The following is a 112,270-nucleotide window of genomic DNA, read 5'->3' on the forward strand; positions in this document are numbered from 1 at the left end:
GCAGGCACTGTGGTGGGCTCCAGAGACACAGTGCTCAGTAATAAGACATATCTCTTGCGGCAGACAGCTAGTCGTCCCCCCTATTCAATCTTCCTTCTTCCTTAGTATTGATGGTTGCCAGCTAAAGCCTGCAGTTTGCAGGTTCTTGTGCGATGAAGTGTGGTCATGTGACTAATTGTGGCTAATGCAGTGAGTAGGAGCAGCATTTGCTACTTTAAGGAACTCGGGTGTTAAAGTGTTCAGCTTGTGCTCCTCTGGTCCTTTTCCTCATCTTATTGACGGGGAGATAGCAAGAACTTGGCAGCCCTCTTGAATCAGAGATGGAAGCTGCGCGTTGAGGACAGCAGAAGCATCCCACCAGCTCTGGACTGCCCACTCTGAAAGGTTATATGGAAAAGAAAGAAACCTGCAGCTTGCATAAGTGGCATTATTTGGGGTTCTCTTTGTCAAAGCATTTTAGCCTATACCTTAATTGATGCAATCCCTGCCTTCATGGAGCTTACAGTCTATAGGGAAACAGGCATTAATCAACTAATCTCAAAATAAATATATAATTACAAACAGATAAAAGTTACATAGGAAAATAACATTGTATTATAAGAGTGTTTAATGAGGGGACTTGATCAAATCTGGGAGGGTCAGGGAAGATTGGAGAAAGAGTAAGAATGGAATAAACACCAGAGAAGTGTTGGACATAGTATTTGATAATTTAAAATGCAGTGATTTTACATTAAGCCAGTTTTTTGAGGGCTATAAGCTAAATACCTTTGTGCATGAATTTCTCTACCTGATCTGGTCCTTGGATTTGAGGGAGCAATTACAAATGTCTTGCATACAGAATGGTCAAGTGAAGTAACATAAGAAAATAAAAAATATTTAGCATCTTATAAAATGCTGAATTAGGATGAATTCTCAAATGAGAGTGTCTAGTAAGATGTATAAGTTATAAGCTCTATAAAAAGGAAAAAAATCCTAAATTCTGAACAGAGTAACATTATAAGTATTTAAATTATAATATTTGGTTTAAAAATAAAAGGGAGAAAACTTAGCTGAGCATCATGGTGCATTCCTATAGCCTTAGCTACTCGAGAGGCTGAGGTCGGGGGATCACTTGAGCCCAGGAGTTGGAGGTTGCCGTGAGCTGTGATGATGCCACTGCACCCCAGCCTGGGCAACAGAGTGAGACTTTGTCTCAAAAAAAAAAAAAAAAAATTAAAAATAAATAAAAATAAAAAAGGGGTAGAAAAATATTTGTATAAGATAAATATACATAGACAAACATATGAGGACAGCTGAAGTACAAAGAAAGTCCAAGTAAGAACTATAAGATATTTCTCACATTAAGGAAAAGAATGAGATTATTTTTGGTCTAAAATGTTAGCTTTCTGTCTACAGTGATCAGAGGCAACGGAAAGACTGTGCAACTGTCTGTTCATTTTGTGTAGACTAGAAGCCAGAGAATAATTACAACTAGTAGTGTGTATTGACAGGGAAAGACAACCTAAAACTAGAACAATCCTTCATTAAAGAACAGAAAGCACTTTCAGAATGATAGACACAAAACAAATTGAATAAGGTGATGCATAAATGTGCAATTTTACAAACAGGGGATATTGCACTGCTGGACAATAACCAGATACAAAAATAAGAAAACCAGTGAGTGGGAGAGGCCACCGTGTGAACTGAGAGTTGATCACTTAATCTGATTATCCTATGTAGGATCTCTGTTTCTGTCATGGCTAATATGGAGATAATTTAGACTTGGAACCATAGGGGATTGACTAGATCCTCAATATCAATCTAGAACATATCTACTAAATCACACCTGGTATCAAAATTTTAAAAAAAGAAAACAGCAACAATAACAACCAGTAATTATGGAAAAGAGTAGCAAGTGCAACACTGTATTGCCCCATGATGGAGCATTTTAATCTCTCCAAATTAAGATGCAATAATGTGGGAGAAACAGACACATCAAGAAAAACTATGATGTTTGCAAAAAGTATTGCGTTTACTAATTAGTTCGCATGCTAAATTAAATGTGATTTGCATTTAGTGCCATAAGGACAAAAGGAAATATTCATTGGGTGGAAGAGAGCAGCATGAAAATGTTAAAAGTGTCGATAGGGAAAATAGTTAAATAAATAGTTAAAAGTGTCAATAGGGAAATAACCACGAACATAATTCTTTTCCATATAAATGGACAATTCTGGCAGTAGATATAATTTTAATAATTATGATGATGATGCAATTTTTCACTTCATTAGAAGTTACTGGAAGTGTTTTCCAAGAGAGTTCTGATAATTTAAACAAATCTCTTTTGAGAGGAAATAGTTTAATATTATGTTTTAATTTTATCAGCATATGAAAAGGAAGAGTATGTGTTTCTGGAAACCTGGCCTTTAAAATAGGAAAGAGGAGATTTCAAAGAAATCCATTGTAAAATATCACCCTCCTCTATTCTGATGTAATTTTATTATGATAGTAAAAGTCATATCTAATTCAAGTTAAGTAGAGGTTAATACCATGATTCAGTCATGACTGTTTTATAGACATAAAAATTTCATCATTTAGAAAATGAGTCGTGATACCATCTTAAGTGGAAAATAGAAAAAGCTAATAAAATTGAAAGAAAGAAATCCATTTGTTCAGTAAACATGTTTAAATATACATAATCATTTCTATGCACTATTTTATCATTTTCATGGTATTATCACAGGCATCACATTGTTTTCAGATTTATAAAATCCATGTGAGAGCAGGAATTTATTCAATGTCAACTACGTGCTGGGCACTAAAAGGCACTGAGGCTATAATGTTGGGTAAACAGACTCCTTGGAGTTTATAATTTCCTGAGGAAGAGAAGCCAATGTATTTGATAGTTCTTAAATAGGGAAGTATGACATCTTAGAGATACTTAAAGTTGGTCAATGTGGTTAAAGTTACAGAATGCAAGAGGAAGTTGAGCCTGGAGAGAGGAATGGCCATGCTGTGCTGGGAAACCAGTTCCCCTTGGGGGAGGGGAGGGAGGAGCTGCAAAGAAAGCTCTGCCTTGTAGCATTTGCTACTTTCCACAAGGTACATACTCCAGCTACATCCAACTTCAAACTATCAATGGTTTAGCAATCAGCTTGCAAACTTCCAGAAAATTTAACCATCTGCATGCCGGGGCCAGCTAGTATGAGCCAGTCCCAACACACCCCTTTTCTCACTCAGGGGCCAGACCACACAGGGCCTTGTATACCATGATGAGGAGTTTGATTATTATCTTAAAGAGCAATGGAAAGCCATTGCATTGAAGACATTTTTATTTTTAAAGTATAATTTTGACTATAGTATGGAGAAGACATTAGAGAAAATAGGATACAATGAGACAACTTCTGAGGCTATTGTTGGGGTCCACGTGAAAGACGATAATGGCTTACAGCAGGGCGATGGCAATGGAGAGTGAGAAGTAGACAAACTCAAGAAACAATTTGACAGTAAAATTGACATGTCTTAGTGATGGACTACGGTAAAAGGGAGAGGATAGCGTCTAGCATAACTTATAGGTTTCTGCCTTGCAAAACTGGAAGGGTGGGTGGGTGGGTGGTGGTGTCAAGATAGAAAACCCTGCAGGGAGAAAGCAAGTTTTGAGAGAAAAGATCATGAGATCGGTTTTGAACTTGTAGATTTTGATGAGCCTTTCTTTCAGATCTCCAAATGTTGAGTGGGTAGTAAGATATGCAGATTTGAAGATTAGGAGAGGTCTGGACTAAAGAGCAACTTTTGGGAGTTGGAGTTCTAATTAGATGATCATTGGTACAATGTGCTTATATTCTTGCCTAGGAAGAAAATATAGAGTGAGAAAATGAGGACACCTAGGAATAAATCTTAAGACCTTACAGCATTTAAAATTCAGGCAGAAGATGCTGAGCCTGGAAGAGAAGGATACCATGCCAGTGGGTAGGATGATAAGGAAAACCTCCATCTATTACTTAGCACAGCAGCCACCTGAGACCCCCACCCTCACAGAAGACCCACATTAGCATAGTACTAACCTAACACCTGGCACATAAGCCTATTACTAACATAACACCTGACACATCAGCATAACACTAAACCTATTACCTTGTGCAGACACTAACCTAACCTATTACCTTGCGGGCATTCGTCACCTGAGACCCCTCCCCTTGGATCACCCCAACTTAATAAAAATGGGAAGAATTGGGCAGACAGGGCTCAGAATTTGGTGGCGAGACTCCCTCTGAGCCCACCGGCGAATAAATCTTGATTCTCCGACTCTCCGTGTGCCGCTGGGTTTGTCCTCGGGACCACTCGCTGTAACACTCGCTGTAACAAGGAGACACAGGAGAGCATAGTGTCACAGAAGCCAAGGAAAGAGAATGCTTCCAAATGGACGGAGGGGACAATATTGCTGAATGTGGGTTCAGAGAGTAACTTGTCCAAGTTCACCTGTGGATTGGGATGCAAGCGTTCTCACTCTGTGTTTGTCAGACACAAAATCTCAATCCAATCTGTTCAAATAAAAAAAAAAAAACGTTATTTCAAGAATACATAGATTTCCTTGAGAAATGAAGACAGTGTCTGAGGTTGACGGGAATCAGAACTGGAAAGAGCTTAACTTTCATTATTTTTCATTGTATTTTAATTATTATATTATATATGTAAAACATGTATAATTATGTCATTAGCATTATTCATAAGTTTACTATGAGACACTGCTCTGCACTTCACATACATCTTTATTTTGATTCCAACCACAGCCTTGTGAGAATACTACTAGTAGCTCCAATTTACAGATGAGAACAATGAGTCTTAAAGAGGTGAAGTAACTTGTTCAAGGTCACGCTAGTTGATAGAGAAGCATGGGCTCAAACCTAGGTTTAAGGGATTTCAAAGCCCGTAGCCTTGAAGGAAATACAGATCGGCATGAAATCAAGGTGGTTACTCCCTGCGGGACCCTCCCTCTGGGGGGGGCGGAGGGTGACTCTGCCCACAGGGACTCTGCATCTCCCTGCAGGTGTGCTCTGTTCTCTTTCTATGGCGGCTTCCTCAGCTTCAGCTGGCACCTGGCCCCTCACAGTCTTCACGCTGACTCTTTAGACTGCCCCCACACAGCTCAATCCTAAACCCTACGGAGGAATGTGATCAGACCAGTTCGTCCAGGACGTAGAAGAAAGGCAGGCGCTCCTCCTGACTCAAACAGCTGTGTCTAGCGATTGAGGTCTCAAGGAGAGCAGAGATTTGGGGCAGGGCCTGTTCCTTCCAGAGCAAGGAGAAGCAGGTTGCAGTCTTGGATATACATCCTCTCAAATTCTCAGTCTTTTTGTATCTCCAACCTTTCTTCTGACTCCTTTTCCTAAACATATAGCTATGTTACTCTCAGTATTAATTGGACACTTTTGATGGCAAATGACAGAAACTCAGCTACAATTTACTTAAATAAAAAGGAAGAGGATTTTATTATAAGTATTCTGGTGATTTCATAGATATCTTCAGGAAAAGAATGTTTCTGGGTCTTAGGACCAAACCGAAGCAAGGATCAAGATGTTTCTGGGACTCTTGTTCTTTCTTTCATTCGTTCTGTTACTCCTTTATCTTTGCATTTCTCTAGATTTTCTTCTGTCTTTATCATTGTAGGTTACTTTCGAAAACATGATAAAAAACATGGCTGTCAATCAATTTTACGGCTTATAGTTTCAGTCACTCAATTGAAACTGACTCAGTGTTTCTCTTGTATGAAATCTAAAAAATCACATGATAGGGATATTTTGGCTCACTTGAGGAAATTAGCCACTCCTCATTCATTCAAATTATTCATGGGGTTGGATTCTTTGGACCAATTTGGATTAGATTTATCCTCTGGCAATTAACCTTGACCAGGGAATGGGTCATATAAGAAATATGACTTCTCTCATCTTTCCATCCCATATAGAAAGAACTGCTGTAGGAGGAAATGGGAAGAGAAAGAAGTTTCCAGAAGAAGTGAGTTGCTCTATTCTCATCTCTCTGATGGCTGGTTTCCTCTGCTTCAGTTTGCGTGTGGCACATCAAAGTCAGCCCTGACACTTCCTGGGCTCCATTCTGATGAAGGTGCTGAGCTAACTATAGTCTTACCTCTCACCTTCTTTTCACAGCCCATCTTGTTGAAAGTGGAATCTACACTCATCTTCATTTTCTGTATCTTAAAGTCAGTCCTTCATCTACTGTAACTTGACTTACACTCTCACTATTCTGGAAAACTACTTTTGCCAAGATTGTCACTGATTAATTCAATGAACAATTTTCAGTCTTCATCTTATAAGACTGCAGTTCCCAACCCCCAGGCCGTGGACCAGAACCAGTCTGTGGCCCATTAGGAACCAGACTGCACATCAGAATGTGAGTGGCAAGCCAGGGAAGCTTCATCTGTATTTACGGCCGCTCCCCATCACTTGCATTACCACCTGAGCTCCACCTCCTGTCAGATCAGCAGTGCCATTAGATTCTCATAGGAGCACAAACCCTACCATAAACTGTGCATGCTAGGGATCTAGGTTGTATGCTCCTTAGGAGAATCTAATGCCTGATGATCTGAGGTGGAGCTGAGGCAGTGATGCTGGTGCTGGGGAGCAGCTGCAAATATAGATTACCATTAGCAGAGAGGTTTGACTGCACAGAGAGCATAATAAATCAATTGCTTTCAGACTCGTATCAAAACCCTATCACTGAGTGGCAAGTGACAATGAAATAATAATCGAAATAAAGTGCACAATAAATGTAATATGCTTGAATCATCCTGAAACCATCCACCACCCCACAGCCTGGTCTGTGAAAAAATTATCTTCCATGAAACCAGTCCCTGGTGCCAAAAAGGTTGGGGACCACTGTTATAAGAACTCTCTTCAATTTATGTCATTGTTGAAAAATTCCCATGTGACAGAGACTTCCAGTCATTTCCCAGGATCTATTTAGTCTTCTCACTTAGTAAATCAGAGCCCCATTCTCAGCTGAAACTATGGCTACCCAGAATAAGATCTATATTTCCCAGCCTCCTTTGAAGTCAGATGTGGCCACGTGGCTAAATTCTGCCAATAGATTGGAAGTGGAAGTGTTGTGAAAAAGCAGAGTAAGTGCCTTTAAAGGGAGTGGTGCTCCTTTCCTTGGCATGTCCTCTTTCCTTCTGGAATGAATCTTGAGCAACCATCTTGGGCCATCAAGATGCAGAGTGGATTGTGAAAGAACTGGATGATAGTGGAGCCCCCATACTATTACCAGCTGCCTAACTCCACATCTGGTCAGTGTGAGGAAGAACTGTACCTGCTGCTAAATCTAATCCTAACTGATACATGCTCTTCCTTGAAACTCCTTTCCCTTTCCTCTGTTTACTTTCTGCTACTCTGCTCTTTACTGGTCTTCCTCCTGTTATTCTAGGTTTTCCAACTCAGTCTTCTTCTCTTTTATTCATCCCCAAATTGTTGTCTCCAGGGTACTATCTGGCAATCTGTGCTTATTCTAAGTGTTCTACATGTGAGACCTCATTAATAGCCACACTTTGAACTGCCATGTTGTGTTGTTGACTCAGAAATACAAGTCTCAAATCTTTCCCTCTTCTCCTGACTGCAGACTCACCTATGCACTTGGCCTCCGAATGGTTTTTTAACATTTTCTTCATACATTCTTTATCTGAGTTGCTGACCCCACTGTCTAGTCTGCTGCCTGAAAAAGAAGGCTGAATTTCCCTGGACCTCCCTTAGTGCTCTACTGCAGCTGTCTTATAGTTGGGCATCTTCTCTTATTCGAACTCTCCTCTACATTGCTGCAAAAATGGTCTTTTTATTTTTATTTATTTATTTATATATTTACTTATTTTTGAGACAGGGTCTTGCTCTATCACTGGGGCTATAGTGCAGTGGCATCATCATAGCACACAGCAACCTGAAACCCTTGGGCTCAGGTGATCCTCCCTCCTCAGACTGCAGAGTAGCTGGGACCATAGGTACCATCATACCCATCTAATTTTGTATTTCTTGTAGAGACAGGGTCTCACTCTTGCTCAGGCTGGTTTTGAACTCCTGGCCTCAAGCAACCCTCCTGCTTCAGCCTTCCAAAGTGCTAGGATTATAGGTGTGAGCCATGATGTCAGGCCCCAAAATGGTCTTTTTAAACTCAACCTTGATTATGTCACTTTCGCAAATCATAAATCCTTTAATGACTTTCCAGTGTCTAAAGCATCAAGTTCATTCACATTATGGTTGCGTAATGGAAATTTCAGAGACTGCCTCTGTCTCCAGAGTCATTTTCAGTAATTTCTTCAGATTCCACAGCTCGAATAGTACTGAACCATTTGCAGATTCCGAATGAGCCCTGCTTTTGGTAGATATGCTATGCTTTGAAATGCAGTTTTTCTACAGGACATGCCTCTCTTTCCATTTCATAGCTCCCACTTCTCCTTTGAAACTCAACCCAAACATTCTTTCCTCTAAAAAATTTCCCCCAACATATTCAGGAGTACATAGATTGATACTTTTCTTCAAAGCTTCTAATAACTCCCTAAATATGTTCAAGCCTGCAGTGCATCTACTACGATGCTAATCGCTTTAGTTATACGTCTGCATCTCCGACTTGAGTGAGAGCTTGTCTTTTGTACCTGGGGTGTCATCTTCTTCCTGGCACACCATAGGTACCTCATTAGGTGTTGAAATTATTCATTTATAAAGGAAAAAATATAGGAAAACCAAAACCAAAGTTCTGTTTCTAGCTACGTGAATCTAGAACCTGATTATGAACTCAGCAGTTATAGTAAACCCAGACCAGGTCAGTACCCAGCACACAATTCTCTGAGTGTCCCTGTTAGTATTGCCTTCCTTTTTGTGCTTATCCCATAGCTTTGGCATCGACTATTAATCCAAGGGTAGAAAAGCTAAGTCTGGCAGGGCCAATAGGATGCTCCTTCCCCAGGCATTTGAAAATGAATTGAGATATGTAGAAATGGAAGGTTTTCAGAGCTGAGTCATTGGATGTGAGCATCCTACAGAGAAAGTTCATGAGCAGCCAGCCCTGATGACTTCCCTGGATCTGTTCCCACTTGTGTCCTGTTCAAGGACTGTGTACCCAGCTCTGCCTTTGATTTTGTACACAGCCTTTTGCACACTCTCCCCTATTTCACTGGGATGAGCTAGTGTCAGTTTCTTTGGTTGTAAATAAACGAATCTTCATCCAAGCAGCAATTACAAAAGTACTAAAAGATTGCAAACACTATTGGCTGATTCTCTGTTCTGTGGGTTAATGATTAGATTCTCACAAAGCCACACAGTGAAGCTCTTTGAGCATACAGATTTTATAGTCGTCTCAGAGATTAGATTTAGCAAAACAAATGCAGGTCTTCCACAAACCACATGAACACAATTTAAATAATTTTTTCTTTTCAGGTATCCTTTTTTCATGTTTTTCATAAAAGAATATAATTTTTTCCCCTTCAAGAAAAAGTTTTTCATTTCAAATTTAAAATGCCACGTTAAGTTAGGAAAAGATTTGGGCGTAAATTGTTCCTAGATATTAGGTCTACTTCCCCTCAGTGCCAATTAAAATGACACAGCGTGATGCATGTGTATCTGATGTTTCCATAGCAGTTAGCAGTAAGCAGCTTCGATTCCTAATTAGCCTGACAGTACACTGTGAAACTCCTTCTACCCAAAGACGAGAGGTCATAAGATACGGCTTTGTTGTGAACATGACCTTATATGACAGGAAGCCAAAAAAGCAAAATTTATCCAGATGAAACAGAAAGGGGAAATGTGCTTAGCCAAAGTGTTAAATTCATGCTGAGATCTGGCAGAACACTGGGAAGAAAATATCTTTTACTGTTTTGTTATCACGCACACGCTCAGTGGAATACTTAATAGTCAGAAGGAATTCAAGGCTTGGTTTTGTATTGCAGTTTGGCAACTGGCATCACCAGCGCCCAAGGTCCCTACATACCATCACAAGACATTATTTAATGCTGATTTAGAGGACAACTCAGCCTGCTGGTTCAGCTTCATCACTTCCTGTCAACAACAATAATATTATAAAACCCTTCACATGCCTAGCAGTTGTTTAGCAAAGTAATCTAAGCTCTCAGGAAATAGAAAATAATCCATCAAGCTAAAAAGCTTACTGAGAATTCAAAGCAGCATCACAAAATCCAGGTGCTAAAGCTTATCTGATCTCTATTCACTCTAATTTTATTTTATTTTTTTTGTTGGAGACAGGATCTTGCTCTATTGCCCAGGTTAGAATGCAGTGGCATCATCATAGGTTCACTGCAACCTCAAACTCCTGGGCTCAAGTGATCCTCCTGCCTCAGCCTCCCAAGTAGCTGGGACTGCAGGCTCGCACCACCATGCCTGGCTAATTTTTCTATTTTTTGTAGAGATAGGTCTTTCTCTTGTTCAGTCTGGATTTGAACTCCTGGCCTCAAGCAATCCTCCTGTCTTGGCCTCCCAGAGTGCTAGGATTACAGGTGTGAGCCACCATGCCTGGCTCACACTTATTCAGTTTTACAGCTCCAGGAAAATAAGCAGCAGATCAGAAGCAATAGAGGAAAGCTAGAGAAAAGTAAAGCAAAGTAACTTCTATTACACTGAGAATGAGAGAAGGGGCAAGCAAAAGCATCATTTATGCATTTTCTACTTAAGAAATTATAGAAAAAGCATTATGCTTGCCCTTTTAACATAAAACTATAAAATATGTACTTGTCTGGAGTCATTTCAAATAAGGGCAAATAGCTCTATTTAGTGTAGTAGCCCCTAAGACAACGCTGTATTGTTATTTGTGAGAGGGGACATCCTAAGCTATCAAGAAGAGTTTAATTTTTTTTTTTAGAGAGATGGGTCTCACTATGTTGTCCAGGTTGGACTCAAACTCCTGGACTCAAGTGATTCTCCCACAACAGCCTCCCAGGTAGCTGAGATTACACATACATGCCGCTGTACCCAGCTAAGAAGAGTTTAGTATATCCCGTGTGGAGGTCTCTGTTTAAAAAGGCAGGGACATATTTATTTAAATCTCTATTATAATTTATTGTAAGACTGAGTTGAGGCACAGGGAAGGGGAGGATACTGAAAGAAGAGAAGTGATGGGTCCTAGGAAACAAAGCTGATGTGACTAAGGCTCAGTCTTCTTGCAGCAGGCAGCACTTGGAGGAGGAAAGGGCAAGGAGGGTGGGAAGGAGTAACTGGAATTGCACGACAAGCACACGATCTGCTCTAGGGGCTTGGGGAAGGGAGGCCTTGGGTGGGTAACGGGAGAAATCACTGTGCAGAACAGACCACACACTATAGTACAGGTTGATAGGGAGGGTGAGGGGCCTCATTGATTAGAATGAATCTGCAGCCAGCTGTAATCTGGGAATAAAGTAAAATCGTTTTAGTCATGTATCTATATACAGTCTACACACAGGTACATCATATCCAATAGCAAATGTTTGATTTTATTTAAAAATCATGTATGATTTAGTTTGAGTGAGCAGTGTGCTGTGAACCCACGGAGACACAGAGATAAAAGGTGGTGTTCACTCTCCACGTGTGTTCACTCCAGTGACTGGGGTGGTCACACGTGCAAGGCGTCCTAATGCAAGTCTGTCCAGGGGGAGATGAATAGAACATTTACGGAGAACATACTTTGGGCAAGGCTTGTGCTGAGCATTTAAACGTATTATGTAATTTAAATCCTATAGAAATTTTGAGTAGTGAGTATAATTATCTCACTTTCACAGATGGGGAAACTGAATCTTAAAAGTTCAGTAACTTGCCTAGGGCCACAAATTTCTGGAAAATAGAAAAGATAGATGCAAATTTCTCTGACTCTCAGACTTATTTCCTTTTTTGCTCTAGCCAGTTAATTTCTTGGAATTGACTTTATTTGTTTGTTTCACGCCCAAGACGATTCAGAGCATTTATTTGCAAGGCCCTCCTCTCCTGGGCTCTGCCCACCACGGGACAGGCAATCGCTGTGGAGGGCAGAGCGATGACACATGGAGAAGGGAGGACCCGCATGGAGGTTGGACACCTTTCCCTTATCCCGAAGGGTGACTATGGAGAACAGAACCATCTGTGAAATCATTCAGCACTTTGATCTTTAAACCCCATCCCTACATATTAGCAGCAAATAAATGTCTTTGAGGCAGCCCTGTTTTAAAATATTTCTCCGTGACTGTGAAGTAGCTTCTACTGAAAGGACTTAAGTGCAAATGGTCAAAAGAGCAACAGATAATAACTAGGATCCAAGATATTTCCATCTTTTCTAACTTTCCCTAATCTAGACCTGCACATTACAGGTCTTCCTAAATTTGTATATATTATAGTATTAGGACTATTAAACTGGGCTAGGTAGGGATTGTCTCCTTGAAGCTCTTTTATTTTGGAGTAATGCATTTGAGAAACATTTGATGACATTAGATTTATTGTTTAAGTGCCTAGGAGGAGTGGGTGTCAGTTAGGAACCATGATGCTAGTCCACAGTGAGCGCATTCTCGGCATTCTTCATCTTGAAAGAGACTTGCAAAACGACAGAGGTTTTATGAAACTCTGTGCATTGATGTGGCTTTTGGTCTGTGTGTGGACCTGGTTTGCCTCTTAACCTTAACCCACGTCTGAAGGAGTCCATGATGCGATGTCCTTCTCTACCTCCCCAAGGGGTCCACATTGAAGTAAGTTGCTCTGAACAGATGCCCAATTGCTACTCAGTGCTCAAGAGAGCATACTGTGAGTAATAGGTGTGAAACCCCCAAAACAATTATTTCAGAAAATTTCAGATATTCCTCTAGTGTAACAGTAGCCTGTCTCAGTACCTTTGTGTTGTTGTAGGATGAACGGTTTGTGGCTTGGTGCCTGGTACACAGACACCGGGTTCAGTAACGTCAGGGACTTGGGAATTAACCTTAAACACCATTTGCAGTTGTTAGAAACCATTTCTCTCCCTCTCCTTTTTTATAGCTTTCATTTGTCTTTTTCCTCTGAATATACCCATTAATTTTCATCACTGAAATGGAATATTCTGTGTTTCTGCTTTTATCTACATGCCTTGAACACTTTGAAGGAGAGAGAACATAATTAGCTGAATAAACAAACAGTACATTGCAGAGTAAATTTCCCTTGATAATTCAGGCTAATGTTTTTTCTTTTAATGCACCATAAATAGGGAATTAGCCAGTTCTTTAAGTATTCTAACTTCCTGTGAATTTCAAGGTAGAGATTAAGTGCTCGAGCAGGCAGGCGAATTGGATGGAGAAATATTGCCCAGGTTTGTCTTGATGGTCAGGGGACACCATGGAGCAATCTCAGTGAATTTCCCTGTCCCTTGTAGATGCCTGTGTTTGTAGAGTGTGGGAGGTAGGCTCTGTTAAGTGGTTTCTGGCTGAAGTATATTTCTGTGATAGAACTGGCTTGGTTCTGACTGGGGGTGCAATGCCAAATGTTACTGCGGGCAAAGAATGGTGGTCTAGCTGCTCCTACTGTCTCAGTCAACGCAGGGCTTGGTGCAGATCTTAAGTCACTATTTCCCACTTTTGTTGCAGGGGTCAGGTGTAGGTGCTGCTGCAGTACTTGCCCTAGATATGAATTTATTCATCCAACAAATATGCAGTGGATGCCCACTATGTGCTGAGCATTGCAGTACACGCCAGTGCTCCATCAGTGGAGGAGACAGCAGGGTCCCTACCTTTGAATGTGGTTCTGTATGTTCACTGAGTGAGGCAGCGTCGATCCTTAAGACTCAATTGCTTTGCCTTCTCCATCACTGGGCACCAAAATATCTGTACCACATGTAAATTTATGAACCCATTGGCTTCATTATGTTTTGACTTTTCTTTCTATGATATGAATCAGAATTTACAGGTAGAAGAATTTGTGCATTTACTCATTAAACAAATGTATATTAAATGCTGCCATATGCCAGCCTCTTTGTGAAACACTGACTAGACAGCGGGGTTCAAAAAGATAAATTCCCTCCTCTCATAGAGCATGGCTGTGTGGGGAAGACCAACATTACCTAACAAACAAACAAGTACATTTATGGTTACAAATTGTGGTAAGGATTATGAAGTTAAACATAGGGTTCTTTGAGAGAGAACAATACAAGGTAACTCCTTAAGATTGAAGGATCTCTTTCAGGAGGTGACATGCAATATTGTTGTGTACTGGTGGTTTGCACAGTTCCAGAGATGTGAAATGCCCACTGGAGTTGGTGGCATGGCAACATTAAAACCTGAAGGGAAGAAGTAGGCAGCCATGTGAAAATCCAGTGGGAAGAGATTCCATGCGGAGAGAAGACCATGCAGGATGAACTTAGAATGAGTGTGAGAGAGTCAGGGTATTGGCAACCTTGAAAGGGCCAGTGAGAGTAGAGTAGTGGACAGGGGGAAACCAATAGGAGAAAAGAAAGGAAAGATCGGCAAAGACCTGACCTTTCTGGGCCTTGTATGTCATGGTAAAGGTTTGATTTTATTTCAAGTTCAATGAAAAGCCATGGAGAGGTTTTTTTTTTTTTTGAGACAAAGTCTCACTCTGTTGCCCAGGCTAGAGTGCGGTGGCATCAGCCTAGCTCACAGCAACCTCAAACTCCTGGGCTCAAGCAATCCTCCTGCCTCAGCCTCCCGAGTAGCTAGGACTACAGGCATGTGCCACCACACCCGGCTAATTTTTTCTCTATATGTTTTTAGTTGTCCAGATAATTTCTTTCTATTTTTAGTAGAGACAGGGTCTCGCTCTTGCTCAGGCTGGGCTCGAACTCCTGACCTTGAGTGATCCACCCGCCTCGGCCTCCCAGAGTGCTAGGATTACCGGTGTGAGCCACCACGCCCAGCCCATGGAGAGTTTTAAATAAGGAGATAATGTAGTTTTAGGTTTTTAAAAGCTCTCTCCTTTGTAGGGAGGATAATGAGTTGAAAAGAGACAGAATAGATATAAGTTAGATGTTTCTAGCCCTAATATAAACAAAAGATGCTGAAGGATTGGATTTAAGAGATGGATTTTAAAAATTTTGTTGGTAGAATTGGAAGAATGTCTTGATGTGTTGTATTGGATGGGCAAGGAAGATTAAGATGTCATGATGTATTAATAACTTAATTATTAACATTTTAAATTTAAAATCTTAAACCAAAGCTTTGATAACTAGCACTCCAAATAATTTCAGGGTTGAATAATGACAAAATTACTTCTAATTGGAAGTCCTGTATTACACTGAGTGTGATATGACCTGGTACTCAATAAATACATTTTAAATTAATAATTAGATCACAAAGGTAGTGTTTCTAGTATTCTGATAATTTATAAAAATTCTGGTAATTTATAATTTATTTAAAAAAACATTATTTTTTTTATTTCAGCTTATTATGGGGGTACAAAAGTTCAGGTTATATATATTGCCCATGTCCCGCCCATCCCCCTGAGTCAGAGCTTCAAGCGTGTCCATTCCCCAGACAGCAACGCACTCATCATGTAGGTATACACCCATCCCCTACCCCCAGCCCCCATCTGGTTTTTTCTGATTTCTCAAATATTAGTGCAATAATAAATATTATGATTAGAAAGGTTTACCTGAAATGCCTTGGCAGACAAGTCCCTGGCAAACCCACACATTTTTGTTGCTACTGGGCAAGGGGGACTCTTTCTGCTAGGCTGGGTAGGTGGCAGAAAGTGAGCCTGGGCTCCTGCTGATCTCTCTGACACATGGGGAAAGACAGAGAGAGACAGTTCTTAATGGAATTGTTAAAGCCCTGAGTACAGTTTCCTGAGCTGTTCAACTTCCCAATACTGTGGTATGAGAAATTTCCTTTTTGTATTTTAAACTAGTTTGATAGGATTTCTGCCATTTTTCCCAGAATGTATGATGACCAAATAAGGACCCTAGTCTTAAACTGGAGGCTGTAACTTGAGGAAAAAGAGTGAAGCCAGCACTAAGAAGGGCATCTCTGTATCAGGAAGCATGAGGACTCTTGACATCTGGTTTTGACTCTTTTACTCTGAGCTTTTCTGACTTCAGTTTCCTTATTTGAAAAATGAGTGTCCATTCTGGCTCTGAATTTGTATATTCCTAAGCACTTATTTTATGCCTGTACGTCAGTATCCTAGCTAAATCATACATCTTATTTCTCTTTAGGAAACATACAGTAGTGAGGAAATAAAGTTGTGTTTCTTAGAAGGCTATATTGGATAGGAAAACCAAAGACTATTCAGCTTAATGTTGAATAGGTTGTCAGATGAAGATATGACCATGAAAATAAATTGATTTACTATAGAAAATATTATGTTGATATTTACTTTGAATTTTTTTCTGTAAGACAAAGAAGACCTAGCTACATACACACCCAATTGTGCTGACCAGGTGTTTTGAGGTTCATAAAAGGTATCATAACAATTTTAAAATGGGCTCTGCTAGTCTTGGCTTTTATCCCTTTAGAGAATCCATGGGTTATTCATTTATCTTGCTTGGTTAAAACTGCTTCCCTTATTTCCACATCACTGAGTGCATATAAACTGATAACAGTTGTGTGGCACCTGGGGTAGGCTGAGAAGACTGATAAGGCTCCCAGGAGACTGAAGGCCATGGGCATCCCAAGTCTGTGGAATCAACCTCTGCCCACCCCTGTAATCCACACAAGGCACATGCATGCTTTGACATATCTACTGAGAAATTCTGGTTTAAAAAGTAAATGTGACATATGTATGCCCATTGGTTTTGTTTTTCTAAATGAATGCTCAAAACCCCTATTCTTAAATTCTGGCTTTGGGCTTACGTAAGTTGGCAGTGTCATTTGGTCCCTAAAACATAGTATAGCAGGGCTGCTAGCACTTTTGCAAGCCTGAAAAGCAATATACTCGATCTATATCAACTTTATACAACAAGCACACTCTTTCTTAATTCCCATTTATTAAAAAGGGAGCTTTTCTTTTGTGTGTGCAACCACATTCATAGAATGCCAGAGATGGGGGATCGTTTTCCATTATTTGTTGAATTTGAGACAAGTCTTCCTAAGTTATATGTAGCTTACGGAGCTGGTAGGGTCAGGGTGGGTCCTTTGATGTTCAGCAGAAGCTGCCATGCTGCCTTCTCTTGGGCTCTGAGGGGTTAAACCCTGTGGCTTCCATAGTGCCTGTGAGTTACATTTAAAGTCAACATTTATTTTTTTGTTCTGAGTCTATTCTTTCCTAATTAAATTTAGTGTATATACTAGTTATTTCCTACTGGGATAATATTAATACATAGAGAAAGCCTAGAAGAATTTAGGGGAAAAATGTTAAAGTATCAGCTTGACTTGAAAAGAGTATGCTTCTCATTCAACATCCATAAGATGTGCTTTTACTAATTTTCCTCGGGTAAGCTAGGGCTGAAAGTAGGCTATTCTCATGGCTTCAACCCAGAGCTAATTTCAGAAAAGTTGTAAGCTCTGTTGACGCTTCTTCTGAATTGACTGTTGATTTCTACTTTATTTTTACAGAGGAATCCATTTCTCCTTGCTTCTGTCTTCCCATATTTTAAAATTACTCCTGTCATAAATCAATTTATGTTTTCCATGTGGCTTAGGAGGGGTTAGCAGTGTGACCATCTGTTTTTGATTTGCACACACTCAATTCTCTTCACAGTCTTGCCTGAAAATGGGCTCTTGAATGCAGGACAGCAGAGCTTACTTACTTCCTGAACATAAAGATATACGCTTCCTTCTGGGAAATATACTGATTGAAATTTCCACCTGCCCTTCCAGGATTTATAGTATTTAACTGAGGAGGTTACGCACCTGTCCTGCTCACCCCTTACTCTTCCACTTCACTTACTTTTATTTGGCTTTAAGCAATAAAAGATGACTAAAAAAAGAAATGATTCATTTCTAGGTGCCATGAGGGAATGTGAAGACATGGTTTTCTTCTATTTCACTGAAGGTGAAACCTTAAAAATAATTTTTCCCATTTGATCACTCAATCCTGGAGATATGCTTCAGGAAACATCAGCTGGTCAGCATTTACTCTTTAATGAATTTATAAACTTTTCACCTACTCTTTTTGCAAAAACCAAGAGCATTGGGTAATGCAATTGATGGATGGGAACGTCAATAGTTTTAAGAAGTAGAGTACAAATGCTTTGGATTATAATTTCAATTTAGTATGAGAGGCAACTGGTCGCAACTTTTGTCCCTCCACCATCTCCATGAATGACATGACTGGCTTGGTTGGCCAGGTGGGGAGCCCCTGTCCACCTACACAGGTGCCTCCATCCTGAAGCTGCTTGCTCGGCACAGCAGGATGCCCTTCTAGGAGACTGGAAATATATGTGCATACCTATATTTCATTTTTCAAATTAAAATCCATTCCCATTCATTAATTTCTAAGCTGTTATTTCTTCCGTTCCTCAGCTTATACCGTGGAGGTTTATTGCCTGGAGTCTCTAGACCTGTAGGTTGCTCATGAATGGATTTTAGAGGGTCCATAATCTTTTCATATATGATGCATAATTTGGGGCGGATGTACAGTTGGTTATTCTGAGGAAAGATTTCCATAGTGCTCATCAGATTCCTAAAGGGTATGTGAACTGAAATGATTACGTTAGTGTTCAGGAATCATATTAAGTCCTATAGCTAAAATAATCCTGATATTTCATGGAATTACATTTAGCACAGCCACAGCTAAACTGTGAAGTGTTAATTCCAGATCGCATAATTTGTGTTTATTTATTTGCACATATGGATCTTGCAGAACTTTGCTATGGTCCATCCATTGAAAGCCTTTTGAGGCTTTGAAGGATTTATTCAGCATAGGCTACTCTCCTCATAGCACCAGGTGAATCCTTGTGTACAACCCTGTGGTCTGGACACTGGGAGCTGGGATTTCTTGTCACCCGCCCTTCCAGGCTGCCACAGATCTTAAGAAACATATTATTGAATTTTAAAAAATATCTGATCATGAAGATTATTAGAATCTTAGCTGCGTTTCCTTTTCATTTTCAGAATATTTTTAAATTTTTAAAAAATTCTTGATGCTGCAGAAATAAACTGACATATATTAGTATCTACTCATATTTAAATGAAAAACAATTTTTTTAAAAAACTCAAATCAAAAGAAACCAAAAAGATAAAATGGTGAACATTTTACACAATGAAATATGCATCTCAGCATTAATAGCCGAGTACAGAAATAATTAGATGCTTTAATTTTTAAAAACCTGCGAAAGTAGAATCAGAAAACATATAAATTATTTAAAATCTAGAATGTTTGTTCATAAGATAACGAAGGTTATAATGACTTTCACCACGGAAGAGTCAGATTCAGTGTCAGGGTGTCTGGTGCTGCCATTACTGTTACTAAGAGATTCATCCCAGCTAGTAAGTGTCACCCGTCTCAGGGGGACCAGAGGCTACTGTGAAGCTGCTGATGTACTTTTACATTTTATCAATGATTCTAGCTTTGAAATGGCATTTGTGGATCTGGTTAGAGTGACAATTCCCTGGGGACAATTCCTTTCTAATACGTGGATATTCACCCTGGTCTCTAAAAGCATCTTCTTTGCTCATTTTCCTTTCTCTCCAAAGATGATTCTAACCCGCCTTCCCTCATACTCAGCCAGACGTCATCCAGGCTGAGCAGGGCTGCAGCGAGGCGGATTTCAATTAGTGACTGAGCCTTCAGTAAGCAGCAGGAGCTGCAAACTGTAGCACAGTGACTGAGGAGAAAGGGAGAGCTGGTGGAAAAGGCAATTGATGGGAGGCCAGATGGGTAATGAAGATGTGAGAGAGGAGAGACTACTTAGGGAAGGTGGTTTGGGCCTCATGAGAGTTTCACACCGTATTATTGTGTAGATATAAGACATGCATTTTATGACTGTGTAGTCATCCAAGATGACATCAAAACTCTGGGACTCAGTTATTGTGAAACTTAAGGGATGAAATCACTAAAAATGATGTCCTCTAATAATGTCACACATCTCAGCAATTTGTATTCAGTATATGTAAGTATTAATGCTTCCTTTTGCTGAAGTGAAGAAAAATGACTCAAAGTGAATAAAATGAATCATACAATAGGGAGAATTTTGTCTGCTTCTGAGAGTAACTAAACAAAACGGAGTGAAACTAATCACATCCTTCTCATGTCTTATCTGTGAGATCCAAGATCTTGTTTTTTTTTTTATATTTAATTTTTTTTTATATTTAATTTTTTTTTTTTTTTTTTTTAAATAAGACAGGGTCTCGCTCTTGCTCAGGCTGGTCTTGAACTCCTGAGCTCAAACGATCCACCAGTGGCATGAGCCACCACGCCCGGGCCAAGATCCAAGATATTATTAACAGCATTTTTTAAGTGGTAGACTTAAGGATTGCTATCAAGGAAGCCCCTCAAATCTGATCATCACCTAATCTTTCTTTACAAAGATTTCTTTTAACTTTCTTAATGTCTTATTATTAATACATTGTTGCCATGCTGGGGAGGGCAAAGTTAACTGAATTCCATCGTTGTCCAACAATACTTAGCCTTGGACCAAACTCATCCCGATTCACTATGGTTGCCTCCACCTGCACTGAACGGCCCTCTCCACCTGTGCTTAGTCAGTGTTCCTTGTACCTAAAGCCTCTGAACAACAGACATGACTGCACTTCCTGAGAGTTGCAATTGCTACATTTGTATCCCACAGACCACCACATCTCTGCAACTGTAAAATCTTATTAAGGGTCTAACAAGTCCAGCCCACAAATAGGCTGATAAAGGACTTGTGAACCCTTGAGAGCAATGCTAAAGGGAGCAGGAACCAATGGTTTGGGAGTGGCAGGAAGACCCTAGGAGGGTACATTTCGAGGAGTTCTGGTATAGCGTTCATTGGAATATAATGTTCTGAGACCAGCTGCAGAAGATGACAGAGGAGGGAATTTGAGGGATTGATGAGATGTCGGGAGGAGGGTAGGGAAGGGATGGTGAGGAGCCTTAGATCCAATCACTTAGAACAATAAATTAAATTTTGCCTCATTTTTTTCCCACATTCTATATGTAGTACCTGACTTTTTGGTCTCATTTTATATAAGATGTTTTTTCAAAGGTCCATGTTCTCCACTGTAGACCAGCTCTCTGAAGCATGATGGAATAGTGACATACCTGCTCAGCCACTTAAAAGATGTGAAACTTCAGGCTGGGCATGGTGACCCACACTTGTAATCCCAGCACTTTGGGTGGCCAAGGTGGCAGGATTGCTTGAGCCCAGGAGTTAGAGAACAGCCTGAACAACATAGCAAGAGCCCCTACATTCCCTGTTTCTGCAAAAAAATTAAAAATTAGTCAGAAGTGGTGTTGCATGCCTGTAGTTCAGCTACTTGGGAGGCTCAGGTGAAAGAGTCGCCTGAGCCCAGGAATTCAAGGTTATGAGAGCTATGATCACACCACTGCACTCCAGCCTGGGTGACAGGAGACCCTGTCTTTAAAAAAAAAAAAAAAAAAGCTATGAAACTTCAAGACAAGTTCTTTAAATTTCAGCATGTGTATCCTTATCCATGCTAGGGGCACATTCTATTATACTTGCCTCAAGGGTTTATAGGGAAGTTCCTCTCTTCTATGTTCACACAATGGTTGGACTTCCGGGTGGCTGGGCAAGGAACTGGAAGGATTGCAGTCTTCTCTGTTTATCTACATGGAAAGGGAGTTTAATTTCAGCCTGCAGACTTGTGGGCACTAAGGGCCCCTACCCATATCATGCAGAGATGGGATGGGGATAGTCAGAGAATTATCTCCATGACCTTTTCTAAGCTACCCCTTCCTATCAGCATCTTTGCTTCCAACCTTTTAAGAAGGCCTAAGCCTTAAACCTGCAACTGCAGACATCACAGGTTAAAATGTAAAATATAAATGTCTCTGGGTTCAAGCCTTAGTGTGAAGGACAGCAGCCCGAGCAAGGCAGGGAAGGTGCTTTCCAGAGCAGAGACCACACTTGACCAGTGGGCCTGCACTGAACCCCCAACAAGGCAGCCTCGGATACAACCAGGACTCAGGCGTGGGCTGGGCCCCCTCCATGGGTGTGAGGCTGGGCAGTTGGCTTTCCTCTTGGCCCTGTGACCCACTATTTTCCTTATGCTTGAAAGTTCTTTTCACTAAAATTACTAAAATATTTTTCTAAAAAACGTTGGATTTTTGCAGACGAATGTATTTACTCCTTGGTCTGTGCACCTAATTCCAGATTTCAGTATATATAATACTATCTGTAAATATTCACCTTTGAAGAACTCTCAAATATATATATGTCTAATTTTTAAAACATCAAATACAGATTTTATATTTAGGAATACCCTTTATATTAATATTTAAAGGAAAGACTTGAACAGTGTTTTGTTGCTTCTCATTTTTCTGGATAGCTCTATGTACCAGTTCTACTGAAGTTTTATGAAGAATCCATGCCCTGCAAACTGGACCTATAATTTTTGTCTCTGAATGAATAAAATACAATTAGTGAGGTTATTTTCTTCTCAGGTAAAGTATGAAGGGACCAGAAGAAAGAGAGATTTGCAAACTATGCATCTGACAGGGGACTAATATACAGAATTTACAAGGAACTCAAATAACTCAACAACAACAAAAAGTTCTATTAAAAAGTGGGCAAAAGGCCGGGTGCGGTGGCTCACGCCTGTAATCCTAGCACTCTGGGAGGCCGAGGCGGGTGGATTGCTCGAGGTCAGGAGTTCGAGACCAGCCTGAGCAAGAGCGAGACCCCGTCTCTACTAAAAATAGAAAGAAATTATATGGCCAACTAAAAATATATAGAGGAAAAAATTAGCCGGGCATGGTGGTGCATGTCTGTAGTCCCAGCTACTCGGGAGGCTGAGGCAGGAGGATCGCTTAAGCCCAGGAGTTTGAGGTTGCTGTGAGCTAGACTGACGCCACGGCACTCACTCTAGCCCGGGCGACAGAGTGAGACTCTGTCTCAAAAAAAAAAAAAAAAAAAAAAAAAAAAGTGGGCAAAAAACATGAACAGACATTTTTCAAAAGGAGACAAATGGCCAACAAATAAATGAAAAAATGCCCCAAATCAGTAATTATCATTGAAATTCAAATTAAAACCACAATGAGACAGTCAGAATGGCTATCATTAAAAAGACAAAAAATAACAGATGTTGCCCAGGGTGTGGAGAAAAGAGAACTCCTATATGCTGTTGCTGGCAATGTAAATGAATACAACCTCTGTGGAAAACGGTATGGAGATTTTTCAAAGAACTGAAAATAGAACTCCCATTTGATCCAGCAATCCCACTTCTGGGTATCTACTCAAAGGGAAAAAAAAATCATTATATTAAAAAAGATACTCTACTTCTTTGTTTATCACAGCACTATTCACAATAGCAAAGATACGGAATCAATCTAAGTGTCCATCAGTGAATGCCTGAATAAAGAAAATGTGGTATACATACACAATGGAATATTATTTAGCCATAAAAAGAATGAAATTATGTCTTTTGCAGCAACATGGATGGAACTAGAGGCCATTATCTTAAGTGAAACAACTCAGGCACAGAAAGATAAATACCACATGTTCTTGCTTACAAGTGGGAGCTAAATAATGTGCACACGTGGACTTAGAGTGTGGAATGATAAACAGTGGAGACTCAGAAGGTGGGGGGATGGGATAATCAGAAATTACTTCGTGGGTACAACGTACATTATTCAGGTGATGGATATCCTGAAAGCCCTAACTTTACCACTATGCAATATATCCAGGTAATAAAGTTATACTTGCACCCCACAAATTTATATAAATAAAAATTTGAAAAAGGAAAGAGATATATGCCTTTTATTTAAAGAAAGGTGTGAGAAACTAATTTATTAACAAATTGAACACTACTTGCATCTAGGGAATATGATGTGAAATTGTGTTGTTTTCTCAAGCCTACCAGATCAAGTGTACTAGAAAAAACCTGCAACATTTCCCATCAAATGTGGTCCATGCTGGCTACATATAGCCTTGGGTTTTGGTGGACCTAGGGAAGGAACAGACAGTTAAAAAATAAAGTACACTTTCAGTACGTGGGCCTTTAGAGAAGCAAGCGAAAGCAAGAATAAAATATTTTTATTAGGTCCAATTTTTAACACGTTTAAACAAGAATAGGAAAGGTACCATAGGGTTAATTAAAATTAATGTCTAAGGCCCAGCGAAGAATGACACATAAATGTGGAAACAAGATTTAAGGCTACTGAAACAAAAGAAATGCTTTGTTTGAGGGTTGCACTAGTGTATTTCTAGTGGATTTGCAATTCATGAAGGTGCAGTGTGGCTTATTTTTGTGTAACCTAGATAATATAACACAATTTCTTTTATTTTCCTCAATAACTTTCCTGTAACATTTATGTCTTTCTGCCTTTGAGCCTCCCTTGACCCCTGCAGGTTACAGAATTGGAATGTAACTGTTGATTTTAGTTCGATGTCTCTGTGAAATGCATTCTGCTATCCACACGATATTTCTCATTTCTTGTTCCTTCAGCTTTACGTATGCATAAAACACACCATAGTGGAATTGTCTGTTGAATGCCAGCACATTTATTTGTACCTGAGGAAGGAAACAAATAACATAGATCATCAACTTATTTGGAATATACTACACTTATGAAATAATATTAAGCTACAGACTGGCTCGTGCTTGTGCAATGTTTATTTGTATTTAAATAGACAATGTCCTAATTGAGCCAACTAGAGGAAAACTGTGGCACTTCAGCAAGTTCTAAAAGAGAAAATGTCACTCTGCAGATAAATGTAGACAACAGTAGCTATAAAAGTAAGTTTGTAGAATCACCAGACAAGCTCCAAATCTTAACAACATTGCTAGCACAAAGATTCTTAGGAGAACTTTGAAGTGTGTGTGTAACTTTGTAATAATATTTATCTGGCTTCTAGCTAGTGGAATTGTCTCATTTAGGTAAAGTATTTCTTTTTGGCCACAAATTTCAAAATTTTAAAAAGGCTTTTAGGCTGTCTAACTCCCCTCAAGGGCAATGTCACAGGTCCCTGGGATTCAGTCTGAGTGTTGTTATGAGCTTTCCTGGGACACTGCCACGACTTTCTATACAGTCAAATTGTCTTTTTCTGCAGAAGTTAAATGAGCAAAAGAAAATTTTCAAAAAAAAAAAAAAATCTTTTAACTAAAATCTAAAATAGAACAATTCCTTTATTCTTTTCTATTTCAGTATTTAGAATGGAAAGAAGAAGAGGTACTGAGTCCCTTATGCAGCTCTGAAAACCTCAAGCAAAGTAGTTAGAAAGTGGAGGCTGTCTCTGTTCTCAGGACTAGTGAGTCATTTTTCCTGCCAAGGGCAGATTCTTTAACAGCCTCCTTTGCAGCAGTGGTGCGGTAGTGTAGAATTTTAAAACAACCCTAATACTTTTACTTCTATGACAGATGCCAGAGAGCTGTTGGAAAATATCTAAAGGGTAGATATTACAGGAAGGTTCAGGAGCCAGCCTAACCCTAAAGTTTGGGTAGATTTCAGGGTTCTCTGTTAGTTTCAATCAAACTGAGATGGAAAGGCCAAGGCCAATGATTTCATGAAAATGAATAGAATATACTAGACAAGCTTTACATTTAGGGGACTTCAACTGGTACAAAAAAAAAAAAAAAAAAGCATTTTGTTAAACTGCATAGTATCCCAGGAATTGACTACAAATGAATTAAGTACTTTTTTGCTTTGGGGGGTGGGGTGGGGGGGGGTGGGAAGGAATAATCTAGACTCTCTGAATGGATTTCCACATGATTAATTCCTAAGTATTATAATTGTGCCCATGAGTTATAACCATGGGTAAACCCTTCTTGAAGGAGAGATGGATTAGAGAGTGAGATGCACTGGAGCAAGAAGAGCCGATATTTGATCATGAGGACATCCTAACTTTGCTTCTCCAGTTAATCAGTTTTGGAATAGCTGCATTCCTTCCAGAGCTTGACTCTGTGCACAACAGATAGGACAGTTCCGTGTGAAGCCATCATATATGAGCCACAGGGCCCTGGCTCTACAGTCACCCTTATTAACACACTGTTGACCTTCAAGCTATGAATGTGCCTAATCTATTGGCTTGATCAACTATAAAAAGAAAACCCAAGGTAAGAAAAGATTTAAAATCCGCAGTAATAAAAACATAAGCTAATAGCATTTCATACCTCATGCTCATAAAACACGTCCTCCAACGTCTTTCCCCCATTGCCACCTACAGCCTCGAACAAAGGCTTGTATACCTTAGAAACAAAGACAGATTAATTTTAAAGAAATTTTCATTTCTCATAAATGTATGTGAACATATTTTTCTCTGCAATATAGAGATTGCAAGTCGATTTTTTGAAAATCTATACCAGAAGGCCTGAATTTTTTTTTTTTTTTAATAGGACCTTTGGCTTCCTGAGAACCACAAAAAAAAAAAAAAAAAAAAAAAAAGAAAATCCAAATAAAAAGAGTGTGGATGAAATTCTAGCCTATTGGTTTATTCAGGGATACAAGGCAATTCTATTCTCAATATGTTCTGTTTGAGCTCATTTCCACACGTAGGTTCTCAGGGCCAGCTAGGTACATTACAGAGACTCAGTGAATGTTTGTGATTTGATCAGTATGGGTTCATGGGTTCTTTGAAATGACAATTGATAGAATTCACATACAATTTTAAGCATGGATGGCATGGAATTTGGGAAGAAACGCAAATTTTAATGTTATGTTAAAGAGTGTCATGCAATTATGTACGAGATGTTATGAAGGTTTATGCATTGTTTGCTGGCTTCTATCTTTCCTGGAGTGCTTCAGAAATCCATTGGAAAAGATGAGTGTCAACAATGACTAGAAGGTCCTGGAAAAGTTGCCTGGAGGGTGTGCCTGTAACTGTGTGCAAGTCCGAGGGAATGGAATCAGAGGTAAGGAGTATAGCTTTGAACTGAGGAGCTTCAGGCTCTCCGAGAGCAGTTGGATGCTGGAGTAGGGGGAGGATAGAGCAGCCATCTTTCCTTCCCCAATTTCTGGCCACTCAGCAAAAGGAGTGGATCAACCAATATATCCATATTCTCCCACGTAGTTCACCTGGATGTTCTGTACCTAACCCCATTTCCCCAGTGGGCACCTAAAAGAACTGCCGGTCCAGGCTATTTTGTATAACTTTGACATGACCTCACATTTCCAGAACACTGCACCGGTCTCTTGGGGAACTTGCTTTATCAAGCACTTCAACAGGAGTGCTCACATGATCACTCCTTGGAGATTTAAACAAGTACTTGGTTGGCAGGAACCTTAAAAAATACTAGCTTGGGCTAGAAATTTGAAGTATTTCTTTGGAAGAGATACTTAACAGCAAGAGACACTGCTTGCTACCTTACAAATATCGTAACTTCTTGTGATAGGAAGGGGAAATTTGATATGTGAGCTTCTAAGGCACATGTGATGGAATACCATCAGGTGCTTAGGGAACCCCGTGTCACCACGCACTCCATAATGATCCGCTACTCTCTTCATCTGGTCAAAGTCTTCCGCTTGTGCCAACAGGCGCAACCCCTCAGGATAGAGCTTGCCGATTGTAGGGTAGAGGGTCTCCCGGTCTTCTTTGCTCAATTCAGTGCCAAAGGAGTTAAGAGTGATGATAAAAGCACGTCTGTCGGCTTCAAACTGAATTTGCAAGACAAAATCAGTGAAATCTAATAAACTACTAAGTGTTATAAACAGAACCCTAAATAGACAAGTTCATTTCTGAAGTGCTTTTCTTTCCTTTCTGGATGTGTGTCTAATTATAATGCAGACATGTGTTATTAATGTTCCCTTAGTTTCTTCTTGTAATGGAATAACTGCTTGCCAGTTATCACACAGCAGCAATGATGACCTATGACTCCTGAAATCCCACTAAGTTTTATTTCCCAGGCACTCTGCAATGAGTTACTTATGTGTCTCCATCACGTAGACACTGGCATTACAAAATGTCTCTTTCATAAAAATGGGAATAATATCTACTTCTCAGGGTTCATTCAGGGATAGAACCAGATAATGTTAAGTGGAAGTGTCTAGCATTGTGTTTGGAACAAAAAGTGCAAGTCATATATGTTAATATCCCTTTTTAATTGTTGGATGTCGGCATAACTATTTACATAATGAAACTTTAGGCTACTGACCATCTGTTTATACTTTCATGGTTTTGGTTTTCTTTTTTAATGTGCTAGGGTAGGTATCAACAAATCTAACCCTGTAGCTAAGAATTATGTGGCTTAGGGCAAGTTATCTTCCTCTCAAGACCTAAGTTTTCTTCTTTGGAAGGTGCTGGGGTTGGCTTCCTGACCTTCCAGGTAGGTCAGTGTATACTTACGGACTGTCTTCTCTGTGCTGAACACCATCAGGCACCTGAGCTTCCATCCCCTCATCAGGTCTCTCTATTTCATCTAAGCACTCAGTCTTTCTGGAAATTTCTCTTCTGTTCCTTTGGTCTGCAGGTTTCTACTCTCTTGGTTCTCCTTCTACCCACTGGCCGTTCTATCTCAGTCTATCCTTCAGGGCTCCTTCTCTGCCTGCCACGGTGTTTGCCATAGTGTCCTTGGGCTAAGCAACTCTTCTCTAGGTATCCAAAGTACCCTGCGCTTACCACATTATTTGAAATCTGTACCTGTATTTTTCTCCCCACTATACTCTAAAATCTTCGAGGAACCATTTCTCTCTTGTTCCTTGTTCCTTTTTGAATAGCCCGTGCCTGACACATAAGAAAATCTTAACTGCTTATTGAATCTAACAGAATGGTCTCTGATTTTACTTTTGAAACTCTACAATATTCTGCACAATGTTGCTATCCAAAGTGTGTTTCATGGCTCACTAGCTTTGACATCACCTGGAAGCTCATGAAAAATGCAGAGTCTCAGGACACTGCCCAGTCCTACTGAGCCAGAATCTGCATTTTCACAAGATTCCAAGGTTATTTGCATGCACATCAAAGCTGAAAAGAATTGCTACACACTATCCTCTAATCAGCTTTTGACTAATTAACCAATAACAAAACTAGACCTGCAACAGATTTTACTGGCACTCCTTTGTTGGAACAGGTGTTCCCCATCAGAAGGAGTGTGAGAGTTAGTTCCATCTGATCCTTCTGAGTGCTCTCCTGGAAATTATGGGTGAGCTGAAAAGTAGAGAGTGGCCTTATTTGGAAACAAAGGCATGTGCCTCTGGCTACTGAATATAACCAGACCTGTCAGTAATTTTAGGCCTTCTTGGGATAACAGAAGAAACGCAAGAGGAAGATTTCATGGCAATAAGAAACCTTAAAACAAAAATTAGGGCAGGAGGAGCAACACTGGAGGTAATTGTCCCACGTGTTCTTTAATGTGCTCTCTGGTTCTAGGATGTTAAGATGTTTTTTTTGAGACAGAGTCTCACTCTGTTGCTCCAGCTAGAGTGCCGTGGCGTCAGCTCACAGCAATCTCAAACTCCTGGGCTCAAGGGATCCTACTGCCTCAGTCTCAGGAGTAGCTGGGACTACAGGCATGTGCCACCATGCCCGGCTAATTTTTCTATATATTTTTAGTTGTCCAGCTAATTTCTTTCTTTCTTTCTTTTTTTTTTTTTTAGTAGAGATGGGGGTCTTGCTCTTGCTCAGGCTGGTCTCGAACTCCTGAGCTCAAACGATCTGCCTGTCTCGGCCTCCCAGAGTGCTAGGATTCCAGGCGTGAGCCACTGCGCCCGGTCAGATATTAAGATCTTAAGGAGCGAAATAGGGCAGGATAGGCAGCACTGCAGACATGCAAGACAGCAGAGGCCATGCCAGAGGAGGGAGCTGCAGGATGCTTTGGAGGCATGGTTATAGCGCCAACTCTGGGGAAGCAATCGGAGAAGTGTGGATAACCGGGTAGCTGGAAGAGAACATGAAGAGAGGACACTGATACAATAGGTTGTCTGAACACTCCGTACGTACACTTTCCAACACCTTGTCCTTGTTACTACTTCTTCCCTTGCCCACCATGCATGTAACTCCATTCCAGAACTCTGCATGTTGAAATCTTATCTGCATTTGAGGGTCCCACCAAATGCCATCTTTTTCATAACAAGCCCTCTCTTCCTTCCCTAACTGAATATGATTTTCATTGCACACCTATTATATTCAATTTTCCTTTTATTATAACTGACTCTATATCTACCTTACTCTTCTAGTATAGAGGCCCTTGGCATGTGAGTGTGGGTAGCCTCTTAGTGAAGAGAACTATTATTTTAGAATTGTATAAGGACTGTTCTTTGATCATACCTAGCAGAGTTTGACACAGCATCTGATTAGGAGACTAAATGGGGCGGTATTGGTTTGACTTACCTCCCGTCTCCTTTACAGAGGGTTGGCACACTGGGTGATATGGTGTGTGTCACAGGTCCTATGCCTTTACTTTCACTCTTCCCTACAAAAACTCATTCATTTTAAAACCATAGCTTATTTTTTGTTGTTGTTGCAAGAGATAACAATGTCCTGTGGACTTGTTCAAAATCATTATCAGTTGCACATTGTAGAGACTGATAGGGTCACACGTTCTCCCCAGTTCCTTACAGGAAGAAGGGTACACTTGGCAGGAGCCGTGGGTGGAGGTGTCGATGGCAACGGAAGAGAGTGAAGTGAACTGGAATGGAGCCCAGCTTTATTAGCATCTTTTTTATCGCTACTGTACTGACCAGTAGCGATAAAACCAATATATTCTGTGCTTATTTGTCACCGTCCCATTAACCACATGGACAGAAGAGCAGGAATAAAGGGCAAACAGTATACTACAGGGCATTTGCCTTGAATAAGTCAATTTCTTTTTTCTCATATGAAGTTACAATCTTGTAATTAGGTCAAAATTTCACATGCAATCCCAGGTTAACACTCTCTTCTACCATATTAGGTCTTTTGAATGCTCCAGTCAAATGTGATTAAATGAGAATATATACAGAATTTATATACTGTAAGTGCTCTATAACTATGCAAATAAAAGGGAGGTAATTACATGATCTAAAATATTTATGTAAAACTGACATCCATTTGATCTTATCATTACAAAGATTATAATGGCATGCCATATGTTGCTGATATTTCTATATAAATATATAAAGATAGGTGAACAGATTTTTATTTTTAATACTGTTTGAAAAAAATCTAATCTAATCTGATGGTATCATGAGATTTAGAAGGGGACAGTGAGAACACTAGGCATATAGTAGTTTGATCAAATCATCCCAGTGATAAGCATTTTTCTAATACTATGCTGCCTTTTTTTACATTACTGAGAACATAATTCTTACCTATTTCTGATTTTTACAGGACTCACAGTATGATCTGCCTTATGAATTAGCACATGCTTTATATAAAAGAGTTGTGAATGGTGAAGTCAAAGCAGAGGCGATATGGCATAGTGAGGAAGCATATAGAAGCTGGAGCCACCTGCCTGGATCCAAATCCGGACTTACTAGCTGTGACAAGCCAGGCAAGTTTCTGGCCTGCTCTGTGTGCCTCGGTTGTCCCTCCTGAAAAATGCCCATTTTGTGTGGTTTTAAAGTCCAAGTGAATTCATGTATGTACAGCACTCAGAATAGCATCTAGCACAGAGTAAATGTTAGCTATTAATAGTGCTACTGTTCATCCTTTGTAAGGTTAATGAGTTTTGACATAACTTTTATTTCACAAATTTTGTGGGTATAAAATACACAAACCGTTTCTAACCTATAGGAATAATGCTGAGTAGAAACTCTACTTTTAAACCATAGATAATATAGCTTCTTACAGTGTGGCTGATAATTGAATTTATGAAAATAAAGGAGAGAGCTTCATAGGCTTACTTACGTGATTTATATGACTAGCATGTCTGAAAGAGACTACCTCACTTTCTGACATTTAGTATGTCATAAAAAATGTCATTTATGTATTCGATGTTCACTTCCTGTGTAATATAGATAAGGTTAAAAACATTTTTTGGAGTTCTTCAGTGATAAGACTTTTACTTCAAGGACTGTTTTGGCTTTATTTTAAGAATTTCAACAGGGGATAGCAAAGTATCATTAACCATAAAATTTTAATGATTAGATATTTCATGGGGAACTAATTTTATCATACGCAGTTTCAGAACATTAGGTTAAAATATATGCAGATGAAGTTAATTGTTTTTTTTTTTTTTTCCTTTTTGCTTAAAGGGCAATACTTATTAGGTCGTTCTTGAAATCAGAAATCTTTGAGCTACCTAAATATCTACCCACCAGTGAAGCCTCCATAACAGATAATCTAATGATTTAAAATATCCTTTTGATAAAACTTAGCTTCACAGGGCAAAGCAAAGGCTTAGAAAAGCCGAGAGTGGTTCCCCCCCCACCCCTGTTCAAGTGACTTAGGAAACCAGCAAGAGAGATGGTAAAACACACAGTCAGGGCAAACTATGCCTAGGATGCCCTGATCTCTGTCCCCAAACTCCCATGCACTTCCAGATCAACATTCCCACACAAGGGGACCTCTGAGCACAGACAAAATCTGTAGTGATATACAGGAACTAGAAAGAGTACAACATCAACTTACAGAGGTAGACAGCAATGGTGGCATTTGATGCATAATTAAATGAGCATGCCAACTGTGAGTTGCCTAACCAAAGTCTTCCTGCTCATGAGTTGCTTGGGGCAGCCTTCATGTTAGGATTATATAAGGAATGATGTCTCTGTGGATGAAGCCACAGTGGACTCTGGTGCCCAGTTGTGGGGTTCCCAGGTGCTCAATCTTCCCTCACTGGAGAGAATTTGGGTAATTACTCTCAGTACCTATAGTCTACTCATTGCTCATAGTATCCTAAATTTTTAATTATTTATAATCTACTTTTACATACTACATCAAAATGAATCATGACTAAACTTTCATAAGAATTATTCTTTTCTAATTTCAAAATAACTCTTCTATGTAGAAAATTTGGAAAATACTACTCTTAACCAAAGACATCAATTGATATACTGTTTATTTTATTTCTAGATAAAGAATATTCTAAGATAAAAAAATCTAAGCAGGGTTAAAACAATGAGATGTATGTAAGCACATTATTAAGAACTCTTTCTTACCTCAAGAATAGGACACATAACTTCTGCTGTGACATCACCATGATTCTTACAGAATTTGTAGAATGCCTCAAGGTAAGACTGAAAGAGAAGAAAGATAAACAATAAAATGAATATATTTTCCTTTTAGAAATTTCTAGATCAACTTTTCATGGTTTATTAAATGCCTTAATGGAAATTGAATTACTTCTCCCATGGGGAGATATTTTATAATAAATTTGGTAGAAGTTTCACGTTGCAGCATGTTGCACAGACTATGCACAAACTAGAAAGAATTCCATAAAAGAACAAAATTGTACTTATCGTAACTTTACTTAACAAACACTTTTTTTTGCATGATTTTTGGATTGTTTCACATGATTAATTCTTGCTATTCTAACAAACAAATTCTTTTCTGAGCTCAGCAAATATGTTAGGTTCAGCCCTCTGCTGACATTTACTCTCTGAGAGACACATTTGGGATGGCTTTGAGCATGGAGATATATTGGAAAGGCAGAAAGTCTGGGCCACGGGGTCAGATTGCTTGTGTTTAAATCCCAACTCTAATGCTTACTAGCAACTGGCTTCTGCTAAGAAAACTTACCTCTCCATGCCTCTGCTTTCTCATCTGAGGACTGGGGATAGCATAGACATCATAGTTTTGCTGAGTGGATTAAGTGAATCCATTATCAATTGCTTAGTGCCTTCTATTGGTTAGGTCTCAGGGATGCCTCCTCTAAACCCATAGGTCTCATTACAAAAAGGAAAAGTGCCTGCAATACAATGCTCTTTATTTATTCATTTATTTTTAGAGACAGGGTCTGGCTCTATTGCCCAGGCTGGAGTGCAGTGGCGTCATCATAGCTCACTGCAACCTCAGACTCCTGGGCTCACATGATCCTCCCACCTCAACCCCCCAAAGTGCTGGGATTACAGGTGTGAGCCACCACACCCAGCCAATACAATGCTTTTGAGAGGACCACATGTTTGAACACACACACACACACACACACACACACATATATATATATATGACATGGCAGTATATATTCAATTACTCTGTGAGAACGTTCAAAGATGCTATGATTGTACGAGTAAAAATGGACATACTTTGCTCAACCTGTAGTACACAGAACTACTCATATGGTGAGTAGTAGCAAAGTGGTACCGGTGCTGTGTGTCCCCAGATTGGTCGTTCTGGTATGTTGCATGCACACTGTTGATCAAAATCATGTGGGCAGCTTAGCTATGAGATTCAGGGACTCTGTACGAGGATTGAGGACAGAGGTGTATACTGCATAACAGAAGGTTTACCATGTACGCTGGTTGCTTTAAATGTATCAATATGGTTCACCCCACTCATCTATCCATTCACCTACCACCATCCAATCAACACCTTTTATGTTCCAAGTACCCTGCAAGGAGCTAGAAATACAGAATAGGGCACGTTATTTCTTCTCAAAAATCTTGCTGGCAGAGGAAAGCTGACATGCATGCATTTCACTAGAAGCCAGGCCAGAACTATAAATGCTATATTCCAAATATGCAAAGCTTCATAATTGCAGAAGTTGGCTAACAGGCAAAGTAATTTTTAATAGAGAATCCTAGTTATGATGTTTTGTGTAATCAAGAAAAACAATATCTGGGAAAACCATTACCTTGTACAGTTTATTGCGCAGTAATTCAATATTCAGTTCATCGAGGGTATTTTCAGACATACAGTCTTGAAAGAATGGAGCTAAAAGCAGAAATCGCCACACAAAATAAATGAATCATAAGCAAGTTATAAGCTGTAAAAAATGTCCCCTGAACACACCACCCTCTGCTCGCCCCTGACAAGAATACTGTGGAGTCGCAATCCAGACTCAATAGGGTTGATAGTAATGAGGACGATAGGACTTCTTATTTATTAAACATTTGTTGTGTGAGAAGCCTAAACCCTGCTCATTACACAAAGCAAGTTATCAATCCTCCCAACACCTTGAAACTACTCACTTAAGGCTTACTTTTTGAAATCCCCCTTACCCCCAATCTAATAGTAATGTTTACTATTTGCAGCCTTATATGTGCCAGGCATTGAGTTCTCCTAAAACTGTGTTTTATTTAGTTTTCAAAACTCTGTTATAATAAGATCCAATTATTTCTGAAACGAGGAAACTGGAGTGAATTGAATTGCCCCAAGTCTCCTTGTTGGGACTGGGCGGAGCTTCATGCTCAAGGCTGTCTGGTTTCAGACTCACCCACTTCCCACCAGGCGATGCTGCCTCAGCATCCAGCATTTAATGACAACATAAATATTTTTTTTCCTTAAAATTTCTATTTTAAACAGCAACTATTTTGACAAATGATCAATAGTGAATTGCTCTATCCACATTTCCTGACACCATCAGATGAACGAGACACTTATAAAATTATCCCTTTAGCATTTTGAATACCACGACCATTGTCAGTGACAAATTATAATGAAATTAACACTCATTTCATTGTTGCTTCAGATCATTTGACACTTCTGAGGACCTCAGAAAGATGGCATTCCCAAACTTCCTAAAACAAAATGCATCCTTAGATGCAAACTTATGTAGACAGAAATCTAAAATGAAAGGATGAGAAACTAACCATATACAGCCTGGCTAGAAAATTAATTTTTTAAGAATTACAAGTCCTAGCTTTTATTTGTTATGGCCTGGTATAAAGTTCAAGGGTTTGGAGGCTGGGAGATGAGTCCCAGTTCCTTCTCTGCTGCAAATGGTTCTTATGTGACCCTGAGCAGATTGCTTCACTTGTCTTGAACTGAAAACGGAGGGAGCTAGACTAGATGATTCCTGAATGTCTCAGCCACTTCTAGGAGTCTGTATGGTATGACACTGTATTCATGGGGAAAATGTGTGAATTGAAAGTACATTTTCTACTTTTTTTGTTTGTGTTTTTTTAGGGACAGGTTCTCACTTAGTCGCCCAGGCTGGAGTGCAGTGGTGAGATCATAGCTCACTACAGCCTCCAACTCCTGGGCTCGAATGATCTTCCAGCCACAGCCTCCCAAGAAGCTGGGACTACAGGCATGTGCCACCATCCTTGGCTAATTTATTTTTTGTAGTGACAAGGTGTTGCTATGTAGCCAAGGCTGATTGTGAATTCCTGGGCTCAAGTGATCCTCCTACCTCAGCCACTCAAAGTGCTGGCATTATAGGTGTGAGCCACCATGCCTGGCCAGAAAGTACATTTTCTCACGACTGTGATAACATACACAGGCAGCTATATAAGTACTTGGGTATTCGTACCTAATGGTGTTTCCACCAGAACAGCATTGAAGAGATCTGAAGGTGTCTCTGCAATGTTGACTGCTTCCATTTCTGTGAAACGGCCCAATGGGTGGCACTTCACCAGAATTTCTTTCACAGATTTCTTTTGCAATGCACCGTTCATTAGCAGAATCACATTGTCTATCATGTAACTGCACCTGGTTTAGAAGACAACTCAATCATTAGGTAAACAGCTGCATAAGGTTAAGAAGCATCCCACAAGTAAAAAATAGAAACTGTTCAGACACATGAGATAAAAGAGATGAATCTCTTTTTATTTTAAACCCTGGGATTTAGATGTGGATAGGGAAAATATCTGACCTCTGGGGTATCATAATTTGAAAAGCCATATTCAGTGTAATGACAATGTTATGACAACTAACTAAAGCTAAATAAAACCTTGGCTGGTGGGAATAGGTGAAGATGGCTTCTGTGCAGTAATTGTCAAATGTGATGGGGTAGGGGGGTGAGGGTGTGAAATTGTTTAGCTCAACAAAATGGAGACGACTTGAAAGATTGAGAAACACAGACCTAGAGCATTTTATTCTACTTTTAAAACGGACTGCTGTATTTGAATATGCAATGAATCCTATCACCAAGGATTCAAAATTTAATGCTAAAAAATACTCTGTATTCCTTTTCTGCTATGAGATCAGATAGTGAATTTTCTAGCCTACCCTCCTTGGATCCCTGAGAGTTCATAAGTCTATCATTTATGTGATTTCTTTATTTGAGATAAGCTCTGTCTAGGATATTCTGAGTGCATGTGCTTGTTCACTCATGTGCTCAGCACCTAGAATATTCCAAGCAATGAGGTGGAGAAGTAAATGAGACCCAGTTCCTTCCTTCACAGAGAATACAACATGAGGGAGGAACTGGACAAAAAGTCACTTAAAATAAATGACAGTGAAGCCCTCGTGCTATGCAAAATAAATTATAGGGTGGTGTGGGGATATGTAGCTGGGCACTACGCCAGTTCAGAGGTCAGAAGTCCTAGGGAAGTGACATTCAGGCTGAAACTTGAGTTTCAGGATGAGTAGAAGTTGCCTGGGCAAAAGGGGCTGGGAATTGGGGGACAGAGGGTTTGAAGGCAGAAGGAAGAACACTTGAAAAGCCCCAGAGATAAGAGCACAGGCATATTTAGTCTCTTTCCTTTGCCCGGGCTGAGCAATAGGAGAAATTTGGATGTCAAGGGCAATGGAAGATACTGAATGATAATAAGCTGAAAGGCATATTATGAGCTATGTAATTAATATTAAAACAGGAGAAGAGATAAGCACACACTTACATAGTGAGGTGCTGTACAAAACGTTATCTTATTTAGTCATGATAACGACCCTGTGAGGTAGGTATTATCATTCTCTCTATTTTACAGAGGAGGAACTAGAGGTCCAGAGAGGTCGACATCTAGCCCACGATGACAGCCACAGCTACAAACGGGAGAGCTGAGAGTTGGGAGGGGGCAGTTTAAAGGAGGAAGCCTAAGTCTTAGAAATAATTAGGATCACTTTCTAGAGGGCATGGAAAGAGTTCTTCCCTGAGAATTCTGGGGAACACCAACATCTCAGGACCTTGAAGGAAACTCAGAGGAATGACCAGATGGGAGGAGGAGAACCAGGGGAGAGAATTCTAGGACATTCTAGAGAGTTCTAGAAATAAGTGATCAGAACGGTAATTCAAGGCCTTCAAGTAGACATCCATAGGATACAGCAACTATGAGGTCATCTGAGATCGTGGTGGAAGCCCTATCAGTGGGCTGTGTTTGTGGGAGAGAAGAGGGAGGCAGGCAGAAGCCTGACCACTATGTGTTTAAAATGAATGGAAGTCATGAGACTTAAAAGTAGAGTTCACACTACACGTTGGCCTTAAAGGCTGGGGGACATTACTCTGTGGAGATCTAGGAGCCAAGGAAGCTTTTGATTTTTAGTTTTAGAATTTGTGCTTTTAAGGTGGGAGAGAAGCAAAGACGCCTGAGGAGAAAGAGGCAGTTGCAAAGGTGAGGTCATGCAGATCAGAAGAGGGAAGGGACAGTCCACTGATGAACTGAGGTCCTCTAGGTTTGACAGCCATGGGAGGCTCAGCCACTGCTGCAAGATACACTTGAAAAATGTCCCCTTTCTCTGGATGAAAATTAGCCTGGACACTTAGAAACATTGTCACTGGAGTGTGGCTGCGTGGAGACAGACTTCCTGTGCAAGAATTCATTTCTGGCTGGGAAAGCGAGCTCCTTCATTATGGAGCTTCTACAGTTTAGCCCAATAAAAATTCTAACTGAGGAAGTTTCTGAAGCAGGCAATTATCCCTTTATAAAAAGCACATGACTATAAAGTCTCTTCACCTCCCGAACAGCAATACCAAATTTAGACAGTATGGAATTTTAGAATCCTTTTTATCTCTTCAAAATGATATTAAAATGGAAGTACTTATTTAACTGTCCCTTTATGGCTCAAAAGCAATTACCTGAGAGGGGAACTGCGAGCACTTAATAATCCTTAGGAAGCTCCAGACATTTAATTTTTCCCCACAGCACCCCTGCAATGTAAAGGCACGTGAGCGGCTAGCACTCCCAATTTGCAGAGGACCATCAGGCCAGTGTTGATGGGCAACCCTGTCAAGGTTGTGGGTAGGATTTAGCCCATATCTAACACCCAAACCTATGCCTATGCAGTGTGCGCATGTGTGTGTGTTGAGTATGTTTAATTTTTTCTTAATAGAGAAGCTATTGCAAAGAGCAAGGGTTTTATAGATTCCATTCAATTTTATTTCAACTCATTATTTGAGTGGCCTTGTTTCTGAAATGGGACAATGACACTGGTTCTCATAGTGTTGTTCAGGAAATGAAGTGAGAATCCCAGGTCTTGGCCCATGGTGAGGGGCGGGAGTGCCTCTGTCCTATCCCCTCTCCCAGCTACATCACACGTCTGCTCCAGGTAGATAATTATCACTGGGTGTTGGGGCAGCAGGGAGATAACATGCCCAGCAGACAGTTTACCTTTTCCAGACTATAATCTTTATAGGCTTCCAGGGTCATACATACAGTGGTTAGGAAGGAAATCGTTACTGATATTGCCTGAGTAATTTCTGAGCTTAAAGACACCTGGGTGCTCACCTAGTTCAAATCCCTCATGTTTCAGATAACAGTGCTCACCACTACTGAAAGAGCCAGGATTCGTGCCCGTGCAATCAGGTTAATTTTTCTCCTACTACTCATGGTTTAGACACACATCCTTATTTTAGCCCTTTCTAAAGGTATTATTCTATAACTCTGATATCCGCACCTGTGAAAATCATAAAGTCAGCACAACAGTGATACAGTAAATGACACAATTTCAAAAATATTAAGCTATAAAATTTTTTTTATGCTAGCTCTGAGGTTTTTACTATGTGGCAGGCATTATATGCACGTTCTCACTCGAGCCTCACAACAATTCAGTGCTGTCAAGACCATTATTATCACCACTTTACAGATGAGAAAACTGAGGCTTGAAGATACTGAATGGCTTGCCAAGGTCACACTGCTGGGAAGCAGCAGAGTTGGGGCCCCAAAGCCAAAGCGACTGGCTCCCCGGTGGGCTCAGATAAAACAGCTCAAGCCAGACAATATTGTAACATTTCCGTTCAGTCTTAGAGCTGCTTCTCTTGCTCCTTAGCTTGTTTAAGGATCTTGAAGACAACGAAAATGTATCTTCTGTATGATAACTACCAAAGTCTGCTGATTTAACAGTTGCTAAATGGTCAAATAATATAGATCCATAATTTGGTGAGTTAGAAGAATTGCTCTCCTATGAATAAAAATGTTAGTGCATTAGCAGTAGCTGAAAAATGATTGTCATTCACTAAGCACTCTGGCATGAGATAGAAATAGAGAAATGCCTTCTAAGAAAAACATAGTTTGGCAAAGAAGCTCTCCAGGGCGCTACCTCTTCCTAGTCACGCCTACTCCCTTCCCACCCACCACCTCAAAGCCCGGAAAATGAGAATCTGTTCTCCTACTCTATAATTTTGCCACTTTGTGAATAATACATAACCGGTAGCATACAATGTATGACATTTTGCGACTGGGCTATTTTAACTCTGCTTAATGCCCTTGAGATACATGTAATACATTCAAGCCGTTGCATGTAAATAGTTTGTTTCTTTTTATTGGTGAGTTGTAATCCATAGTATTGATATACCACAGTGTATTTAACCATTCACCTCTTGATGGGCATTTGGTTTTTCTAGTTTTTGGCTATTACAAATAAAAACTACTATAGACACTTGTGCACTGATGTTTATATCAAAATAAATTTTGATCTTTCTGGGAAAAATGATCAGAAGTGCAATTGCTGAGTTGTATGGTGAGAATATGTTTAGTTTTTTAAGAAACTGCGAAACTATTTTCTGGAATGGCTATACCAGTTTTAGTGCAGTGTGAAAACTTTACTCCTTTTAAGTTTCTTTACCTTTTCTATTTACAATTGTTTTAAGTATTTCCTTTGTGTACATTGGAAACCACATCAGACGGTGTCATGTTTTTGCTTCAACTGTCAAATATAATTTAGAAAACTCAAGAGGAGAAAGTGTCTATTGTATTTACGCATATTTTTTCTCTTTCTGTTGTTCTTTCTTCTTTTCTGTTGTTTCAGGATTCTTCCTTTAATCATTTCTTTTCTGTTTCAAGAACTTTGTTTAGCCATTCTTTGAGGGTCTGCTGGTGACAAAAGCTCTTAGTTTCCTTCATTTGAGAATGTCTTGATTTCTCCTTCACTCTTGAAGGATATTTTCACAGAATATAAAATGCTATATTGACATTTCTTTTCTTTCAGCACTGGAAAAAAATGCCGTGTCACTTCCTTCTGGGCTCCATGGTTTCTAATGAGACATCTACTATCATTTGAATTGCTTTTCCCTCATAGGGAAAGTGTTATTTCTCACAGCTTTCAGGATTTTTTTGTCTTTGTTTTTCAGAAATTTGATTATGACATGTCTTGGCCTGGATTTTATAGTATTTCTTTTTTTAATTTGGGGTTTACTTAACTTCTTCAATCAGTGGGTTTGTGTCTTTTGCTAAATTTGGGAAATTTTCAGCCATTATTTCTTTGAATATTTTTTGGCTTCTAACTTTTTCTCCTCTCCTTCCAGGGGGGTCATTACTACTCCTTGTGTGGTCTCAGTTGACAGAAGGCAGAGAAGAGGGCTCATTACTGCTGAGAGGTGGTCAAAGTCCCAGCTTCCCACTCAGCCTCCTCCTCCGAGCCCACCTTGGTGGTGTGCAGTGGGGGAAAGACGACTCTCACAGCCGGGTAAGGGTGGGCACCTGGGCTCCCCACTCAGCTTTGCTGACGGGGTGCAATTGCAGTTTTTTCCATGCTGTTCGCCTGGAGTAGGGCAATTATTATCGAAAGACTGTTTTGTTTTCTAGGCTGGCCACTTCCTGCTCCTTTGGCTAGAGAGAACAGGGTTTTCTTGGGATTTTTGGTCCGTGCCCATTAGCTTTCTGGGCTGTAAGAGTCTCCAGCATGCAGTTGGATGTGTGGGAGGGTTTCAGGTTTTTTAGTCAATCTGCCTTCTCCCAACCTTTCAGTCTTCAGTGTCCTCTAAGACACGAATGCTTTAAATGGTCTGTTTGGTGTCCTCAAGTTTTTTATACCTCAAGACGGTGCATTGTAGCACGGTATAGAAAGGGTGGTGGAAAAGGGACAGTTGTGAATAGGGAGGTGAAAGGGGGAACCCAGCATGATGCCCCGACTTCAGAGACTCTTAGGTAGTATCAGCACAGTATATACCTACTGGAATTCGGGATCTGGAAACTGATCACCTTACAGTTATTCCTATCTCCATAACCTTTGGAAAGCCATCCTGTATACCTAGGGGACATGAACACAGTTGGAAGATTACTATCCTAGACAATATCTAAAATTATTCACTACGATGGATTTTAATTTCTTCCTTTTTTAATTTTAATTTTTATGTATGTTTAAAAATATATAATGTATTAAAATAATGCATATGATTTATCATTAATTATTTTTACATATTGGATGGTCTCATTTCTTAATGATTGGGGTATTGGATCAAAAGATGGTGATCACTAATCTAAAAGGACAGAAGGGACAATGGCCACAATGTCATTTATCCCTAAGGCAAAACCCAAAAGAGTCTCTGAGTTAGTGAAGGGGAGAGTTAAGATTTCTGATGTGCTTATGAGCACAAAATCAGAGTGAGCAGAGAGGGAGGTGAATCCAGACCTTTAAAACAGAATCAGAAGGAGAAGAATTAGGGAGGGGGTTGTTCTGGCCAGCAGAAATATCCAAGGCTTTCCATGTAGGGCAACTGGGAAGGAGGACAGGAGACAGGCAGTTGGACACATGTGTTCTTCCTCTGAAGTACCAGCAATAAGGAGGGCTTCGCTCTGGGAACAGCGTGCTTTTCAGACTTGGTCTGCCAGGACTTGCATTAGTATTTGACAGTGTTAAACACTCCTCCACAACACCTTCCTCCTCACTCCTAACATAAATTCTGTGATAACTTGTCTTACGGTTTTCCTATCTCTCGGGGCAGTCACTTTCTGTCAGCCCGTTTGTTGTTTTCTCTTTCCTGTCTGTCCCTTAAACTTTGTATATCGCAGGATTGTAAGAGCTCCGTTTTTTAAAAAACTATTTTTAATATACTGAATTTTTAAAGAACCGTTTTAGATTCACAGAAAAATTCAGAAGATCGTACAGAGAGTTTCCATATACCCCACACCCAGTTTCCTCTATTACTAACAAATTAGTAAGGCCCATTTGTTATCATTTATGAGTCAATGTTGATATATTATTATTAAAGTCTGTAGTGTATTATTTCCTTTGCTGTTAAGGGGTAGGAAGGAAGGAGATTTTGCAAGGGAAGAAAAAAGTCAGAATGGTAAAAGAAGCAAAAAGAATCATCACAGAACAAATGGGACAAGGACATCAACAACTGTAAATGCCACGGTGAGCTAGTTAAGGGCTGAAGAAACATCCATTGGACTCAGCAACTAGAGTGGTTTTGGTAGCATGATGGGGAAGGAAATGAGACTGAAATGGGCTGAGTAAACAAGTGAGAAAATACAGGAGTATAAATTACTCTTTTCAAGAAACTTGGCATCACCAGGTGAGAAGGAGTAGACTATCACTGTCTTCACAGGGTCACCGTGCAAATTAAATCAAATCATACCTATGTGTGAATCATAAGGAAGTTGTCACAGTAGGAGTCCAGGCTTTGAAACAGATAAACCTGATTCCAAGCCCAGCTCTGCCACTTAAAAACCAGTTTAACAAGAGTTCCATTTCCTCAGCTTTACAATGGAAATATTATCAACCTTAGAGTCTATCAATGGATGAATGGATAAAGAAATTGTGGCACATGTACACAATGGAATATTATATAGCCACAAAAAGAATGAAATCTTGCCATTTCCAACAACATGGACGGAACGGGAGAATATTATGTTAAGTGAAATAAGCCAAGCACAGGAAGACAAATCTCACGTGTTCTCACTCATATGTGGGAGCTAAATATTAAAAACAATTGATCTCATGGAGACAGAGAATAGAATGATGGTTACCAGAGGCTGGGAAGGGTAGCGGGAGCGAGTGATAAATAGAGGATGGTTAATGGGTATAAAAATATAGTTAGATACAATGAACAATATTTGATAGGATAACAAAGTGACTATAATCAGCAATAAGTTAGAATATACTTTAACTAAAAAAGTTTAATTGGAATATTCCTAACACAAAGAAACTGAGAAACACAAAATGCCCGAGGTGATGGATACCCCAATTACCCTGATCTGATTAATACACATGGTATGCCTGTAATCAAAACATCACACATACCCTACAAAGATATACTACTATTATATACTCATAATAATTAAAAATTAAAAAACTAAAGAAATAAAATGGAAATATTTATTCAACTTTGAATGGTTGGCATCAGGATTAGCAATAGATATGAAAGCACTGGAAGAGTGCCTTGCATGGAAATGGAGGACCATGCACTCTTAAAAGAAGATATTTTCCTATAAACTGGATTTTGCTGAAATGGACGCAGAAAATTGTAAACCACATAATCTCTAACGGAAAAAATTTGCAATGTTTACAGTCTTTTATTAAGCCTGAACTTTTCTACATCTCTGTAGTTTTACAGTTAGTTCTAGCTAAAAGAACCTTTTCTAAATTTACCTGTTGCTCTTAGACAATAAGAGGTTATCATGTCAGGTGTGGTGTGATGGGAAGAAGCTAAGAGGTACAGTCATTGGGAAGGCTGGAACCTCCACAAGACAATAAATCGTGTTACTTTGAGTTATTAGCTCCCAAGTCTGGTTTATACCTATTTTATAAAGCCTGTTACGATCTTGTTTTATATTTTGTAACCCGAGAGTTGTTTTTGTGTGGTCATTATTTTATATGTTGTTTCAAGATAGCTGAACTTCAAAAAGCTCAATGGTATCTCTTTGGGAATGCAATCTTTAATCTCAAAGCAATGCTTGCCAAGTGGTTGTCACAAACGATAACAGCTTCTCTATATAAAAAGGCCTGAACCCCTTTGTTAGATGGAGGCACTTCGTGACTCAATCTACACTTCTTCCTTTGATCCTGATTGAATAGCAAATAACATGGTGATTACAATAGATGCATTGTCTAAAAGCATCATGACTAAGATTTCTACAGGTTCCTTTCTACCTGGGAGGCCCGATCAGCATCTATTCAGCTGCAACATGTAATCATGTGTTCTCAAGGGCAAGGATTCTGTTTTAGGTGACCAGAACTATGTGATATGTTGGCTAGGTCACACTTGTACATATGGAATACACAGGAATAGAGACATAGAATGCATTTTTAGGGGTCTTTGTTCATGAAAAGGATTGGGATGTGTGTGTGAAATGTATTTGGTGCACTTTTTGTAAATTATTTCATTCCTCAATGAATCACCTTAATGAAAGCTGGTGATCCACTTTTAACAAGCCTGACGTTACTTATTGTGACATGGACAACAAGGGCCATGTTGCAAGTATTTTCCAATGTATTAATTTTCAAATGAAAGTTTTCCTTGGTTACATTGGTAAACATCTCTGTTATGCCCTGGATTTGTTCAATCCAACAGTAACCACATATGCTCATGTGAGGCTAGCCCTACCATTTTGCCTGATTTGCTAAATAGTCTGCTGAGATTTAGAATATCCCCATAAACATTCTTCTCTCTCTCTTGAAATTTGACATTTTTGAAGACATTTCTTACTTCTCTGGAGCTTCCCTTTTTCAAATAGAGGAAGTGAGAATTAGAATAACTAGAAAAAACAGTTTTGCTGTCACACTCATTTTTCCTTCTAGCAAAATAAAATACTGAAAAATTAGTCAGAAGTCAGCATTGCCTATGATAGCATATTTTGGAAAAAGAATGCTGATTGCTGTGCATTTCCCAAGCCCTTGGTAGCTCTGGAATTTTAAGAAAACTCTTTAGTATTTAAGATTCTCTACAATCTTGTTCTAACCTAACTGTTTGGATTAAGAATTCCTCAAACTTTTCTTGAGTAAACCCACAGCTAAAAAAAAAAAAAAAAAAAAAGAATTCTCAAATTTATTTGTCCTTTTCTACATTGATGTCTTTCTTCCTACACTTCTCTAGATGTAAGAAGTTTCCCTTCCCCACAAGTTGCTAAATCCTTCTCATCCTTGAAAGTCATATTCAAATAATACCACACTTTTCCTTAAGCTTTTAAAATGTCTCCATCTAGAAGTGATGTCTTTTTTCTTTCTAAATTTTTGTATTTATATTTATCCTGAGGTGAAATTTCCTTTTTAAATTTTTTTTTTTTTTCTAAGAGATAGGGTCCACCTCTGTCACCCAGGCTGGAGTGCAGTGGCCCAATCACAGCTCACAGTAACTTTGAATTCCTGGGCTTAAGGAATCCTTCTGCCTCAGCCTCCATAGTAGCTGGGACTACAGGTGTGCACCACCATGCCTGGATAATTTTTTTTTATTTTTTTTGTAAGGATGGGGTCTCACTATGTTGGCCAGGCTGGTCTCAGGCTCTTGGGCTGAAATGATCCTCCCACCTCGGCCTCCCAGAGTACTGGGATTACGGGCGTGAGTCACCACATCTGGCAAAATTAATTTTCAATATACATTGGCAGTAGCAGTGATGAACAACTATTAATTGTATATTTAGTATGACATAACACCTGGATTCCAGTACTAATTCTGCCACATTCAGCTGTGTGCTCTTAAGTCATTTTACATGTTCATTTCAAATATAGTTATTTGAAAACAATTCATACCCATCTTTATCAATTATAATATATCCTTGAAGACAGGACCATCTTGAATACAATTTTCCATGGCCTCCAAGAGGCCTAAATCCTACACTTTGCACAGAATAGAGACACAATGATCATTTTTCAATTGATGAGTAAGTTTTTCCTCTCTGTTCACATATGTTAACTCATTGGGTAAACAGAAGTGAAGGAAGTAACTGGCTCCCTGGTACCTTACCTTAGTTCTCTTTCTAGGAGTCATAGCTGCCTATTTCTTGCTTTTTTTAAAGAATAATTTTTCCTCCAAGAGAGTTATAATAATAGAGAGATTGTTCCACTGTTGCCCCTTCTCTAGCCATCCATGTGAATATTCTGGTAACCCACGGAAAAATACCAATAGAGTGATTCTTCTTGCCAGTGAGGTGGGTTACACATGCTGTGAGTGTTTATCATAGCCTGCTCTCCACATGGTCAAGAACAGTGGTGAGTAGATCTCATCTTTATTATGTTCAAAACGCCAGGCAAACAGGTTTTGAAGAGTCTTATTTTTTCTGTCAAAGAAAGGAAAAAAAAAAAACACTGCTGAGAGGACAGGAGAGAAACAAGACTTTCAAACATTGTGGGAGTATTAGAGAGCAATCTGCTAATACCTATCAAAATCTAAAACCTACATTTCCTCTGACAAAGCAATTTCATTTCTGGGAATCCATCCTAAAGAATCTGGAACAAGAAAGCAAAGGTACATGTTCAATGACCTCTGTTGCTGTATTATTTGAAACAGCAAAGAAATGAAACAATCTAGATGGACAAGAGGTGAAAAGTTAAATAAATTATGGTACACCCAACACAATGGGATACAATGTATTCATTAAATAAGATATATCTGGATGTACTCATGTGAAAAATTCATAATACATTACATTAAAAAAGACAAATTGTAGACAATACATATAATATGATCTCACTGTTCTAAAGCAAACAATAAGACCAACTATGTACATTTATATTTGTGCTTACATATAAACATATGCACATATATGAAACATTTTTGACATAGAAAAAATTTGGAACGATATGCATCAAATTTATGAGTGATTATCTCTGAGGTCTGGGACATGGGTACTAAATTATAGTCTTTACTCAATCTGTTTACTTTTTTCTAAAAATCCAATAATATTAATGCCACCCTATAGGGTTGTTGTGAGAATTAAATGAGTTTAATATGTGTAAAGTGATTATAGAAGTGAGCTTGTGGTGAGTACTAAATAAGTTTTAATAAAAAACTCTTTTTTAAACACACAGGTGCTTCTTTTCAATTGAAAAAATAAACAAGATACAATAAAACAAAACTAGGGCAACGGATATCATCAGTACCAGGGTGGATTTCAGCGTCCACCCTGAAATTCTGAGACAGACTCAAATCTTTTTTAAACTAAGCAATCGTTGGGGAAGGAGTACAATTTGGAAAACAGGCTACTGGGCTCAATCCCTCCCTCTGGTGGTCAATTGGTGCCTAGCCAGAAAGTTGCCAAAGCGCAAAGGAAAGAACATGGGCATCTTGGTCTTCATTTGTATCTCAGAGAAGAACTGTTGTGGCAAAGGCATCCTGAGCTCCTTCACATCCGTTGCCTAACATCCTCAAACCTCAACCACTAATTTTGCTGACGTCTCGTGGCATCAGCACCCCAACAGCAGTACTGGTTGAATCTGCGCTTTCTGTTCTCTGCTGAATTCGCCTGGGCCCAGCCTCATCCACGTACAGACACAGCCCAAGTCTTAGCTTGGACATCACCTCCTTCATGCAACCTTTTCTCATTCTCACAGGTGAACATTATACTCAAATACACAAATTAAGTTGGCTACATTCTTCGAGCATGTGTATGTATGTGTGGATATATTTACATTTCATATAAATATACATCTTTTCAATCAGCCAGTTTCAGGGGTGTGTGAGCTATGTAGTCAAACAGGGTCCCATGCTTGGTTCGAGTCTCTGCTGTGGTTCTTTTGAAGTCATTGAATATTTCTTAACAAGGAGCCCTGTATTTTTATTTGCACCATGCCTCACAAAACATGTAGCTGCTTTTGTTTTTAAATTAAAGCCACAGCTCTATATTGTATATAATTACTGTTTCTCTATTACAGATGAGAAAAACCAAGACTTTGCGTTACTAAGGGACTTTTTCCAAGGTCCCACAGCTGGTATATTATAGACCCAGGTCAGAGTCTACTTCTTGGTTATGAGAGTTTCTCACCTGCATCGGAGTCACTTGGAGAACTTTTAAAAGAGCAGATTCATAGACCACATCCCAGGACTTACTAAATCATAGTTTTTAGAAGCATAGCCTTGGAATCTGTACCTTAGGAACTCTTCCACTGGTTAGAGAACAAAGTTAATTCATTTCTAATCTTAGAGTCTAGCAAAAGCCTTCACTCATAGCAGTCACTTAATAAACGTTATGCTGATTAAATGACTATCACTCAGTTACAGATAGGCCAAGTATTACTTTTGCAGAATAGCACCAGTGGTTTTTTAATTCACAAAGTCCTTGAGAGTCTTAAACACTGAAGGCCTTATCAGCAAGTACAGTTGAGACATGTTTGCCCTGCACTGCTCTCCCACTGAATCTCTGAATATAAAACCTTTAAGACAGTGCAGTCTTTAAGACTGTAGAAGAACTCGTATGGCCAGAGACTCAGAATCACAAATGCATAGTGGTGTCAAAAAAGTCAATCTCTTATTATTTGGAATATGAATGTTGAAATCAGAATTTAACACATTGAATACCAGGCAGAGTTTGAGGTAAGGGAGACACAGAACTCCACACATCTAAAATGTCCATAACCAAATGGAGGGCTATATAATCATTCCAAAATATGTTAGAAAATTTTTTCATATGGGAAAAATGCTGATAGGAGATATAGAAAAATTAAGATTGAAAATTCAACTGACAGTGATTTTAGTTCTTTAAAAACGTATAGAAAGATTATAGAAATATGTCAAATGATGGTGAGATTAGGGTGATTTCTTTTCCTTACTTCCTTCCTCCCTCCCTCCCTTCCTTCCTTCCTTTCTTTTCTCTTTGACAAGGTCTCACTCTGTCACCCAGGCTGCAGTGCAGTGGAGTGATCATAGCTCACTGCAACCTTGACCTCCTGGGTTCAGGTGATCCTCCTGCCTCAGCCTCCCAAGTAGGTGGGACTACAGGCATGTGCCACCACACTTGACTAGTTTTTAAAAAATGTTTTGTAGAGATAGGGTCTCGCCATGTTGCCCAGGCTGGTCTCAAACTCATGGCCTCAAGCCATCCTCCTACCTTGGTCTCCAAAAATGCTGGGATCAACAGGTGTGAGCAGCCAGGCTTGGTGGCTCACGCCTGTAATCCTAGCACTTTGGGAGGCCAAGGTGGGAGGATTGCTTGAGTTTAGGAGTTTCAGACCAGCCTGAGCAAGAGTGAGACCCCGTCTCTACTAAAAAATAGAAAAAAATTAGCCGAGTGTAATGGTGCACACCTGTAGTCCCAGCAACTCAGGGAGGCTGAGGCAGGAGGATCCCTTGAGCCCAGGAGTTTGAGGTTGCAGTGAGCTAGGCCGATGCCACCATGCTCTAGCTCAGGTGATAGAGCAAGGATCAAGAGTCTGCTTAAAAAAAAAAAAAAAAAGGTGTGAGCCACCACACCTGGTTTGATGTATTTATTTCTACAATGTTTTCTAATTTACAGTGGGCTTCCTATTCTTTTTTTAATAGAAATAAAAATAAAATCCTTTATCTTAGTTGCAAATTCTCTCTTCCCTTAACTTAGAATTCCCAGGAATCGTTGCCTGCTTTCTCTTACTCGTCATAAACCCAGATACTAAATTCTGTAAGTCTACCTCCCAAATGTATCTAACCACTGTCTGCTCCTTCCTATCTCTATTGTTGGTAGCTCCAGTCTGAACTTTTAAAATAGCTTCCTCCATGGTTTCTTCGCTTTGAGTCCCATCCTTTCAAAGCATCTTTTGTAATAGCAACAGACTCATCTCCCTAAAATATACATCAGATCAGTCTATTCACTTTGCAAGGCAGAGGCATTAAAAGGTAAAAACAAACAAATAAACAAAAAAGAAAAAGCAATAGCACTTTGGAATGCTATTTGGAGTGACCTGACAACACATCTTAGGTTGTCTACTTACTACCTACAAGGACTTGGGCACTTTATTTTTAAGTCCCAGGAAATAAGTATAATGATAGTAATTGCCAATTACTGAACAAGCACTATATACACAATAATCCTAAGAAGAAGTTCTCTCCCATTGGCTGGATGAGAAATTAATGCTTAGAGGTTAAACTGCCTTTGGCCACACAGCCAGAGGGGCAGAAGTGCTCAACCACGCCATCACACTGCCAGCCCCTGGGAAAAACTCCTCGCCTTACACTTGCAGCACATGAGAAGCATGCCAGCGGTAGCGCCCTTTCTGAAAGCCTTCCTTTATTGAATTTTACTTAGACTTAGGGTCAAAGCCCTTAACCTGACCAAGTTCTTTACTCTCTCTCTCCCCAGTCCTTGTTCCTCCTGCTACTGTCTATATTCCAGCGCCATCTGAGATGACTTGTCATCTCCAAATACAAAACCCTTTCATGCTTCACTTATCCCTTCAACCTGTGCCCATTTTAACTACTGGCTCACATTCTACTTTCTCTGCAAAATCTTTTACAGTCAGAATTAGTTGCTCCAATCCTCCAGGCTCCTCTCATTGAATGTTCAAGCCTCTATTATAACTGTTAATTCTGTCTTATTTTTTCATTGTTTGTGGACACATCTGCTTGCTTCATTAAAAGGTAAGCTCTTAGCAAACTAGAGTTATGTTATTCATTTTTTGATTATCGAGTGGGAGAGTGATCAACTCATCTGGTTTGCTGAGGACTTGTCTGGTTTCAACACTAAAACTCCTCTATCCTGAGAAACCTTTCAAGACAAACTAAGGTGTACAGCATCTTAATGTACAGCACAGTGCAAAGTCTGTAGATGATTTATGATGCATCATTGGGGTAATAAAAAACTTTGATTAGCCATCATGAATGAATCTAAAAACTTCTTCACTGTGTGGTCCTTAACCTCAGATTCTCAGTAATCTTAGGTTAAAGATTACTGTGCAAGTACTGAAGATTATATTTCCTCGGTCATCCTATATTCAGAAATTTTATAGCCCCTGAGGTGGGATTCTTTGAATGCTTGAGAGATTATTTTAAAAAGATGACAAATTTTGAAAGAGATAAGAACTTGAAATGCTGCTGGAAAATGTTGGGTAGAAATAAAGAAAAAATAAAACAACCCAGGCCTATATTAGACAGTCTCTTTTAGTCTCTTCATTAAAATGCTATTAGATTCATTCTTTTGTTTCACACAACTGTGTATAATTATAGTGTACAAAACCTCCAGATCTTTCTGCTATTAAGTATTTAAAAATATCCATTCCAGACTTTCAAAACAAGTTTCACATGTACAGTAATTATCTCACATAAAATGTGCAATGCTCAAGATTGTATTTATTACACCAACTTAAACTTAGACGGCCTTTATTAGGATTGATTCACTCATTTTGATAATGTCACCCTGGGCATTTCCTAATAGGACAAGAAGTAATTCTGTTTGATGGAAGTTAATGGGTGCTTGATAGACACTTGACTTTGGAAAATATTCTGGAAGAGAAATAAGAAAAATGGCTTCAAAACTGTGGGGCACCTTTCCCATTTGTACACCTTTTGTTATTATAATAAATCTCTAAGCTCTGCAGAGAGCAGCTGGATGCTGCCAGGGCTGACAAGACACACACTACTACGGAACAAAGCAGGGATTGAGATTCAGAAGACCTAGGATTTGGTGCAGTTGGGCTATCTGGTCTCTGACAGGGAGATAATGCTATCTGTGTAGATAACTGTTGAGAGAAACTCATGAAAGTATTTGTGACAGTGACTTCCAAGTGATAAAGTCAAGACCATGATGGGACATTTTCAATCAAAGATGCACATCAGAATAACCTACATGCCTTTCAAAATACAGTTGGGCCCCCCTCCAAGGTCAGTTAGATTAGAATCTCCTCCCAGAGTAGGGGTTAGGAATATGCATATTTTTTGAAGACCAACAGATATTTCTGACTTACTTGCATTGTTGTAAACTACCAGGGCAGTGGCAAGACTACTAGCTTTCTAGACTGATGGACCTGGAATGGAGTCTCTTTCAAATCTCTTACTTTCTTTTACTTTGAAAGATTCATTAATTTATTAACCTTCAGTTTCTCTAATTTAAAAATGGAGATATAAACACCCGTTTTGCAGGGTTCTTGTGTAGAGATACAGGTAAAACATCTATGTCAGAGTAAATATCTTCAGGGATCTGGTAAGTATCCTAAATATATGAAGCTTGCAAGGCAATAAGGGGTGCTGGAGACTGTGGCTGATTGAAGAATGCAAGCCCTGGCAAAATGTATTTTTTTGAAGTTTGAGTTTTTTAAAAACTGAGCTGGCCTCACAAAATGTATCTGCAGGTGTGACATTCAGTTTTTACTCCTAACATATTGGTTAATAAATAACCAATTTTCAAGTGCTATATAAAATATAAAATGTTGAGTTCTCAGAAAATATTTTTCTGGCTCTGTGTAAGGTGTTGATAAATACAGGATTGTATGTTGATTCAACAAATATTCAATGCCCATTATGTACTAGTAAGTTCAGACAGAGATACTAAAAGAACTAGCTCAAAGAGTGTACAGCAAATAGAGAGAACAGATAAATTAAAATGTGTCCTTTAGTAACAATACTAATACTACCAAAACTACCTTTCCAATTCCAATTTTGCATTGACATTCTGCCCAGGGCTTTGTGACTATCTGTATTCTTGTATATACTTTTTAAACATTGATAATGGCTAAAGATATTTGGAATTTTAAACAGTATATTTTGTCATGGTAGTTTGTTGTGAAATAGGGATGCTTTCTTAATTAATGCTACGGCTCCTTCCAGCTCTAAGATCCTATGATTAGGAAAATCGGTGGGATCATCACATAAGAGAAACCATTAACCAAATGACTCCCAGTCATTCTTAGAACTAGAGGATGTTCCAGTGTATTTTGGGCAAATTTCCCTTATGTGAGATTTGTTTCCCAACCTCCATGTACAAAATTTGCCAGCTTTCTGACTCAGTTAAAATTGGGCTGACTTCTGTCATCACCATGGTCAGATTTTCTGAACTCAACTAAAATCTGAGCAAAATAATTTTATAAAGTCTTCTGCTCACATTTATTTCAAATCATGACTCCTTCATTTGTTAGATCTGTGACATGGGCAAATTATTGCATTTAAGGTTTAGTTTCCTCATCCTTAGGATGGTGATGACAGGAATTGAGTAAGACATGTTGGGAGGATTAAATGTGATAATGTTTGTAAAGCACTTAGCTTTACAAGCTTTACAAGCTGAGAGTCCCTGGCATATAGTAATATTCTGTAAGTGTTGTGTAGTATTTTGATTATCATTTCTACTTCCACACAATTAGAGCCATTTTGTCCTTCAGCTCAGGAATGTTTAATGTCTCCATAATTATCCATGTCAGATATTTTTGCAGGAGACATCACTGTTTGCAAAGCCTCTCTCTTGTGCAGCCATTGAGGATTAGACATGAACTTGGATACAGCTCAGTCCAAAGCCCTAGCACTTTCTGATTCACCTTAACCATTATGGGGAGGGGGAAAGAATTCGGCGAACAAACCTGGCTTCTTCTTTCATCTCTTTTACATTTTAAGTTTCTTCTTAAGATTTTTATTTTCAAGGAAAAATACCTACACAGTAAAACAAACACACATACTTGAAAAATACTCTGATGTGATAAAGCCCAACTTCTTAGCCTGGCATTGAAGACTTTCCATAATCTGGCTGGCGTTTGCTTCTCCAGCCTCCCTTTTCCATTTCTCTCCATCCTTTTCAGCACATCCCACTGGAGCCAAAATGACCTGTTACTCACGCATGTGGTACCCTTCCCATCTACAGTCTTCAGCCCCAGATGCTGAGCCTTCTTCCGCATCATCAAATTCTACCCCATTTCCAGGCTCAGCAACCATGTCAGTCTTTCTGGGAAGACTTTCTAGATGCCCTGGACTGAGTAAGATCCAAGTTCATGCCTAACCTTTATCCCTGCTTAACTGCATATTTGGTACATTTGTGAATTCTGAGAAAATATCAGCATCTGTGTCTTGTATGTAAATAAAATGGACAGAACAATCCTAACCCACAGTGCTGATAGGACTGTTTATGGCAAACAAGGAACATTGGCACTAACCACGTGCCTCAGGTATATCAACAATTCCTTTCTTCAACTGTGGTCATTCCTCTTGTTTATTTATGGAAATGGTACAGGAACAACTAGAGAGCTATTAGGAAAAATAACTTGAGCTACATCTCTGGTCTCATTCTTTGCACCAAAATAAATTTTAAGCTGAACCAAAGTCTTAAATGTAAAAAATAAAACAACATCAATAGCAACAAATGAATGGGAGAAAAGACAAGTGAATTTATTTATGACTTTGGAGCAAAGAAGGTCTTTCTAAGCAGGGTACAATAGAATAACTGGGAGCCAATAAATGAAAGCACTGATGATTGTAGCTAATTAAAAACATTCAATGTTTATGATGAAATCTTGCTATGTTAAAAAATGTTCAATTTTTCTACAAAAAGAAACAAAACCAAAAACATTATAGAAATTAAATTATATTAAACTAAGAAAATAGTTTTGCAACATATACTATGAAAGGCTAACTTTCTTATTCTACAAATAGCCTTTACAAATCAGTTAAAAATGCTGAAAACTCCAATAAAAATAGGCAATTTGATCAAGTAGCAAATACACAAAAATAATAAAAATGAAATAATCAATTTTGCTCATAAAGGGATATAAATTGAAGCAAAGAGATACCATTTTTTAGCTTATTGGACCAGCAAAAATTAGAAAGAGAATATCCAATGTTGGCAATGATGTAAGGACACAGCCCCTTTCATGATCTGTTCTGGGGGTGCAAATTGGTGCTACCTCTGTTGACAAAAACTTGGCGATATTTACCAAAATAAAAAATGTACATTCCTTTGACTCACCACTTCCACTGCTAAAAATTGAGCTTAGAAATTCAAGACCTGCATACAAATAAGCTAATTGCAAAATTTCTTGTAATGGAAAAAAATAAAAATAATTTCGTTATTTGCCTATAGATGATCGATAAATGGAGTCATGGCATACAAAACACACAATCTATGCAGTTGTCTGAAAGGAATGGCGTTCACAAGGATATTTCTAAGAAATATTAAGTGGGGGAAAAGTACAGAAGGAATATGATTCCACTTTTATACATATGAAATATGGGGGTGGAGAGAGTGTGTATCAATAGAGACACATAAGCATAAATATTTTTCTGGAAAAGCACCTAAGAAACTGAGAAGCAGTTACTTTTGGGAGAGGAACTGGCTGGGAAAGAAGGAGGTATGTAGAATAGAGGAATATTTTTATTTTATGCTTTTCCAAACTCTTGGAAGATTATAATCATGTCCCTTAATCATTTTTCTTTTTTTCTTAAAGATATTCCTTCAGTAAAGTTGCTCCTCAAATGGCATGATGTGAGACAAAATCCCAAACAGAAGGGGCTTCCTTTACTTCTGGTCTTGCCCACTATCAATAATAGAAAGTTTACAATGATTTTCCTCTGTGCCAATGGCCTGGGAATGCAGCTCTGTTCCCATGGAGTGTTTCCTGGTTGCCATATTTATTTATTTATTTATTTATTTTGTATGTCATCCTTTATTTTTTGCTTTTGCAGAGTCTTCAGGCATTTTTAATCATAATTTAAAATTAAACTATTGTACTTTGAATCCGGCTTGAGAAATGCTGTACTCAAATAGCAAGTCTTATCTTCCTCATACATTTTTTAAATTTATTATTTATTTATTTTTTTTATTTCAGGATATTATGGGGTTACAAACATTTTGGTTACATGTTATGACTTTGTCATATCCAACTGGTTGCCATATTTAGATTCCAAGAAATATCAGCTGCAGTGTGAGAAATCTTGCTGACTGGCATATTATTTTCCCCTCAATGTAAAGTCATGTGTAGCAGTTGGAGTCCATCTAGCTTTGTTCAGCTCAGCAGCCACATCAGGAAATTCTTAGTTCCATTCTCTTGTTCCCTACTCAAGGGCAGAACCATTGTTATTTGTATAATGGAAGAATGGATGATTTAGAAATGGAAGGATGGAAGAAGGAATAGAAGGCCCAAGAGAGTGTCTTTCTGGTCAGATAAGCCGATTCTTTTCACTCCCTGGTCCTTGAGGTGTCATCGTCATTTTACAGGTCACTAAACTCAGACTGAAGCTGAAACTGTGCTTTCAGAAGGCGCCTCTTCACCTCTTTGTCCAGCCTTTCTCTTATTCTTTTGGAACCTGCCTCTAAAAACTCTAAGTCATCTCCCAAAGCCCTGCTTTCCCACATCCCAATGCACAGTGTCTTTTATTCACACATTTCTCTAATTTTCTATCTTTAGGGCTGAGCACAGAATTTGACAAGAAGTCCTGTTCTTTTGTTCCCTTTTTGACTAATTTTTGGCTTATTCAACCCAGCATTTTCTTCATTGTTAGCTTCTTTCCACAAATACATTGAGTGCCTGGGTGCCAGGCCCCAGTCTAGGACTTGGACCTAGTCTTCGTAACTTTGTACTATGCATCTGAATTTTATCTACATAGCACATGGCTCGTCTATTGGACCTTTGCTTCCAGTTTTTCAGTTAGGAGAACTGGAGAGGCACAAAGCTATTTCAAATGGTCCATTTGAGCACTAAATGCAATTTATTAATTGGCATAATAAAAATACAATTTATTATTATGTAGGATTTGAAACATTTTTTAGAATGAGGAGCCCATGCCTTGCAAGATTAGAACCACTGGTGATGGATAAAAATAAAACACATACATACGACTTTGACAGGTGCTACTTATACTGTTACTGAATCAGGGGAGGTAGATGTAACCTTAAGAATAATTTGTGATATTGCAACCTCACTTCACAAGTGATCTTCAGTACTAATACCTCAAGCACCAGCACCACATATTATTTTTAAAGTGAAAACTGAAAATATTGCTTTAGATGGAGGTCACTACTACCTACATAATCATGTTTATAAATAAATAAAATCTATTTTCTAATGTGAAAATGTGGCTCTCTGGGCTTATTTGTTCCTAAAAGTTGAACATATTGAACCTTACAAACAATGGAAAAGGTTTTAAATATCACTTTGGCCTAATATCCCACCTGTAACTGTTAGGGGTCATTTGCACAAGCATCTTGGGGCTTAATAGATCATCACTTACGTCATGTAGGTGAAAAATGTGCTGAGGGGCTCCAGGGAGTTATTCCGGAAATAGTCGAATTCTCTGCATAATCTTTTTCTCATCTCGGTGTCAATTTTGGAAACAGTAAGAGGATTTGTTTGATTGGCCAAGAAGTTGCCATAATCAGTGGTCTGGAGATGAATTTTCAGATCTGAAATAAAATGAAACCCCAAATCAGGTTAAATTTTGAGCATGCATGAATAGCTTTTTCAACATTAACTGAATTTATAGTAACTTTATGGTACAAACATAACTTATTAGACTTTAGTATAAGGCCTATATAGAATTTAGACTTCAGTGTTGATTTCTAAAGCAATGAAAAATTCAACATGAATATGGATATTTCAGCACACCACAAAATTTTCGATTGCCTAAGAAATCTGGTATTATTTAACAAGGTTCAAATAATAATAATAATAACAAACACTAGTTCAGAGATGGCAAATAGGTTTTACCCAAAACAGTTTTAGTTATTTGGATATAGCTGTTTGGGAAACCATTGAGAAGGATACTAAGACTCTACCCCAACTTGATGGGAAGAAGAAATTTATTAGTAATAACTACCCATAGTATGGGGGTAGAATGGGCAGCCATCGCTGCTATATTGCAACACCTTTTATTACAGATGAAGAAATTGAAGCTCAGTGGGGCTGAACAATGGAGTTATGTAACAGTTGAGCTTGCACTAGGAGATGAGTCTCCTTACTCTTAAAATCCAACATCACTTCCACCAGACCATGCCATGCATCCTTTAAATGTCAATGGTTTTAGTTGCCAGACAATTGGATTGAATTGAGTTCCAGCTGCATCTGTTGTCACTTCCTCCTGAGCAAACCATGTGTTTTCTACCAGCCATATTTCTGTTAATGCTCCCCAACCCCTTTTCACATTTGTTCATTACAATGTACCCTTCAAGGTCAGGTTATAACATTAAAAGAGTAGTTACAAGTGATTGAGTGCTAATTATGTGCCAGCTATTGTACTAAGCTTGTATTATCTCATTTAATACTCGTGGCAATCGTATGAGGTAGGAATGATTTTTATGTCCTTGTACAGATAAGAACACCAAAGCTCAGAGACGTTAATAACTTGCTCAAGATCTTATAGGTAAACTGTGATTCAAAACCAGGTTTAAATGACTTCAAAGTTACTTAAAACCTCATTTTATTGCCAGCCAGTTCAGTTCTGTAAAGCCTTAATTCTCTCAGGCAGAATTATTCAATCTCACTCATCTGAATTTCAAAGTACTTTCATAATACCTCTGGCATGACACGAATTACAAGATACCATACAGTCTTAAGTATGTTAACCCAAAAAGGAAGTTACACTATCTATGTATAAATATATCATCCAAACATTTATTAAGCATCTAGTATGTGCTGTCACCTACAGGAGACCCAAAGATAGACTAGACATATTATATTCCTCATCCTTAAGAAACTCACAAACTAGTGGGGGAGGAGGCAACCGCAAACAGATAATTCAAGTAGTGTGCTAAGATGAAGTCCTGCTTTGTGGGAACACAGAAAATAAGACCTAGATCCATAGGGACGGGAGCAAGAAGTGTAGGGAAGTTTCTTGCAGAAGGTTAAGCCAGAGATGAGCCTTAAAGTGCTATGTAAGAGTGGAGGAGGAGGAAGAGTGCAGGGAGGCGCTCCATGAATCAGCACAGGGATGGTGTGTGCAGGAAGTTCAAAGCAGTTCAGTGCTGCTGAAGCATTAAGTGGGAGAGAAGGAAATTAAAAATAGAGCTACCATATGATCCAGCAATCCCACTACTGGGTATGTATCTGAAGGAAATGAAATCGGTGTATCAAAGAGGTATCTGCACGCCCATGTGTACTGCAACATTATTCACAGTAGCCAAGAGATGGAATCAACCTAAATGCCCATCAATGGATGAACGGACAAAGAAAATGTGGTATAAATACACAATGGAACACTATTCATCCTTTACAAAGAAGGAAATCCTGTCATTTGTGCCAACATGGATAACCCTGTCATTTGTGACAACGCAGATGAGCCTAGAGGTCATAATGTTAAGTGAAATAAGCCAGGCTGAAAGACAAATGAGAGTAGATTTTGTGTTCTCACCACAAAAAAAATAAGTATGTAAGGTAATACACATGTTAATTCAGTTGGTCGAGCCATTCCATGATAACCTACAGGTCCCATCTGGCAGGCTTCCAAATTAACCCTCCTGGGGAAGGTCTTGGGATTCATGGCTTGCATCTTGTCCCTGAGTAGAGAATCTTACCGTGTGACCCTCAAACTGTCGATGTATTAATTAATATATAACTTACTGACACTTTAAAGAACACCGAATTGTCTCTGAATCAGAAAATTTTGCTGATTTGTTTCTGAATCATGAAGTTTTACCGATTGTCTTATCTTGCAGGTAGAACATTTTAGCCTCTATGTCATCATCTGTAGCCAATGATTGTAACTTTTCCCATGAAAGCCTTCCAACTTGTAACAGACTCTGGAAGACACCTAACATTGTGGTCCACCCTCACATCGGCTGCCAATAAACAGTTATCCAATTATTTCTGCCTCAACAGCCTTAGTTTCAGACGTCACTACAATGTGTACGTATTTTAAAACATCATGTTGTACATGATAAATATATACAATTTTTTTTTAGTAATTTTTAAAAAAGGTGGTAGATCAGTTGGGTGCAGTGGCTCACGCCTGTAATCCTAGCACTCTGGGAGGCCGAGGCGGGAGGATCGCTTGAGGTCAGGAGTTCGAGACCAGCCTGAGCAAGAGCGAGACTTCATCTCTACTAAAAATAGAAAAAATTAGCTGGGTGTGGTGGAGCATGCCTGTAGTCCCAGCTACTTGGGAGGCTGAGGCAGGAGGATCACTTGAGCCCAGGAGTTTGAGGTTGCTGTGAGCTAGGCTGACCTCACAGCACTCTAGCCCGGGCAACAGAGTGAGACACTGACTTAAAAAAAAAAAACAAAAAAAAAACAGGTGGTAGAAAAGAAGTAAGAATGGAAGCCAAAGAAGTAAGCAGGGTTATCCCAAGGAGGGCTTGGTATGAAATCTTATCCCAAGGATAATAGGCCATTGTGCTCTATGAATTGATTACTCTGATAGCTGGGGGGAGGGTGGATCTGCAATTAGGCACAGTGTGGTTCTTAAGTGGCCTAGATTCGGGGTGCAGGCATTCTTTCTCAATGTCTGGAGTGGATTTTCCAGCAGAAATGCTCTTTATCTGACTGCAGAATTTATTTGCTCAATTACTTACTTAATTAACTTAAAACAATTCTACTTTGTTGCCATGCCTTGTTTGGCTTTTATTTTGGCAGTGCAGATTTTTATGCAATTTGACAGTTTGCATTCTCAGCACCAAGGAATATTTGCCAACACAAGTGACACAAATGGTATTTCTTTAAAAACCATGATATTTTGCTCATGTGACATATGTTTCTTTTAAGCTTAAATAACTTTCAAACCTTTCAGCTGCCAGGGAGATTCTGAAATTAAATGTCTCCAGTATTTCATACCCTGTAGGAATCTTACAATACCATAGTTGGTGAAGAGGCCAATGGAATAGAACGAACTCTACTTCCCTAGCACCAAAATCATCCAAGAAACACTTGCATTCAGATTCGAAGAAAATCTGAGGATCTGAAATGTTTTCTCTGAGATAATGATAGACTGCCATAACTATAGTGCTCATGGTTTCATAATTTTCAAAATGGGCTCACTTAATTTTTTTCTGGCATTTCCTTAAATGCTTATCTTATCTAAATAGGTATGTGAGTAATAGGACTTCATGGTCAAATAAATTTCCAATAAATAGGCTTCTTACCGTAGGAACTGAAAGCTGCTAGTACATTAATTCAAATGATTTCTTTGAGAAGAGTATGGTACAGAACCTCCCAAGCCACTAAAAAAACAATAGGCCGCCTACAGAGCACACTTGGGAAAATTACATTACTTTTTTATCCAAAGAGGTAGTGGTGTTTTTTCTTTTTTATTAAAATGAGGAAATGGAATGTTTTCTAAACTGTGGGATCACTGCGGACTAGATCAATTTAATAGGTCCCACGTAGCAATAAAATAAAAGAAATACATTATGCTATTTTAACAAATATGAGAGTATATCACAGAGTAGTGTAAATGCGTGTCTGAATGTGTGTTCAGAGTCATAATGCAAAAATGTGTGCTCTGTGGGTTGCAGTCAGTGGGCAAAGGGAGTTATCAGAGATCACTTGGCTAGTGAATCAGTCGGGACGAGGAACTGAGACTTCATGGTTGTCTTCTATTAATTCGTTGAGAGATCATTTTTAGACAATTCTTTTTTTCTGTGCAGCTTCCTGTTTGGGCCTCTCTATAAAAGTGAATGTCCAGACCTTTCATGCTCCATGTAGGTTATGTTGAGGAAGAGCCTTCAGAGGTACCTGTCCAGGTGCTACCCAAGCAGCCCCCTGAAGCCTTTCCTCACACTCTGCTGGGGCCGAACTTAGGGAGGTTATCTGACTTTGCTGAACCCAGTTTCCTCATCTGCAAAATGAACGTAGAGTCTATGTTTGCAGGTTGTGAGGATTAAACAAGATGACGGAGGTAGGTGAAGAAAAGCTTAGAAAAGCCTCTACCAAAATATAAATTTTTTCTTTTCACTTGTACCCACCCACCTCCAAAATAAATGGATTCAGTTGGCTAAGGACTTTGGCTTTTATTCTCTAAGCCAGAATTTTCTCAACCAACATATCGGAATCTACCACAAGATCTTATAATTATTCAGATTTTCAGTAAATACACATGTGTCTACAAAACCAGACACTTCTGTCTCCATTTTTGCTAATTAATTGCTATTCTTACGGTGTTGAAATCTCAAAGTCCTCTTTGGCACTTAATTACTCCAAATCATCTCTGTTTCTTCCCTGATTTCCACTCTCTACTCCCCGATTTAGAATGATCATCTAACACTCCGATTACTGCGGCAATCTCTAAATCCATTTTCCCAGGCTCATTTCTCCTCTTCGGCTCCCTGCCTCAAGTTTAATCTTCCCTTGGAATTATTTGATTCTTTAATGCTTCTACCAGTAGCTTGGAGCCACTGACAAGTTTTAGGCAGATAAAAAACAACTTTCATAAGATCTGTAGAGTGTTTTACCACAGACAGAATGGTTATAATATACATAATCTTTTAACCTTAACAATAATCCCCATTTCATAGATGAAGAAACTGAGTCTCAGAGAAGTAACTTGTTCCTGTTTTGCACGCTGGCAAGTATTTGACTATAGACTCAGACATGTCTCTTGTCTTCATTCAATGTCAGCTTCAATGTCTTGAAACTTCCTAACCAAACCTTCAAAACCCTTCAGATTTTTTCCCAATGTAAATTCCAGCCTTATCTGCAGTTATTCTAGTATTACAGCCAAACTGGTTGATTCCGCATCCGTATGCTTTTATTTTTTCCCTTCTGTAATTCATCAGTTTTCTCTGCCTGCCTAGAATATCTTGTCATCTCCCCCCTTCTCCACCCAAAACACCGTCTTATTGGCCTTTTCTCTACTTGTTATCATTCAGGATTTGGTTCATTTTCAAGCATATCTGCTACCTACAGGTTTGAATCATTTTTGTACTTTGAATTTATAATATTTATTTTTACTTGTTTATCATATCCTTTCAACTAGATAATTAAGTAGTGAATAATGTCTTACTCTTTTTAACGTCTCCACAAGCACCTAATACAATTTTCATCACATAGATGAGTCTCACATATTAGATCTAATTTGTGATTGAAATCTGGGAGCAATATACCAGTGGTCACATAGCACTTCACTCTGTAGCTCAGTGGATGTAACCAGGGTGGAAACTCCTCATTTTGATTCTTATTTACCAGCATAAATATTTTCAAATCTGGTGTTCTCTGAAGGAGAATGGAGTCAACTATGTAAATAGAGTCAGATACCAAATGTCATTAACTAAGACGATGAAACGGGAAGAACTATTTCAGGCATTCCAAAGTCTAGCAGAAGAGGGAAAACTAGTTCTTGTTATATATACACTGCAGTTCAGGGGCATATTCCAGGAATACTTAAGGCTTACAGTTTACAAAACATCCTCAGATATTTTTGATCCTGGGACTTAGGCCAGTAGCAGATAAGAAAGCGCCCAACTAAAGGTTAATCAGCTTGTTTAACATCCCAGACCCAGGAGGTGGAAGGGCCAGGAAGTGAACCCAAACATGTAGACATCGCTAATGTGACTTTTCAGATTCTTACTATGTGCAAAACACAGTCTTACTTAGGCTTGGGGAGGTAGGACAGGGACAAGTTTAAGGCGTAGTTCCTGCCCTGAAGGAGCTAAGGCCGACATATAGATAGGAAATAGATCCATTTATTCATCTTTCAGGTAAGCCCCTGTCTGTGTGTTAGTCTCTGGAGCTAGAAAGACAAGGGAGACAAATTTTCTGCCCCAGGGTGACACATCTTCGCAAATGTCACAGATGCGCCACAGGATTAGGTCCACTACAAGGTACAATAGAGCACAAAGCCATGTCCCACCACAGATATAGCAGGAAAGAGTTTATAGAGGAAGTGGCTTGAATGGAGACTTGAAGGGGGAAGGGGCATTCTCCAGGCCAACCGGATGGGGTGGAGAATAGAATTTGTGATTGAAGGAAAGGCTTTAGGAAAGGCAGAAAGGTTCTGAGGAAATGCTCACAAGGTAGAGATCAGCCTCTTTAAGCTGAGTGACATTTATCTTGCCTGATGGAAGCCACTGATGTGTTTTTGGATGAGAAAGTGACAGTATTGGATATGCATTTTTAATACAAGTCAGAAAAAGTAGGTGCTATAATTAGAGGTACAAATAATATCTAAGGGAACACAGGAAAAGGTCTTTGAAATAAGAGTCTGCCTCCTATATGTTATTTTAAAATTTAAAAATAGGTAATAGGTATATATAGAGAGAAACAGTGCAAGTCACGATACTTGTCACCCACCCACCTGCCACCCCCTGCCACTCATTCCTAGCCCCAGGAAACTACTATTTTTAGTCTCTTTTGGACCCTTTCAGAGTTTATTTTGTATCTAGAAAATCATATAGAAAATATATTTTTAGGATTTATCCCCCCTTTTTATTAAAGAGCACCATGCCACACATGGTTCTTCCTCTTGCTTTTCTCACTTAACATAGCTTGGTGATCTTTCCATATCTATCCTTAGAGTGCTTCCTCGTGCTTTTCCTCACGCTCTTTTTTTTTTTATAGCTGCAGAATATTCAATATTCCATTAAGTGAATGTTTTGTAACGTTCCCTGCAGAGGGATGTTTGATTTGCTTCCATTTTTGTTATTCCAAACTGTGCTACGTGGAGAGCTTGTGCAGCTGCCACCTCACTGTGTGCAAGTCTGTCTGTGGGACCCGGAATTCCCGGGCCAAGTGTGCATGCGTTTGGAATTTTGGTAGGTGCTGCCCAGTTGCCCTCCTTAGGGGTTTCTTATTTCTAGTATTTTTCATCTCCAGAGTGGGAGTCCTTTTAGGACAGGGACTCTGTCTTATTCGTAACTTTACTTTCTTGGCCCTACCTAGAAAGTGCTTAATATATGGTACTGAATTCATTCCTACATGAAGGCATAGTTGGAGAAGGAGCGAAGCTCAAGTCCCTTAAAGGCACATAATTGTCAGTGAGATTTAATTGGCTTTCTTTATTCCCTTCCAAAAACATTGTGTCAAAGGGGACAAAGTAAAAACTCAAGCCAGAGTGCTTGCATACACCCTGAGAGCCAAGGACACTGTCATCATATGCTTTAGAAAAGATCATTTATTACTAAACTTCAAGTATTAATTTCACCATCTTGTCTTTTCAGATGGTGAAATTAATATTTGAAGTCTTATTTGTAATTTCAGAAGTCTTATTTGTAATCTTAAAAAATTCTGATGAAAATAGCAGTGATGATTTTTTTAAAGGATATTTTATGCTCCTTTAAAGTTATTATTTTGGGTCAAAGTCACTTTGAAAGCCCTTAAAGTTTCTTTATGGATGTAGCCTTAAAGCAATACCAGTGACAAAGCAATGGGAACTTTCTTCTTTTGTACCCAGGAAAGACTGAGTCACAGTGGGTCCTAGTGACTGGATCAGGTCACAGTTAGTCAAGGGCAGGCCTTGGAACAAATGAGTACTTCTCACCATACTTGCCCAGTTAGGCACACAATTAAGCACAATTACTAATATTAAGACTCTTCAAAGCTTTTCTGGACAATCTTTATTTTCTCTCTTCTAAACTTACCCGAAACCTTATGTGTTCCTTGTAAGTTGATTTAAAATAATTTGTTGATATCAGAACATTTTCCTTTGAAAGACTAGAGGACTTTAAAAGAATAAAAGCAATTCAATCTTTGTCAGGCTAGCTTTTCTTTTACAGAAAGTACCTGCTTCAACATGTAGTACTGTAACGACACTGTTCTTTATTCATAATTTATATGGTGCATATTTTGTGCAAAAGTAAACAGAAATCTTTAAGTCCTTAACTTCTGCCCCAAGAAATGCCCTCAATTTCTTTTCAACTCCAAATTTAGCTCAGAAGGTAGCTGGGTCTCTCTAAGTATAGTTGCAGATACTACATTTGCATTGCTCTTTGTAACCTATTTATTTCTCTATAACCTATAAAATAATCAGGTGGAGTGGTCCTTATTATTTTCTATATCAAAATGGAACTGACATCAACTCAACACAGACCTATTCATGTATTCATGTATTTAAACTTAGGAGGCAGTGGCATATTTTTGTGGAAAAAGGGACATAGGTAGCTCTATCCTCTGTCACCAACAGCCTGTTAGGTTGGTGACAGCCATTCTAAGCCTCAGTGTCCTCAACTGTTAACCGAAGGCATGATATTTTTGGTTAGATTTATCTTCTCCACAGCCATGATAACCTAAGCATGCTTTGATGACTCCTACTTGGTATTTCTGTGAGTCTCCAAACAGTAGATTGGCACACAGATTCAAACATAGTTGTGAAATGAATAGTTGGAGGAAAAAAAAAAACTACTGGGAAGAGAGAAGGGTAGAAACCATGAGATACAATGACACATAAAGCAATGGTGCACATGACAGGGTGGCTTTGGGCGGTCCATGAGGCCCTGCCATGGTATGAAGAATTCTGTATGTATGCGCTTACGTGTATTTCCTAAGTAGCTTCATTCTTGAAGTCTTTCAGAGGGTCTGAAACCTTCCTTCACTCCCAAATTGAAAATGAAGATACCGGCTGGGCATGGTGGTACACATCAATAATCCTAGCACTTTGGGAGGCCAAGGTAGGAGGATTGCTTGAGCTTAGGAGTTGGAGACCAGCCTGAGTGAGAGTAAGACCTCGTCTCTACTAAAAATAGAAAAATTAGCCGGGCATCGTGGCACACACCTGTAGTGCCACCTACTCGGTAGGCTGAGGCAGGAGGATTCCTTGAGCCCAGGAGTGTGAGGTTGCAGTGAGCTATGAGGACACTGCACTCTACCCAGGGCGACAGAATGAGACTCTGTTTCCAGAAAAAAAAAAAAAAAAAAGAAAAGAAAGAAAGAAAATGAAGATACTAATTTCAGCCAAGTGCATGTTTAGGAGGTAGATCTATTAACCCCTTCCCTTCCTTCTCCTTTCTCTCCTCCTCCCTCAACAGAACTTTTTGGCCAAAAGGGTCCTTGGCAGCAACTTTAAACCCTTGATCTGGTTTTTATCTTTTTTACCTTTTCATTTTCTAGTATTTATTATATGGCTTTAGATATGGCCTCCTATGGTTTCTCTCTGAATTCTTTTGTGAGCTGGCTAAACCATTTCGTTGGTATCAGGAGGATATTTTACGTGCTGCTTGCATTTAAATTTGCATTCCTTAGCTCATTTAAAAGCTTGTCTAAAAATTAAACAGAATTCATTCAAATGGCTTCTCTCAGATGCACTTAGTCTGCCCTGCGTTCTTTAATTTTTTCTACCTCAATTTACTGACTTTTTCTATACTTGATGAACATTCTCCAGTCACCAAACTCCTAATTTAATATGCTGAAGTGATTTAGGACTTGAGATTATATTGTGATTATTTGTAGCCAACAGAATAACTTATCATCTGAAAGATTCTAGCTGTTTCCAGTGCTGATGGAGGAACAGGGTCTATCTCAACTTGGCAGTTCTGCCTCAACTCCGGCTTCAGTTGGTTAGAACCATAAACAAGTGGCCTTGGGACTCTTTAGCCCTATTGGAGGAGCCTGCAAAGTCACCTTCACAGGGTTTTTTAGTTTATTTGTGCCTGCTAATATCTTTCGTAGGAGGTTTTATTCTTAGCTTTTTCTAGAATAATCTGAAAGTGTTAAAGCACCTTACTCTAAAGTTTTAAAGCACTGATTTTTAAAAGTATGTTTCAAAATGAGCAAGTGTAGCTGATTTTAATCATAAAAATACTATTACAGATGTGGAATATTTGATAAGGTTTTTTAAACATTGTGGTTTGAAGATAATTTCCACTTGCTGAGTGCTTATCTCGTTTATTTCTTCCCGCTACTCAGCAAACCAGGCATCACCATCACACTTTCCAAATGAGGACGCTGGGGCTCAGAGGCCTGGAGCCCCAGGTCACCTGCCCAGGCGTGGCAGAGGTCAAAGCCAGGACTTTTGAATCCAGGGCTAGCCCCACCACAGTCATGTCTCTTGATTATGGTTTCTTCTCCAAGCTTCTGGAGAGAGACATTATTTCCTTTTTTTCTTTTTAAAGGGTGAGAAAAGCTGCACTTACCTTCGAGGGTCTCGCACTGGGCCAGGTTGATGTAGTCCTGCTGGGTCAGGAGGCTGGCTTTGCATCCTCGAACCAGGCCCTCCAGGTAGCCGTGGTCCACGTTGAAGCACAGCTCTGCGCACTCAAGCATGGGGCAGGCGACTGCAGCCAATTCAGACTGAAACAGCTCTGTAGTCCTGTCTCCCCTGAAGACTTGCACCAGTGTGGAGGGAAAGTGTGAGTAGTTATCAGGCGGCAAAAGCAATCTATCAGCTGATAGGGTTTTTGTGACTAGTTTCCTCTGGTTTCAGCGGCTTTCAACACAGCCTGCTCAGCTCTGTTTTTATAGCAACAATGAATCAGCCAGATGACCCAAGTAAGCTCAGGGAACAAACCACTGTTGGGGAAAAAGAGATAAGAGAGTCAGTGGACCATCCAGGCTCAACTCTTACCCTCCGCAGGCTGGCCTCGTCCCACCTTTGCTATTGGGAGGCTTCAAACTCCTGAATGTTTTGTAAACACCCCGACTCCCACCTGAGCTTTCAGTTGTTAATTATACTTGTCCTAAATTCCTTGAGGACTATTGTATGAACAAGAGAAGGTCTTCTCCTTTTAATAAAAAAATTTAACTTATATCAATAAATCAAATGTGATCAGGCAGTTTGAAGAATTATGAGAAGCTAATTCTGCAACACAATGCGTTTGTAAAACAAGAGGCTAGAAATGGGCTGGGAGCAATGAGAAGTGGGCACTGGGGCTCACGTCTGTAATCCCAGCACTGTGGGAGGCTGCGGTGGGAGGATAGAGGATCACTTGAGGCTGGGAGACCAGCCTAGCCATCATAAGGAGACCCTCTACAATGAAAACAAAATGGAAACTAGAAATGTCTTAAACATGCCAAAGGCTGGTAGCTGCTTCCTACCTAGTCTAGGGGCATAGCCCAGAAAGCAGTCCTGGAAGCAGATACACAATGCTATGATTCTATAATAATAAGCCACTACTTTTTGCAAAATTTGACTGTTTATGAGGTACTCTTTACTTTCTTTTTCCCGTTTGAATCTCATGATTACTCTGAGATGTGGATCTACACAGATAGTATTATTACTGAAATCACAGATAAGGAACCAGCTCTCAGCTAGGAGGCAGCTCAGAATGCCCAGCTGGCAATACAGTTAAGTATTTAATGAAGCCAGGACTTAATTGTTGAGTTTCATGTTCCAAAAAGAGTGCTTGTTCTCCCATATACTGTACGTAGCTCAAAAATTGTGTCAAGTATCTTGAACGCTATTTGCATATATAATGTTTCATATATAATATATTGTCACAAATCCTTAATTGGAGTGCCAGAAATTTTTCAGTCTCTGTCTTGGTATTTCCAAACTGCTTGGGAGAAGCTAGATAAAGTCTAATCAGTGTAAATCCTACTTTAATTGTTGAAAATCACAGAGAATCAAACTTAGCTTTACCCACTGCCCAGACTTTGAAAGTATTCAGTAAATAGTCGAGGCTCTTACACTTATGTTATCATTATCTACTTCAAAACACTGTAATCCTAACCACTTAACATTACATTGAGTTTCTTAAGGCCAAGAACAACAGTACCTTATTCAATTTTCTCTCTCAAGTGCTTAGCAGCATGCATTGTGGGGAGCAGACACTCAATACCTCTTCTGTGGATTAACTAGACTCTTTAAATGACTTAAAATTGCTCTTATAGAATCCTTAATTCTGTGTTCCTCTAGGAAACACACATTTGTATCTGAAGAGTGAAAGTATTTTGTGGATTTGTAGCATCATATGCATACGTACATAATTGTGCACATATATATATATATCTGCATAGGATATATAAGATTTATTGTGACTTTCTGTCAATTTTAAAAGCTTCCAAGAGTCATTAGCTTCATAGTATTAGAGGATCAACTTATTCTTCCCAGGAATGGAGACGCTCCTTGGAGGAGTAATAGTATCTATTGTCCTGAGCATAAAGTTTTTCTAGATATAGTAGGCTCTTCAAAGCACAGAGAGGAAGCAAAAGATAGGAAGGATGTTCCCCGTGCCCAGTCCTCTGGATGTCTTTGTGCAGCGAAGGCAGGCCAAGGCCCTGCTAAACTCTGAGGTGGTTGTCAGCCGTGCCTACCCACAAACAGCCTCTGGGAGCATTTTCAGAGGCAGAGTGTGGCACAGGATGCATCTTGGAGCAGACCCCAGGATGCCATCCTTAATGGCCAAGTCAAAAGCCAAGTCAAAGCCCTTTCCTAGAGCTATTAGCATTTTTTTTAACTTTTAAACTTTCTATTTTTATTTTCTTAGACAAGGTCTTGCTCCGTTACCCAGGCTAGAGTTAAGTGATGGGATCATAGCTCATGGCAATCTCAAATTCCTGGATTCAAGCAGTCCTCTTGCCTCAGCCTCCTGAGTGGCTGGAACTACAGGCATGCATCACCATACCTGGCTAATTTTTTTATTTTTTGTAGAGATGGAGCCTTACTATGTTGCTCAGGCTGGTCTTGAACTCCTGGCCTCAAGTTATCTTCCTGCCTGGGCCTCCCAAAGTGCTAAGATTACAGTTATAAGCCATCGTGAAAATATCTAAAATATACAAAAAGAAACACTACTATAATTAACCTCCATGTATCCATCACCCAGCTTTAGTAATTATCCACTCATAGCCTGTCTTGGTTCAGCCATATCAGGGATCAGTAAGCTTTTTCTGTATAGGGTCAGATAGTGAATATTTTAGGCATTGTGGGACATTCAATCTCTGTTGAAAATATTCAACTCTGTCACTGTAGGAGAGAAACAGCCATAGATCACACATAAATGAATAAATGTGATTGTGTTCCAATCAAGCTTTATTTACAAAAACAGACAGTGGGCCAGATTTGACCTCTGGAGTGTAATTGGCCAACTTCTGATCTATAACTTTGCTCACTTCCTATCCACTCTGAATTATTTTCAAGTAAATCCAAGATTTATTATTTTATTTATAAATATTTCAATTAAGTGTCTCTAAAAGATATTCTTTTATGATGTAATCACAGTTCTATTAGAATACTTAAAATTATTCCTTAATATTATCAAAATCCAATGTTCAAATTTTCTCAATTGCCTTTGAATTTTTATTTATTTTTTTACAGTTGGTTTGTTTGAATAGGAGACATAGCAATTGGTTTATATGTCTTGTAATTTTTGTTTAGGTATGTCTTCCTCGTCTCACCCCAGCCCTGATTTTTCAGAAACTAGGTCGTATGTGCAACAGAGTTTTCCACAGTGTGGAATTTGCTGATTGCATCCTGGCATGTCATTTAACTTGCTATTTTGTCCTTGTAATTCCTACAAATTGGTAGTTAGAGCTGGAGGCTAGATCACTTTGACGTTAGATTTTTTTGCAAGAACACTCACAGCAGTACTGAACTCTTCCATCTGGATGAATGTAACATTTGTCTCTCACTTTCTTTTTTTTAAAGCAGCCATTTCTGTTCACTACCAAGATCTGCTATTTCATTAGGAGTAACAAGTGATCATATGTTAGTTTATCATTCCTTCTTTATTTATTAGCTGGAGTAGTTCTATAAAAAGAAGCTTTTCAATATCAACTGTTGGTTGCCCTATTATGCAGTTTATATAGAAAAGGCAGGACAAAAGCTTAATTTGTTCCATATACTTACCAATTTTCAGATAGTTAATTGGTTCCTTAGCATCCTCCAAAAGTGACAAATGAGGATTTTCAAAAATAAAAATATCATTAACGTATGTATTTAAACATAGTCAACATGTCCTTTTGATATAATTCTGATAGTCTTTGATAGCTTCCTTGCTTTCTGCAATGATAGTATATTCCATGGTCATTTTGTACAATTTTTGCCCAGAACTAGAATCAGCTATTTCTCTGAGGAGCTCTAGTTAAACATTGCAGATCTTTTTTTCTCCCAGAGTTATTGAGGTATAACTGACAAATAAAATTTGAATATATTTACTGTGTAGGATGTGAGTTTTTGAGACATGTATACATTGTAAAATGATTGCCAAAAACCAATGAATTAACTTATCCATCACCTCACACAGTTATCTTTTTTTGTGTGTGGATGATAACACTTAAGATCTACTTTCTTAACAAATTTCTGGTATATAATATAGTATTTATTTATTTATTTATTTTTAGAGACAAGGTCTCACTCTATTACCCAAGCTGGAGTGCAGTGGCTTGATTATAGCTTACTGCAAATTCGAACTCCTGGACTCAAGTGATCCGCCTGCTTCAACCTCCTAAGTAGCTGGGACTACAGGCATGCACCATCACATCTAGCTAGTTTTTAATTTTTTTTTTGTAGAGAAGGGGTCTTGCTATGTTGCCCAGGTTGGTCTTAAACTCCTGACTTCAAGCGATCCTCCCACCTTGGCCTCCCAATATAGTGTAGTATTATTATATTAACTATACTCACCATGCTGTACATTAGACCCCAAAACTTAATCATCTTATAACTTAACATTTGTACCCTTTGACCAATATCTCCCCATCTCCCCCTTCCTCCAGCCCCTGGCTCTCACCATTCTAATTCTACTCTTTGTCTTTCTGAGTTCAGTATTTTCAGATTCCACATATAAGTGAGATTATATAGTATTTGCCTTCTGGGTATAGGTCCAAAGGAAATAAAATCAGTATTTCAAAGAGATATTTGCACTCTTATGTTCATTGCAGCACTATTCACAATAGCCAAGACATAAAAACAACCCAGTGTCTATCAATCAATGAATGGATAAAGAAAATGTGATGTGAATATATATATATATATATATACACATAAAAATATGTAATGGAATGTTATTCAGGTATAAAAAGGAAGGAAAATCTGCCATTTGCAATAGCATGGATGCACTTTGAGAACATTGCAGTTCTTAATGCATGTTCAGGAAAAGGCAAGGTCCCTGCAGTGTGGTGGGCAGAAGAACAAGGCATTTGATGGCCCCACACTCCGCCCTGCAATCTAAGGTGAGTACACGGGCGGCAGACTTCTAAGAGCAGATGTGCTCAGCTGGGGACAGTGCTTTTGTAGATGCATATGTGGTTACCTTTCCTTAACTCTTCCTGCACTACTTAAGTCTTTCTAATCATAACATGTCAAAACAAAACAAACCTCCCATATCAGGACATGAAAAAACAATATCCTGGGAAAACTGAGTTTTAAAGACACATGAACTTAACTCCTGTGTATGTTCTTCAAGAATCCTAACTTGATTAAAGCAGACTACAGTGAGAAAAACCAGAATGCACGTCACTGTCTTCAGTTCCAGAAAGAACTTTGCAGGCAAACCAAGATTGCTTCGTTGATGTTGATTCAGAACAGCTATCACGCTACCCAGCCAGGGCACACTCCTGGTGTAACTTGCATCTGATAAACAGAGGGTTAGTGAACTGTCATCGTAATTATTGACTCTCTGAGCTACTTTAGCCAGAAGGATCCCTTATGTTTGAGGTTAGAAGTGGGATCATTTGTTGATTTGGAATAATTTAGTATTTGAATATTTCCTTCTTTCTGAAGAGAAGACTGAAAGAATTTCAGGTAGTGGTTGGCTATGAAATCTGCCCCATCAGTGATTTGCAATGTGCTGTTTACCCTGATGGTTCACTTTCTGTACTTTAACAAAATAATATTTTTGCTTTTATATATTAATTAACCCTGGACCTGGTTTAGTACATGTCTTCCTTCATAATATCTCATTGTTCTTCAGAGACACTATTTCATTTTTTGTTACAAAATATGTTCTATGGCAAGAGATTTTAATCTGATTAGAAAAGAAGGAAAATCAATCATCACTCATTAGCATTTAGATAAAATATTTATACAGGTATAACTACAAAGCAAAAGTAAAAACTTCAAAATCATGGAATAGCTATTTATTTCAAATGCTTAAGGACATTAATTAGTACCTTAATTCAAATTCTATATGCCAATTTCAGTGAAATGAATAATTTACCTGAGAAAAAGATAATAATTTCCCTGTATATTTTATTATATTTTATTCTGTCCTTATTTTCTTTTCTGCTCACCAGAAAAATCCATATTTTTGCACTACAACCATTAGAGAAATATATGTGATGAAATTCTCCCAAAAAATCACTCTGAAGAAATAATTTCTGATAACCGTTTGGGTGAATACTGAAAAAGGTTATTGAGGCACCAAAATATTTGCTTCTCGGGGTGGCAGAATTAATTTTTCAAAGGGTTGTTTTGGGCAAAGGAAATGAATAGAAACTTTTCAAATGAAGACAGAATAATGGCCAGAAACATATAAAAAAATGCTCAACATCTCTAATCATTAGAGAAATGCAAATCAAAACCACAATGAGATATCACCTAACCCCAGTGAGACTGGCCTCTATCAAAAAATCCCAAAACAACAAATGCTGGCAAGGATGTGGAGAGATAGGAACACTCTTACTGCTGGTGAGACTGCAGATTGGTGCAAACTTTGTGGAAAAGAATCTGGAGATTCCTCAAACAGCTGGGAGTGGAAATACCATTCGATCCAGCAATAGCACTGTTGGGCATCTACCCAAAAGAGCAAAAGAGAATCTATAATAAAGACATCTGCACCCGAATGTTTATGGCAGCACAATTCACTATTGCAAGGATCTGGAAACAACCCAAGTGCCCGTCAATTCATGAGTGGATTACTAAAATTTGGTATGTGTTTACAATGGAATATTACTCAATTATAAGAAATGACAGTGATCTAGCTTATATTTTCATGGATTGAGCTTGAGCCCATTATCCGCAGTGAGGTATCACAAGATCGGAAGAATAGGCTACACATATACTCGCCATCAGATTGGTACTAACTGATCAACACTATGGTGCTCACATGGTAGTAATATTCTCCAGGGATTAGGGGGTTGGGGAATAACAAACTCACAACTAAGGGTCACAGACACGGTGAGCATTGTAGAGGGGAAGGGCATGCCTCTAAACCTCGCTTGGGTGAGGCAAAGTCATAAAATGTAACCAGAAGATATTTGCACTTCAGTGTTTATTGCAGCATTATTCACAATGGCTAAATTACAGAATCAGTTTAAGTGTTTATCAACGGATGAATGGATAAAAATGATGTGGTGTATGTACACAAAGAAATATTATTTAGCCATGAAAAAGAAGGAAATTTTGTCATTTGCAGAAACATGGATAGATCTGGAGGACATTATTTTAAGTGAAATAAACCAGGCACAGAAAGAGAAATATTTCATTTTCACACTCAAATATAGGACCTAAAAAAATTGATCTCAAGGAAGTAGTGAATAGAATGGTGGCTACTAGAGATTGGTAAGGGTGGTGGGAAAGGGTAATGAAGAGATGTTGGTGAAGGGATAATTCTGTTTAATAGAAGGAAGAAGCTCTGATGTTCAGTGGTACAGTGGGGCAACTATAGTTGACGATAATTTGCTGTATTTCAGAATAGCTAGAAGTTTTCAAATGCTCCCAACATAAAGCAATGATGAATGTTTCAGGTGAATCTTGTCCAAGTTACCCTGATTTGATCATTGTATGTTTTGTGCTTGTTTCAAGATGTAACATGTAATCCATGAATATGTACAATTATTATGTATCAATAAAAAAATAAAATAAAATAAAATAAATAAAAAAGGGTTATTTTGCTTTTGAACCACAAGAGGTCACTATAACATTATAACAAGTGTCTTCGTTTGGTTCATCTTATCTGTAAATTTTTAATTTGAAAAATGTCATGTCAAAATTTTAACAAGTGGCTGCCAGTTGTCTGTGTTATGAGATTCTTTAGACATGTCACTAAGTGTCAAGGAGTTCTGTCACTCCCCGTCTCTTGCTTCATTTCCCAAATGACGATTGGTCTTCGTCACAAATGCCATGCTCTTCTTCCCTTCCTCCTAAACAGTAAATGACTTTTTACATTTTTGTCTGTTATTACACACTCGGTTTTCATTTACCGTATATATTCACAACTAATTTATCTTGTTTGAAGGATCCTTGAAAGGTGCTTGTTGGGGAAAAGAGAGCTCTGTGAATACGTAGGTTTGGGAAATGCAATAGATAGTGTATCCCATTGTGGACAATGTGCATATTAACATGGTCAAGTCTCTGAGAAGTCCTTTGGCAATTAAAACTTCTTAACTTTAACCCAGCATTTTCCTAGCAATTGACTGGATGATGGCTTCCTGTATTTAGGTAATTAATACCTTTAACAACCTGAAGAAGTAGTACTCTTTGGATTATTATTTGGGAAATTCTGATTTATAATATTAATTATTTGAAAAGTGTTACAAAACTTATATATCACACTATTTTATAAATATTCAATTTGTTTTTAACTTGAAGAAATTGTATTTTTGAATTTACATGTATTTTAAAACTTAATAGCTTGACAGTATTTTCTTCTCTCCTTAAAATATTTCCCATTTTAAATTTTTTTTCTATTTTGATGGCAATGATCCCAGGAACTGTCTTGCTACAGCAGTAACTTGTATGGTAAGTACATAAACTAATGATGGAAAATTCACGAATGGGAATAATAAATAGCATTATTATGTCAAGAATAATATTTCTATGTGAAAATATGAACTAAGAAAAATGAATTATTATAGGTAGAAAAGTCATTGTTTTACATTATTATAAGGCTAGAAAAATGTCACAGAAGAAAGATTTTTTTTTTCCTCAGAGTCTCACTCTGTTGCCCTGAGTAGAATGCCGTGGCGTCAGCCTAGCTCATAGCAACCTCAAACTCTTGGGCTCAAGTTATCCTCCTGCTTCAGCCTCCCAAGTAACTGGGACTACAGGCACACACCACAACACACATCTAATTTTTATATTTTTTAGTAGACAGTCTTACTCTTGCTCAGGTTGGTTTCGAACTCCTGAGCTCAAGCAATCCTCCTGCCTTCGCTTCCCGGAGTGCTAGGATTACAGGCAAGAGCCACTGAGCCCGGCCCAGAAGAAAGATTTATAATCAGAAAAGGTTTTATTTATTTATTTATGTTTTTAATTTTTTTTTTATCTCAGCATATTACTGAATCAGGAAAGGTTTAATACTAACAAACTACAAAAGGACCTCAGAAGCCATTTGATACAATGTCACACCAACTGCAAAAATAGGGAAGAACTCATGACTCTGAGGCTGATTACATTTTTAGATATCTTGCAGTATTAGAAATAACTGTTTCCTAACACAGTGAAACATGTTCTCATAGAATTCCTATCTACTAGTTCTTTTTCTACAAGACATAAGTTATTTTTTAAAAAAGACTATTTAGTTGGCCAAATATTTTAAGAAATTACTACAAAATGCCTTTTAAAAATATTTGAAATGACTTTTCTATTTTTCATAAAAGAAATGTCTTGATGTAAAAGTGCTCCAAAGGCCACATGGAGTAGAATTATAGAACATATTGGAAATGAAAGAGAACTTCGGACATCAAAAACATCTTTCTTACCTTAACGAAAGAGAAACCCAACTTCAAAAAGCTTGAAGAATTTTTTTTTTTTTTTTTTTCAACAGACATCACAAACCAATAATGGCAGAACTGGAGGTAAAACAAAGATATTATAACTTCAGGCTTTGATTAATTCCATTATTTTATTTTATTTTATTTTTTACCCCTCCCCCCAAATTCCACTATTTTAAACGTGACTTATAAATGACGCATAATTTTATACAAATATGGGTTTATTATTCAGTTGACCTTAGAGCTGTATTCTGAAATGGGGCTATTCCTGTGGGGGGAAACCTGTACTTCTGTATTGCTACCACTAGATGGCAGGCTACTGAATAGCGCACAGCATGGAACCTCAGATGTAGGTGTCGTCAGTAGAGTCAATGAAAAGAGTGTTGAATTGCAGTCACCAAAGACAGGAGGTTATAAAGATTTGGGTGAGTGGTATTTGCTTGGGGAGAACTAGGTCACCACTTTTCCACTCCACTTTGCTTCTAAAGCAGTGAGAACCAGTTCTAATGATTCTTGAACCTGAGATGTAATTTTCTTGGGTGACTCACATCTGTGTGGTAGGTAGAAAATGAGGAAGTTTAAAGAACCAAGAGTGATGGCACAGTGCATTTCAACATCACAGTGTGTCCAGTGTGGAAGTCCTTTCTGGGTACTATGCAAAAGGCAGAAACAGTAAAGGAAAAAATGGAAATATTTTGACAGAAGTATTTGAAATGTCTATGTGTTAAAAAATTATCATAAACAAAACTGAAAAACAAGACCGACAGAATTTGTTTTGATTCCTTATAGGCTGAATCGTCTGCTAAGAAGGAAATGTGACTTTGGGCAGGCCTGAATGTGTCAGGCAAAGAAGTACTATCTTTATAAAGAGCAAATTAATAAAAGAAAGAAAAATTGAGAAAGGGCAGGCGATTCTGTTGGGGGCCAAGGAGAGAGTGATCCAAAAGAAAAACAAAGGAGAGACAGTTCACAAACAGAAGTACAAATGGCTCAAAAATGTCAGGAACAAAATTTAACTTTTCTAATAATCAAAACAGTATCAATTCTAACTACCAGTTTTTGTTGACTTCTTCATAAAACTGAAAAATTAGTATTATAGGTGGGGTTTCCTCACAAAGCAGGACTTTTTCATTTATTTATTTTTTATATTTTTATTTTTAATTTTAGTGTGTAGGACCTTTATTAGGGAGGGTCCCTGGGATCAACCCCAGTGGAAAGGAATGGAGAGAAATAAGATTGGGCAGCAGGCGAACTTGAGCTCTGATGCAGACTCAAGGCCTCAGCCCACCCCACAGGGAGCTCCAGGGCTGGGATGGACTTCTGAGTTGTCCCAGATTGGAGACAAAGGAGTCAGGCCTTTGTGCCCTCTGTTCATCAGTAATTTGACATGCGTTACTCCTGAAAGGAGGCATGACCTCGGGCAAGGCAATTTTGTTTAGCTGAGGCATCCCCAGAGATGGGTAAGCAGAGGGTGGAGCAGAGGGACAGACATTTCTGGGTGTAGGTGGAAAGGAAGAGCAATGTCTGCAGAGAATTTGAGAACAATAATGAACTGTCCACAAAGTGGGTCTGCTTTTTAGTATTACCATACACCATAAATTCTAAACAATGTTAGTGATAAAATACTCTTCCTGCAACTTTTGTTGGTCTGAGGTCTAAATAATCTGGGTTACTATGGATTTTAATAAGATATATATGTAAGCTTCAAATGTGTATACTTTTATTAGTCATCTGTGACATTTGATATAATAAAAGATATATATATATATATACATACACAGACACACTCCCAATTACTGACAGAGTTCCTAAAACCCTGTGCTAGGAAAATATTTTGTCTGATATTTGGTCTTTTTTTTTTTATTATTTCAGGATATTATGGGGGTACAAACATTTTGGTTACATACTATGACATTGCCTCACCCAAGCCAGGATTGGAGGCGTACCCTTCCCCCATACAATGCTCACCCGTCCATTAGTTGTGAGTTTACCCACCCCCACCCTGCAACCCCCAATGAATATTACTACCGTGTGAGCACCTTAGATCCTGGTTCCTGTCACAGAGCTTCTAAATCTCCTGAAATATTCAGGGTCATAGGAGCAATTTTTACTTTAATGAGGCAACTCATCCAGGGGGCTCCTGAATAGCCTCAGGATGTGGGGCTGTTGCCAGGGAAACCAACCCTGTGAATAAAGGTGTGGAACTTTCAGTGCCAACTAGCTTCAGGATGGGGGCTGGTCACCAGGAAGACAAAGGTAGAGTTAGAGTTGGGATGCTCAGTCCCATCCCCAAACTCAGGGGAGGGGAGAGGTGCGGCAGGTTGTGTTGATAGCCAATGGCTCATGTTTCATTAATCGTGTCTACATAATGAAGCCTCCATGAAAACCCAAAAGGACAAGATTGCAGAGCTTCCAGATTGCTGAACATGTGGAGGGGCCTGGAGGGTGGAGCACCTGAAGTGGGTGTGGGAGCTTCGTGCCCTTTCCTACATACCTTGCCCTGTGTACCTCTTCGACTGGCTGTTCCTTTATATCTTTTGTAATATCCTGTATTATAAACCAGTAAATGTAAGCGTTTCCTTGAGCTCCCTGAGCAGTCCTAGCAAATTAATCAAACCCAGGGAGGGGGTCATGGGAAACCTGCTTTATAGTTGGTCAGTCAGAAGCACAGGTCACCACCTGGGACTTGTCACCGACATCTGAGACCGACATCTGAAGGGGGGACGGTCTTCGGGGATTGAGCCTTTAACCTGCAGGATCTGGTGCTAACTTGAGATAGATACGGTCAAAATGAGACTGAATTATATGATACTCGGTTGGTGCCCACTGGAGAATTTCTTGTTGTGTGGGGAGAATTCCACACACCCATTTGTTTGTTTGTCTGTTTATTTAAAGCTAGTCAAGCTAACCAGTGGGATCGGAGAAAGAACAAAGGAATCTGTAACTGTTAAGTAGATAACTAGGATCTCCTGCTCTTCTTGGGACAAGAGTGCCCTGCTTTGGTGCTGTCTCAAGCAATTGCTCCACCTGGGAAGAAGGATAAGGGCGGGCACTCCATTTTGGTGCTGCCCCACCCTTAATCCTATTCCAAGCAACTGCTACACCTGGGGAAGGAGGGAATGCTTTATCAATAGGGAAATTCCCCAGCCCAGGCATGATAGGATTTAGAAAGTGACCTAGAGTAACCTAAGGGTAATTATTATGCCATTAGCTTGAATCTGCCTAGTGGTTCACCCCTCCACCCCGAGGTGGGCTTTCGGAGAAGGAGCTCATATATACACAGATGGAATTCTGAGGACACCTGTTGGTCATTTGAGAATATCCCACACCTCCTGAGAGCCCTCCCCCAGACTGGGCCAATAAAAAGAAACAATCTGAGCATTCAGAGAGTGAGTGAGTGAGTGAATGAATGAATGAATGGGTTGGTCAGTCAGTCTGTCTCTCTCAACTCTGGACTTGACACTTTGGTGTGTCTGGTCATTCTTCAGCCAAGAGCACACCAAGAACTGAGGGTAGACTGTCACACTGACATAACTGGTTGTGATCGATTAGTTATAAACGCCGCCGCACTGGGACCAGCCCACACACCTGTTTTGATACCAGAGACAAAGTATTCTGTGTTGAGTGTTGTATTGAGTGTGAGGATAGAAGAAACAGTTTGCTTTCACCTATCTCTAACATTATCCTTTAAAAAGCATTATATTTGACATGGAAATGAGTTTGGAGAACTCCTCCTTAAAAAACAGTTGACCCCTGACATGGAATAACTTCCACAGCACACTTTTGCTCCAAGAGTAAGAACTCAGTCTCATTGTTTATTTTGAATCCACTTTTTATATACGGAAATATGTAGTATCACAGGGGCAGGAGATATGAACGTTCCGGAACTGTTCGAACAATTATGAATGGTATGAACTTTTGAAGTTTTATGAAATACAGACAATCCCTGACTTATGGTGGTTTGAGTTATGATTTTTCAATGGTGCGAAAGCATATGTTTTTCATATAAACCATACTTCAAATTTTGTATTTTGCTCTTTTTCCAGGCTAGCAGTCTGTGGTATGATACTCTCTTGTGATACCATGCTGGGCAGAGGCAGTAGCTGCAGCTCCCGGTCAGCTACTCCATCCTGAGGGTAAACAACCAACGCTCTACAGCTCACTCTGCTGCCAGTGTTTTTGGATATTTTGTTTTGTGTTTTTACACCCCATCATGTCTACAAAATGCTTGTTTGTGTTTTGTATTCAACACTTTATTATAAAATAGGCTTTGTGTTAGATGATTTTGCACAACTGTGGGCTACTGTAAGTGTTCTGAGCCCATGTAAGGTAGGTTAGGCTAAGCTATGATGTTCAGCAGGTTAAGTGTATTAAATGCATTTTCAGCTTAGGATATTTTCAGCTTACGATGAGTCTATTGAGATGTAGCCCCATTGTAAGTTGAGGAACGTCTATATAATGGAAATTTGTGTTGAGTTTTTGGTAAAGATTCTTAGTGGAAAACAAAGAGTTCGTTACTAAGACCTCAAAAGCATAGGCAACAAAAACAAAAATAGACGAGTAGATATAATTAAACTCAAAAGATTCTGAGCAGTGAAAGAAATACCAGAGTGAACAGACAACCTGCAGAATGGGAGAAATATTTGCAAATTGTGCATCCAACAGGTGACTAATGTCCAGAATTTATAAAGAAATCAAACAACAGCAACAATAGCAATAACAAATCCTATTAAAAAGTGGGCTAAGGACATGAATAGATATTTTTCAAAAGAAAACATACACATGGCCAATAGGCATATGAAAAAATGTTCAATGTCACTAATCACCAGAGAAATGCAAATTAAAACCACAATGAGATATCATCTTTCACCAGTCAGAATGGCTATTATTAAAAAGAAAAAAAGGCTGGGCACCATGGCTCATGCCTGTAATCCCAGCACTTTGGGAGGCTGAGGCAGGAAGATTGCTTGAGGCCAGGAGTTTAAGACCAGCCTGGGCAACATAGTAAGATGCTGTCTCTACAAAAAAATTAAAAATTAGCTGGGTATGGTGGCATGCTCCTATAGTTCCAGCTGTTTGGGAGGCTCAGGTAAGAGGATCACTTGAGCCTGGAGTTGGAGGTTGCAGTGAGTTGTGATGGAGCCACAGCACTCCAGCTTGGGACACACAGCAAGACCCTGTCTCCAAAAAAAAAAAAAAAGACAAAAAACAACAGATGTTGGTGAGGATATAGAAAAAAGGGAACTCTTATGTACTGTTGCTGGGAATTTAAATTAGTACAGCCTCTGTGGAAAACAGTGTGGAAATATTTCAAAGAACCTACAATAGAACTATCATTTAATTCAGCAAACCCACTTCTGGGTATCTACCCAAAGGAAAAGAAATCATTATATCAAAAAGATAGCTGCATACATATGTTTATTGCTGCACTATTCACAAAAGAAAAGAAATGGAGTCAACCTAAGTGTCCACCAATGAATGACTGGATACAGAAAATATATATATACACAATAGAATACTATTCAGCTATAAAAAAAGAATGAAATTATGTCTTTTGAAGCACCATGGGTGGAACTGAAGGTCATTATCTTAAGTGAAACAAGTCAGACACGGAAAGACAATTACTGCATGTTCTCACTTGTAAGTGGGAGCTAAGTAATGTGTACACATGGACATAGAGTGTGGAGTGATAGACAATGGAAACTTGGAAGGGTGGGGGTTGGGAGGATGATGAGAAATTATTTACTGGGTACAATGTATGCTATTTGTGCAATGGATACCCTAACAGACCTAACCACTATGCAATCTTTGCGTGTAACAAAATTACACTTGCATCCCATAAATTTACACATATTAAAAAAAGATATTTAGTGGAAATTTTTTTTTTTTTTTTTGAGACAGAGTGTCGCTTTGTTGCCCTGGCTAGAGTAAGTGCTGTGGCGTCAGCCTAGCTCACAGCAACCTCAAACTCCTGGGCTTAAGTGATCCTACTGCCTCAGCCTCCCGAGTAGCTGGGACTACAGGCATGCGCCACCATGCCCGGCTGATTTTTTCTATATATATTTTAGTTGGCCAAGTGGAAATTTTTGATGAAGGAGATATTTAAACACCACTAGAATTGCTCTCACAGAAATAATATGGACAACTTACAAAATAAAATTGTTATTTATCTCTGCCAACTTAACCTTACATTTGAGATTCTTTCTGACTATATATCTGTTGCTTCATGTCAAAGCAGCTTTTCAAAATTGAAGATTAATAAAAATTGCTTTGTCAACTATGAGTGAATCTTGACTGACAAATCTGGCTATTTAGACAACGGAACATCAATATGAGAAGATTGATTTCGATGGAGTCATTAACTAATTTGCAGGAGTTAAGCTCAACCCCAGAAACTGTAATGTTATTATTTAGTATAACAACAGACCAATATATAGGACTAATTTCCCTTTCTCCCCCCAAAATACATGAATATAGTTTAAAAGTATTAATCCATTACCCTTTCTTTTTTATAGTGTATTATTTATTTATTCATATTGGCAAAATTCAATAAAAGACAATTTTTGCTACCTCTGTTTCTTTTCTGGTTATTAATATTTGTGTTTTATTTCACAAATAAATATGTGAAGAGAGAAAGGATGTTAGAACCATGATGGCTCCAGGGGTCAAATACACCAAGCACAACCCTGCCAAAGGCTATGTGTAGGCCGTCTTTCGGCAGCATTTCCAGAAGCTTAGAGAAAGTCCTTCAGTCCTGAAGGGGATGGTAGTGGTATATCAGTGTCGCCTGCACAGTGGCACTAAGTATTCAATAGTAAATGAATGCTTAATTAAATTACAGAATATCTACATGATGGAATGCTGGTCAGTCATTTAAAATCATCTTTTAGATAAATAATTTTGTCATGGGGAAAGAAGGATAGTGCTAGGTGGAAAAAATGCTATACTGCCCAATATACACCATGATACCTTCAGTGAATAATAATAAGTATGGAAAACAATGACATTCACTTTTAATTTATAAATTAAAGTTGTTTTTTAATGGTTAGCTTTCTTTTTGTGTTTTCAAAAATTTTGCACTGGGCATGTATTACCTATAAAATTGGAAAAAATCACTACACTAAAGTAAACACAACAAAAGGCTTGGTAAAGCAACTCCTCTGCAGTAATAAATACACAATGTTCTCCTGACTGCCCAAGCCTTTCAGAGGCTGCCAATCACAAAAAGGTTTCTCTCTCTCTCACTCTCTCTCTCTTCTCTCCCTATTTCCCTGGAGGTGAGGCATTTGGGGCCTATGAATATACTGTTTAGGTGGCTAATTTAGCCACTAACAAGCAATAGCCATGAATATGAATCTTTGGGTACATCTTTGGTTTAAATGCTAATGACTTTTAAATTTGAATGTCTAGAAACCATGTTTTCAAATTGTGGTTTGCAGACCATTTATTTGCATTGGGTGCTTGTTAAAAACCCAGATTCTTGGCTCTTTCCCCGGCTTAATGAATCTGAAATTTGGAGAATGGTGTTCCAGAATTTGCATTTTTAATTAGCTCCATGGGTTATTTTTATGCACATTAAAGTTTGAGAACTATTGACATTGGCTGGGATCAAGGATGAGAAAAATGAAAATATGCGTATTGAACTAGTGAATGCTCTTAAAATCTGGATTTTATTTATTTGACTCCATGTCTGAGCTATTTTCCTGGCAGGTGATTATATACTCAACATTTTTAAAGGCACAAACATATAGGGACAAATCAAATGATGCAATTTAACAGCCTGAGAACTTTTTTTTTTACCCCAGAAATTTACTACTTCAGTAGATCACTCAGCATGTATTTGGAAATTGAAGTAAATAAAGCAAGAAGCAATGTCTCAAAACAAAACAAAAGATAACAAAACAAAACCAAAATATTTCAGAAATAACCCGTCACATAATGGAGGAATAAAATCTTGATTTAAAAATTCTCTGGTATTCCTGAAGCCAAATGGCCCCTGACAAATTTGGACACCACAGGAGTTGAAAATAGAGTGAAGATAATTAGATCTCAAAAGTTTTCACAGCTGGGTGCAGCTTGGCCACTGTCTTCTCTTGGGCAGTAGGGCTGTGTCTTACATTCTGTGACTAACGTTTGGAAGGAAACTGTGACCCCAATTTCAATCCACAGCAGGTTTCTCCAAAATGTGGCAAAGAGAAAATTGGTAACAGACCAACAGTTGGAGAGAAAAGTATTGTGAAGGATGCAGCTGATGGTGTTCTAGTAGGAGAGAACTATTTCCCCAGACAGAAGAGATTGTGTCAGAATTACAGATGTATGAGCAGTATCTTCTATAAATTGTGGAAATGCATAGAAACTACAAGTCAAATGCAAGCCAAAGTTCTTTTCCCTGTTAACCTTTTAAAGTCTTGTTTGTCTTAAACATTGCAGGAGGGAAATCCAGGGCATGTTTCAGTAAATAGTTAAATGTTGATTTCTTTAGGTTAGAAATCAGTTTAAAAAGTTTTAGAAAAACTATGCAAAAATTCTTCAAATAAAAGTGAAGAGTTGATTTTTCTTAGTTAAAATGCTAATTTGAAAATAGTTTGTCTAGATATTCAAATAATGCTTTTTTGTATAATACTTGCATTGAACATTTGATGTCTACGGCAGCCATGAGAATTGCGTCTTGCAAACCTCCTATTACGGGGAGCACAGTTGATTGGGGTCCCCACCTCTGAGCTTTAAAATCCATCCCTGAGTTTGCACAGAGGCCTCACTACCCATGACCAGCTCCCCACCAGATGACTGAATGTCCCTGAGAGACAGGGGCCTCCTTTCTCAGCTGACTGGCTCAAGGACTCCCCAATGACTCTCTGCATGGCACCCCAGGACACTTTGTTCCAGTGCTCTTCAATGGCTCTTCTAGCCTTTTCTATCATTCTTATTTTCTTTCACATGGGAATTTCATCTAATAAAATCCTTACACATTCAGTCCTATCTTGGCAACTACGTCTTGGAGGACATGGAATAGCACTATCTCTTTGGCAGCGTCTTCCCTCAGAATTGTATCCTGATTAGAGGTTACAGTGGTTGAATTTGAGATGCAGGAACAGAAATGCATTTTTTTTTTTTTTCCAGAAAAGAATAGGGAAGTGGAATCTGGACTACAGAGATGAAAAGTTTAACAATGTCCAACTGTGCTGAGATGCCACTGGTATTTATTTAGTTTCTTTGTATTTCCACTCTCCTCTTAAACATCTTTGATGATGTGATCCTATTTTTTATTTCTCTATCACCTAGCAACTGCACAGTTCCTTGCAAGATGTTTTACTTGGAATTACATAGGTTAATAGTTTCTTAGAACTTTAAAAAGTTTATAAAATGAAGGAGAGGTCCCCAAAGAAATGCAATGTAAGTGAATATAAAGGACTTGTTATGGCAAAATCAAAGAAGTTGATCACAAGGTATGGATATACATATATTTAAAAATATATAAACAGAGATAAACATGTCAACTCTTATTGATTCAGTCTGATAATAGTTTTAATGTCATCTGGGCTACAGACTGAACTCAATAAAAAAAAATGTACAGAGATCTTCCTTTGTTTTCAATACTCAGTTGGACACAAATATTTAGGTCCTGAAGAGGCCAAGAGGCTTCCTATGTAGTTATGATCATAGTTGACAACATGAAAGAAAAAGTCACAGAAGCCCAGGCTTGGAAGGATCCGAACGTTCAAGTCCAATCACCCTTGTGCTTGAATACCCTTTTCCTCAGCAAGGCCAAGAGCGCTACCAAGACTCCGCTTGAACAGGTCCAGTGACAGAGAGCCTGCAACCTCCTAAGCATAATGTCCATCTCTCGATCTATCTTTGACTTTCAGAATTCCTCTTTATACTGAAATTTCACTTTTCAGTCCTTGTTCTATTGTGGTGGAAGCCAGACCCCAAGTTGGCTCCCCCAGTTCCCACCTCCTGGTAGGCACATTCTTGTGTACTTTCCTTCCACATCATACCAGAGGTGAGCAAAAGTGATGGAAGTTGCTGAGATTAAGTTGTGAGATTAAGTAAGGAGAGAGCAAATCTTCAGTTTTGGGCACTCTCCTGCTCATCCATTCCTGCACGCTTATACTCCTTCCTGGGTACGGGGGAAGCCAGCTGTCATGCTTTGGGGACACTCAGGCAGCCTGTGGAGAAGCCCAGGTGGTGGGGAGTGGAGGCCTTCTGCCAACAGCCAGCAGAGAACTGGGGCCTGTTAACAGGCCCGTGCATGACCCTGGAAGGGGATTCAGTTTTAGTCAGGCCTCAAGATGACTGTAGCCTCATCACATAGCTTGGCTCCAACCTCCTTCCTGAGACCCTGAGCCAGATCTACCCTCTTGGATCCTGAAGCTTCAGACAATGTGAGAAAATAAATGCTTGTCGTTTTAAAGCTGCTAAATTTGAGGGCAATTTGTTCTGCAGTGATAGATAGCTAATGCAACCCCTTAAAATCATTCCCTTATTTAAGCTTTTAATAAGTGAATATTTATTGAGCATTTACAATATTCCAGGTATTGTTCTATTCCAGGACTTGAGTCTGGGAAGTCTGCCTTTACAGCCAAGTTCTCAGGAGGTTGCCTCCAAGCTGTAGGCCAGCGCTGCAGTCTGGGGTGGAGAGTCTGTTCCCAGGCTCACTCCAGTAGTTGTCAGCCAGCCTCAGTTCTTTGCTTTCTGTCGGCCAGAGGCCGCCATTCCTCACCATAGGAACTTAATTCATTAGTGATTTTAAAAATGAGATCACACTAAATAGGCTTTTTTCCCTCTCCCAGCAACATATTGTGACTATTTTTCCATGTAACTGAACATATTTCTAGCTATCATTTTTTTTTAAGGCTTTGGATGCAAATTGCCAACTTGAAAAGGCAGTATTTAGGCAAATCTGCTAAAATGTAGCAAAATACTCTGTCTCTTTATCTTTTTTAATTGATACACTAAAACAAGGGAACTTCATTCACTGCCATGGCTGGTGACTTCTTTGAGTCACCACTCTAAAAAGGGAAATTTGTGTTTTTACTTGACAGTAGAGATTTTACCTATAACTTATTACTATTACTAATATTTATCTTCTTTTGTAGTTATAAGACAAATAACTTGCACAACCTGTAATCCTACAAAAGCCGAATACTCTTTCTTTGGTGCTAAATGTAAATATATGCAAGGTAACATGAATTATTCACTAGTGTAGTGATGGAAAAATGTTTTCAGTAATTGACAAATTATTACTGACGTGTGTGAATTGTTACAGTCCTATTTTTGTAAGGGGTTGTGATAGTGAGAAATAGCCTGGCAAAGATGGCAGGAGAGTTCCTACCCTCGGAGTTTCACACAAAGACATCCTACTCACAGGCTCAATATTGTTTGTTTATGGGAAGGAAGCTCTGAGAGTAGCTTTGCACTGTTGCTTCCACACATCATGGTGTATGTGAAATTGGCTTAAAAGGGCCCCATGCTAGTTGTCATTACAAACACAAATCCTACACCTTGGGGAAAAGCAAGCGAATAACATGAACACCTTCAAACTGATGTTTAAGGCAGGAGATTGTTGTGGAGAAAATTAATCCCAGCAGAGGGGCTCTAAAGAGAACTAAAACTCAAAAAACAAGAAGAGTGCAGCTATTTCAAGAGGAACTAATTCTAAATGAAGCAAATTCTTCATTTTACCTGTTAAAAGTGTCTTTTGGCTATATCTTTTTAGTTTTAAGATATAGAATGGTATAATAGTATTTTAGGGTTTCCAATATATCACTCCTTAGGATACCCTTAATTACTTTTTTTGTTGTGTTTATTTTACTGAAGTATACTAAAAACTGACAATAGAATAGAATATAAAATGTTTATACATTTTTTTTTCCTTTTTCCCACCAATATTGTTCATGTAAAAGAGAAATGAGTTTTCCCTAAATGATATTAGTAGTTGAAGTCTTTCATGAGTTTTTGATTTGGCATAATTCCTTAAATCTTTTCAGTAAAATACTCTTTAGGGATTGGATTATAACTTGTGAAGTGTGTCTTTCACTAATCAATTAATTAAATTAATTTACTAAATATAAACAGAGTTATTCTAGGCAGTTTCTATGGGTTCAAAATTGTTAGAGTGTAAGTTTTGCGCCGAAAAATCATTAACCTGCCATTGTGCTTCAGTAAACCTGCTTGCTCGTGCTTGCTACCCCCAGCACAGAAATTCCTAAGTGACTACAACACCCATGTTCTACGTAAAACAATTACAACACCCATGTTCTGCGTGAAGCGATTATAACACTCATGTTTTGCGTGAACAAGATATGGCCCAGAGCTCAAACTGCCCAGATCCTGTTACTCCAAAGATAAAAAATGATGTAATGCTTACTCAAGGCTTTTTGTACATGTACTTGCTCAATCTTAGTAATTGTCCATCCACAAACTTACAATATGAAAACTTTCTGTTTCAAAGGCTCACGGCTGCTTTCTGTGCCGCCTTTGGGCGGTGCAGAGAGGAGTCGCTAGCCAGCTAATAAAGACTCCTGATTTGGCTCAATTCAGTCTCTAGGTGGTCATTTTTCACAACTCAGACCATAACAAAAATCTCTATGTGCCCTCCTAACTCTGCTTTTTAAAAACTGGGCGTAAAATGGAATCTGGCACTGAGTGATCGGAGCAATGTATTCCATATTGTCATGAATGTTACAGCTGACAATCTAGTAAGAATTTTTGACTTGGAGAATAATGGCAGTTGGGGTAAGATTTTTTGTTTAGAAGCTGGAGGTCCAATCTCATTACTCTTCATCAACCACTATATCACAGAACCAAGTGCTAAACACCATTTCTATTTTTTCAGTTGATTTAAGTGTCACTGGAAGTCCCTGATAGGCACTAAACATATTGATGTAAAAATAAAAGTTCATTTAAAACTGGTCTTAAGTTTAGAGCTGATTTAAAAATTTTTATTGCTTTAATTAGGTTAAAACATATAATTTAAATAACCATAAATAGTTAATTAATGTAGGAATAGCGTGTGTTTCCCAACAATGCTTGAGCAGTCTCCCATATAATGAAGCAATTGTGCACAATAAAGAGAAATACACGCAGGAAACTCTATGTGGTAGGATATTATTCTACACACTAGGAATTATTCTTTCTCAGAGATTAGTTAGGTTAAGAGAATATACTTGTGATCATTTTAACATTGGAAAGGTTGGTAAAAATCTTTGAAAGTAAAAATTTCAAATGCATAAGTAGTTAAATTTTATCTCCAGGCACAGAATTTATATTATCAACAACACTTCCAGTTAATAGTTGGTGCTTTCCAAAAGGGAACTAATCAGTGGTTTTAGTAATGTTTTCATTATTAAAGGGCTTTAAAATCAGTGACTGTATTAGGTAATGTTCAAGGAACATGGTTCAGGCTTAGGGGGAGACTGGTGACAAAGCTTTTTCTGCTGTGCAGCTAGTTGTAGCCAGAACAGGCCAGGTTTCTGCATCCTGCTCTGAAGTAGCTTGCTGCTGGGAGAGGCCAGACATGCAGAGGGACTGCCTGCCTGTGGAAGTACCTGCTGCCTCCACTGCTGCCCAGGTTTAGCATTTTAACAAATGCTTCCTATTTGCTGGGTGACGCTTATTCAGACAACACTTATGCTCAGGCTTTCTGAGGAACAGACACAATTTTTTGAGCAGCACCTTAACATTTGATTTCTGTTTGTTTCCTTTTTTTCCTCTTCCATTCTGCTCATACTGGCCTAATCACATCACTACTTCCTCCCTATTCCGCAAATTAGTTCAGGAGCTTGAGACATAAAAGCACAAGTTGTTCACCTCCTTAAAAACCAAACTTCTCTCTTTGTTTCCTGCTAGTTGGAGAGTTCCGAAGGTTCTTTACTAAGAAAAGTCTTATATTTGGCAGTTACACTCCCTTTGCAGGATGGGCTAATTTTCTCTCAGCTATACCCACACCATATTTGAAATTCTCCTTCGAAATATAGTTGTGGTAAAATCCATCACTAATTTACTCATCACAGATGTTTTCTGTTAAACCAAACTACTAGTTAAATAAAATTAGAAAAGAAATGACACAGATTGAAGGAACACTGGGCTGGAAATTGGGAGACTTGGCTTCCAGTTCCGGTTCTACAGTTTGCTAGGTATGTGATCTGGACTCGCTTGGCCTTAACTGGATTTCACTTCTCTCGTATCATTTATATATATGTGTGTGTGTGTGTGTGTGTGTGTGTGCATATGAGTATAGTTCATCAATATCAAGGATAGCTAATCAATATAATGATATAATCAATATATAAAATAGTTATCAAAATATTTATATTAGTAAAATATTGTATTATTTATACACACAAACATTCATAGATATGTATGTATACAAGAATGAAATATATACAAAATATAGGATTATTTCATATATATACTTTTAAAAACAGATTTTTATCCTTGTATTTGCTTAGAGTGTTCGGCTGGGTTCTAGACATCTATAGTTGGCCTGAGTTTTTCTGTCTCAGAAGGATTATCCAGAGGGTGAGAGTCATGAGCGCCAGACACAGACTAGTGTCAACTGTTTACTTAATGCAATAGAGGACAGTGATGTTATACTTTAAATATTATAAGCTCTTAGAATATATATTAACATATATGTGTATTGTGTGTGTGTGTGTTTACAGTTCATTTTATCTGGATATGAGCTCAGCCATGGAGACATAAAGGTTTTAGTGGGACAATACCATTCACAGAATTATGTAATTTTACATATTCACTGCCTCAGTTTAGAGATGAGAAAAGTGAAGCCCAGAGAATTAGTCCCAGGCTTGTTCCTTCTAGGTCACTTTGTTTTCACCATGTCACATTGTATATACAGAGAAATGGTCTATGAAGATGAAGGCATTCTGACCCTGGGTGGAGTTCTATGTGCTTTCTTCCTAACTAGGACCCCTGCAGTGGGGTTTGTTTCTCGAGGTGGCCCGCCCAGAGTCCATGCAGAGCCATTTCCTGGCCTCCTTGAGAACTTTCAGTACAGGGACTCCTAGAGAATCAGTCCAGTAGCTGCTAAGTTTAAAGAAGAACAAGGCTGGCTGATGTGAGTGAATTTGAATCTGAGCAGATATGGGGTCTTGGCAAGACTGAGTGGGTTAAGCAGCATCTCTGGTCATCTGTAGTCAGGAAGATGATGCTTTTCTGGTCTGATCTTTATCCACCCTCCTAATCCCTACCCCCACATTAGTCCCAGCCCCTTAGAGTATACAAGAATCATAGAAGCAGAAGGCTTTAACTCAAGGGTCATCTTTAACAGGTGAGGAGTTGAGCCCCAGAAGGGTAAGAAGTGACTTGTCCAAGTTAATGGCAGAATTGGGCCTAGAGCACAGCTGTCCTCCCTCTCCATTGGGATTCCATCTAAAACTTTTGCAGAATAGAGATGATAGAATTTAAATCTGACTATATTTACTTTTTTCTTCGGTGTACATTACAATTACCTCTATCAAACAGGGCATGATATCATTATTTCCATATATCATTTTTTATCCATGTTAAAAAATTCACAGTGTGTATCAGCTGAGGTTATAGCTGATATTGGTTAAATATTTCCAATTTACATAATCTCTGGGATAATATGAAATTGCACCGTCTACAAAACTGACCTTGAGGCTACTGTTTGGTGGGGGTGGAGTGGAAGTGGAGGGAATGAAAAGACCTTGCAAATGCATTCTTAATGTTCTCAAAATATATGTGATGCTGCAGGAAAAATATGTATTCAGGGAATGTCTCTTCCATTCAGCATTCATTGCTGCCCCCTCTGTGCTAGGCACTTTACAAGGTCTAGCCACTCAAGTCATAAAGATGAACACCATCTATGGCCATTGGGTACTCATGAGCAAGGCTGTAGCTATAAGAATTTGTTATGGGACAAGTTGAATAACAGTCTGAGGCATTTATTCCCACTACTCAATATCTTGTCTTAAAGCCTACTATTTTCTCTAATGCCAAATCACCAGCATTTTTTCAAATATTTGGAATATGAAGCTCCCTTAACAGTATTGAAAAAAGCTTCTTTTATTCAAGCAAACCAGTATAGGTCCTCAGAAGTGGTAGCTTGTCTAATATCTGATGATTAATTCAGTGAACAAATGAGTTTGCTGGCAGTTTTGAGAGCATAGCGATAAATTAGTATTTGCAAAGTGTTTTCATCCATATCGAAGTAATGTAAAACCTGTCTGGTCTGCAAAGCAATAGAATTTGAAATGCCTGTGATTATCTTCAAAATCACACTGGAAGTGCACGTGAATCAAAAAAGCAAAGTTGCAAAGGGAAGAGGAGAAAGAATCTATTCAAGTTTACTAAATTGCTATCTGTTTTGATAAGGTAATTGGCCAGAAAATTAAATGCACTCTGGAGAACAAAGCTGTTTTCTATAGTCTGGTACAGCCAAATGTCATTTTTATTCAATATGCACAGGAATATAAGGAACAAATAAGAAGGCCAAAAAAAATTACAGGAAGAATAAGTTCAACAAAAAGAAATAAGGCTATTTAAGCACAGATTGATATTTGCGTTTGAATTTTTGGTATTGAATATGTGATATAAAACATTGCCTTCTCCTCGGGTCCTCTCTGGGCACATTCCATTCTCTGGGATCCTTACTTGGCAGAGGTTTTTAATAAAGTGAGAAGAGCCTACATTATGGTGTATGTAGGGAGATCTGGGTTCCGATCCTGACTCTACAACATAAACAACCAATCGGCTAACCTGTTCTTCAAATTTCCTCATCCATAAAATGAGGGGTTCAGTTAAATCATTCTTTAATAATTCCAGCTGTAAAATACTGATTTTAAGTCTAACATTTTCTCAACATGTCTGAAAAAAAATAGAGGGTTAAATTTGATATGATTCTCCAATTTGAGTTGAGGTTTACATGGATAATTCCACTTTTAAATCCCTAGACTTTGACTTCTGAGCTAACGCTCTGGCCTTTTTGTGAGATACTTGGTTTACACAACGTCCACATATGTCCCATGTTAAAACTCTCTTTGGTGCTTGGAAATTGCAATTGCAGAAAGGTGGAGTGGGGAGAAACTGGGGAAAGCTGCTGGCCTCAGGGTGGCCCTAGCACTACTGCCACCAACCCTGTGAAACCTGTTCTTAGCACAGCTATGTTAACTTTTTCTTTATTAAGAGCTACTGTGTATGAGCCGTGCCTGGGACTGAGCTGACAGTCAAGAAACCCAAAGAAACATACAGTTTGTACCTTGTCTCCTGATACGGGATCCACCCTCTTTCGAGAAGTTATAAACAGGAGTAAGCTTCTTCCTTATTCTCCCCACCTTATGTGGTTGTTATTGAAGAATGATAAATACAAGGGCTGGAGGAAAGAAAGAAAATGGTAAAAGGAACACCTAAAATTCTTTGGTGAAACTCATTTGAAGGGGGTGGATTTGAATCTCATCCACTCTAACCACAATCTGTGTGGCCTTAAGAAATCACTTAATATCCCTCAAATTCCTTCCTCTGTCATCTGCTGCAGTTGTTGGAACATTATATTCCTATGAACTCTATATCAGAGCTCCTTGACATCTACCCTGCTGGGGTCTTTTGGCCGCTCCCAAACCCTCTGTTCCCGCTCCCTTTAGCATTGCTCTCACGGGTTCACAAGTCCTTCTTTATCAGCCTATCTGTGGCTGAACTTGTTAGATCTCTAAGATTTTGCATTTGCAGAAATGTGGTCCTTTCTGGGCTACAAATGTAGCAGTTGCAACTCTCAGGATATCTGGAGAACGTCTAGGAAGAAGTGCAGTCATGTCTGTTGTTCAGAGGCTTTAGGTACAAGGGAAACTGAGTAAGAACAGGTGGAGACAGCCATCCTGAATCTGGGTGAGTTTGGTCCAAGGCTAAGTATTATTGCACAATGATGGGAATTCGGTTAACCTCCCCTCTCCAGCATAGCAACAGTGTAATAGGACATTGAGAAAGTTAAAAGAAATCTTTGTAAAGAAAGCTTAGGTAATGATCAGATTTGAGGGGCTTCCTTGATAGTAATCCTTAAGTCTACCACTTAAAAAATGCTGTTAACAATGTCTTCGATCTCACAGATAACACATGGGAAGGATGTCATTAGTTTCACTCCATTTTGTCTTAGTTACTCTCAGAAGTAGACAAAATTCGCCCTATGGTATGATTCATTTTATTCACTTGGAGTCATTTTTCACTTCAGCAAAAGGAAACATTAATACTTATATATATTGAATACAAATTGCTGGGGAATGTATGTGACTTAATTAGAGGGCATCATTTTTAGTGATGTCATCCCTTAAATCTCACAATAACTGAGTCCTGGAATTTTGATGTCATCTTGGATGACTACACAGTCATAAAATGCATGTCTTATATCTACACAATAATAGGGTGTGAAACTCTCATGAGGCCCAAGCCACCTTCCCTAAGTAGTCTCTCCTCTCTCACATCTTCATTACCCATCTGGCCTCCCATCAGTTGCCTTTTCCACCAGCTCTCCCTTTCTCCTCAGTCACTGTGCTACAGTTTGCAGCTCCCGCCGCTTACTGAAGGCTCCATCGCTAATTGAAATCCGCCTCGCCGCAGCCCTGCTCAGCATGGATGACGTCTGGCTGCGTATGAGGGAAGGCGGGTTAGAATCATCTTTGGAGAGAAAGGAAAATGAGCAAAGAAGATGCTTGTAGAGACCAGGGTGAATATCCACGTATTAGAAAGGAATTTTCCCCAGGGAATTGTCACTCTAACCAGATCCACAAATGCCATTTCAAAGCTAGAATCATTGATAAAATGTAAAAGTACATCAGCAGCTTCACAGTAGCCTCTGGTCCCCCTGAGACGGGTGACACTTACTAGCTGGGATGAATCTCTTAGTAACAGTAATGGCAGCACCAGACACCCTGACACTGAATCTGACTCTTCCGTGGTGAAAGTCATTATAACCTTCGTTATCTTATGAACAAACATTCTAGATTTTAAATAATTTATATGTTTTCTGATTCTAGTTTCACAGGTTTTTAAAAATTAAAGCATCTAATTATTTCTGTACTCAGCTGTTAATGCTGAGATGCATATTTCATTGTGTAAAAGGTTCACCATTTTATCTTTTTGGTTTCTTTTGATTTGAGTTTTTAAAAAAATTGTTTTTCATTTAAATATGAGTAGATACTAATATATGTCAGTTTATTTCTGCAACATCAAGAATTTTTTAAAAATTTAAAAATATTCTGAAAATGAAAAGGAAACGCAGCTAAGATTCTAATAATCTTCATGATTAGATATTTTTTAAAATTCAGTAATATGTTTCTTAAGATCTGTGGCAGCCTGGAAGGGCGGGTGACAAGAAATCCCAGCTCCCAGTGTTCAGACCATGGGGTTGTACACAAGGATTCACCTGGTGCTATGAGGAGAGTAGCCTATGCTGAATAAATCCTTCAAAGCCTCAAAGGGCTTTCAATGGATGGACCATAGCAAAGTTCTGCAAGATCCATACGTGCAAATAAATAAACACAAATTATACGATCTGGAATTAACACTTCACAGTTTAGCTGTGGCTGTGCTAAATGTAATTCCATGAAATATCAGGATTATTTTAGCTATAGGACTTAATATGATTCCTGAACACTAACGTAATCATTTCAGTTCACATACCCTTTAGGAATCTGATGAGCACTATGGAAAACTTTCCTCAGAATAATAACCAACTGCACATCCACCCCAAATTATGCATCATATATGAAAAGATTATGGACCCTCTAAAATCCATTCATGAGCAACCTACAGGTCTAGAGACTCCAGGCAATAAACCTCCACGGTATAAGCTGAGGAATGGAAGAAATAACAGCTTAGAAATTAATGAATGGGAAAGGATTTTAATTTGAAAAATAAAATATAGGTATGCACATATATTTCCAGTCTCCTAGAAGGGCATCCTGCTGTGCCGAGCAAGCAGCTTCAGGATGGAGGCACCTGCGTAGGTGGACAGGGGCTCCCCACCTGGCCAACCAAGCCAGTCATGTCATTCATGGAGATGGTGGAGGGACAAAGGTTGCGACCAGTTGCCTCTCATACTAAATTGAAATTATAATCCAAAGCATTCGTACTCCACTTCTTAAAACTATTGACGGTCCCATCCATCAATTGCATTACCCAATGCTCTTGGTTTTTGCAAAAAGAGTAGGTGAAAAGTTTATAAATTCATTAAAGAGTAAATGCTGACCATCTGATGTTTCCTGAAGCATATCTCCAGGATTGAGTGATCAAATGGGAAAAATTACTTTTAAGGTTTTACCTTCAGTGAAATAGAAGAAAATCGTGTCTTCATATTCCCTCGTGGCACCTAGACATGAATCATTTCTCTTTTAAGTCATCATTTATTGCTTAAAGCCAAATAAAAGTAAGTGAAGTGGAAGAGTAAGGGGTGAGCAGGACAGGTGCGTAACCTCCTCAGTAAATAGTATAAATCCTGGAAGGGCCGGTGGAAATTTCAATCAGTTATTTCCCAGAAGGAAGCGTATATCTTTATGTTCAGGAAGTAAGTAAGCTCTGCTGTCCTGCATTCAAGAGGCCATTTTCAGGCAAGACTGTGAAGAGAATTGAGTGTGTGCAAATCAAAAACAGATGGTCACACTGCTAACCCCTCCTAAGCCACATGGAAAACATAAATTGATTTATGACAGGAGTAATTTTAAAATATGGGAAGACAGAAGCAAGGAGAAATGGATTCCTCTGTAAAAATAAAGTAGAAATCAACAGTCAATTCAGAAGAAGCGTCAACAGAGCTTACAACTTTTCTGAAATTAGCTCTGGGTTGAAGCCATGAGAATAGCCTACTTTCAGCACTAGCTTACCCGAGGAAAATTAGTAAAAGCACATCTTATGGATGTTGAATGAGAAGCATACTCTTTTCAAGTCAAGCTGATACTTTAACATTTTTCCCCTAAATTCTTCTAGGCTTTCTCTATGTATTAATATTATCCCAGTAGGAAATAACTAGTATATACACTAAATTTAATTAGGAAAGAATAGACTCAGAACAAGAAAATAAATGCTGACTTTAAATGTAACTCACAGGCACTCTGGAAGCCACAGGGTTTAACCCCTCGGAGCCCAAGAGAAGGCAGCATGGCAGCTTCTGCTGAACATCAAAGGACCCACCCTGACCCTACCAGCTCCGTAAGCTACATATAACTTAGGAAGACTTGTCTCAAATTCAACAAATAATGGAAAACGATCCCCCATCTCTGGCATTCTATGAATGTGGTTGCACACACAAAAGAAAAGCTCCCTTTTTAACAAATGGGAATTAAGAAAGAGTGTGCTTGTTGTATAAAGTTGATATAGATCGAGTATATTGCTTTTCAGGCTTGCAAAAGTGCTAGCAGCCCTGCTATACTATGTTTTAGGGACCAAATGACACTGCCAACTTACGTAAGCCCAAAGCCAGAATTTAAGAATAGGGGTTTTGAGCATTCATTTAGAAAAACAAAACCAATGGGCATACATATGTCACATTTACTTTTTAAACCAGAATTTCTCAGTAGATATGTCAAAGCATGCATGTGCCTTGTGTGGATTACAGGGGTGGGCAGAGGTTGATTCCACAGACTTGGGATGCCCATGGCCTTCAGTCTCCTGGGAGCCTTATCAGTCTTCTCTGCCTACCCCAGGTGCCACACAACTGTTATCAGTTTATATGCACTCAGTGATGTGGAAATAAGGGAAGCAGTTTTAACCAAGCAAGATAAATGAATAACCCATGGATTCTCTAAAGGGATAAAAGCCAAGACTAGCAGAGCCCATTTTAAAATTGTTATGATACCTTTTATGAACCTCAAAACACCTGGTCAGCACAATTGGGTGTGTATGTAGCTAGGTCTTCTTTGTCTTACAGAAAAAAATTCAAAGTAAATATCAACATAATATTTTCTATAGTAAATCAATTTATTTTCATGGTCATATCTTCATCTGACAACCTATTCAACATTAAGCTGAATAGTCTTTGGTTTTCCTATCCAATATAGCCTTCTAAGAAACACAACTTTATTTCCTCACTACTGTATGTTTCCTAAAGAGAAATAAGATGTATGATTTAGCTAGGATACTGACGTACAGGCATAAAATAAGTGCTTAGGAATATACAAATTCAGAGCCAGAATGGACACTCATTTTTCAAATAAGGAAACTGAAGTCAGAAAAGCTCAGAGTAAAAGAGTCAAAACCAGATGTCAAGAGTCCTCATGCTTCCTGATACAGAGATGCCCTTCTTAGTGCTGGCTTCACTCTTTTTCCTCAAGTTACAGCCTCCAGTTTAAGACTAGGGTCCTTATTTAGTCATCATACATTCTGGGAAAAATGGCAGAAATCCTATCAAACTAGTTTAAAATATAAAAAGGAAATTTCTCATAGCACAGCATTGGGAAGTTGAACAGCTCAGGAAACTGTACTCAGGGCTTTAACAATTTCATCAAGAACTGTCTCTCTCTGTCTTTCCCCATGTGTCAGAGAGATCAGCAGGAGTCCAGGCTTACTTTCTGCCACCTACCCAGCCCAGCAGAAAGAGTCCCCATTGCCCAGTAGCAACAAAAATGTGTGGGTTTGCCAGGGACTTGTCTGCCAAGGCATTTCAGGTAAACCTTTCTAATCATAATATTTATTATTTCACTAATATTTGAGAAATCAGAAAAAATTAGGTGGGGACTGGGGGGAGGGGATGGGTGTATAACTACATGATGAGTGCGTTGCGCACTGTCTGGGGAGTGGACACGCTTGAAGTTCTGACTTGGGGGGATGGGCGGGACATGGGCAATATATATAACCTGAACTTTTGTACCCCCATAATAAGCTGAAATTAAAAAAAAAATTTGCTCTCAATTCATTTTTATAAATTATCAGAATACTAGAAACACTACCTTTGTGATCTAATTATTAATTTAAAATGTATTTATTGAGTACCAGGTCATATCACGCTCAGTGTAATACAGGACTTCCAATTAGAAGTAATTTTGTCATTATTCAACCCTGAAATTATTTGGAGTGCTAGTTATCAAAGCTTTGGTTTAAGATTTTAAATTTAAAATGTTAATAACTAAGTTATTAATACATCATGACATCTTAATCTTCCTTGCCCATCCAACACATCAAGACATTCTTCCAATTCTACCAACAAAATTTTTAAAATCCATCTCTTAAATCCTATCCTTCAGCATCTTTTGTTTATATTAGGCCTAGAAACATCTAACTTATATCTATTCTGCCTCTTTTCAACTCATTATCCTCCCTACAAAGGAGAGAGCTTTTAAAAACCTAAAACTACATTATCTCCTTATTTAAAACTCTCCATGGGCCGGGCGTGGTAGCTCACGCCTGTAATCCTAGCACTCTGGGAGGCCGAGGCGGGTGGATCACTCAAGGTCATGAGTTCGAGCCCAGCCTGAGCAAGAGCGAGACCCTGTCTCTACTAAAAATAGAAAGAAATTATCTAGACAACTAAAAATATATAGAGAAAAAATTAGCCAGGCATGGTGGCACATGCCTGTAGTCCTAGCTACTCAGGAGGCTGAGGCAGGAGGATTGCTTGAGCCCAGGAGTTTGAGGTTGCTGTGAACAAGGCTGATGCCATGGCACTCTAGCCTGGGCAACAGAGTGAGACTCTGTCTCAAAAAACAAAACAAAACAAAACAAAAAAACCTCTCCATGGCTTTTCATTGCACTTGAAATAAAATCAAACCTTTATCATGACATACAAGGCCCAGAAAGGTCAGGTCTTTGCCGATCTTTCCTTTCTTTTCTCCTATTGGTTTCCCCCTGTCCACTACTCTACTCTCACTGGCCCTTTCAAGGTTCCAATACCCTGACTCTCTCACACTCATTCTAAGTTCATCCTGCATGGTCTTCTCACCGCATGGAATCTCTTCCCACTGGATTTTCACGTGGCTGCCTACTTCTTCCCTTCAGGTTTTAATGTTGCCATGCCACCAACTCCAGTGGGCATTTCACATCTCTGGAACTGTGCAAACCACCAGTACACAACAATATTGCATATCACCTCCTGAAAGAGATCCTTCAATCTTAAGGAGTTACCTTGTATTATTGTCTCTCAAAGAACCCTATTTTTAACTTCATAATCCTTACCACAATTTGTAACCATAAATGTACTTGTTTGTTTGTTAGGTAATGTTGGTCTTCCCCACCCAGCCATGCTCTGTGAGAGGAGGGAATTTATCTTTTTGAACCCTGCAGTCTGTTCAGTGTTTCACAAAGAGGCTGGCATATGGCAGCATTTAATATACATTTGTTTAATGAGTAAATGCACAAATTCTTCTACCTGTAAATTCTGATTCATATCATAGAAAGAAAAGTCAAAACATAATGAAGCCAATGGGTTCATAAATTTACATGTGGTACAGATATTTTGGTGCCCAGTGATGGAGAAGGCAAAGCAATTGAGTCTTAAAGATCGACGCTGCCTCACTCAGTGAACATACAGAACCACATTCAAAGGTAGGGACCCTGCTGTCTCCTCCACTGATGGAGCACTGGCGTGTACTGCAATGCTCAGCACATAGTGGGCATCCACTGCATATTTGTTGGATGAATAAATTCATATCTAGGGCAAGTACTGCAGCAGCAGCTACACCTGACCCCTGCAACAAAAGTGGGAAATAGTGACTTAAGATCTGCACCAAGCCCTGCGTTCACTGAGACAGTGGGAGCAGCTAGATCGCCATTCTTTGCCCGCAGTAACATTTGGCATTGCACCCCCAGTCAGAACCAAGCCAGTTCTATCACAGAAATATACTTCAGCCAGAAACCACTTAACAGAGCCTACCTCCCACACTCTACAAACACAGGCATCTACAAGGGACAGGGAAATTCACTGAGATTGCTCCATGGTGTCCCCTGACCATCAAGACAAACCTGGGCAATATTTCTCCTTCCAATTCTCCTGCCTGCTCAAGCACTTAATCTCTACCTTGAAATTCACAGGAAGTTAGAATACATAAAGAACTGGCTAATTCCCTATTTATGGTGCATTAAAAGAGAAAACATTAGCCTGAATTATCAAGGGAAATTTACTCTGCAATGTACTGTTTGTTTATTCAGCTAATTATGTTCTCTCTCCTTCAAAGTGTTCAAGGCATGTAGATAAAAGCAGAAACACAGAATATTCCATTTCAGTGATGAAAGTTAATGGGTATATTCAGAGGAAAAAGACAAATGAAATATATAAAAAAGCAGAGGGATAGAAATGGTTTCTAACAACTGCAAATGGTGTTTAAGGTTAATTCCCAAGTCCCTGACGTTACTGAACCTGGTGTCTGTGTACCAGGCCACAGACCATTCATCCTACAACAACACAAAGGTACTCAGACAGGCTACTGTTACGCTACAGGAGTATCTAAAATTTCCTGAAATAATTGTTTTGGGGGTTTCACACCTATTACTCACAGTATACTCTCCTGAGCACTGGGTAGCAATTGGGCATCTGTTCAGAGCAACTTACTTCAATGTGGACCCCTTGGGGAGGTAGAGAAGGACATCGCATCATGGACTCCTTCAGACGTGGGTTAAGGTTAAGAGGCAAACCAGGTCCACACACAGACCAAAAGCCACATCAATGCACAGAGTTTCATGAAACCTCCGTCGTTGTGCAAGTCTCTTTCAAGATGAAGAATGCCGAGAATGCGCTCACTGTGGACTAGCATCATGGTTCCTCTGTGACACCCACTCCTCCTGGGCACTTAAACAATAAATCTAAGGTCATCAAATGTTTCTCAAATGCATCGTTCCAAAATAAAAGAGCTTCAAGGAGACCCTCCCTACCTAGCCCAGTTTAATAGTCCTAATACTATAATATGTATAAATTTAGGAAGACCTGTAATGTGCAGGTCTAGATTAGGGAAAGTCAGAAAAGATGGAAATATCTTGGACATCCTAGTTATTATCTGTTGCTCTTTTGACCATTTGCACTTAAGTCCTTTCAGTAGAAGCTACTTCACAGTCACGGAGAAATATTTTAAAACAGGGCTGCCTCAAAGACATTTATTTGCTGCTAATATGTAGGGATGGGGTTTAAAGATCAAAGTGCTGAATGAGTTCAGAGATGGTTCTGTTCTCCATAGTCACCCTTCGGGATAAGGGGAAGGTGTCCAACCTCCATGCGGGTCCTCCCCTCTCCATGTGTCATCGCTCTGCCCTCCACAGCGATTGCCTGTCCCGTGGTGGGCAGAGCCCAGTGAGGAGGGCCTTGTAAATAAATGCTCTGAATCGTCTTGGGCGTGAAACAAACAAATAAAACCAATTCCAAGAAATTAACTGGCTAGAGCAAAAAAGGAAATAAGTCTGAGAGTCAGAGAAATTTGCATCTATCTTTTCTATTTTCCAGAAATTTGTGGCCCTAGGCAAGTTACTGAACTTTTAAGATTCAGTTTCCCCATCTGTGAAAGTGAGATAATTATACTCACTACTCGAAATTTCTATAGGATTTAAATTACATAATATGTTTAAATGCTTAGTACAAGCCTTGCCCAAAGTATGTTCTCAGTAAATGTTCTATTCATCTCCCCCTGGACAGACTTGCATTAGGACGCCTTGCACGTGTGACCACCCCAGTCACTAGAGTGAACGCACCTGGAGAGTGAACACCACCTTTAATCTCTGTGTCTCCGTTGGTTCACAGCACACTGCTCACTCAAACTAAATCATACATGATTTTTAAATAAAATCAAACATTTGCTATTGGATATGATGTACCTGTGTGTAAACTGTATATAGATATATGACTAAAACAATTTTACTTTATTCTCAGATTACAGCTGGCTGCAGATTCATTCTAATCAACGAGGCTTCTCACCCTCCCTATCAATCTGTACTATAGTGTGTGGTCTCTTCTGCTCAGTGATTTCTCCTGTTACCCACCCAAGGCCTCCCTTCCCCAAGCCCCTAGAGCAGATCATGTGCTTGTCGTGCAATTCCAGTGACTCCTCCCCACCCTCCTTGCCCTTTCCTCCCCCAAGTGCTGCATGGTGCTGTCTGCTGCAAGAAGACTGAGCCTTAGTCACATCAGCTTTGTTTCCTAGGACCCTTCACTTCTCTTCTTTCAGTATCCTCCCCTTCCCTGTGCCTCAACTCAGTCTTATAGCAAAGTCTAATTGCAATTTAAATAAATATGTCCCTGCCTTTTTAAATAGAGGCCTCCACACAGGATATACTAAACTCTTCTTAACCAGGTGTAGTCGCATGTGCCTATAATCTCAGCTACTTGAGTGACTGAGGCAGGAGGGTTGCTTGAGGCCAGGAGTTCGACACCAGCCTGGGCAACATAGTGAGACCCTATGTCTACAAAAAATAGAAACATTAGCCTGGTATGGTGGTGCACGCCTGTAGTCCCAGCTACTTGGGAGACTGAATCAGGAGGTTTGCTGGAGCCTAGAAATTTGAGGTTGCAGTGAGCTATGATGACACCACTGTACTCTAGCCCAGTTAACACAGCAAGACCCTGTCTCAAAAGAATAAATAAATAAAATAAAATAAAATTAGAGTGAATAGAGATCAGATAAGCTTTAGCACCTTGATTTTGTTATGCTGCTTTGAATTCTCACTAACCTCTGTATCTTGATGGATTATTTTCTATTTCCTGAGAGGGGAGATTACTTTGTTAAACAACTATTGGGCATGTGAAGGGTTTTTGTAATTTTATTATTGTTGTTGACAGGAAGTGATGGAGCTGAACCAGCAGGCTGATTTGTCCTCTAAATCAGCATTAAATAATGTCTTGGGATGGTATGTAGGGACCTTGGGCGCTGGTGATGCCAGTTGCCAAACTGCAATACAAAACCAAGCCTTGAATTCCTTCTGACTATTAAGTATTCCACTGAGCGTGTGTGTGATAACAAAACAGTGAAGGATATTTTCTTCCCAGTGTTCTGCCAGATCTCAGCATGAATTTAATACTTTGGCTAAGTACATTTCCCCTTTCTGTTTCATCAGGATAATTTTTGCTTTTTTGGCTTCCTGTCATATAAGGTCATGTTCACAACAAAGCCTTATTTTATTCTCGTCTTTGGGTAGAAGGAGTTTCACAGTGTACTGTCAGGCTAATTAGGAATTGAAGCTGCTTACTGCGAACTGCTATGGAAACATCAGATACACATGCATCACGCTGTGTCATTTTAATTGGCACTGAGGGGAAGTAGATTTAGCTGCAGGTGTAGTTCTTCCTCACACTGACTAGATGTGGAGTTAGGCAGCTGGTAATAGTATGGGGACTCCACTATCATCCAGTTCTTTCCACAATCTACTCTGCATCTTGATGGTCCAAGATGATTGCTCAAGAGTCATACCAGGAGGGAGGACATGCCAAAGAAGGGAGCACCACTCCCTCTAAAGACACTTACTCTGCTTTTACACAACACTTCTACTTCCAATCTATTGGCAGAATTTAGCCACATGGCCACATCTGACTTCAAAGGAGGCTGGGAAATATAGATCATAAGGAGTGTACAACCTAGATCCCTCACATGCACAGTTTACAGGAGGGTTCTTGCTCCTATGAGAATCTAATGCTGCTGCTGATCTGACAGGAAGTGGAGTTCAGGTTGTGATGCAAGGGATGGGGAGTGGCTGTAAATACAGATGAAGCTTTGCTTGCTGGCCTGCCACTCACCTCCTGCTGTGCATCCGGTTCCTAACAGGCCATGGACCAGTACCATTCTGCAGCCCTGGGGGTGGGGAACCACAGCCTTATAAGATAAAGACTGAAATAGTATTCATTGAATTAATCAGTGACAATCTTAGCAAAAGTAGTTTCCTAGAGTAGTGAGAATGTAAGTCAAATTACAGTAGATGGAGAATTGACCTTAAGATAAAGAAAATGAAGATGAGTGTAGATTCCAATTTCAACAAGATGGGCTGTGAAAGGAAGGTGAGAGGTAAGACCATCGTTAGCTCAGCACCTTCATCAGAATGGAGCCCAGGAAATGTTAGGGCTAAAACTTTGATGTGCCATATGCAAACTGAAGCAGAGGCAGCCTGCCATCAGAGAGATGAGAATAGAGCAACCCGCTTCTCCTGGAAACTTCTTTCTCTTCCCATTTCCTCCGAAAGCAGTTCCATCTATATTAAAAGGAAGGATGAGAGAAGTGATGTTTCTTATATGACCCATTCCCTGGTCAGGATTAATTGACACAGGATAAAGGTAATCCAAATTGATCCAAAGAGTCCAACCCATGAATAATTTGAATGAATGGGGAGTGGCTGATTTGCTCAAGTGAGCCAAAATGTCCCTACCATGGGAATTAAAAAAAATTTTTTTTTAATTTCAGAATATTACTGGGGTACTAATGCTTTGATTACATAAATTGCGTTTGCACCACCTGAGACAGAGCTACAAGCATGCCCATCCTCCAGACAGCATGCACTGCACCCATTAGGTGTGCATTTACCCATCCCCTCTTCCCACTTCCACTGGCCCAACACCCAATGAATGTTATTTCCACATGTGCACATAAGTGTTGATTGATTAGTGCCAATTTAATGGTGAGTACATGTGATGCTTGTTTTCCCATTCTTGTGATACTTCACTTCGAAGAGTGGGCTCTAGCTCCAACCAGGATAATAGAAGAGGTAGCTCACCATTTTTTTAAATGTTTTGGTAGTACTCCATTGGTATACATCTACCACATTTTATTAATCCACTCATGTATTGACGGGCACTTGGGTTGTTTCCACATCTTTGCAATTGTGAATTGTGCTGCTAAAAACATTCAAATGCAGATGACTTTTTTATAGAATGTCTTTATTTCTTTTGGGTAAATAACTAGATCAAATGGTAGTTCTACTTTTAGTTCTTTGAGGTATCTCCATACTACTTTCCGTAGAGGTTGTACTAGTTTTGACTCCTACCAGCAGTGTGTGAGTGTTCCTATCTCTCCACATCAACTCCAGCATTTGTTGTTTTGGGACTTTTTGACAAAAGCCATTCTCCCTGGAGTTAAGTGATATCTCATTGTGGTTTTGATTTGCCTTTCCCTGGTGATTAAAGATGTTGAGAATCTTCTTCATATGTTTCTTGACCATTAGTCTATCTTCTTTTGAAAAGTTTCTGTTCATATCCTTTGCCCACTTTTTAATGGAGCTGTTCAATTTTTTCTTGCTGATTTTCCTGAGTTCTATATAGATTCTAGTTATCAGCCCTTTATCAGATGTACAACATGGAAATATTTTCTCCAATTCTGTAGGTTATCTGTTCCTGAATGGACCAATATCAAGTACTGAAATTGAAGCAGCAATAAAAAATATTCCAACAAAAAAGTATTTCCATTAGGCCTATAAGATTTGACAGGCCTCCCAGAGATGACTTCCCTCTGAATTGCTGCAGACTTTATTCAATACCTTGCACATGAAGCCCACAGGAAGGAACCAATCCTGCCAACCCTTGGTTTTGGGCTTCTGATCTTCTCTCAGAGAATAAATTTCTGTTATTTTAAGCCATCAAATTTGTGAAAATTGGCAGCTGTAGAAAACTACTGCACCCTCACAGAGCTATTGAAACCTGCTCTGGTTAGAGAGGAGGTAGAAGCTTCTTGGTGGTGACTGCTTTGCTAATTTCATGATGCAAACAAGAGGCAATACCTCTGAGGCCCATTGTATACAGTAAGACGGTATTCCTTTTTTTTTTTGAGACAAAGTCTCACTCTGCTGCCCAGGCTAGAGTGCTGTGGCGTCAGCCTAGCTCACAGCTACCTCAAACTCCTGGGCTCAAGCAATCCTCCTGCCTCAGTCTCCCGAGTAGCTGGGACTACAGGCATGTGCCACCATGCCTGGCTAATTTTTCTATACATATTTTTAGCTGTCCATATAATTTCTTCTTATTTTTAGTAGAGATGGGGGTCTCACTCTTGCTCAGGCTGGTCTCGAACTCCTGAGCTCAAACAATCCACCCACCTCGGCCTCTCAGAGTGCTAGGATGACAGGCGTGAGCCACCGTGCCCGGCCAAGATGGTATTCCTTTTAAACTTGAAAGTATGGTAATACACAATTGATTATTCTTCACAATACACATACGTCAAATTTGTAAATGTCATTAATCCCTGTTCACTTCAGAGAGTACAGCAAATAAGCCCTTGCCTCATGTCATTAGAGGAATTCTTGATAGATAGCTTCAAAATAGAGACCTCTTAAGGTAAACAGGAAAGTAAATTACTGATGGACAGAAGTGGTACAAAAGGAATTGCAAAGTAGAAGATTTACTATGCAAATATTTTAGAAAGCCCTATTTCCAAAAATAATAAAAAATATGAAATTCACTTTGCAATTTTTTTAACTGTTATAACCCTTCTTTTGCTACCATTAGCCAATTTCTTCTTATCATGTTGTAGAATAAAAGTTTCCCCGAGAAACTGTATTGACCTATTAGACTTGCCTAGGTGGTATCTCATCCAGTCTTACAATAGGCATGTCTCAGCCATAATTTACAGAAAAGACTTAGGAGGTGGAAGTGTATAAACAAAACAGTCAACAAAACTGTAATATTTAGAGCAAGGGAAATGATAGCTCTGCTGTACCCTACCATAGTCAGACCACGTCTGGAAACACTGCATCATTTACAGCATAAAAATTTAGGACATCTTTACATAAAAGGGGGCCTGGCAAGGGGTGGAGAGATCAAGATTTTCAAAAGTAGCAACTCCTGAATACTGGCTAGTTTTAATCTAGAGAAGAGAAGACACAGAGCCATGAGATGGCTTTAACCAAATATCTGAAAAGATGTGATATGAAAGAGGATTAGACTTACCAAATAAGTAGAAATTACATTTCAGCTTCATATTATTAGGAAAAGCTTCTGGAAAGCCAGAGCTGTCCAATGGTAGGACCAGCATCTTTAGCAAGTAGTGGTTCTCCCACCCCTGGGAGCACACAAGCATAGGTGGGCAAGTTGCTTTGTCGGGGTACTTCTAATTCTGATATCAATTAAATATGTGGTTATTCTCACTTGTAATTTAAATATCTTCTGGGTCTCTGAAGCGCTCCTCCTGAATCTACAAAATGAGGATGACTTCTATGGAACTAAGCTCAGGGATTATTTTGCCACATACTGGGTGTTAAAAGGTCATAGGAAGAGGACAGTTGGGCAATTGTCTAAATGTAGAGGAGGTTTATGGGAAAGGAATGTTCAGTGATGAGGTTCACATAAGGTAACTGTCACAGGAAATAAATAAAATGATATAAGTAGATTATCTATCCTGCTAACTTGAATATGTTATTGTTCCAGTTTTTTTTTTTTTTTTTTTTTTTTTTTTTTGAGACAGAGTCTCACTCTGTTGCCCGGGCTAGAGTGAGTGCCGTGGCATCAGTCTAGCTCACAGCAACCTCAAACTCCTGGGCTTAAGCGATCCTACTGCCTCAGCCTCCCGAGTAGCTGGGACTACAGACATGCGCCACCATGCCCGGCTAATTTTTTGTATATATATATTTTAGTTGTCCATATAATTTCTTTCTATTTTTAGTAGAGACGGGGTCTCACTCTTGCTCAGGCTGGTCTCGAACTCCTGACCTCGAGTGATCCACCCGCCTCGGCCTCCCAGAGTGCTAGGATTACAGGCGTGAGCCACCGCGCCCGGCCTTATTGTTCCAGTTTTAATAATCTAACCATATGCCAAAAAGGGATGGGATGTAAATAATTGGGAGGGGTTGTCCTTAGCAAGCAAGAATAGGGTATGTAAGTTGGGTGAGCAAGCCAGGTGTATTAGGGTTCTCCAGAGAAACACATCAATGGATGTGAATATGCAGAGAGAGAGAGAGAGAGAGAGAGATATTTGCTTAAAGGAATTATCTAACATGCTTATGGAGGCCGGCAAATTTAAAACCTGCAGTGTGGGCCGTCAGGCTGGAGACCCATGGAAGAGCTGATGTTGCAGTTCAAGTCCATCTACTGACAGACGTCTCTTTTGCTTGGGGGAAATCAGTCTTTGTGCTATTAGAGTCTTCAACTGATTGGATGAGGCCCACCCACATTAGGGAGGGCAATCTGCTTTACAAAAAGTCTAACATTTTAAATATTAGTCTTGTCCAAAAAACACCCTCACAGAAACATCCAGAATAATGTTCGAGGGCCCAAAACTCTGGGCCCTGTGACCCAGCCAAGTGGACACATAAAATTGACCATCAACCCAGGGGATGGCTCCTCAAACTTGACAAGTCCTTTGACCTGTGTGGATCCCCCTTCTGAGGGATAGAGTTGGCTAACAAAGGTTGCTGAACACCTTCCCACATTGCCTCTCTGCTTTCTGAGAGGACATCTCCAAACCCAGATCCTTTAAAACTCTAAGCTAAGTAGATGAATTGAATTTTTTTTTTTCTGAGAGTCTCACTTCATTGCCCTGAGTAGAGTGCTGTGGCATCAGCCTAGCTCACAGCAACCTCAAACTCTTGAGCTCAAGAGATCCTCCTGCTTGAGCCTCTCAAGTAGCTGGGGATAAAGGCACACACCATGACACCTGGCTAATTTTTCTATTTTTAGTAGAGATAGGGTCTCACTCTGGCTCAGGCTGGTCTCAAACTCTTGAGCTCAAGCTGTCCTTGCACCTCGGCCTCCCAGAGTGCTAGGATTACAGGCGTGAGCCACCCTGCCTAGCCCATATAGATGAATTTTTAAAACTGAGTGATTCTGGCTGAGCATAACTACTGGGATGCTGTCCACTCGGCCATATATTCCACACATTTTATACTCACAACCACATTGTTGCCAATAGGCCACCTTTTAATTAAATGAAGACATGATAATGTTGTTCTTCTAAGGCACCTCAGAATTTAAAGAAAAGCACTCAAAGGAAAATAACATAAAAACTCATGCTTCTAAAAAACCTATTCACTTGAAAAAATTCTTTTTACTACAGGGAAAAAGCTAACCAGACAAATGGAATTACTCTCTTTATCTTCAAATCAGTACTGCAAAAAAAAAGAACTCAGGAAAGATGAAGTGAATGCTTTTTTTATTTTTAATCATTAACTTTTACTATAAGATCCATACAAATTCAGTAGAAAAGGAGTGAGATACAGAAAAAATTTGAAGAATGGGAGAGATATCATCAATATATCAAGCTATGCAAACTGA

At 39.1% G+C, this 112,270-nt stretch overlaps 1 protein-coding gene across 1 annotated transcript; it reads right to left on the reverse strand.

Annotated features, from left to right (window-relative positions):
* Positions 1-24,361: 24,361 nt before the first annotated feature.
* ATP6V0D2 (ATPase H+ transporting V0 subunit d2) lies at positions 24,362-68,829 on the reverse strand. The gene is made up of 8 exons (XM_069466263.1): positions 68,700-68,829; positions 57,941-58,112; positions 36,275-36,453; positions 34,655-34,734; positions 33,021-33,098; positions 27,426-27,602; positions 26,123-26,197; positions 24,362-24,523 (listed from the first exon to the last, which is right to left on the reverse strand). Exons 1-8 carry the CDS (start codon positions 68,827-68,829, stop codon positions 24,362-24,364), a joined length of 1,053 nt encoding a protein of 350 aa, XP_069322364.1.
* Between the last annotated feature and the right edge of the window lie 43,441 nt (positions 68,830-112,270).

This window comes from Eulemur rufifrons, chromosome 3 (genome assembly GCF_041146395.1).
Source record: "Eulemur rufifrons isolate Redbay chromosome 3, OSU_ERuf_1, whole genome shotgun sequence".
Classification (NCBI taxonomy): Eukaryota; Metazoa; Chordata; class Mammalia; order Primates; family Lemuridae; genus Eulemur; species Eulemur rufifrons.

Bases quoted from the DNA above. Each gene is read 5' to 3' on its own strand.
- ATP6V0D2 (XM_069466263.1), bottom strand. From the start codon at position 68,829: ATGCTTGAGTGCGCAGAGCTGTGCTTCAACGTGGACCACGGCTACCTG. The intron at 58,113-68,699 runs GTAAGTGCAGCT...ATTTTATTTCAG, and splicing joins CCAGTGCGAGACCCTCGAAG to ATCTGAAAATTCATCTCCAG. The intron at 33,099-34,654 runs GTAATGGTTTTC...CTTCTCTTTCAG, and splicing joins TGCGCAATAAACTGTACAAG to TCTTACCTTGAGGCATTCTA.